The sequence below is a fragment of the Pecten maximus genome, chromosome 12 (assembly GCF_902652985.1).
Source record: "Pecten maximus chromosome 12, xPecMax1.1, whole genome shotgun sequence".
NCBI lineage: Eukaryota > Metazoa > Mollusca > Bivalvia > Pectinida > Pectinidae > Pecten > Pecten maximus.
Genome location: NC_047026.1, coordinates 40770127 through 40914305, shown reverse-complemented (window position 1 = coordinate 40914305; position 144179 = coordinate 40770127). Strand labels below are relative to the sequence as shown.

Below are 144179 nucleotides of genomic sequence, written 5' to 3'. Positions count from 1 at the left end.
AAGCCACCATTAAAGGTCCAAGAGACTAGAGGCCATTCAAGTGGATGAAGACCTGAGGTTAAAGTCAGCAATGATAGGATCATACCAAAAGGTAGCCAACATGACCTCCTGAAAAGTAGAGACATAGAAAATGGCCCAAGATGCTGCCAAGGCCCTTACCTCTTGGGGTCTAACCTTAAACTCAGCCTGAACCTAATTCCTCCTAGGTCCTGAAGTAATGAGCACGGTCTTTTTAGAGTAACTTCAAAGAAAATGTTGATTATATAGGCTCAAAGACTACTCTTGTTAATGAATACAGAACAAGAGCTAGATTCCATTGAGGAGCAAGCTGTTTAGTTTTAGGCATGCCCAGACCAAAACTCCTAATCAAAACAAAAAGAGGAGCCAATCTAACCTCCACCCTGCCATGATGGCCAAAGACAGTAGCTAAAGCAGAGCAATAACCTGCAATAGTGACCTGGCCCAGGCCAAGGTTATATTCATTGAACAACCATAAAAGGTGCCCTGGAAAGCTCAAAAATACTTTCCCTGCATTGGAGACCTGGCAGTTGCCAGAGTAGAAAATATGATATTGCCTTAAGGCAGAGTCCTGTCTGAGCAATCAGACGTCTAAGGAGCCACCAAAGTTTAGAGAAACATGGTGGACTCTGGAATAGATGATGGCGAAGGTGGTGGACATGCCTTCTCCCTGTCAATCTAGGAAACTTCAGCTCCAAAGGCAGACATGCAAGAAAAAACCCTATGAGCCTTAACCTCATAGGGGTCAGAGACATCCTCACCAGATGATCCTCTTTGGAAGGAAAGCCGCCCTAAGGTTCTTCAGAAGACTACTCATCATGGTAAATTCTGAACATCCAAAGGAGGGATGAACAATGTCATCTACTGCCTCATCCTCTCCTTCAAGGTTCATGTCCTACAAAGAATCGCGACCAACAGTTATGGCAGACTGAGGAAGGAAAGGACTTGCCTCAAAGAAGAAATCTGAGGCAGTGCTGATGAAAGACTCACACATCCAAGGCCACAGGCATAGGCTTAACAACCAGTGCTGGTATAGGTTTCTCCTTGGGGACCAAACCCATGGCTAATACAATCACATCATACAATTGTTTGTCTGACTAACTGTTATTATAGTAAAACACTTATCCTTTAGATATTGGGAAGTACTTCATAATACCTTTGTGTAAAGTCTGTCAATATCATCAGAGTAATTGTGTGGAGTGGATTTTACAGGAAACACTGAGATCTGATGACATTCTGCTGTACAGTCTGTATAATCATATCCTACAATAAGTACAGCCCTAGTAATCAGTCTAAAATGTTTCTAATATCATTTTAAAGGAATTCAGTTTTATGACAGTTTTATGAGAGTTGTTTCATTAAATATCGATCTAAATTTTAACCATGAAGAAGTTGTCTTAAAAGCAGGAATTAATTTAATAACATAATGTGATTGCTAGCTGTTAAAGGTGTAATGTGGATGTGCAATGTGCAATGTGCAATGTGGATGTGCAAGTGTTGGGCCGGGGGTCGGGATGGTCTAGGGTTTGGGTTGGGTTTGCAGTGTCCATTATGCAAACAGTATAAATTTTATGATTTCACAGAATCGTTTTAGATACATATGGAAGATTTGATGCTGCCTTTCCATTTCATATAGACTAACTAAATATTTGTTTATCAATGATTTTCACTCCTATCTACATGATGGCCTGCCTTTAAACATACATTTGTATGTTGGCAACCAGCTGTAAAAGAAAGTAGAATACAACTATATTTGGAAACCTCAGGCTTCGGGAGTTGCTGTTCATCTTTATTTTATTTGTTCAATAAGTTTCTGGTAAGATGAAAGGATAAACTCCAGACAGGTCTCAAACATTAATATTGTATAGGAATTGGAAAAAAATGGAAGGTTTGGTTTATCTCATAGGATAGTTTTGTAAGTATATATCATAACATTTTATCTGACTGATATGAAATTGAAAATAACGATAACCTCACTGTATTCCTCTCTCTCAATTGGTGACACATACAATACACTTGTGGCACCATGTAGTTATGACATCACAGTTGAACCTACAGCAAAACACAGCTCTGCTAAGTGTTATTATACTTTTATATTCATAATGAAATGACTCCATGATACTATGGTACAGTTGTCTTGGAAGTGACCTTTCTTTTTGCATTTAGCCACCTTCCTTTTGAGATGTCCCCCATTTCCATCAAAAGCAATAATTTAATTGTGTTCAACTAAATGCCCAGTATTGATCATGTGTTTATGGGAGGTTGTGTAACTGATCACAAAATGCTTACAAATGAGATCCTGATTGATTAACATGGCCATCAGTCCTGGTATCAAGTTAAATATCAACTATTAACAAGGAACTTATTCCTGCTGAGAGCAGCCACAATTAAGCACAGCCGTACACACTTTCATATTTGTTATGAAAGACAGACTCCTGGTGCCAATGTAGAATCTACTAAACACATAAATGTCCTATTCATCATAAAAACTCTTTGCCAGCCATTCCTATTTAGGAGTCTTAATTTCTTCACCTGAATGACATGAAGACAAATTAAGGTAATCTTTAACCTGTACCATGTATGTTTGTATAACAGCAGATTGTCTCTGGCTGTCTACAACATGAATGACCTTCAGACACTGACCTTTATAATTGCTGAGGTAATGTGATACTCTACATGGGGGCGTTGGTTTCACAGATATTGCATTTCACTGTTGGTAACCAGCATTGTTTACTTAAAAAAGTTCTTGACAATACTCAATTGAAAAGTTTTAAATACGATTGCATGCAGAGGAGTATTTAGATAAATAAGGCAGATTCAGGTCAGGGTCATCCTGTACACTGATAATAGTGTTCCTTTGAGTGCATGCACTTGAAAATCGAGCTTAATGAGCAAATTTCTGGGGGCAATTTGTTCCAGAGTGAGTCATAGTGAGTTAACACAAAATCATAGTGTCCTGAAATCTAGTGACTTTTCTCAAATTGGATATCACCAGTTCTGTGCACAGGTGTGTATGCAAAGGCTGGTTACATAAGTACATCAAATAATGTTACTTTTTAGCTCACTGTGATGGTGAGCTAAAGAAGTCGCCATGCTTCCGTAGTCCATAGCCGGTCTGTCCGCCTGTTTGTCTGAACGTAAACAATTCTTGTTATCGCTATTTCTCAGAAAGTACTAAAGGGATCTTTCTAAAAATTTAATGTGACAATTCCCCTTGGTCCCTTCTTCTGCATATTGCAACATGGCCAACAGGTGATCATCTTGGATTTTGACAATTGAAGTTTGATACCACTACTTTTCAGAAAGTACTAAAGGGATCTCTCTGAAATTTCATTTATAGGTTCCCCTTGATCCCTTTCTATGCATATTCCTCTATAGGAATAACCTGGCAGCAACCTGGCCAACTGGCAGCCATCTTGGATTTTGACAATTAAAACTTCATCAATAAATTTCTTAAAGTACTAAATGACAATATAGGTCTTTCTCAAATTTTAATGTGGAGGTTCCCCTTGGTCTCCAGTTGTGCATACAAGTCTGATTGAAAGAACTAAATGGATGACAAATAGCTGTCGTCCGTCCATCCGTCCATCAACAATTTACTTCTTCTTCATAATCACTGATCAGAATTTGACCAAATTTTGTCAGAAGCATCCCTATTGGGTGGGGACTCAAAATTGTACAAATGGTGGGGCTGACCCCCCAGGGGTCTGATCATGAGGGGCGGGGCCAAAAGGGGTCAATTTGGCTCTATTAATATAAACGACTTCTTCTTTGAAACCAAGCAAAGGATATTGCTCCTATTTGCCTGGTACCATCACTATGGGATGGGGATTCAAAACTGTACAAATGATGGGGCTGACCCCCCCCCCCCCCCAGGGGCCTGAGGGGCGGGGCCAAATGTGGTCAATTGGGCTATATTGATATAAACGACTTCTTTTCTGAAACCGAGCAATGGATATTGCTTATATTTGCCTGGTACCATCACTATTGGGTGGGGATTCAAAATTGTACAAATGATGGGGCTGACCCCCTAGGGGCCTGAGGGGCGGGGCCAAATGTGGTCTATTGGGCTATATTGATATAAACGACTTTTTCTCTGAAACAGAGCAATGGATATTGCTCATATTTGCCTGATACCATCACTATTGGGTGGGGATTCAAAATTGTACGAATGATGGTGCTGACCCCCCAGGCGCTTGAGGGGCGGGGCCAAATGTGGTCAATTGGGCTATATTGATATAAACGACTTCTTTTCTGAAACTGAGCAATGGATATTGCTCATATTTGCCTGGTACCATCACTATTGGGTGGGGATTCAAAATTGTACAAATGATGGGGCTGACCCCCTGGGGGCCTGAGGGGCGGGGCCAAATGTGGTCTATTGGGCTATATTGATATAAACGACTTCTTCTCTGAAACTGAGCAATGGATATTGGTCATATTAGCCTGGTAGCATTACTATGGGGTGGGGATTCAAAATTGTACAAATGACGGGGCCGACCCCCTGGGGGCTGAGGGGCGAGGCCAAAAGGGGTCAATTTGGTTAAATTAATATAAACAACTTCTTCTCTGAAACTAAGCAATGGATATCACTGACATTAGTATGATGGTTGCATGGTCATGGGGTGAGGATTCAAAATCCCCCCCCCCCCCCCCCCCCCAAAAGGGGTCAATTGGTTTAAACAACTTCTTTTCTGAAACTAAGCAATGGATATCACTCACATTTGTGTGGTAGCATCCCTATGGGGTTGCACCAAAAGTCAATTTGGTTTCATGGATTAATGCATTTTTTGGCATAAAAACCTCACGTACCCATATAAAATGCCTATGATATACTGACATAGAAATACCAGTGACAAATATACTTAATCATCATTCTTGTTTCATATCTCATGAAATCCAGGTGAGCGATACAGGCCCTCTGGGCCTCTTGTATATATAAATATAATGGTTATTACGCATAGAAATATGTTTAGCCAAGCTTTTATACCACAGCATCTAGAATTCATTATCATTATGACAAGTCTAAGCCCAAATGTTGGTTTTTTATTCTTTGAAAAAACAAATTTAATTCAGATTCAAAGATATCAGTTTTTCACTGAACGAGCATGAATTAATTTCAGGGGACATTTTTGTCTGTTTCTAGCCTTCTAGATAATATGTCTAGGGAGTTTGGAGTAAGTTACATTGTTAAGCAGCTTCAAGTCATTACACCTACATAAATGTAGAAAGCTGTCTATAACTCTGGAGATTCAGAAGTATTTTGTACACTCTCGATATATATATACAAAATCATTTTAAAGCAACATTTTTGTTAACTGTATAAATAATATGAGTGTTTTTTCTCTCATAAGAAGTAAATCTGAAATTTTTACAAAAAATAATCTTAACAGTCAAAATAAATCTTGTCCCGATTGTGATCACTATAGGCTGACACAGTGTTACACTGCATCACTCAATTATAATTAATGACTAAAACGTAAATGACCCTAATTTATCTCATCCTCTCTAAATATCTATATTAGCATCTATAATAGATTTTAATAACATCCACTTACCTCATTACTAATAAATTATTCATTGATATTTGAAATTCAGATTTACAAATGTGGGTTATATGGTATCCTGACAGGCTTTCAGCATAATTGGCCGATTTGTCTTCATTCAGCTTAATTAGCATAATTGTCAAATTAGATTCTATGTCATATATTATTTCATTTTAAAAAAATTAATTGAATGATAATACTCTGATTAAACATGTATGTATGTGCATGTATTTCAAACAGGTAGTCTGTTCTGGGGGAAAATCTTAGTTTAGATGTAAGTGTCTCATGTCTATAGCATCCATCACATTTTTAAAAGGATTTATACAACAATATATTAAATGTTATGAGGGATAAATCTTTCCAGTGTACATAGGATTACTTCCCGGTATGTGTACATGTTCATTTTTACAGCTAGATGGACTAGAATTCTAGCTTTTTCAACCATGAATTGAACCTATAACATACAAACATTCTTTTGAGAAAGCTTAGATATATATAATTCACAATATTTTCTCTGAATATACTCCAGTAATGCCCTGTACTTGAGGACCTTATTATTATGGAAGTGAGGCAAGACGCCAACTTGTCTAAAGATAAATTCATTATATTTTGTTGAGGTTGATGGTCATAAGTTTCAATTAGTGAATTCTTCAGACACCTATTCCAGTCCCTGGTGATACAGGTCATTACTGACCAGGAATAGGCATGACAGCGTGTGTAATATCCAATAATCTTTGTGTGGTCTGTGTCTTTGTTGTAGTTGATGATTTGGTAATGATACAACCCCCCACCTTTTCACCAAACACATGAATACTGACTGAGAAGTTAATATCTACATATTTTCTTTGATAAATTATTTTTTATCAAAAATTGCTCATAGATCATCTTTCCTACCTAGGTTTACTTAGGTATTCAATCGGCAGCTATGGTCATTAGAACGGCCTCCCCTATGTACAAGAAGTTTGGAAGCTGTGGTATATCTCTGTTTGTCTGCTTGTAATAGTGTGGAACTGATGCCAACTTACCTCACTGAAACAATTATACTGCTGAAGACACCCAGCAGGACACATTACTTGGCTACTTTATACATACAAGGCTTGTTTAGAAATAAAGAAAATAAGATCATATAATGGGGTCAGCGGGTACAATTCTCATACCCTAGGACACAACACAATACAGATACAACGTGATATCCTAGCTCTTCCTTTCTACACTTTCTCTAAAACATCTCTGTCCCTTATGTCTACCCCTTCATACTCATCAAAGACTGAGGCCTGGCCTGCTACACTATCACAGACTGAGGCCTGGCCTGCTACACTATCACAGACTGAGGTCAGGCCTGCTACACTATCACAGACTGAGGCCAGGCCTGCTACACTATCACAGACTGAGGTCAGGCCTGCTACACTATCACAGACTGAGGCCAGGCCTGCTACACTATCACAGACTAAGGTCAGGCCTGCTACACTATCACAGACTAAGGTCAGGCCTGCTACACTATCACAGACTGAGGTCAGGCCTGCTACACTATCACAGACTGAGTCAGGCCTGCTACACTATCACAGACTGAGGTCAGGCCTGCTACACTATCACAGACTGAGGTCATGCCTGCTACACTATCACAGACTGAGGCCAGGCCTGCTACACTATCACAGACTGAGGTCAGGCCTGCTACACTATCACAGACTGAGGTCAGGCCTGCTACACTATCACAGACTGAGGCCAGGCCTGCTACACTATCACAGACTGAGGTCAGGCCTACTACACTATCACAGACTGAGGCCAGGCCTGCTACACTATCACAGACTGAGGTCAGGCCTACTACACTATCACAGACTGAGGTCAGGCCTGCTACACTATCACAGACTGAGGTCAGGCCTGCTACACTATCACAGACTGAGTCAGGCCTGCTACACTATCACAGACTGAGTCAGGCCTGCTACACTATCACAGACTGAGTCAGGCCTGCTACACTATCACAGACTGAGGTCAGGCCTACTACACTATCACAGACTGAGTCAGGCCTGCTACACTTAGTACATACTCTGGCCCTATGTCTGGCTATTGTCTGCCCCTCCATGGAATTACAGTGTGATGAAATGAGAAAATGATATTTTTTTTTAAGAAACTGATTAAAATCATTGTAAATCCAAACCTAAACCAATAGACACAAATTTATTAATATTTGATCAATAGTTTCCAGGGAATACAGGACTATTATTATATTTTGTTCAAATAAATGACCCACCTCTAAGTTCACTCTTTTTTACCTAATGTTAAATTACACAATTGGCAGAAACCACCTGTTATGTGTAGCATACACTGAAGTCTGTTTAACATCAGCTCCTACATGGTACACAACAAGACGGGTGATATTTTAGTGTTGAAGAGATAACTCTGTGGTTACAGCCAACAAGAGGATACAATATACTATGATGTTTGGCCTTGCTAACATTCCCGTGTCCTACATCCATACCCATAAACATTCTATTGAAGTATTTTTACACCATTTAACATGTGTTGACTATACTGCCAAGATGCTGCCTCAGGATGTCTTGGATTTACTTAAATTTTTCAAACTTCATAATATACATATGTACTATATTGTCTAGTCATTATGCTGAGCTACCCTGAAACCTTTGTGAATAAGGTCTGCAATAGTATGGATCTAAAATTAAACAGTGGTTGATCTTGCATAACATTGATTCACTAGCACTGATATTTTACCGTAATGATTCTAGTAAATAATACTATACTATCCAGAAACCTTTATAAATGTAATGATCAGCAGCAGCACACTAATTTAAGGGCCCTTAATTTGGGGTGCTTAAAGTTGATTCACCAGCATACCTATATATTACTGTATTGATTCTGATAAAAGCCCTGCTGCTTTAAGTTAAGGATATATGCTGGCTTGCTTAATTGTTCCTCATACTGCATGAGAAATATGTAAAAGATCTACTGTACATCCATCTTTCTCCAGATGAAATCTTTTAATAGCATCAGATTTCATCCAGTCATAATGTTGTCCACACAGGCTAACAATAACACAATAACACTTTTTCAGTCAAACTAATTGGGAAATTTTCAATTTTCATCCAAATTTATTTTACTTTCTTTGATACTGCAAATGTTGATGTAAAAGGTAACTGTGAATACCAAGCGTAAAACACGTCAAATACGGAACTTATCTCCTAGTCAGTATAAACTCCTAGACCGTCCAGTCAGATACAGAACTTATCTCTTAGTCAGTATAAACTCCTAGACCGTCCAGTCAGATACAGAACTTATCTCCTAATCAGTATAAACTCCTAGACCGTCCAGTCAGATACGGAACTTATCTCCTAGTCAGTATAAACTCCTAGACCGTCCAATCAGATACAGAACTTATCTCCTAGTCAGTATAAACTCCTAGACCGTCCAGTCAGATACGGAACTTATCTCCTAGTCAGTATAAACTCCTAGACCGTCCAGTCAGATACGGAACTTATCTCCTAGTCAGTATAAACTCCTAGACCGTCCAGTCAGATACGGAACTTATCTCCTAGTCAGTATAAACTCCTAGACCGTCCAGTCAGATACGGAACTTATCTCCTAGTCAGTATAAACTCCTAGACCGTCCAGTCAGATACAGAACTTATCTCCTAGTCAGTATAAACTCCTAGACCGTCCAGTCAGATACGGAACTTATCTCCTAGTCAGTATAAACTCCTAGACCGTCCAGTCAGATACGGAACTTATCTCCTAGTCAGTATAAACTCCTAGACCGTCCAGTCAGATACAGAACTTATCTCCTAGTCAGTATAAACTCCTAGACCGTCCAGTCAGATACAGAACTTATCTCCTAGTCAGTATAAACTCCTAGACCGTCCAGTCAGATACAGAACTTATCTCCTAGTCAGTATAAACTCCTAGACCGTCCAGTCAGATACAGAACTTATCTCCTAGTCAGTATAAACTCCTAGACCGTCCAGTCAGATACAGAACTTATCTCCTAGTCAGTATAAACTCCTAGACCGTCCAGTCAGATACAGAACTTATCTCCTAGTCAGTATAAACTCCTAGACAGTCCAGTCAGATATACGGAACTTATCTCCCAGTCAGTATATTTAACTCCTAGACGGTCCTACCATACTTTGGGATATTTTGGTATTTTTTGCTCAAAACTGAGTGGTTAAATATTGGTGCGTCAAATTTTTTGGTTTATCATCATGTGTGTTAAATTTTGGGACTTATCTGTAGTTATGTAATTGATACGTTTGTTCATTACGCTACGAAAGTCTACATATTTAGAAGCCATGTCGTATGGACACGTACACAGGTATTAAAAGCTCTGTAGCTAAATGGCAGGATTTGATCACCTACCTGAGATATAGCTTTTGTTTGAATAGGTATTTTATCAGTATAAGCCTTTTTGGTTTTTTGTTTCACTTGGTTGCACGGGAAACCAGTCATTGCTTTGTAGAGAAGTTAATTGATCGATCAAGACACGACTTGTCCTTGAACACAGCTAATACAACAATCAATATAAAAACGTGAATGAATTTTTGACTTATTTAGATGAAAACATTCCTGTATTGACAGGTTTTTATATAAAAAAAAAAAAAATATTTCAACACACATCAACATAGATCGCGGTAGCTAGTAATTGGTATGTATTTATGAATGGAAAGACGGCTCCTGAAATCCGGATATTGTTCCAATGAATTTTTTTGTGAAATTTTCGTGTTTAATTTCGGCTCATTCACCCCAGGTGCCAAATAAACCAAAATATAACCCCATCCAAAATATTCCAAAGTACGCTATCTGAGATACAGAACTTATCTCCTAGTCAGTATAAACTCCTAGACCGTCCAGTCAGATACAGAACTTATCTCCTAGTCAGTATAAACTCCTAGACCGTCCAGTCAGATACAGAACTTATCTCTTAGTCAGTATAAACTCCTAGACCGTCCAGTCAGATACAGAACTTATCTCCTAGTCAGTATAAACTCCTAGACCGTCCAGTCAGATACAGAACTTATCTCCTTAGTCAGTATAAACTCCTAGACCGTCCAGTCAGATACAGAACTTATCTCCTAGTCAGTATAAACTCCTAGACCGTCCAGTCAGATACAGAACTTATCTCCTTAGTCAGTATAAACTCCTAGACTGTCCAGTCAGATACAGAACTTATCTCCTAGTCATTATAAACTCCTAGACCATCCAGTCACATACAGAACTTATCTCCTAGTCAGTATCAACTCCTAGACCATCCAGTCACATACAGAACTTATCTCCTAGTCAGTATAAACTCCTAGACCGTCCAGTCAGATACAGAACTTATCTCCTAGTCAGTATAAACTCCTAGACTGTCCAGTCAGATACAGAATTTATCTCCTAGTCAGTATAAACTCCTAGACCGTCCGGTCAGATACAGAATTTATCTCCTAGTCAGTATAAACTCCTAGACCGTCCGGTCAGATACAGAACTTATCTCCTAGTCAGTATAAACTCCTAGACCGTCAAGTCAGATACAGAACTTATCTCCTAGTCAGTATCAACTCCTAGACCGTCCAGTCAGATACAGAACTTCATCTCCTAGTCAGTATAAACTCCTAGACCGTCCAGTCAGATACAGAACTTCATCTCCTAGTCAGTATAAACTCCTAGACCGTCCAGTCAGATACAGAACTTATCTCCTAGTCAGTATAAACTCCTAGACCGTCCAGTCAGATACAGAACTTATCTCCTAGTCAGTATAAACTCCTAGACCGTCCAGTCAGATACAGAACTTATCTCCTAGTCAGTATAAACTCCTCGACCGTCCAGTCAGATACAGAACTTATCTCCTAGTCAGTATAAACTCTAGAAAGGCATGCCGATAACTAATATTGCAAAATTAGGTCACTGTGACCTACTTTTTATGTAATTATGATAGGGCAATAGAAATGGACATATAAGATGAGAAAGGCATGCCAATAGCAAATATTGCAAAATTAGGTCACTGTGACCTACTTTTTCAGTAATTATGATAGGACAATAGAAATGGACATCTAAGATGAGAAAGGAATGTCGATAGCAAATATTGCAAAATTAGGTCACTCCGACCTACGTTTTCAGTTATTATATTTGGGCAATAGAAATGGACACTTAAGATTGGAGAGGCATGTCGATAACAAATATTGCAAAATTAGGTCACTGTGACCTACTTTTTCAGTAACTATGTTAGGGCAATAGAAATGGACACCTAGGATGAGAAAGGCATGCCGATAACTAATATTGCAAAATTAGGTCACTGTGACCTACTTTTTCAGTAATTATGATAGGGCAATAGAAATGGACATATAAGATGAGAAAGGAAGCTGATAGCAAATATTGCAAAATTAGGTCACTGTGACCTACTTTTTCAGTTATTATATTAGGGCAATAGAAATGGACACTTAAGATGAGAGAGTCATGTTGATAACAAATATTGCAAAATTAGGTCACTGTGACCTACTTTTTTCAATTATTATAGTAGGGCAATAGAGATGGACATCTAGGATGAGAAGGCATGCCAATAGCAAATATTGCAAAATTAGGTCACCGATCGAGACCTACTTTTTCAATAATTATATTAGGGCAACAGAAATGGACATCTAGGATGAGAAGACATGCCGATAGCTAATATGGCAAAATTAGGTCACTGTGACCTTTTTCAATAATTATATTAGGGCAACAGAAATGCACATCTAGGATAAATGCATGCCGATAACTGATATTGCAAAATTAGGTCACTGTTACCTACTTTTTCAATAATTATATTAGGCATTTATTTTGTCTAAATTGCCTCAATAAGTTGACAATATACTGTAATGCCATTACTTCTTCAACTTAATATGTATATGTATATCGAGATATTGCAAACATGCCATTCGACATTTTGATAATGATGAAAATGATGAAAACAAAAACTTGATGAATTTTGTTGAAGCTTCCTGTGGATGATCAGCATCGTACACAGATGGATTTCCATAGTGTTTGAAATAACTACATCATTCAAGATATCCACCATTTTTTTGCCATCTCCAGAATCACATTCTCCAGAAATTTTAACCTTACATTCTTTGAAATAGACCCTTGGTAATATACTGCCCACCGGCAATGCAGCTATCAGCCTCTAGTTGGTTCGTAGGGGGATGTAAAAAAATGATATGGGGCTATAATCACAGCAGGTGAGCGTTTAGGCCTATAGGCCTCTTGTTTAATATGAAATGTCAGAAACTATCGTCTTGAAAAAGCTCATATCATCACTAGTGATGTGATATATTTTTTTGGTTTTGACCATTCAGAATGGTGCTTTCTATTAATTTCTATTCAACCCATGAAATCCACCAATTTTTTTGTTCAGATCCAAACGAAACTAAAGAAGATAGAATAAGGGGTTATTTTGCTGCACTTTTGCAATATACATTGCAGTTTTTGAAAAATAGTCTTCTGACAACAGTTATGGAACAATAAGGCAAGACCAGACAGGAGATATTGTGCTGAGCACCCATTCAAAATATTGATGTCTTGTCAATCATAACCTCAAAGATATGTCATCAAATATTTAGCTATTGATTCCTGCACTTTTCTTGCTGATTTTTTCTCTCTATTTATGCTTCAAAAATGAAACCAGGTGCAAATTGAAAAGTTTCTTGTTAAAGATATAGGCATTCTTTCACAGTCATGAAATATGTTATATTTGTATGGTTACTGATAATTACTGATGTTATACTGAAGAAGTAATACAGTCACTATGGATGCTGTTTGGGGGACTAGTAAACAGTACACATGATCAGATTCCATACAGAATTGATCAGATACATATACACCAACCATCTTCTACTTCACTGCATGCTACATCTTAACAAAATCTGGGTCATGACTGCCTGTAATTGCAATCCAATTGGACCAGTCCATATGAAGACCTGTTGTATACCCTATATGTGTTTGGCAATAGATAGTGTCCAAATGAACTGCCAATTTTCAGACCTAAGAATGTAATTACTGAAAGGTGACTTATAAAGGATCTGGTTTTGATAGCATATTGCCTGCTTGCCCAGTCTTTTGATTTTGTTACTTTAGACTGAGCTGCTTCTGGGAGAGGGCCAAGTCTACTTTTATTTGGATGTCCCAACCGGCATGCATTTAGTCTACCAGGATTTGATTCTTATCCAATACAAGAACTACTTCAGTCACATAGTGACAACAGACACAGGAAGGACTTTATATATATAGTAGCTTCACTCTTATTTCAGTTTCCATGGAAATGTTTTTTTCCTGAACAATATCGGCTATTAGCTGTCTTGTGCGTTAGACATCACGATGTAATTTGCCAAATTATAGCACATACCAATGACTAGCATGAAGTATACGGTAATCATTGACTGTCTGATACATGTTCACTCTACTACACATTATACAGTGTAGCAATGAGACACCAACTGGTACGTCTGACCGTTCTGTCATCCTATTAACTCCCCTGTTTTTACAGATTCTGCTGTTAGAAATCTAAAACTTGTTTTCAGCACGAGTTTATATATATCTGTATTCCAATCTGTGTTTACCAGGTGGTACAATGTATCAACGTAGAATATTTTCATAATAGAAAAACACAACAGAATGGATTTGAATTACTGTCTGTCTCTGTATTAAGTTTGGATGTTACCATGTTATATATGAAATTGTATGGCAGGACTACTATAACTCTAGCACATCCATATGACATGTATATAGACATAGGAATGCCATAGTGACATTTGTTGTTACAAAGTTTAGTTTATTTTGACATGATAATTAATTACAACATTGGATATCAGCTTTCCTTGAAGATGGCTCTTTTACTCATTAGATACCGTATTTGACCTAATAAGGGCGCCTGCCCTAATAAGGGCGCCCCTACCTTTTTTCAAGGAAATAAATCTTTGACTGAGTGTCAAAATGGTGTTCAAAAGTAATAATTCATGTGAAATATTTTGCTACTTTATGTGTTCAATTTTCTTCAGCAAATTAAGTAACTGGAACACATGTTTTCGCCACATTTTGTGTATTCCTACAGTCTACAGATGACATGTCAGTGCAAAGAGCACCCAAAACTAAACACACATACAAATAATAACTTACCGTCTTTATTTGAAGATAAAGTAAAGACTTCATTCTTGTTGATAAATAACTTTTGTTCAGAGCAGAAAGCTAGTAAAAGACATTGTAAATCAATTATTATGTCAAAGAAAACGATGTCTAATATGATCTGGGAAATCACCTGTTTCTATAAATAGAACACAAAAGAGTTCCATTTGAACATAAATGGTGGAACACACGTTCTCTGGTCTAAAGATCATCTGGCATGGTTTACAAGTTTACAGGAGTATTCAAGTGATGTTTAAGCTTAATATATGATAATGAATAGATATCTTCATCTGGAATATTTTTATGACTGAATATTTTACCGTTTCCACAACCTTGGGTATTCTGCTATAAGGTATAGTCTGTTTCATAAAACTTCAGAATAACTAATCTTAATAAGGGCGCCCCCACTGTCAATTACCCGTGCCCTGCGCCCTTATTAGGTCAAATACGGTAAGCATATATTGTAAAAACATGTTTCAGCTCAATTAAATATATATGATATTAGATTAAATATTCAACAATATATTAGATATATTTGGTATTGACCTCACAGAGTTGGTATTTGTGAGAACTACTTAATTGAATCATTATTAATAATGCCAAATGAAAATAGTTTATGGCTTAACTAATGTCACCTAGAGTAATTTAAACTATCGCCATGTTATACATTGAAAAATTCAACTAGCATTAGCATTTTTAACAGTGAGAAGCTTTTAAACTTGATATACTACAAATGCCATCAATTTCATTCCAGTTTTAATACGGGCTGTGTGGTTGATACCAAAGTCTAAAATGCCCTTAAGATACTTTGACACATATCTTTCAAATTTTAAATGGGAAATTTTGCTCATTGCAGAGGATAATTTTTTAATCTGAATAAGTTTAAGCTAAAAATTAACATTTCTTTGGAAATATCTAAAAAGAATATTTGTGAAAACATATGTCATTAGACTCGTCAGCATCAGGTTTGAACAACTGTGGGTATGATTAAGGTAATTTCTAAACCAGTGAGTTTTTTGTCAGGATTAATGGAAACACCCTCATTAACACTAATAAGCTGCTACAGGGGTAAGGTGATGTTACACCACCACATTTGTAACATAAGTCCCATGTAATAATATTAATTTATTATGTACTTACAGTTACAAGTTTCCGAGCATGCAGAGTCTGGGCGAGGATCTGGTGTGTGTCCTAGACCAGCTGGGGTATGTAACCAACCTGCAGTATGGCTACACTTCATGACAGCTTTTTCTCTGACGTAACATATTTCAAGGAGTGGAAAGTGGAAACATAATGGGCTCCATTTTTAGCTCACCTGCCCGAAGGGCAAGTGAGCTTATGCCGTGGTGCGGCGTCCGTCGTCCGTCCGTCCGTCCGGCGTCAACTTTTTCATTCAAACGACTTCTTCTCAATAACCAAGAGGCCCAGGGACTTGATATTGGGCCTGTAGCATGCTGGGGTGAAGGGCTACAAAGTTTGTTCAAATAAATGACCTTGACCTTCATTCAAGGTCACATGGGTCAAATAGGCTATAATCTTCAAACGACTTCTTCTCAATAACCAAGAGGTCCAAGGACTTGATATTGGGCCAATAGCATGCTGGGGTGAAGGGCTACAAAGTTTGTTCAAATAAATGACCTTGACCTTCATTCAAGGTCACATGGGTCAAATAGGCTATAATCTTCAAACGACTTCTTCTCAATAACCAAGAGGCCCAGGGACTTGATATTGGGCCAATAGCATGCTGGGGTGAAGGGCTAAAAAGTTTGTTCAAATAAATGTTCTTGACCTTCATTCAAGGTCACATGGGTCAAATAGGCTATAATCTTCAAACGACTTCTTCTCAATAACCAAGAGGCCCAGGGACTTGATATTGGGCCAATAGCATGCTGGGGTGAAGGGCTACAAAGTTTGTTCAAATAAATGACCTTGATCTTCATTGAAGGTCACATGGGTCAAATAGGCTATAATCTTCAAAGCTGAGCATGCACAATTTTGAGACTGATGGAAAAGAAAAATGGCAAACAGGTGTCCATTTTGAATTTTGACTATTCAAGTTTGTTATTGCTTTTTTTCAAAAATGGATCTTTCTCAAGTTTATATTGGTTTACCATGTTCTGTAGTTTTCCAAGTCTCAAGTGACCTATTCTAATCACCTTTTGTCCATTGTCGTACTGCAGTGTCTCTTTCATCCATAAAAAAGTTACATATTTGACTTCTTCTTATAAAATAACCAAGAGGCCCAGGGTCATGCTATTTGGACTGTAGCATGTTAGGATGAAAGGATACCAAAATTATTTAAATGAATGACCTTGACCAACTTTCAAGATCACAGGGGTCAAATGTGTTCTTTACACAATTTCTTAATAACCAAGTGGCCTAGGGTCATGACATTAGTCAATTAGCATGTAATCATGAATGACTACAAGTTTGTTCAAATGGACAAACAACCGTGATTTCTTTTCAAGGTCAGAGTTGTGAGAATTGTGTTAAATCTTAGTTTAAATGCAAAATGTCATCTGTTTGTATACATCATTACTCAAGTAACCGAAAATACCTGTGGGCCTCTTGTTTAAAAAGCTCATGATCAATTGACATGAAACCTCATAAAAGTTTGGTAACTTTTATTATTTTAAGGATAGTGTAGGTATGTGACTAAGCATTTGTCAGGCATATATTGTTCTAATCAAGTACTTTTGTGTTTTCTTGTTCATTGTTAATATAGATAATAAATGTTTCTATTCCTCCACCTTTCTTATCATTCTTAATCAGATTTTGATGAAACTTCGGGTAATTCTTAAGTTCTTCGATACTGGTACCTTAGTCTACACCCTTGGGGCCTGATTGCAAATTCTGTTTCACTTAATCTATAAATAGAAAATGTTACCTATTTCTCTATACTGCACTCTTTCTATCAATATAGATGTGGTACTAAAAACATGAATAGATTATCTCTTAACATTATTTGTGAAAATTAATGGTTTTTACTGAGCTTTGATTATCAATGATTATTTCTCTGGAATTGGAGTTGAGGTTTCTTTAAAAGGGTAAAGAATGCTGGTCTACAGATGTAATATCCCAAACCTCAGTATGAAATCCATGGGTAAAGAATGCTGGTCTACAGGTGTTATATCCCAAATGTCAGGACAAAATCCATGGGTAAAGAATGCTGGTCTATAGGTGATATATCCCGAACCTCCGGATGAAATTCTGGGAAAGTTGGTTACAGGTGTTATATCCCAAACGTCGGGATGAAATCCATGGGTAAAGAATGCTGGTCTACAGGTGTAATATCCCAAATCTCAGTATGAATTCCATGGGTAAAGAATGCTGGTCTACAGGTGTTATATCCCAAACCTCGGTATGAAATCCATGGGTAAAGAATGCTGGTCTACAGGTGTTATATCCCAAACCTCGGTATGAAATCCATGGGTAAAGAATGCTGGTCTACAGGTGTAATATCCCAAATCTCAGTATGAATTCCATGGGTAAAGAATGCTGGTCTACAGGTGTTATATCCCAAACCTCGGTATGAAATCCATGGGTAAAGAATGCTGGTCTACAGATGTAATATCCCAAACCTCGGTATGAAATCCATGGGTAAAGAATGCTGGTCTACAGGTGTTATATCCCAAATCTCAGGACAAAATCCATGGGTAAAGAATGCTGGTCTACAGGTGTTATATCCCAAACCTCGGTATGAAATCCATGGGTAAAGAATGCTGGTCTACAGGTGTTATATCCCAAATCTCCGTATGATTTCTGGGGTAAAGAATGGTTGTCTTCAGGTATTTTATTCCAAACATTACCTCAGGATGAAATCCTGGGGTAAAGAAAGTTGCTTTACTTATTGTAATATTTTGTTTTGCAGTGTGAAGCAGGTGTTAGGCCTAGGAGAAGGAGCTGGAGCAAATATTGTGGCCCGATTTGCTGTAAGTTTCTGAAAGAAAAATCCATAGAAATATACAAAGGTCATCAGTCTTGAGACAAGCCATGTTAGTGTTTAGGTCATCTGATCCAAAGGTCAGGATGACCTTATATAGCCATTGTGCTCTGTTCATCGTCATCCACTGTGCATCTTGTGGCATCTACCCCTTAATGCTAATACAAAATGCTACTCCTCCTTAACCCCAAAGTGGATTACTACCAAATGGTGTGAAATATTTTGCTTTAAAACCATTATTAACCTTTGGATGAATTACATCCAACTTTGGTGTGAAACATCATTAGGGGAGAACAATCATATTAAATGAGGCTGTTGTGATCCCTGGGGCCAGTGGGTCACGGCTCCAAAAGGGCCACTTTAATTGCTGAGATTTCGCTTTAAAACGCTACTCTTTCATAAACCTTGAGTGGATCACAACCAAAGTTTGTGTGGAGAACATTTTTGACTGTTGACCGGCGAGGAACATCCGCATGTTACCAAACATTTAAATGATTACAAAGAAGTGTTTCTCTGATCGTGCTTGGTAAACAGTTTCCATAGAAACGATAAGTGATGGCAACTAATCCAAAGTCAGAATTGTTAGAAAAAATCTCCGACCAGGATGTGTTTTGTCTAATTATAAGCAGGGATTCAGCTTCCACAAAGAATGTCATAAAAGGGTCTGTAGGAATAGGTACAGTGTACTGTGAGGCCAAAGGAGTGTCAGCTTTGGAGTTTGAAAATACACCAAAGCAGAATTAACAGTTTACTGAAGAATTTGTACGCATTCCTCAGCCTTATGAAATATTCAGGTAACAAAACAGTTGTTTCATGCCTCATATCAGTCAACAGTCAATACCTTCCCCCATCAGTGTTGGGATGAACCTGATGAACTGAAACAACTGTATAATAAATGAGGCTGGTATAATTCCTGGGGCCAGTGGGGTGAGGCTCCAAATAGAAATTTTGCTTTAAAACTCTACTCCTACTTTAAACCTTGGTTGGATTACAACCAAATTTGGTGTGAAACATCTTAGGGGAAGGACAATCATATTTTATATAAATGACAGGCTGGTGTGACCCCCGGGGACAGAGGGGCGGGGCCAAAAAAAGGGGAACTTCAGTGAATTTTTGGTTTTAAACTCTACTCCTCCTTAACTCATGGTTGGATTACAAGCAAATTTGATGTGAAACATCATTGGGAGAGGGAAATGATTTTTTGTATAAATAAGGTAGGTCTGACACCTTGGGACACAGGGACAGGGTCCCAAAAGGGGAACTTTGCTGTAATTTGTAACTTAAGTGAAGCAGAACCGACCTGGCTTTTAATTTACCAACACACGAAAGATCAATACAAGATTGCTTATTAGACAAGCAATGAATTAAGTCAGATCATTTCGATATCTCGATGTGTCAATGTTTTTAACCTATTGTTCAAAGTTCTAGTTTACTATATTTTATATTTAAAGCAAAATTGCTTAAATTTAAAGACGAAAGTCAGATGACCTTTAAGGCCCTTGGGCCTCTTGTTGAGTTGCTAGTATTTAATTGTGATAAAACAGAAATAAATCATTAATATGATTATATAGTAACGTGATCTTTCTCATGTTGGTCGCTTCAGTTGGTCCATGCATAGTTTATACTCCTGCTAAATGTGACAGATATCTTCTCCTCAGAGCGTCGTTCACTTGGTATATACTGTACATTAATATTTGTTAACAGATGGCCCAGCCTGACCGATGCCTTGGAGTGTGTCTGATTCACTGTACTGGAACAACGGCTGGTTTCATGGAGTCAATCAAGGACAAGGTCATCTCTTGTTACCATTTAACCCAGCAACGTATTGTCATTTTGATCAACAGAAAATACATGTTGATATTATTGTTTGAACATATAAAAAGCAATCTCTGTTGTCAGGATGATGCATTGTATTTAGAAATAATTTAATTTTTTAGGTCAATGCAACACAGATAAATTTATTTTGTTCTCAAGTAAACTAATCCATCAGCTACACATTCAAGGGATGTAAGTGTTCATCATTTTAAAAATGGGCATTGTTGGCAACCGTAGTTTCAAAACTCGTCTCTTAGAGGCAATAAAAACATTTCACTCAACTCAGTATAATTAACTCTTAAACGGTTAAGAAAACACAAATAAACAACACACCAATGATGAAACACATACATTATGCAACAGGGTGCCTCATTTGGTCAAATTACCATTAGCACTTGTAACTTCCATCAGTAGTGCTTGTTGGACTCGTACAATTTCCTTACATATTGTTCCAAGATGTTTTGCCATATAGCTGATGAATTTCAGCAAATAGCTGATCACATGTTTGAATGTTCCTTGATATATAGTTTCTAAGTCATGCTTTAGCCCTAGCCATGTCTGGGCATTTGGATGACCATTCAGTCATGTTTATGTTATTTTCTTCAGGTGACCACACAGGCTCAATACACTGGTACATTAATTAACATCCATACATATATAACTGGTAAAATTGTAACGGTTCAAATTCACCTTCAACCCAGGTTCTTAATTATACTTAATAGTACCTTGCTTTGAATATATAAGACACACAACAACTAGATACAGGTCCTACATTTATTCAATAATCGATCATTGGCAATATAAAACAACTAGTAACCATAACTATTTACAGCACCACAGAATAAAACCATCTTCCACACTATCATACACAAAGCAGCTATTACCGCAAAACATAGACTGACAGACTGAACGAAAGTAACCAGCCAACGGCTTGTTAATTAGTGTAAGGAAAGTGTAGAAAGGAAAGAATAGAAGGGAAGTAGACAACCAACTTGCATAGAGATACCAGCCAATGGCTTCTATATCTTCATACAACTTCCCACACATACTCACTACATTCACACATATAAACTAGCACCCTTTTCCATTCACAATGGTGCACATATATTATTGACACTGTCTCCAATATAAAATACACAATCATAGTTACACGCACACATTCCCAAACTATATACATACTCTAATACTACATACATTTTACATTCTGAACACATATATTCACACTCACAATTAATAATTAAACTATAATTCAACAAAATACTCTAATACATACACAAATAAATACTTCTACTAAGGGAAACAACTCTCAAACAAAGGTACATAACTCACAAAATCACTTCCCGTTACAAAATGGTGAACAACTACTGGCCAATCATTTTGTAATGTATCAAATTATTGTCCAATAATAATATGTTATAGAGCATTTGTTTCCATCAACAGCAACCAAAGTGGCAACATCATTAAAATATAAACAACCACACACCATCAAAGTTACCTTATATTGTCATTGGGAAGGCACACGATGGGGACTGGTCACTTACTGTGGGGTGCTATAGTCTGTAATAAAAGGTATAGGATAAGCTTCAATCTATAAATAGTACTAGTCCAAACCGTACACCAAAGAGAAATCTGATTTTCACACTGTTACCAAAATGATGAATTCTTAGGTCTCTTGTATTATCAGGACTTATCTACTATTGTCAAATTAAGTTTCTATGAAAATGAAGATTGTGCATATGATACTGGGATAAAAACTGAATACTCTCTATCTTATATAAATAAAGTTGCTTTGTTGCTCAATAATTGGACTATTTTATCACTTGTTGTAGTTCATTTCCTGGAAGCTTGACCATGTAGGCATGAACCCTACAGCTGAAACCTACCTCGTCCTTCACCGCTTTGGATCGGTCAGTATCTTCACACTTTAAGTACTTGTGTTTATGAATCTATTGGGCGATATTGTGTCAGTCTCCGGGTACCAGCATTAATACCATAATGTGTTGCTGACCTGTCTTGATGCTTTGACTTTCATTTTAGAATTTGAACAGTTTCGCATGTTAACTCGACCGTCTTCTATTTACACTCTGTTGTGGTTGAATGTGGCTATATTAATTTATCAGTATTTATTCCCTTTGGCAATATTTCTGTTGATGGTATCACTGCATGAACAAAAAATGATACCAGTGAATATTCATTTTTTGTAATTCATTGTGTTGTAATCTATAAAATTATATCAATTATTTTAACCAATGTCTGACTAAATTCGTACAATAACAGTATATATGTATGTTAATATTATTTATGTTGTTGAACCATATTTAAATTGATATCAGAGATTCTCTGTACAACATTTTGGCCACATGTAGCTTAAATTCAGGGCAGACAGGATTTTTTTTTTATCAAAATTCATTGAGAAACTCTGGTATTTTGCATTGTGTTGTATATGACATATCTGTTATGATTTGGTTTCCTCACTGTGTTGTATATGACATATCTGTTATGATTTGGTTTCCTCACTGTGTTGTATATGACATATCTGTTATGATTTGTATCACTGTGTTGTATATGACATATCTGTTATGATTCGGTTTCCTTTAAAGCCACATACTCCTGAAGAAACATATCAATGTTTACATTTTGAGCTTTTTACAATTTTCGCACTTGATACATACCTAACAGATTATCGTGAATCAGAAACTGAAAGAAAATGTGTATTTATGAAAGTATACGGGGAATTCCCAAAAATAATAACTGTAGCTGGCGGACCAAGTTTCTCTGAAAATTAGTCCCACAATGCAACGGCGGCTTTTAGAGTGCATACAAAATGGGGGAACGCCGAAAGTGTGAACCTGCGAAAATGCAGACAGATTCTGCTTTAAAAAAAAAGACGCAAAAGTGAGTGGAATCGGCAAAACCCGAGTATTTCCTTAGGAAAGGAAATGATTCGTTGGAACTTAGCGAAAAGAAAAGGGAATAGACTTGAATTCTGATTTTGCCAGACGTCTATTGGATTGCTGGTTAGCTTTTGAACATGTCAACTTCACCGATCTAAAATTGTATCATTGTATTGTTGTATGCATATTGCTATATTTTAAAATTAAGTATTTAAATGTAAACTATGTTTATTTTGTTCAGTTATTACAAGAATATTCTGTTAATATGTTTAAATGAAAGCATTATTAGGCAAAGATTACATATGCTCGATATGTAAACAACGACCATGTGTGTAGGGTATGTGCGGCGCACGTTGTTGTAGCTCGTTCTCGGCTCCGTGACAAATCTTGCGATGAATATAAATGCGGCGAGTTATTTTTATACACTGATGTCTCAAGGACTCCCCCGGTCAAGCGTCCAGGCCATTGGTCATTATACTGTTTGGAGAGCATGAATGAGCATCTTGGATTGCCATTAATACATGTGTGCGACTAGAATTTTAGGTTGTTTGGGAGTATGTGGCTTTAACATGTTGTATATTTGACCTTTATTGTGGAACATCTTTCACTAATTTGAAACTTTCTTTTATTCTGATCATAGCCTCATATTTTCTTGTTATATGTATACTTCTGTTGATAGTATTCTTATGTGATTACAGTCAGCTGAACAGAAAGTGTAGAAATTGTAGATATTCCACAAATAAGGTAGAATTATACACTGTAGACTGTTATTTTGTCTCGTCCTTCTACAGGCAGCTATAAGACAATGTGATGTCTTAGATATTAATGATAACCAGGATTTTTTTTTAATTAATGAAACATTCATGCCATAAACAATTATTAGAAAATGGAAACTTTAAATGTAGATGAGTTTTGAGATTATTTAAGGATTTTTAGTTGTATTTTTGAAGTCCTGTGACTGTGCTGGACTTCGATCTGTAGGTGACTTTTCTGATAAAATGAAGATCTGCACTGACCTTGCTATTACATGTACCTAGATCTTACAAGAACGAGACCACCCCACATTTACTTGGTGTAGAATCTTTAGTCATCCTCCTTTAAATGATTCTTCTATTTCCTTCCTACGTCCTTAGCGCTTCCTTAATATTATAGATTGGGACTGTCTGTCCCTCCTTGCGCTATTACATGCTTTAGTTATAATGTGCCGAGAGAAAGAGACGTTGAGTAATAACTACAATTAGCTTTGTGTGCTGCCATTTGATTCTTTCTGCTCGTCAAATATGTCTGACTCGTTCTAAAACTTGGTCAATATTTAAAATGACGAAAGCAAAGTAATCAGTCTGTAATTAGATGGCATACAATTTTTGTCAGTATTTTTAAGTATAAGAATACGGTCAAAGGGAGGCAGTCCCTTTACTTATTTATCTTTTTTTTTTCCAGCATTGATCGATATTTAGATGAGATAGACATCAGATTATCTACCTAATAATATTCTATTCCATACAATAATAATATGGAATGCTATTATCCAATATTTGCTGTTGTTACCTTGGCTTTATTAAGTCTGCATAATACATTATCTGTTTCCTTGGTATCTGCTGTTTCCAGGAAGTGGTGAGTTTCTGGTTTGGAATTTTTTTTTATCTAATATACTAACTCATTTTGCGTTTTAGATTGTTTTTATTTTAATTTTATTTAAGACCTCACTTTTACACATACATATATGTATAAGATTATATGTGTATAACATTAATTGTAAAGATACATGTATTTTTGTAGCAATGTTCCTGTAGATAGACAAATCAATCTTATATATATGGCAGATATCAGTAATAGACCAGTGAAAATGATTAAATCACCAGGGGGATGCAAATAAAAATCAATGGTTCACAAGTTTCAAGCAGATTTTTTTTTCGTTTCTTTTTTTTTCTGAAGAGCAAATATTTAAGGCTAACTGAAATTCCATATTAACAGATCAAGGATAAAGGGAGGTAATTCAGGAACCAAGGGAGATAGTCAGATAAGAAACCAGTGTCTGAATGATTTCAAGGAATTTTAAACATAATTATATAGACAGGATTTCAAGGAATATTTAACATAATTATATAGACAGTACAAAGAACTTTTTCTTTCCTGTAATAATTACCATAATCTAGTATGTAATTTAAAATGGCCGAAATAAAATGTAGCTTCCAGAGGAACTTAGACTCGGAGATTAAAATGAATTGGGCTGTAAAGTTGATTAGACACATTTGAAACGTAGATAAATGGTGAATGAAGGAAACATAATTTGTTAGAAAGAATTTGTGTTAGACTTAGATAAACTTGCATAAGATTTTTTCATCAGCTATTTGCTGAATATTTGCCTATTAAAACTTACTATCTTCTGACAATAGGGAGATTTACTAACCTGAAATGTCTATGTATAACCAGAAATTATATTGTTCTATACAATCTGTTCACTTATTTGTCCTTTACAGCCTTTAGATTCACCTAGCTTGTATATTATAAAGTGAGGAAAATGTTTTAAAAACGTTTGTGTTTTCTGTTAGATATATGGTACTTATTACACTTGTAAATTAATGAATGTAGGAAAAGTATTTTTTCTGCATATTATCTTAGTGGTTTCCCAATCAATTTTCTTTCTTTTTCATTTTCAAAATCTTCTTGCCTGAACATTTTAAATTCATAGCACAAATTAACTCTCATGTACGTGGGAAGATATTCCCCAAGCACATTTTCAATAGAACCTTTTTCTACACCAATAAATTCCACTACACATGCTGCACACCACTAGAAACATGGATTCACAGGAAACTTGATCACAAAACAAAAATGTTTTATGTTCAGCCAAAAGATTGTGATGTCACAAAGATAAGAAATCTCCATGTTTTCGATTTGCACAGCACCGTCACCATTTAAGATTCTGCACCATAAAGATGTCTTCCTATATGTTTGGGAATTTTCGACTTCTTTGAGCTTTGGAAAAAATCACAGAATATCCAAATATACATGTATATATATATATGCGCCATTGAAACGTTCTTTTATAAGAACGCAGATGTGGCACAGCGGTATAAGCTGCAGGTATTTCTGGCTAGGCGATTGGGTGCCGTAGATCGTGAGTTCGAGGCCCGGTCAGGGCACGAGTCAAAAAGTTGTCTTCCTTCGTCATTTGTGTTGCTAAGTTATATATATATGAACATTTAAAGGACGTTGTGCATTCTGTAAATAGTAGAAATAATGAAATCAACACGGCATTTTCGCTAACGTTTTCAGGCCTTGCTGGCCATCTTCAGGCGATTTGTTTATTCTTGCTTAGTTACATTATGACGTCATCTATTTGTGACGTCATAGACAATTTACCGCACGGGAGGTAACGGTATAATTGAAGGTGTCACTATCTAGTGACTGTTTAGTATTGGTTTAAATAGTTTGACAAACAGTTTCTCTTTACAAAGTCTATTGGCGATGCCGGTGTTTCCCCATCTGATAAAATCGGAATCTGTTAAATGCTCCCTTGCCAACAGTATCCAGGTGTGCACTCAGTGGAATTTGGCGGGTTTCCGGCGAGCGTATCTGTTGCTTATGTACTCAGACTCTCTCACTAAGTGCATTTCCAGTTTGGCCAATGTAGAATTCTTTGCAGGTGGGACATACAATAATGTAAATGAGATTTTTGCTTTTACAATTTATATATATATACAGTGGAACTTCCTTAACTCCAACTCGGATAACTCGAATACCCCGCTTAACTCGAAGTACATCGTCGGTCCCGGCCGAATTCTCTCTTTATCTTAGTAAAAAAAACTCGGAAAACTCGAACTCGGATAACTCGAAAAACTCTGATAATACGAAGTGAAAATTTGGTCCCAACAATAAAAATCCTATTTGAAATGAACGAATAACTCGAAGTATGATTTTCGTTGATCGGTGGTAAACGCCGACATTTTTTAAGAGCTAAATTCCGTTTGTAATACTGAACATATCGGCACTACATGCTATTATAAGTGTTTCATAAATTCATAAAAGAAATTGTCGGTTGAATCTTATTACAACAAGTCTTGGTGATAAAAAGTACTGCTTTACTTACATCAGGTAATTTCCTAAGGCGGTCGCCGATATTAGTACACACGATAGTCAACAACTTATCTACCCGCTCGCTCAAGCGGAACTAATCTCTGACACACAGGTAGATCTACCCGGCTGATGTTTTTGTAGGTGTAGAAATGAAACGGTCACCGGCGCCTATTAAATCTTTAAACTGCTGAAACAATAGCGTAATTACTGCCGAGGTGTTCAGAGTACAACTGTAACGGTCAGTGCTGTGTATTAAATCGGATAAAACGTCAACTCAGTCACAGTAACTTTATCGTGACTGTATATCGGAAAAACTACACCAAATTACAAGTGACATAACGAAACATTACATATATATTTATATGTATTGACCAGTCTTCACACTAAACTGATGAGCGACAGAGCGGAGTTATAATGATTATATAATATCAAATATTGACCAAACTTTTCACCAAAAATGATAACTCGCTTAATTCGAACACTCGGATAACTCAAAGTTTTTTCGTGGTCCCGTCGACTTCGAGTTAACGAAGTTCCACTGTATATATATATCATTGCTAATTTGTTTTAAGAATTGAGAGGTTGAGATAGAGAACATATCCCCTACACTGAACAGGATGGTGTGGAACTTCATTTGTTTATACTTAGAGGAAAATTCCTATCTTGTCCTGAAACTTTTTGTGTTTATTTATTATTCTGAATATTCTGCCATTCACATTAAACTCTACAAACAATTGTTTGGCTGGCTTTGTAGCTCTTTACAAATATCATATTTGATAAGGTTTTAGCTCACCTGGTCTGAAGGACTGGTGAGCTTATGTCATGAATGACAAGTTGTCTGTCTGTCCATCAGCATTTTTTCTACTTGTCATGAATGACTAAGTGGATTTTGACCAAATTTGGCCAGAAGCATCCTTGATGAAGGGTTCTCAATTTTGTATAAATGATGAGTCTGCCAACTTAAATGAGAATACATATACATGTGTATATATTCAAATTGCCATGACTAAGATATCCAGGCGAGAATTCAAGCCATCTGGACCTCTTGTTTCAAAACTGTTTACTGTGTCACTTGGATCATTAGATAGAATCTTTAAGTGAAAGTAGATACTTGAAGACTTGGATTGAACTATTCTTTTAGAAAAAGTTTAGATAAGGGTTCATGGTGAGAAAGCATGCATCATCATACTTACTGTCTTATTCATGAAATACAGAAAAAGATAATGTTCTAATCAGAATAATCATATACAAAATAATGTGAAATGTACCATAATTTTGTCGCTATTTCATCTTTTATTTAGAAATGCATTATATGGTCTTAGAGAACAAATCCTGGGAACTAGATTTTGTTACTATGACAACTTATGTTCTGTGGATGAAAATATAAGAGTATTATGATTTTTTACGTTGATTGGACCAGGTGCATGTCAGCCGCTATATGAAGTTATGATATTACATCATTAACTTGTGTTGTCGTGACAACCTTATTCTGTTGCTAGGGACTTTGACAGTACCATAGCAATTAGGTTTATGGAGAGCACCAACCTCATTAGTGAACTGCCATACATCAAACACAGGAGAATAGCTAGGTGTTGGTTGATACTCTTCAGTACATACTTTTCTCCTATCACAACATTTGTGTCTTCTGTCATAAAAAATAACATCATATGAACTGCAATGGCAAGCCCATGTCATGGACTTTGTTTATTATAAAACATCACTGTACTCACTTTATCTTACATCCACAGTACAATACATTATGTACAACAACTTACTTTCAACAATGTCCAATTATCCAAGACTAATAATAGATAGGGAAACAAATCGAAGCCTTACAACAAGAACAAAATGCCATGTTGCTGCTTCATTTCTTTCTAATTACTAGAGTACATACAGACAGTACATCACACCCACACACACATTTCCAGATATTCGGAATACGAATGCCACTTATGTATACAATTTTTAAAATTGTGTTGTAAAAGGAAATTAGGATCAATTACTGCATCACAAATTTTAAGGCTAAGGATGAGTTCTATGAATTCTACCACTACCAACTACTGGGAACATGCTCCTAGGATTTCTGAATTTCAAGATCACAGTAGTTTCAGAATATGCAGAAAAGGAGCTAATGAATTGTCTAACTCTGATGCTTTTCTAACCTAAACCAGGATTAAGTCCAGAGCTTTTCTTATTAACAGCCACTATACAGCTGACAGGATAACCATGGATGCTTTTATCACTTGACATAGCAATTTGGCTTATCAGTAGAAACTTCTTGAATATTTAATTAAAAACACAATTGATTCACTTCATTTTATAGAAAGTGTCACTTCTACTCATTTGTTAATTTTGGATAGCTTTTGTAACAGGATTTGCTGTCATCACATTTATGGGGAAAATGTTTACAAAATATTTATTAAATTGAAAGGATTTAAAGAATGAAAATTATCATTTTTTGCTGCAGTTTGTTTTATGAGATTTTGATTTCATGTTCTAATTGTTTGTAAAGGTATCAGCACATTTTATGAAACAATTTGTTTTAATCAGATGTAAGATGAGAGATATAAAAATGTGGTTCCAATGGAAAGGAAATTTCAGTTGAGTCACATATCAATACCCTGCTGTGGCGATGAATTATTCTAATAAAGAGTTCAATTACGTTTAAATCTCAAAATAAATTTGAATTACAACACTTGTCAAAATTAAATTCATTTTGTCATTGATTATATCGCCTTTTAAAAATGTGTGCAAATAAAGTGTATATACAAGTAAATCTTAAATCAAATGCCTGTCAATGTATGTTTTTTATTTATGTAATTTGAATTAACTTAAAGCTGTTGTAATTTACACCTGCATTATGATCGATTCAAAGTGTTTTGGATTTTGAAAAATGAAAATATAGATTTAACCAAATAACTAATTCTTTATTAAGCCTTGTAGGAAAAACTTGTTTTTTTTTTTTTTTTTTTTTAATTATTAGAATATTTAGTTCATCAGTTCAACACATTTTATTAATAGCTTTTGTTTATTAATTTTGTGTTTTTCTTTTTCAGTTTGACAAAGCAAGCAGCAAAGATGAAATCAATAAAATTGTGAATACATTCCTTGATACACTGCGCTCAAAGATCAACCCTCATAATCTGCAGCGATTTGTACATTCTTTCATGAAGTAAGTGCAGCAATCATCAGGTATATCTTGATTGTTTAAAAAAGAAGAAAACACAAAAGAATGTCAACTGTTTACGCGATATACCTCACAATGCTCCTATTCAAATGTTCTTCTAGCCATAGGTTTAGGTTGTTATGGTCTAGTCAATGGTAGTCCCCCATATGGGTCTGCAGAGCTTGTTAGTAACCCATCTCCTATAACCTCCATATGGGTCTGCAGAGCTTGTTAGTAACCCATCTCCTATAACCTCCATATGGGTCTGCAGGGCTTGTTAGTAACCCATCTCCTAACCTCCATATGGGTCTACAGGGCTTGTTAGTCCCATCTCCTATAACCTCCATATGGGTCTGCAGAGCTTGTTAGTAACCCATCTCCTATAACCTCCATATGGGTCTGCAGGGCTTGTTAGTCCCATCTCCTATAACCTCCATATGGGTCTGCAGGGCTTGTTAGTCCCATCTCCTATAACCTCCATATGGGTCTGCAGAGCTTGTTAGTAACCCATCTCCTATAACCTCCATATGGGTCTGCAGGGCTTGTTAGTTACCCATCTCCTAACCTCCATATGGGTCTGCAGGGCTTGTTAGTAACCCATCTCCTATAACCTCCATATGGGTCTGCAGGGCTTGTTAGTCCCATCTCCTATAACCTCCATATGGGTCTGCAGGGCTTGTTAGTCCCATCTCCTATAACCTCCATATGGGTCTGCAGGGCTTGTTAGTCCCATCTCCTATAACCTCCATATGGGTCTGCAGGGCTTGTTAGTAACCCATCTCCTATAACCTCCATATGGGTCTGCAGGGCTTGTTAGTCCCATCTCCTATAACCTCCATATGGGTCTGCAGGGCTTGTTAGTTACCCATCTCCTAACCTCCATATGGGTCTGCAGGGCTTGTTAGTACCCATCTCCTATAACCTCCATATGGGTCTGCAGGGCTTGTTAGTCCCATCTCCTATAACCTCCATATGGGTCTGCAGGGCTTGTTAGTAACCCATCTCCTATAACCTCCATATGGGTCTGCAGGGCTTGTTAGTAACCCATCTCATAACCTCCATATGGGTCTGCAGGGCTTGTTAGTCCCATCTCCTACAACCTCAATATGGGTCTGCAGGGCTTGTTAGTAACCCATCTCCTATAACCTCCATATGGGTCTGCAGAGCTTGTTAGTAACCCATCTCCTAACCTCCATATGGGTCTGCAGGGCTTGTTAGTCCCATCTCCTATAACCTCCATATGGGTCTGCAGGGCTTGTTAGTAACCCATCTCCTATAACCTCCATATGGGTCTGCAGGGCTTGTTAGTAACCCATCTCCTATAACCTCCATATGGGTCTGCAGGGCTTGTTAGTAACCCATCTCCTATAACCTCCATATGGGTCTGCAGAGCTTGTTAGTAACCCATCTCCTATAACCTCCATATGGGTCTGCAGGGCTTGTTAGTAACCCATCTCCTAACCTCCATATGGGTCTGCAGGGCTTGTTAGTAACCCATCTCCTAACCTCCATATTGGTCGGCACGGCTTGTTAGTAACCCATCTCCTAACCTCCATATGGGTCTGCAGGGCTTGTTAGTAACCCATCTCCTATAACCTCCATATGGGTCTGCAGGGCTTGTTAGTAACCCATCTCCTAACCTCCATATGGGTCTGCAGGGCTTGTTAGTAACCCATCTCCTAACCTCCATATGGGTCTGCAGGGCTTGTTAATAACCCATCTCCTATAACCTCCATATGGGTCTGCAGGGCTTGTTAGTAACCCATCTCCTAACCTCCATATTGGTCGGCACGGCTAATTGTTGGTAACCCTTAATTAACTTCTCCTAACTTCCATAGACCTCTAGGGAGATTGTTAGGAGGGTTGAGTTCTATAGCTCGACTAGTTACAACTAAGAATATGTTTAGTACATATTGACTTGCAGGGTTGTGACTATTTGTCATAATCAAAGGTTGTTTTCTTTTACAGACGTTCCAACATTGCTGATCACCTGTCGAGTCTCAAGTAAGTTTCCAGTTGTATGCTCTTCACAGATACAGATTTTATATTCAGTCTCCATAGTTACAGCTATGTCAATTAAGGACTTCTCAAACCACTGATTCAGTTTACCATCATATTAATCATTATGCTTATATGTGTAAGGCTGTTCCCCAAACAGACAACAGTATTGCAAAATTTCTTGTTGGTGCAAATATAAATTTAGTTACAAGTTCTAATGAGCTAGCTGGCTATTCGCCTTTGAGAAATACAAATGGCGCTACTGAATTATATTAGGATTATATGGGAGTATATTTACCAGGTATGCTCCACCAATTCTTGTCTGCCATCATGCATGTACATATTAAATCCATGAGCAGTTCGTATAACTCTTGAAGTCGGTTAGCAATGTTCTAATGGGTTGATTAAAAAGAACTTCTAATCAAAGCTTCAAATTGACCGATTAACACTCATGGTCAATATAATGACATCACAATCAATTTCTGACTGGTGCAGACAAAATGTTTCATGGTATATTGCACTACTGACATAATAACTAACATGTGAAAAAAATATTACATGGACGAATTCAATTTGACAATAATAAAAAAAATGTTTATCTAGTATTGTGTTGTTTTTGCTGTAGGTGCCGAGTACTGACTGTGACAGGTTCCAAAGCTTCCTTCAACCACACCGTGCATACCCTCTTTGGTCATATGACCCAGCAGCTAGATAAGAATATGGCGGATTTGCTGGAGTTTGATGGAGTGGCCAATGTGATAGAAGAAAGGGTAATTGACACTCTTAGATAAAAAAAATACAGATGTTTCTAGATTCAAATTTCAAATCACAAAATGATTTATTGATGTATGAGTATAAGTAATTGTAAGCCAAGACTATCATTATTCATGAAATAATGCTACCATTGTGGTCAGATTAAAGGCAGCTAACTCTTATAAAAACCTGTGCAATCATTTGTAACTTAGCTTAAATTCTTAATGTTCATTTAAGCTAATATAATACTAAAATACAGTATTTTTTGGGGCCAATGCTGATTATTCCTTCTGAAATTAATTGGTCTGTGGTTGACCTTTTCATTTGTCCTTGAACAATCCTTGTTAACGTCGTGGTGGGAAAATGTTGTTAGTGACGCTTTTGTTTCCGGCTAACAATTCCTCTTTTCTGTCATACAAATGATATACATAATGATTGCTGAAAGGCCTCACAAAACAGGCCCGCCATTGAATTTCTAAGTTTCGAGCAGAACCCTCTGCAAATGCTGCTTTCATGGAGATTTTTAAATCTTCCTCTAATTTCTTAAGGGCTGCCCCTACAATAATAATAAGGCATGAACTAAACAAACAATATTTACAAATTTCCATTGTAGTATATTATCGCATTACATGCACCCTAAAACGTATACCTGGTATGTGTACATGTACCTGCAGGTATTACCAACTATGGGAGAATTTGAATATCACCTCCTCCACCGGTTGGAACATAACTTCCATCCCCCTTGTTAATTTCTGGAACCTATCTTTATGAGAAGAGTCTAAATGCCATCTCGACAAATGATCAGGAATTCTATTGGACTCGCCTTCAATACGTCTGGCTCTCGGCTCAAACTCATGAACAGCTGCCTGGAAGCTGATCTCACGAAGGCATGCCTGCATAAAAGTTACCCTAGATTTTCCAGAATTTATAACTGCCACAGACGCACTGTTGTCACAGTTTATAACAATCTTCTTACCCCTACAGTTATCCCCCCATAACTTGACACATACCACTACTGTGAGAAGCTCTAGGCAGTTAATACTGAGGTCCTGTGTAAGAATGAACTGAGGGAACACGGCATGGAAACTTTTCCCTTTGAAAAAACCCCCACAGCCTGTCAAGCTAGCATCTGATACAAACTCAACGTCTGGCATAGACCATTCCTCTAAACTCATCATCGACACCCCATTGTATAATACCAGGAATTCTTTCCACCAAAGTAGGTCTTTTTTAACTTCTGGAGGAAGGAACTAAGAAAGGGGCATTTGACCCTGTACTATCCCGGAGCCAATTCAGGAGTCGACTAATGAAAATACGACTCTGTCTTACACAACTCGCCACAAACATCAGCTTGCCAGCAGTGACTGCACTTGCTGTATATTGGCCTCTTTCTTACCTATCCACACCACCACCAGGTCGGTTATCTCCTGCAACCTGAAAGGAGTTACCTCTAAGGTTAAGGTATCAGTATCAAACAGAACCCCTAAAAATACCATTCTAGTAGAAGGTGGAACAGCTTTAGGTAGTGACTCGACAAGACCACTGTTGTGCAATACAGCACCAAGAAATTCAAAGGCATTCATGCTTTTAGATTGCACCTCTGCTCCCCAAAGTCATCTAAGTAATTGAGGATGCAGTAACCTGCTTGAAGACATATGAATGACACTGCTGACGTGACTCTCTGACATATATAAGCTGCCGATCTAAGACCCATGGATAACACTCTATCCATATATATTTTGCCACTCCACATGTAACCCACAAGGTGGATATCTCCCGGATCTATTGGGATATGTCTATATGCACGCTTAAGGTCTCTTTTAAACAAGTGACAGCCCTTACCTTTGTCTTTAATCAGATTCACGAGATCGTCAACTCTGGGATAGCCTTACCAAGATAAGTGTCCTTGGGAATATGGGCATTAACTGACTTACCTTTGGGAAGACTAAGGTCAAGGATAACTCTCCTTTCCTGAGTCTCTTTTAGGTACTGAGTTCAGGGAAGCCAAATTCCATTAGATCACAAATTTCAGTGTCTTTAAAATCAGTTAGCATTGCTCGGAAATAGTTATGTTTAGCGCAGATTTTACTTACCTGATTCCCGGATTTCGCGATGTTGTTCAGTCTCTGTGAAGTTTTTGTTAGGTTCTGGTTTGACCAAAAGTGGTTCCTTACCTGAATTTTTCTTGGTTAAAAAATAGGGTAGAAAAGTATTGACCTGATCATCTCGCTGGAACTATACTCACAAGACTAGGCTGGGATTTCCTACCCCCTGGGCCTAGTCAACTCGCTGGAGTTTAGGAGCTATACTCACAAGACTAGGCTGGGATTTCCTACCCCCTGGGCCTAGTCAACTCACTGGAGTTTAGGAGCTATACTCACAAGACTAGGCTGGGATTTCCTACCCTCTGGGCCTAGTCAACTCGCTGGAGTTTAGGAGCTATACTCACAAGACTAGGCTGGGATTTCCTACCCCCTGGGCCTAGTCAACTCGCTGGAGTTTAGGAGCTATACTCACAAGACTAGGCTGGGATTTCCTACCCCCTGGGCCTAGTCAACTCACTGGAGTTTAGGAGCTATACTCACAAGACTAGGCTGGGATTTCCTACCCTCTGGGCCTAGTCAACTCGCTGGAGTTTAGGAGCTATACTCACAAGACTAGGCTGGGATTTCCTACCCCCTGGGCCTAGTCAACTCGCTGGAGTTTAGGAGCTATACTCACAAGACTAGGCTGGGATTTCCTACCCCCTGGGCCTAGTCAACTCGCTGGAGTTTAGGAGCTATACTCACAAGACTAGGCTGGGATTTCCTACCCCCTGGGCCTAGTCAAATGTGGTGAGGACATTCTTGGGAGGACTCCTGGTGACTCCTTTTTACCTTGTCCTTCCTCCAACATGAGGCACAAATGTGAGCAACATGTCGCCTTATACTCCCATGATCTCTCCATCATGGTCCCCCTTTTCTGTGCATTTATTCCTCTGATAAGCTGAACAGAACAAAACTGTTGATTTATCACTAGAACCCTGTCCCCGGGAGTTCGGGTTCTTAGACTTAACAGAATTGGAACCTCAATACTAGCTGGATTATGGTTTCCAGTCCTTTTCCCTTATTTCAATTTTTCTTAGCCATGCAGCATAAAGGGACAAAAGAGCTTTCCATTCATAGATAATCGAGTAATAAACAATGCGTTTTAAAAACTCTGTTCTCCCCTCCCTTTCACCGACAGAAATATTTGTGCTAGAGATAATTTCTAACTCGCCTGCAACGAACAGCTTAAAGGACAGATCATTGAATTGTATGTTTTGATTGACATATTCAAACTGCAAATGATGGTGGGGGTATTTCTGAGGGAAAGAAACCGAATCACTGGATTTTCTTTTAATTCCTGAAGGTTTAGACCTGTTCTTACTTTTCCCCGAATCTACATAATTAGATCCCTCACTAACATCAAAGCTATCATCTGAACTTGAGGACAAAGACTCTTCAAAAACCTTCAATGCATTTAACCTTTTCTCTGACCTCTTGGACAACACACTCAACTCCCTTAACTTCCTTAAATCTGTGTCTAAAGATATATCGCTCACCATACCTTTCTTTACATTTTTCACATTGTCTCTTTTTTCTTCACTGACTGCTTTCTGTCCTTTTCTACATGTACCATGGTCCTTCTGCCTGCTTTCTGTCCTTTTCCACGTGTACCATGGTCCTTCTGCCTGCTTTCTGTCCTTTTCTACGTGTACCATGGTCCTTCTGCCTGCTTTCTGTCCTTTTCTACATGTACCATGGTCCTTCTGCCTGCTTTCTGTCCTTTTCCACGTGTACCATGGTCCTTCTGCCTGCTTTCTGTCCTTTTCTACGTGTACCATGGTCCTTCTGCCTGCTTTCTGTCCTTTTCTACATGTACCATGGTCCTTCTGCCTGCTTTCTGTCCTTTTCCACGTGTACCATGGTCCTTCTGCCTGCTTTTTGTCCTTTTCCACGTGTACCATGGTCCTTCTGCCTGCTTTTTGTCCTTTTCTACATGTACCATGGTCCTTCTGCCTGCTAGAATGTCCCGTCAACTTTGACCCTCGGTTCACACGAATGTTAGCCAGTTCTTTTCTGAGTTCTTGGATTTTCATGTTCTTTGGCTTCTAAGGAACGTCGCTTCTTTTCTTGTCTAATTTGCTTACGAAGCGCGACAATCCCCTCGTTTGCCACGCGTACTTCCTGTATCGAATTCGTCTGCGGAGTCATCAAGCTTGTCAGAATTAACACCAGTACCATCATCGTCTGTAGGACTTTCACCGGAAGTTGACTCCGAGTCTTCACCGGTCGCGTTCCCTTCGCCGTTTATTTGGTAATCATAGTCCAGCTCGTTTTCTGAACTCCCGTCTTCCTTCACCTGTTCTGTGTCTGTGCCCTCATGTAGAGCTTTGTAATTGACTTTCTTTCCGCGGGTCGGTCTGCTTGCCGTGGCCATTTTGAGTATTTTAAAGTCTATATCATGAGATTGGCGAAATTCACTATGCGCCGTATCGAACGCACCGTTCTGATAGTGACAGTTCTCGATCACTGTAAACAACGTTAACGTGATCAATGGATACCACAAGGTAAGGCCTTTGATGGCTGATGGAAAGACTTGCATATCAGAATTCTTCTGGCAAAGTTTTCCCGGTACATACGTCTCTGATTAATCAAATCATGTGCATACATATCAAGCTCAATGAGGTGTCATAACCGTCGAAGATCTCGCATGATCATCTGTCGGTACTCAGTACTGTGCCTGGACTCGACACGTAACTTTAAATTTTTTCAAGAAAGGAGATACAATTGTATCTGTCCTGACACCTCAGGATTCTAAATGGAAGTGAGAGGAAAAATTGGAAGGCGCTACTCCAAAAGGCGCCTAAAGGCTGGCCAATGAAAACTTTATGCTAATGAGGGGTCATTTTACTAGTCAAGCTCGTGCTCGAGCTGTATGTAGAGAGGAGTGAATATTACTCGATGGATGGCCAATAATAACACAAAGATATATAACTTCAAGTCAAACTCGTGCTGTAAGATGAGAGGAGTGAATGTTACTCAATTGATGGCAAATAATAACACATAAAATATATACATTCAGAGAGGTAATTAACTATTTTGGAACAAAATATCCAAATGATATACATCCGCAGCCTAATATAGTTCCTATTTTGATAGCAATTATTGACACGATTTAACTGATGTAAACCGTGTTTGCTGCAATTATTTGCTTGGATTGTTTGGTGTTCTAGACTATTTTAGAGTATAAATACAAACATTTTCCTCGTCAGTATATGCAATTTTGTAGGCGTAGGATTACGTAGTTCTGTCTTGATCCTGCCTTGAAAACGAAAGTAAAAAAATAAGTTTGATCGTCGTGGAAATTTACATGCATTCACAGAGAAACTATCCACATGTCTTAGACTCATATGTTCATCCTGAGTTCATATGCAGGAACATTTCATATAAGCCTAAAACCAACCCTATTTAGTCAAATGCACCCGAGCATTCCACAAGATAACTTCAGCTGTCACATATGACTCATCACTAGTCGGCCAAAATGGCAGTTATGTCTAATGTAACTGAACCAACGACCGTTCGCAGTTTCATATTCATTTGTATGTCGCTAGAATACGCAAGAAATATCACCAGGAATTGAGGGCAAGTTGTAACAAACTACATTGCCGTTTTTCGTGAGGATTTGATAGGTTATTATTTGTTTATTTGAAAAGTATCTTAACCCTTTAAGCCCTGATGATGCATTAATGCATCACCGGGCCGGGGCCGAATGATGCATTAATGCATCACCGTGCCGGGGCCGAATGATGCATTAATGCATCACGGAAGTAGATTTTTTTTCTGCATTTTTTTGAAGTGATGATACAGCGATTTAAATAATCATGACTGATTCTTACTTGAATGAGATAATGTTTGGCAATAAATAATGAAATTAACAATACGTAACACAACTTTAGATGTCTAAATTTACGTATAACGTCCAACTTGTTTTTAACTTCTGCTCTCGAGAACTTCCGGTCGGACGGGAGCGAGTAACATTCCCAGCTTTATTACACAGGACAAACAACTAGATTCGTTATATATTTTTTCGGGAATCAGTTGAGGACAGTTTGCAATATGTATTTAAATTGGCGTTTTGTACAAATGGTTAACATATTCGTGAATTAAAAACACAGAAACAACGATACGTTTGATTAATTGAATGAACCACTGGTGCATCACGTCAGCGGCGCGGCAGTGTCTGCCAACTCGCTAGCTTTTATGATCAAATCTCCACCATCTATCAAAGACATCGTTCCAAAACTACTTGCATGGTTTTATATGTATGTTTCATTGTATTTCTGTTGATACTTTATCGGGAAAACGAGCTAATAATTCGGATTTTTAACACAAACAGAAGACCGAGTATTCTAATTTTAGTAACAGATCATGATCACATGACCATATCTTATCCAAGATGGCTCTATAAACACACACATGTGAGTAACGTCGATTGATACGAATTCACGATTTGGTTTATATTTAATTGCGTGATTTTTTAAAAGATTTCGAACTTGTAATTCATATCGTTTTTTACATTCTCGTTACAATCATGGAAAAGTATTATATCTACCAATAAAGTAGCGATCTTTGTTGTCATGTAGTTATTTTGCGTGCTGTCAAAATCTGAAAATGTCTACGGCTTCGATTATTTTGAGAGAAGGCTACGACATATTTTTACATCAAGGGGAAACACAAGGTCCTTGACTTAAGACAAGGAGTCAGTGGATTATCTGGCATTGTTTTTAGATCAGGTATTAATTGATACACTGATAGAGGAGATCGGAATTATGTGCTCAACACTGCAAATTCGAAATTGACACAAGTGACAAATCCGGAATAAAACAAAATTGCAAGCAACCTCGGAAGGGCCGCCTTGAAAGGCTGTTAGTGTTGTTAAATGAAAGCTTTCCTGTGTCTTTGTATGGCATTGAGTGTGGTCATGAACCAGGCTGTCAGTAAAACTTTATGGTAATGAAATGACTACTTCATCAGATACAATATTATCAGCTGATTATGGTATTTTTTCTCCTACATGTACTTGCATTTTTTGAATACCCATTTTTTATTACATTCATACTGAGTTGTACTCATTGTGAAAACATGTATCTCAAACTTCATGCAACATCCATAAAGGTGCATATGTAATGCTGTCCCAATCACAATTATAGTGCAAAGATAAAATTTATTAACACTCAAAATGTATCCACTCATAACAAATAAATCCCTATATTATAATGACATTTTCATAATAAATTAACTGGAGGAAGATGCCATCATACAGAAGGAACTCTAGCCAGTGTTGTGAAGAAATGTTTACAGGGGACTGGTATTCAGGGTCAAGGCTGGGGACATGTATACCAGGATGACTCTTATTAACATCACTTTGAATGAGAACACCTATGACTGTTGTACAGTAATTATATATATATAAGGTCTATAGTAATTAAGGTCCAACTGCCATGATCTACCAAGGGATATCATGCAGAAAAGGCCAGATGATATTGTACAAAAAAGGCCGACTGGTATCTGTTGTATGGAAAGACAAAAAAATGTGTCACTGCACTCTCTACTTTTCATATCGAACCTGCCACAGAGGTATACACAGACTCACAGATTATTAAACAAGAAGATGACAAGTTTGCCAGGGAAATATATCTTGCCCAGAACTAATAACAGACTACATTTCCCATATTGGTGGTGTAAACAAGGCAGATCAAAACCTGCAGTATTTAATTAATCATAAAAGCTGAACTCTTATCAGGTGTTCCTTCAATGTACCAACAACCTTCCTGGACAGGGCAAGCAATAGTTGTCATTCCTGCAGTATACATAAAGCATCATATGGGGACTGGTTGATAAATTCACCTCAAGAAAGGATTGTCTGACCCTACCTGGGACAAGTTTGCATCTCGGTCATGGTATCATGTTTGTTACATGTGTTGCACAAAGAGGCAGGATTAATCAGTCAATCTTTTTGCTGAACATTTAATTTTTCTGGCAGTATTAATTTGCTTCAACTACTAAGTTGCAAGCAATGAATATCATTTACATTGTAAATCATTATGAAAATTAAAAATAATGAAAACAAGAAAAACAAATTAAAGGAAAGAAAGAAAAATTGAAGAAAAAAAAACAAAAGAAAAAAAGCCTTACGAAAATGCGTTTTTGTAATATTGCATCAAAATATAAAAAAAATCATGTATTTTAAAACACAACTTGTTAAAAAAAAAATGAAAAAAAAATGAAAAAAAAACAAAGAAAAAGGCTGCCCTTTCATGCTTGCAAGTGACTACCCACCCTTGATGCAAGCGTTTAACACTTGATTCACTGTGTTGTTCATTGTATTGTTTTCATTTTCTTTTTCCCTCGTTTATATTAAATGTTAGAAGAGCTCATTCAAACTGTATTTTGCTTCCTAAGTTTTCGTTGCGGCGAGAGTTATCCTTCTTGATGTTGGAACCGCGTCGTCAAAATGGCGGCTAACAACCAAAATCGAGAATTTGCTGTTGGTACTGCATGCTACCGCTGACTGTACAGAGCGGTTTCCAAAAACAATATCCAATAGTTAGATTTGTAAATCTCGTTTTTAAAAGTATAATATGATACTTGTTTCCATGACGAATGTACGTTTTGATCGCGCTGCAAAACGAAAGTACACATTCCCAAATTTGGAATCGTGTTCTCCGCTAGAATTATACGCAAGGTAGGCAAGTCACAAGCCAATTTGTTGTTTTCGACTGTATTTTTCACGCGTATTAAATCTATAAGATATTCTCGATAATCCTGTTTACTTATGTGCGTCTGTATCATCAATTCTGCAATGCATTTCTCTCAAAAACGTGCTTTTAAAAATAAATGTCAAATTGAACGTCAATAATCGTAAATTAATTCAGGCCAGGAAAAGCCACGTGCATATTTTCTTAGGGCCACAATACCCATCATGCAATTTATTCAGTGACGAAAGTGTTAACGATTATGATCCGTGACTGATGTACTGGCGTCGATGTCAAAACTTGATATGTCTCGTCGGACAACGCGACTGCAATTTTCTATCGGAGTTAAAATATGTTACTAGGGGTCATAAAATAGATGTTTGCAGGCCTAATTAACATCTTATAGTATAAATAAAATTTTAAAAACTTAGGCTGTGTACATCTTGGATTTTATCTTTGGTTGTACAACATGTTCTGTTAACTAGACCGATTTGTCGTTCAGTTGATTTTTTTTCAAAGTTTACAAGCAGTTTACTGATTCAGGAGTATATCAATAATCTTCCACAAGCATTAAAGAAATAGGGAAAGAACTATATTCAGCTATTGGAAAGTTGTCATCAGCTTTTCAATCAAAAGGATATCAAATTCTTTAAGTTTTTATTTTGCATATTTTTAAGGTACATTGTTGAATGCTTAACATAAATAATACACCTTTTGGTAAAGTCAGTGAAAGTTATAGTTAGCTGAATTATTTTCTTTCTTTTTTAGCCGGAGAAATTGGCTGAGTCTTTCATCTACTTTGCTCAAGGCCTTGGAGTCAGTAAGTAGTATACCTAATGGCTGGGATTTGTTTTCTGATCTCGTCACTGTTGAGGTCCAGAATCACATCTGATGTAAAAACTGGAAATTTTAATGATTCATGAATGGATCTAGTGCATTTAGATAATGTTTTAGATAATTTAAAATAGTGCAATACTTATGAATGAGATAGCAATGGAAAGAACAGACTAGTGCACCCACACATATGTATCCACTCATTTTCTCTGCCTACCATAGTTTTTGAAAATGTTGGAAATTTTGCTTTTTGATTTTAAAATTGGACTTCAGAAATTAAGGTATTTAGAGAATTGTCACAGAGAAATACACCAGTAAATAATCAGGTCCATAGCCTATTGATCTATGCAACTTAAACATGTACATACATGTAGACTGCAATATTTAGAAGTAAATGTTTTAAGTGCCAATCTAGGTCTCGGTAGGCAAATCGCTAGTTAGCCCACCATCATCAGATCTGTGGCTTTTCAGTTTGCCACATATTCCTGGTCCATTGTCTGTCTGGTTGTCATCCACCTTGAAATTTGGTCATTCATCTGCCCATGAAGATTTTTTCTGAAACTTTACATGTAGGTTCCACTTGGTTCCTTGTATTTGGTAGGAAAGTAGTTTCATCTTCCCCATCATCAAGCCATCCAATTTTTCACCAACAGACATTGGTCCTCGAGAGACAGAGGGAACTTTGGAATTATTTAAAGTAAACCATCCAAATAAATCTTAAGAGTGTAAAAATTATTGAAAAATGGTGTTAAGACTTACCAAAATCTGTGTATTTATAATCAGCATGTTTGTCTTCGTACAGTGGGTGGAGTTCCAATGCCTCGAGTCCGTCGTAGCTCCAGCACTGAACAAAACTTGCCCAAGCAGCGAAGCATGTCTATGGAGGAGTGTGACCGTCCAACGGGAATCTATTCCTCATCACCCTCCAGACTCAGCACCAGCCCCAAGTCTAGCCCACTTTCCACCAGTCCACCCCAAAACTGAACTTGATCCTCTGTTAATTTTCTGAAGATGACTATGGCTCTCTGGATGTTTTAGTCACAAAGTGACCTCCCTTTGTTGGCCAGTGTTACCAGATAGGTGGCACTGTACCGAATGACTCTCATAGGCCTCACTTATTTACAATGTTGTTACCATGGCAACTGTCATGCACTTAGCTACACCTTTAGAGGGATGTTCACTGCTTCACAAACATATGTGTGATAGAAATGAGGAAGAGGCTTGGATTTCCCCAGTTGTGTCGATTGAAAGAAATTTGGCTTATCAATAGCAGGTGATGGTATAACTGTACAAAACAGAAGTTTTGTAAAATTATGATGATTTGCTTTATAATATCCATGGACAGACTTTGAAGGAGATACTTATGGGTCCTCCAGATTTTCTTTACGTCTCATTCCAAAAATTAAACTTTGAACTGGTCTGAATGTACAGTGTATCTCTTACAGAACCACAGGTGTACATTTCTCAAAGGGTTTTGAGTTTTAAAGCGATTTTTCTACTTTATATATGCTGCAGTAAAGATTTGGAGGTGATGAAGGAACAACCAAACCATCTACAGCTGTGTGTCTATTTGACAAAGATGCCATGTTGAAAAATAGAATACAAACTGATACTTCATGAATTTTGTGTTTAAATGTGTGTATATCTGATGCTGGTGAGATCAAAATCAGAGTATGTCCAAAACCACTTGTTAAATTGGAAATTAATGGTGGATTTTAACAGCTTTTACATCATTAAATGTGCATATCTGATGTCAGGAAAAACCCATTGTAGAAAGTCATGTGGCTGCTGACAATGACATAATACAGCACTATGCAGTTTTAGAACCCAAGATGTAAGTGTTTTGTGTGGTGTCATAAACAAGCATTTGTGACCACTGTATGATCTTAATATCATTTTTTTTTTTTTTTTTTATGTTTTTCTCTTTTTTTTCTTGTGACAACCACAACGATCGGTTCACTTAGGGTAAATTTATCAATGTATATATACTGCACTGAAGTAGAGATTTACTCCACAACTCAAAGCTGTGGCTCATGATCAATATCTACTAAAATACACCTTCAAATCACTTACTGGCCCTGTGAAACACTACAAACAAAAAAAATACATTTATATTGCAAAATGAAATAGTAGAGCTTCATGAAAGATTATTTTTTCTAACATTAACATTTATAGTGGAGTTTATTTTCAAGGCATAATGCTATCAGAATATATCAACTCATTCATATTTAATGCTACTCCAAATGCATATTGCTTTTTCATAAAAAAAGTTTCATCAAGATATAGCCATTTATAGAAGTATTAGAAATGTAAAAGGGAATTAATATGTTTAAAGGTTTTATTTTGTAGTTGATCTGGTTCTGTACTATATATGTATGTAGCTATTCTGATGCTATTGATAAAAAAAATTTCAATTTTCCCAGCAAAACAACTTAAGGCAGTCATTTAGGAATGGCCCCAGTCTATTGAGGTAAAGTGTATTACTAACAGTTGTACGCGAGACCGAGTGTCAGGTAGGTAACCAAGACATTTACTTACATAAAAATTACACTGAAGTATGGTTAACAACAGAACAGTTTAGAACAGAGAATAAGGTAACCTATAGGAATGGCCCCAGTCTATTGAGGTAAAGTGTATTACTAACAGTTGTACGCGAGACTGAGTGTCAGGTAGGTAACCTATAGGAATGGCCCCAGTCTATTGAGGTAAAGTGTATTACTAACAGTTGTACGCGAGACCGAGTAACAGGTAGGTAACCTATAGGAATGGCCCCAGTCTATTGAGGTAAAGTGTATTACTAACAGCTGTAAGGGAGACCGAGTATCAGGTAGGTAACCTATAGGAATGGCCCCAGTCTATTGAGGTAAAGTGTATTACTAACAGCTGTATGCGAGACTGAGTAACAGGTAGGTAACCTATAGGAATGGTCCCAGTCTATTGAGGTAAAGTGTATTACTAACAGTTGTAAAGGAGACCGAGTGTCAGGTCAAGTTTCCCCCCAATTTTCTACGTTATCATGTTTCTCCCTGGTTAATTTCTGTAGTTCTAGGTATGGATGACTGGGAAAGTCTATTTTTCATTAGTGGTGCTTTCATGGTTTCATTGTTCAGTCCTTCTTCAGAATGTGAAACAAAAAACATGCCTGAACATAAGTTTTTACGTCAGATATTTTTAATTTGATAATAGATATTGGTAACTGGGTAAAACTTTCAATGTTTGCTATTATTTGGCACTTTGACAAATTCTCATCATCCTTATCTTATTCATACATGTATATGCCATATTTGTTACAAGGCATTGCAATCATTATTGAAAAAAAACAATGATTAAATAAATAAAAGATAAAGAAAAAGAAAGAAAAGATTTTATTCAGTGAATCATCATTTTGGAAATACATGTATAACTTTTAAGCTTTTTAAATTATATAACAGTGAGAGTCCTCGTAAAGTTTCATAATTTAAGTCCATTGAATGAACAAATTTTAAGTGGACTTTGTTGGTGTTGAATAATATCAAGACGCATCAGAATTGCCCTGTTCAGAAAGTAACATTTTGTCCAATCTATCTTGTACCAGGGTTTTAGGTCTAGTCATAAACCTGAAGTAATAGCCCTTCTTGTGCCTTTTTGCTAAGAAATATTAAAGATAGAATTGTTTATTTTCCTGATAAAATTATAATTAAGATCTTCTATATTTACTGAAATACACTTTTAAGAGGTCTGAAAGTATATTTGTCCTCTTGAAAAGCAAATTGGGTGCTGTTGGCAGAACTCTGATAATTTCAAGTGAAGTAGGTTTACAGACTGTTGAATTTAGTACTGAAATACAAGCTGTTCATGAAAGTTTTTACAACCCTTATTCTACTTGTGATGTGTATAAAAAGACTTCCCAAAATGTTTGTCTTAAGATATACAACGGTATTTTGAAATGAAAACTTCTCAAATGCTAAAACTTCTAATAATTAATTATCGAAATGGTAATTATGTTAGGCAGTAGCATTAAAGTATGGTTCCAATTTTCAATCTTTCTCACAAATGTCAGAATACAGAGGAATTTTTTTCATGATGTATATAGCTTTCCTTACATTAAGACCATGTTTTAGTATTTTATTTTTTGAGACAAATGTGTAGTTTTTATATACCCTTAATTAGTATTTTATGTTTTTATTCCATACTTACTCCTCAGCATTTTCTCCGTGTCACATCATGACACACTTGTACAGATAGTCACTCACAGATTCCTATTGAAGATTGTACACTCAATTCAAATCAGAGTTACATGCAGCTACAACATATATTTTCTGTTTACACTTTTATCCTGGTATTGCTTTACTTGAATGCTCAGTATTTGCATTTTTTGTGGAAGTTTGAGTCACAATGTATGGGGACCTATATTTACAACCATTAATTAGATTAACTGTCAGGCAGATTCCTGGTTAAAACAAACAATGATTGATATCATCAACACTATTACAGGTAATGTTCTCTATACATGTATGGATATCAACACTATTACAGGCAATGTTCTCTATACATGTATGGATATCAACACTATTACAGGTAATGTTCTCTATACATGTATGGATATCAACACTATTACAGGTAATGTTCTCTATACATGTATGGATATCAACACTATTACAGGTAATGTTCTCTATACATGTATGGATATCAACACGATTACAGGTAATGTTCTCTATACATGTATGGATATCAACACTATTACAGGTAATGTTCTCTATACATGTATGGATATCAACACTATTACAGGTAATGTTCTCTATACATGTATGGATATCAACACGATTACAGGTAATGTTCTCTATACATGTATGGATATCAACACGATTACAGGTAATGTTCTCTATACATGTATGGATATCAACACTATTACAGGTAATGTTCTCTATACATGTATGGATATCAACACTATTACAGGTAATGTTCTCTATACATGTATGGATATCAACACTATTACAGGTAATGTTCTCTATACATGTATGGATATCAACACGATTACAGGTAATGTTCTCTATACATGTATGGATATCAACACTATTACAGGTAATGTTCTCTATACATGTATGGATATCAACACTATTACAGGTAATGTTCTCTATACATGTATGGATATCAACACGATTACAGGTAATGTTCTCTATACATGTATGGATATCAACACTATTACAGGTAATGTTCTCTATACATGTATAGGGACAAAACAAGATTGGCATGGGGTAGATATGTGTTATGTTAGTAAGCTTTTGATAAATTAATGGTTAATTAAAGTACCTGGGTAATTGTTTTGGAAATAGGAGCTTATTGAGAATTTTATATTGCTCCCAGTCACGTTATTTGTTTATATATTTAAAATCATCACAGATGTTTCAGAAAAACATAAAACACATATTTTTGTTAACGCAAATTAAGTCTCCATGCAAGCTTTTTTTAAATAGTCCAATTGAATTATCTCAAACTACATATATTACAGCCTTGTATACAGTCAAACTTGAAAAAATGGTAATTACCTTGAGCTTTGAATTTTAGAAGACCTAAATTTACCTTACATTTATCTTTTGTAAAATAGAAAAAAAAATCTAGTCATGTATATTATGTTGAATAGTGCCTACTGGTATTTTGATATTCAGATATATGTTTAACTGTGTGTGCCATATTCATATTATTTCAGCCACAGCAATCATATCTTAATTTCTACTCATCCAATACATTTGTATTGTATTTTGAAGTGCAGTCTGATCAAAGTAGCAATTGCATTTATTTTTAGATAATAAAAATACCTTTCTTTTCTGTTTCAAATCTTGAAGTTTGTATATTTTTTTGTAATAAAAAAAAGCAAATAAGTATGGAAAGTTACCTTTGTGAAAGAAAGATTGTATAAAATGTTAATAAGTTAAGTTAAATATGACTACCATGTTGAAGATTGAAAACTGTTTAAATACATTGAGGTCAGTAAGGACATTTTATGTCACCAGTGACCAATGGTTTTGTTTATAAAACCTTCTGAGTACAACATTATGATGGCAATATATTAAATGAATGTTTTGACAAAACCACTTTTTACAATAATTCATCTCATATGAGGTGGATACAGATTTTCTATGATATTGATATTAACCAACTTGAGGAAGAGCTTCTAGTAAGGATACATAGCCAACAGTTAGTGGAGATCACCCGTTATGCAATACGTCTGACACATTTTTATCCCATTTTATAAGGAACTTATGATGTTATATATTTGATTTACATGTAGTGTTATTCGGAATAATGTGGGTGAATGGTTGTTTTTATTTCCCTGAGTTTTACTAACCTGATGTACGACATGTGGATGTGTTTGTGTTGTGTCCTGTGTACACAGCCACTTGGCTCTGCTAGGCGGCACCTGCCACGTCCTAGGGTAGTAACAGCTATGTACACTGTAATAAACCGTTATATATTCCTTGTGCCTTGTGTCATTCTTCAAATGTATAAACCATGTGGTATTATATACTCACCATTTACATGTACCGGTATATTATGGAGTAGTTACAAACTTGGTCAGGCAATAAAGGTTTGCTTGTTGATTACTTTGCCAAGTTTGTAAGTAATTTTACATCTCCGTACTTTGTGATCATGCAGGTGTATGATGTTGTTCACTGTGGTAGCTACCAGCTACTACTACGTAGGAGATCCTACAAACCTCAAAATGACCTGACTGTTGATTGAATGATAAACCAACAATACTACAATATATAAAACAACATTTTGTTGGCACAGTCCAATATATACATATATAATCATTACAGAGTGATTCCACTCCAGAGGTGATTTATCTGGACAAAGGATGGAGGGGAATATACATGTACAAAAAGGTTACGTTCCTTGGTCTGCCTGGGGCTGTAGCATATCTCAAAAACCATTCAAGATAACTTAAAAAAATTTTACACACATCAATCATATGATCCAGCAGTGCCTTTTGCTATGGAGTAGTTTAAGTCTCAATATATTTATGATCCACATGGAAGGATATATTCAAAATTGATTTTAGCATTTCTGTTGCACATAATCTCTAAAAACAGTGCTTCAAGTTTTTGGTATGGGAGTTGAGCCATATAAGTGCTTAGCATGATTAGTCTATATATATATCTCTATATATTAGTCTATTTCTCTCGGTACAACTACGACAGGAAATTCAAATCTATATCTTCGGATCACCAACACATAGTGTATATGATACATTGTGCTAATAAATAGATATATAATATTAACTTAGCAACACAAATGAAGAAGGAAGACAACTTTTTGACTCGTGCCCTGACCGGTGTCATGCATAATATGTACCTCCTGCATAATAAGTATCCGGATACTTTTTATTCTGCATAAAAAGTACCCGGATACTTTTTATACCCCTACCAAAACGTACCCCCCTTGCATAAAAAGTACCCCCCTACCAAAAATCTTTAATTTTGACTTTATCAATCTGAAATTGTGAAGATATGATAAGAGGACCCAGAGGATGTCATTTTCAATGTTTCTCACCCCATCCCACCAAATCCCCACCCCAGGGCCAAAAAAATGAAAAAAAAATTTTTTGCTCAAACTTCCAAATATGACTTGGAATCAACATTGGAAACCTTCATATGCATAGAAAAAAACCTTTCTTTGGAAAAAAAAACCCAGCCAGTCAATTGTTTCTACTGGGAACTTTCAGCAGGGCGGAAAGAATAGGCTAGCTGCTACACATAAAAACGGAACAGAAGTAGCAAGTAACAAAACCAAATCTGTAGTCCAATTTTCAATTTTTATTCAGTAGTAACAATATTAACAAGGTAACAAGTTTTAGGTTTCAGTAATATACATTAATTGTATTATAAGAACAATATAACTATAACAATATATAATCAATCAAAACATGATATGTATACAAGATGACTTTGTCCTATTAATCTACATGAAGATTCTGTCTGTAAACCTAAGCAAGAGACAAAACAGCCAGCAAAATTACAAGATCCAATAATGACAAATTCAAAAAACACAACTTTAGTCTTTAGTTGGATTTGTTTGATGACAGATACCATTATTAAGTAAATGGAGGGCCATTACAAAACTTTAACCCCAAGAATACAGAGAAAACAGTTAAGTCCATAATATCGAAAAGAAATTAAAAAAAAAGGAAAATAATTTTTTTTCAGTTTTAACCATACAGAAGTAATGCCACACACCCCAAAAAAACTCGATGCAAAGAATCAGCATCCCAATATCATTATTAAGTGAATGGTGTGCCATTATAAAACTTTGATCAATACTTTAACCTCAAAAATACAGCAAAAACAGCTAAGTCCATAATATGGCAAAAATTCCAAAAAAAAAAAAAAAAAAATTTAACTGTACAAAAGTAATGCCACACATCCATAGATCCTCTATGCAAAGAATCAGCTTCCTTATACCATTATTAAGTGAATCGTGTGCCACAATAAAACTTTAACCAAAACTTTTATACAGAGAAAAAAGTGCATATTATGCCAGAAATTTCAAAAAATGAAAGTATTTTTTCAGTTTTAACCATACAGAAGTAATGACACACACCCAAAGAAACTTTTTGCAAAGAATCAGCATCCTAATACCATTATTAAGTGAATGGTGTGCCATTATAAAACTTCAACCAAACAGACAGACGGACGGACGCAGGCAAAACCTATAGTTCCCCAGGTTTCACCGGTAGGGGACTATTAAGCCCAAATATTCAACTTTGTAGAGGAATTTTTCTGAGCAGATTCTCCCTAGTACTATAAAACTGGAAAAGGGTAAACTGCCAGAAATAGGTGGATACAACGATTGTTTTAACAAAACACACAAGGTGACCTTGTCTTGTCTTGATGAAGTCCCAAACACTTGGGGTGAGCCCACTTGTCACATCTATCACACTGGTTTCTCCGAAGATGTCTGTCGGTGTTTGCACAAAAAGGTAAATCACAGGCAGCATCATTGGCTCTTGACGGATCCTGTAAAAGTCTCTTTATCACATACTTCCTGAAGTAACCGACATGGCAGTGCCTCATGACTTTTGTTGAGGTCTTCTTGATGATTGCTTCTGCATTCTGTGTGGTGAAAGAGTAAACATTATACTAAATTCAAAACAAAAGGAGCAAGAATATTAGATACAGGTGTACAACTTGCGAAATATTCAAGATTTAACATTTCATTTAAGCGTTGATGTCAATTTGTTTTAGTTTCATCGGGGTATGAAACAAATTTTGTTTGCAAACTTATGTAAGAATCCGCTATGCGGATTCATACAGTTATAATTAATTTTTGAAAATGATTTTCAAATTTAAAACATGTTTTATGTACAATTTTACTGGTTTTAAATGGGATTCTTTTTCTCAAATCAATACACAACGTCAATTGCCGTATTGTGACGTCACATTTTTAGCGGCATTCTAGGAATTTCTTTCATAGAAGAATGAAAAGAATTTTTCGACCAATCACATTTGAGTATTTACCATGAAAACAAAGAAAAATTAATTATTACTGTATGATATCAACTTATTTTCATGTTAGGGAAGATTTGTGGGATATAAAAAAGAATAAGACATCTTGTGTTCCTGATCATTGTTTAGATGACTGAAATTATGTCCCTAACAATAAGAAATTTACTAAAACATGTTTAATATTTCAATACCTAATAATAATGTTATATAGGGAAAAAAGAAATTGAAAATGGAATGCATACCATTAAGACAAATACACCACATGCGTTTCCATCCATCTGTTTGTTGGAAGTGTTGTCCCCAGTCTGCCATGTCCTCCCGTCTCCTCTGGCTGCCATGAAGTGCCTAAAGTGTAATTATATTCAATGAATATCATCTCAATTATGTATTATTATGATTTAAAAGCGCTGAATGTGGTATTATTTATCTTGTTGATCATAGGTGGGAGGACCAAAATCAGTTCCCGAGTTCACTTTTGTATTATTTTACTGTATGCTTCAAATAAACACATACTCGATGACCTACCATTTTTCATAACGTAAATAAATGATGATTTTCATCTGTTGTGAATTTAAGTCCTGAATGAATTAGCTATAGACAAAAATATTGCATTTCCAAATATTCTAAAACCTTTATTGTGAACTTATAAAAAGTGGCCCAATTTAAGTACTGATCTAATTTAGGTACGCTATCTTTCAAGACATCATCAGTCAATGTTGCCCCTTTGTTAAAGATTGGTAGCAATATTTGTGAACCGGTTTGAAAGTCAATAATCAAATATTTTTTTACTAAACTTGAAATTATTACTACCAGTCAAGTCATTGATGTGGTACTACCCTGTTAATGAATTAATATGATTGACATGATATCAGATAGAATATCAGATAGATCCAATAACAAATACGAAGTACATGTTCTTGGTACACAGCTAAGGATGGATAGTGTCACTCAAAAATACAATGAGAATTTTCATGACGCATTACTTACCTCCAGTGTTCGCAGAATTTCTGTGTTCTTCCTACATCAGGGAGGGAGTCAAGCACAGAAATAGAAGCAGTCTCCATGGAGGCAACCGGAAGAAACCAGTGGTGTTGGTAACAAACAGGCAGGAATACTGTTTGGTATGACTCCAATGGTACCTGGAAAAGGACATCTCTATGCTTTAAACTCTAAAAACAATAACTATTGAAGAACCAGTTATGAATACTGCAATTATTGATGATATAAGCATGGAAATGCCATTATCCCTGAAATGTCTTGTGAAGATACAACATTCTGCCTGTACATTTATTTGTTAAGTCCGCAACTGGGATCAATTTTTCAACAAAACTAATAAACAGATGTCGATTGATAGGACTAAGATTTCTTAGGTGATTTATATAATTGAGTGATTCATTTATATATTCATATTTTATACATATGAACTTTAATTTTCTTCAGATTTTGATCATATACTTTTACCAGGTAGAGTGTTTTTCATAAGAAAACATTGCTTGTAAAATACCTTTGGATACAGCCATGCACTATATGTCCAGGGCTGCTTCCCACTTGCTTGCCAAGAAACAAGGGAGAACATAACATCCCATCTGGTTGACATCATTGTGTTCAGCCTTCAGAAGTCCTAGGTAGGCATGGATAACCTAATAAATATATAAATGAAATTAAGAACACATATGTCTAAGATGTAAAATTAAGATAATCTTTAAGAAGGGACCTAAACTTTATATAATTTAACTTTATATCATTTCTGAAGTATTAGTTTCTTTCGATTACATTTCCTAGTATGTATCTTATAAAGCTTGCTATTGTGATGTTCTGAACAGTGACCAAATCCAGTTCCAGTATTTTGATTGTGTAGTAAGTTTTAAGTCACAAAAAAGTGGAATATGCCCATTATCACTGTTTTTTGTATTCAAAATATTAAAACGGGTTATAACTTAATTTGATTTCATGATCTTCTTGATTATACATTTACCTGGTCATTCAGCCACTTATCAGGATAAAGTGTGTAGAGATCCTTTCTATCAATAGTTGTGCTCCCGATTGTCATCTTTGTTGTTGTCTTGAGGATCTTGCATGGTGAATCAGCACTCATTGATGACGTTGGCACATTCTGTATTGTCTTCAAGATGTCTTCTATCGAGACGCTGTCATGGAATGACGTGGTAACAAGGGATGAAGCCAACATGAAAGCATCCACTGTATCAACCAGTTGAACTTCGAGCCCTGCTGTCATGTACCATGAAAGAAATTCGTTGGTGCAAATTTCCACATCATTTCCAAATCTTCTGTCAGCTTCCATGATAATTGATAGTGTCGGCGAACTCCCTATTACAGCATTTGTTGGGTTGGTTGGCTGTTGTATGGTTGTATTGCTGCATATACTGAAAATCTTCCTCTTCATATTGCTGTCCATTTTCCTCACATGGTCATCTATCCTGGCCTGTACAGCAGTTGGCAAATTATCCTTTTTCTTAGATTTGATGGTCTTTTTCTTTCTTGACGGTAGGAGCTTAAGTGTCTTTGTTGTTTGTCTGGGAATCTGGTGGCTGGCATTCTTTTTTGTTTCTGTCTTTGTCTTTGGTTTTGTGATTGCTGCTTTTGGCTCATCACTGGAATCTCCAGGAGTCTTTTGTTGGGTTTTCGTTGGGCGTCGGTATAATTTCATATCTTTGATGTTCACTTTCGCTTTTCTTCCCTCTACCTTGTAGACACCTTTCCCTAAGTTGAGTGAAACAGTAAACGGTCCTACTCATTTGGAATGGAGCTTATCCCCTTTCCTATTTATCCGTTTCTTGTTGCGGATGAGGACGCTGTCTCCAACTGCATGCTCTTTCCCACTGTTTTTCCTATCATAATGTTCTTTCTGTTTGACTTGAGCTTCCTTTATCCGTTCTTTTGCGATGTTCTGAAGGCTCATAAGTTCGGCAAAGGAGGCAGCTCTGTCATTAATGAGGTCTTGATAATCCTCCTCATTAAGGGCTGGTTCTGATGGTAAAGTTGTTGGTATGTCCAGTTGTAATGGGAGGACTGCTTTCCTGCCATAGGTTAGTTGGAATGGGGTTTCCTTTGTAGAAGCTTGGACACAAGTCCTTGTGGCAAACGCTATTTGCTGTAGATATGTATCCCAGTCATCCTGTGTGTTGTTGACATACTTCACAATTGCATGGCACAGAGTTTGATTAAAACGTTCTGTCAATCCATTTGTTTGGGGATGGTAGGCAGTTGTTACCCGTCTCTCGATCGAAAGTTGGCGGCATAACTTGTCATTTAGATCATTGCAAAATTCTGTTCCTCTGTCAGTGAGGATCACTTCAGGACAGTTTCTATGATGAATGCTGCAATCTCAGAAGCTTCCTTTGTTGGAATTGCCTTCACTTCTGGCCACTTCGTCAGGTAGTCTGTCAGCACAGCTATGTAAACATTGCCCTTGGATGTCATTCTCAGTGGACCAACCAGATCCATTCCTAGCATGGTGAAAGCTTTGTCCTTCACAAGTATGGGATGTAGGATCGATGGAATTTTAGCTAGCTTGTTTTGTCTTTGGCATGGATCACATTCTTCAACAAACTGTTTCACATCCTTCTGCATTGAAGGCCAGTGATATCTGGAGCTTATCTTCTGCCAGGTTCGGCGAACTCCCTGATGTCCTCCCATGGGGTTTTTGTGGCATGCTTCTGGGATGATCTGGTTTTACAGCTCTGATGAGACCATGGACTTTGTGATTGTAATAAAGTGTGCCTTCTTGAAGTACAAAAGGCTTCACTTTCTTCCTAAAATTTGCCTTAGTGTTCCTTTCCTGCAAAAACAAAAATGACACATTAACTCAACCGACATTTTTTTCATATATGTTCCTGTTTTTCTTTCTTAAATGTGTAATTGTGTGTGATATGTTGAAAGATAAAACTAATAAATGATGATGATGATAATGATGATATTAGACGATGATGATGATGAAATTAGATGACGATGATGAGATGATGATGATTATGATGATAAATTAGATGATGACGACGACGACGACGATGATGATTATGATATTAGACAATGATCGATGTTGATGATATTACACAGTGATGATGATGATGATGATGATGATGATGATGATGATGATATTAGACAATGATCAATGTTGATGATATTAGACGATGATGATGATATTAGATAACGATGATGTTGATGATATTAGACAACGATGATGGTGATCATGACGATCATGATGATGGTGATGATATTATACAATCAAGAAGGTGATATGATGTTGATGATATTAGACAGTGATGATGATGATGATGATGATGATGATGATGAGGATGATGATGATACCAGTAGAGGAGGATTAGGATGATGATAATGATGAAAACACAGAGGCTAATAATGTAAATGAGGAGGGGAGATGAAGATGAAGAAGATGATGATAATGATGATGATGACGATGATGATATTAGACGACGATGATGATGATATTAGACAATGATGATGATGATGATGATGATGATGATGATGGACAATGATCGATGTTGATATTAGACGATGATGATGATGATATTAGACGACGATGACGATGATGTTGATGATATTAGACAGTGATGATGATGATGATTATGGTAATGATATTAGACAATCAAGAAGGTGATATGATGTTGATGATATTAGACAGTGATGACGATGATGTTGATGATATTAGACAGTGACGATGATGATGATGATGATGATGATGATGATGATGATGATGATGGAGGAGGATGAGGATGATGAGGATGATGAAAACACAGAGGCTAATAATGTAAATGACAGAGAAAAAGTCAGGAGTCCTCTTATCATATCTTCACAATTTCAGATTGATAAAGTCAAAATTAAAAACAATTTGGTATGGGGTACTTTTTATGCAGGAGAATAAAAGGTATCCGGGGGATACATTTTATGCAGGAGAATAAAAAGTATCCTGGGGGTGGGGAAGTTGCGAGATGTCTTTTCTATGCATATGAAGGTTTCCAATGTTGATTCCAAGTCATATTTGGAAGTTTGAGCAAAAACAAATCATTTTTTTTGGCCCTGGGGTGGGGATTTGGTGGGATGGGGTGAGAAACATTGAAAATGACATCCCCTGAGTCCTCTTATCATATCTTCACAATTTCAGATTGATGAAGTCAAAATTAAAAAAAAATTGGTAGGGGGGTACTTTTTATGCAAGGGGGGTACATTTTATGCAGGAATAAAAAGTATCCGCATACCTTTTGGTAGGGGGGTACATATTATGCATGACACCGGGCCTCGAACTCACGATCTACGGCACCCAATCGCCTAGCCAGAAATACCCGCTATACCCGGTCTTGGACTTATAAACGTGCTAAACTGGTTGAGCATTCAATATTTGCATGGGGTAAAACATAGTAAAAATTAAGTCACTTATTTCAGCATTTCTGGGGTATATATTTAGAATCATACAAAATAGCTAGAAAATCTTTTACACAATAAATTCAGTGGTCTGTTAGGGCATTCTGTTATGGAAGAGTTTCTAGTTTGGATACTTTGGGCCCTGTGTCAGTCCGTCCGTACGTCAGTCATATTTATTTCCGTGCAGTAACTTGAGAGTCCTTTGGGCCGATCGAACTCAAGCATCATACAGTGCTTTCTTATTAAAAGTGCTTGCTTGGGATTGCTTTTCTGTGTCAAAGGTCAAAGTCACTTGCTAAATATAGAGATCCAGTTTCCATGCAATAATTTGAGTTTGCTTTTGCCAATCAAAATGATACTTCATACAATGCTTCTTTCTGAAAGTGCTTTCTTGCAATTGCTTTTCAGCTTTAAAGGTTAAAGGTCAAGGTCACACTTTAGATACAGTGTTCACGGGTATTACTCCATATTCTACTGTCAAAAATGTATTAGATATTATGTGATTTGTTGGGGGGGGGGGGGGGGGGGGGGGGGACTGGTATCGTCTGACTAAAACATTTGCCATGGGATAGCAGAAGCAAGGAACAAAATGAAAGCAGTCATTGTTCTTATCTCGGCTTTTGATCTGTTTGATCCATTTGACCTGTTTGATCCTAAGGGTAAGGCTATTGATAGCTATCCTAACTGGTAAGGTCATGGGTGAAAAATCAATGTCACCCATATGCAGAACAACTAACTACATTTAGATGCAGTGGACCAGATCCCTGAGCTCATCGAGGTTCGATCAGAACTTGTCAACAACACACGATCAAAGGCCTAGTGCTGGACATAGCGGAAAGACAGAGGATCAGTGTAACACCAGGCCGCTGAGAAGCATTGTTGTATACCCAGTCTGTTCGGGGTCCATAGTGGGATTGAAATAAACTCTGCGTCACCGTCCGCCGTCCGTAAACTTTTCACATTTCAAACTTCTTCTCAAGTTTAACCAGTGGGATTGAGCTGAAACTCGCCATAAATGATCCTGAGATGGTCCTGACCAAGTGTTGTTATTTTTCGGGTCAGTCCAAAATCCAAGATGGCCGCCATAGCTGCCATCTTGAAAACACATTTTAAACTTCCTCTCAAGTTCCACTAGTGCTATTAAGCTGAAACTTGCCTGAAATGATCCTGAGATGATCCCGACCAAGTGTTGTTATTTTTCAGATCGATCTGAAATCCAAGATGGCCGCCATAGCCGCCATATTGAAAAACACATTTTAAACTTCTTCTCAAGTTCCAACAGTGCGTTTGAGCTGAAACGTGCCTGAAATGATTCCGAAATGATCCTGACAGGGTGTTGTTATTTTTCGGATCGGTCTGAAATCCAAGATGGCCGCCATCTTGAAAAACACATTTTAAACTTCTCCAGTTCCACTGGTGCCATTGAGCTGGAAATTAGTGAGGATGTTAAGGAAAGAGAGTCAACAAAGTGTTGGTATTTTTAGACTTCGTAAAAACTTTGATATGGCAGCCAAGGCGGTATTTTTCTACTTCGTAAAAACTTTGATATGGCAGCCAAGGCGGCCATTTTGTAACATGATTGCGCAATCATGGTTTTCCTGAACAACACATATTTCAAACTTCTTCTCAAATTCCATCAGTGGGATTCAGCTCTAACTCACCAGAAATGATCCTGAGATGGTCCCTGACCAAGTGTTGCTGTTTATGGGGTCGGTCAGAAATCCAAGATGGACGCCATGGCAGCCATCTTGAAAAACACATTTTTAAACTTCTTCTCCAGTTCCACTGGTGCTATTGAGCTGGAAATTGGTGATGATGTTAAGGAAGGAGCGCCAACAATGTGTTATTTTGCGGCCTGGTAAAAAGGCCGAGTAAGTAAGTGGGGAAATATATTTGATTTTAATAATGATGCATGGAAAAAGATATACTCTCTCCCATTTAGAATAACAAAAAATACAAAACTACAATGGCTACAGTTTAGAATAAATCATCACATATGAACCACTAATGCTTTTATTTACAAGATTGGCCAAACAAATAATCCTAACTGTACATTCTGTAATGGTGACAGGAGACAATCACCCATATTTTATGGGAATGTAATGAAGTTCAACAATTTTTGTTCAATTTTGAATCACTTTTAGAGATCATTACTATTCCTTTTGCAATTAATAAACAAGCTATGATTTTTGGATTATTTGAACATATAAGCAATTTGCCAGAGACCTATATTAATAATATTAATTTAGTATATAAATCTCTGATAGAATAACATAATTGAATATCGTTTTTCGTTCCGGATACACTTTAAAAAGTGGCCTAATATTAGGACACCACTATTTGTTACGACAGGTCCCTGTGCTCCCCGTTAACATATAGAGACAGGTATTGTCATGACAACATTGATTAAAGAAAATTATCTGTATACATGTGTACATCTTTAAATGAATCATCGAACTGTCTCGTGCATAATATGGCACGCCATTCTATCATAAAATAATCAAAACACTTAATTTCAAATCTCTTTACCTTAAGGTCAAATAATTTTTTTTTTACATTATGTGATTTTATCCTTATGGTCAAATGATTTGACCTTAAGTTTAAAAAACATTATTTGACCTTAATGTCAAATCGTTTGACCTCAAGGATAAAATACACCCAAAGTCACGATTCAAACTGTACCCTGAACATAATGGACTCATTCAATCTTTCCTCATTTTCTCTGTGCATGCTCCTTAAATAGTTTATATTCAGAAATATAAGTGTATATAACAATTATAATTTGTTTAACCTAAGGTAAATAAACTGTTTTGCCATTATGGCCATAATATCAAAAGTGTATTTACCTTAAGGTCAAAAGATTTTTTTAACCTTGAGGTAAATAATTTTTTTTGCCATTATGGCCACAATAAATCTCACTCGTAATATTAAATGATTTGCTATAGTCTAAATATTGAATATAAGGTCACAGGGATCTAACATGCTAAAATCGTTTTGTAACAACTTCTTCTTGATAACCAAGTGGCGCAGAGACCCAATATTGGGTCTGTAGCATGCTATGATGAAGTGCTACGAAGTTTGTTCAAATGGATGACCTTGACTTTCATTCAAGGTCACAGGGGTCAAATATGCTAAAATATATCATAACTCAGGTGACCGTTAAGGCCCATGGGCCTCTTGTTCTTTCGTAAAATTCAAATATGACGAACGGAGGAAACTGTACGCATGCCCAGTGCAGAGGACGATTTCATTTTCCGAGTGGTGCGTCAACATGTCTGACGACACATAATGGGAAAAAATTGTTTTACCTTAAGGTCAAAATATTTGACCATAAGACAAAAAGATTTTACATTATGTGTCTTACTCCTTAAGGTAAAAAAAAAGTGGACATAATGTCAAATAGTCGTTTTTGCCATGATCTAACCGATCTTTTTTTTTTACCTTAAGGTCAAAAGATTTGACTTTAAGGGCAAAAGTTTTTGCCATTTTGTAAGTTTAAACCTATTTTCCCTTATGGTCAAAAGATTTGACCTTAAGGTTTTGACCTTAAGATTTGACCTTAAGGTTTTGACTTTAAGATTTGACCTTAAGTATTTTGAGTATTTTATGACAACCTTGGGTATCAGGCGATGTAAGAACAGGTGCGCCATCCAAACGTTAAAGTAAATACATAATCACCCATCATTGCGTTGCATTAGACCATTGCAAGGTAAACCATTTCATGAAAAGGAAAAGAAACAGCAGACTCTGGGTCTTGTACAACTGTTATGCCAGAAATGGCACTGAGTTTGAAAATGGTACAATTATGTAAAACTACATAATTGAGAATTTATTTTGTAAATATCAATGTTTTTCATTTTCTATATTTCACAGAAATATTCTTATTTCTGATAAAGTTTACTTAAATTTGATTTTGTAGTAATAATATACATGTAGACACTTGAATAGCATTCCAGATAGGTACAATGTAAATAAAAAAATAAGATTCTTAATTCCCTAACAATGACCTCAATTGATGTATACCTATTTTTAGATGTTAATTCGGTTACGTACAAATTTGGTTACAAACAAATCTGTAGCAGATGTTTGGTAACAAAACATCCATTAGGCAGTCAATTAGGCCACAGTGAGACACAATAGGGGTTAAGGTGTTGACAACCCCGGGGCTCACCACCCCTAATTGCAAACTTGTATTTTAAGGTGTTAGGTACGCTAAGCATGCGCGTTTCGACCCCTGGGAGCGACGGACAGCGAGGTTAGCGTGGGTCAAGTCACTTGTAGCTTGACCACCGTGAAATAAACATCGAAAGTTAACCTCTGCTGTTTGTTCTCCTCAACAGAATCTAGCCTTAAGGGAATCTCCCTATTCAGTGTCAAAAACACGTCACCCCACACGAAGAGTGCATAAAACAACGACAAAACTTTCTTCGTCTGCTGCACAAACCTGTAGATTAGAACAGGCAGGAAGTGGATGGCAGTGTAATCTGAACACCGGACATTATACAGATCGCCATTGTAGGAACTGTGACATTAATCAGACCGGGAAAGGACAGTAGAGAGCCTAAGCATTAAGATGTACGAAATATAGAAGGAAAAGAATAAAAAAATAAAATAAAACACTCAGATCAGCTTAAGAAGTTTTATGAATACAACTTAAATTAAGTAAATACTTAAGTTTATTTTAGTACTTAAGTACAAATATTCTACTTAAGTATTTACTTAAGTGAAATACATGTACTTAACTTAAGATTTTTTATGAATATGGGCCCAATGAACTTGCAAACGCGGAGATACACCAACGACCCATTCTACAAGTTGTCAACCTCCTCTTTTTCTCTCGTTCGGGGCTGTCAGAGTGTACAACCGTCAATGACGTTGAACTTTGTCATATCTTGACAGCAAGGGTTCGGGAGACACTGGATAAATACTGGCTACAGCAGAAGACTGGCAGATGGTAGATCTACGGACCAGGTCTACTTTAGCGCCCAGACATAGACAACTGGTCAAGGGCGACCGAGTACGAAAAGGTTCTGAAGACGTCGGAGGAATACTGGCTACAGCAGAAGACTGGCAGATGGCAGTAGAGACGCAGACCAATCTAACTAAAATTAGACTTGTATCGTAGAGGAGCGGAAATTACAAGTCTAATTTTAATTAGATTGAGACGCGGATTAGGTCTGATTTAGCGCCCAAACAGTCAGACGATCAAGGCGACTGAAGAGGAAAGGGTTGGGAGACACTGGAGGCACACTGACATACTGACAAACATTTACTGTGCTTTAGTTCTTCAAACCCAATGAACATTTACAAATAGCGACAAAAGAGAGCCATAGATTAATTTGTAAGAAATGCTGAGTACAAATTTTATCTGTCAGTATTCAAAATGGCCGCTTGTCAGCCCTGGTTTTCCGGTCAATCTCAAAATCTAACATGCATAACTTGGGACCAATGGCAGCCTACGTATGGAATTTGAGAGAGATCCATTCACTGGGAGACACGAATGTCCTAGTTTTTTCATATTTTCTCCTAATTTAGAATTTTTCACCAATTTTACCAAATAAGCACTAATTTAGCACAGCACAGACTATTTTTTCAGAAACATATCTAATTATGAAATTCACACACTATAGTTTTTTGCCTTCAAGCCGAATTTTGCGAGATGTACCTAATACTTCTGTGATAGGCACTAATATTGTTTTGAGTGTCTATTATTTCCCTCAATGTCTAAAAAAAGATGAATACTATCTAATTCTCTCGTTACTGTCTAAAACTAGGTGATGGGTCCTATTATTCTCCAATTTTGACTATTTTTTCTGGTCGGTACTAGAAATATTGGACAGTGTCTAAAATTGGAGAAAATGACTATTTTTCTTGGAACAAGGACTAATTTTGAGAGATTTGCCTCTGGCTATTTTATCGCACAGCAACACCACAGCACTGCTAGTGACAATATATAGACTTATATAGAAAAGAACATGGAGTCCAACAGGAGTATCAAAGTGTCAGAAACAAACGAGGGAAGCTAACCAAAAACACCAGGAAGGACTTCGAACATGATCCAGTACAAAGAGCGGAAAGAAATCCGAAGGAAGTTTGGATATGGACAGGTTTAAATCGAAAACAAAGTAAAGAATTGGGGATTTATAATGGTTCCGGGATACAATACACCAGCCACAATCGAGGATAACAAATTAAGTGTTTTTGAAAACGAATTCCAAATCTACCAACGAAAGATGAATTAATGCATATTGCGGGTAGTTGTAGCATAACATGTATACAGCTCTCGGAATTCTGAAGCCACAGAAATCTCCGGAGATGCAGAATATTCATCCACAGTAACTCATCAGTTCCTTAGAATCCATGACCTTTCTGTCTGTTCATATGACAAGTCATTAATTGTATGAAATAACTGGAATCTTTTATTAGAGACGAAAGTATTCAGCACCTAAAAAGTAATGTTCTGTTGTCAACCGTCAGTACTGTGATTCGTGACGAGCGATGATAGATAAATGGACTGAAGCCATAGACGTAAGGCCTTATCTTTGAATATGTACCTTGTAGGGCTACAATATCCTATCGAAGGATTAGAGGAAGTATTAATTGATTGGTTTAAGATACCTTCGTAAAACTGGAATGACATAGCTTCGCAGCATAGCGGTAGGGGACATTCGAAAATGATATTGATGTATATCGCCAACTGCCTACACTGTTCTCAGCTACGTTATCATTGAAGAAATACATGTACCAAAGACAAGATTTTCTCAAGATCAAGTACGAAATAATTATGGCGGGCGTTTATTATATCGCCAACTGCCTACACTGTTCTCAGCTACGTTATCATTGAAGAAATACATGTACCAAAGACAAGATTTTCTCAAGATCAAGTACGAAATAATTATGGCGGGCGTTTATTAGACATGTGTAAACACTGTAATATCTTTATTTTAAATGGTAGAATGGGCGAAGACCGAGATGTCGGTAAACTTACATGTAAGAATGCAAGTGTTGTAGATTATTGTATAGGGAATTTTGAACTGTTTAAATTAGTAGATGATTTTTCTATTAATGAATTTTCTTCTCTTTTGTCAGATGTACACTGTCCAATGCACCTAAATCTACTTAAAAATGTAATATTACAAACGATTGTGATAATGAGGTTTCCGAAGATGATTGTTTTACTCCCAAACCAAAAAAATGGAATGATATTGAAAAGGATAAGTTTGTACAGTCAGTATCTGAAAGATACTCGTATATAGAGAATATTGTAAATAACATGTGCAATAATGAAATTGAAAATGTAACTTTTATCAATGAAACTGTAAATACTTTGAGTGAAATTTTTGTCGATGCCGCTAAACATGCTTTTGGTACTACCCAACCTATGACCAAACATTCCAATTTCAAAAAGCCATGGTTCACTAAAGATTGTAAATCAGCAAGACAGAATTACAGAAAAGCCAAAAGATTATATAAAAGGTATGGTGACCAAGTATTTAAAGAAGATTTATACGATAAGGAACGCAAATATCGTAAAACGCTGAAGTCATCAGTTACTGCACATAAAATTCAGATTAAAACGAAATTAAACAATTTAAGATCTAGAAACCCAAAAGAATATTGGAAAATATTAAACAAAGGTAGGCCTAGTAAGAAAAAAAGATGTAAGGCAGATATCGAGGATCTCTACAATTATTTCAGCAAATATTTTAACCATAATGTTGAGGGAACTTATAATCATATATTTTCCAGTGAACAGCTCCAAGAGTTATCGAACCTGGGAGTCAATACTTGTTTAAATATACCTATATCTCCATCAGAAATATCAAAATGTATTTTTAGATTAAAAAACAATAAGGCTTTTGGTGAAGATCTAGTATGTAATGAATATATAAAATCTACTGCAGATATCATGCCCCCATTATACGTCAAAATCTTTAATTATATCTTCGACACTGGTAATATCCCAGATGTGTGGTTGATGGGCAATATTATACCAGTTTTTAAAAATAAAGGAGATATCCACGATGCTAATAATTACAGACCAATTACACTGGTAAGCTGTCTGGGTAAGTTATTTACAACCATTATCAATGAACGACTCACCAATTATGCTGATAGCATTGAACTTATACTAGAAAACCAAGCGGGATTTAGAAAACATCATTCCACAACTGATCATATTTTTTCACTCTATTCTTTAATTGAACTATCAAAACAATTCAAAAGTAAAATGTACTGTGCATTTATAGATTTTGAGAAAGCCTTCGACAGTGTCTGGAGATTAGGACTGTGGAACAAATTAATTACAAGTAATATAGGAGGGAAATGTTTTAAAGTCATAATTAATATGTACAATGGAATTAAGGCCAAAGTAATTAAAGGCGGTTCTGTCTCTAATATTTTTAATTGTAATTCCGGTGTAAGACAAGGGGAAAATTTGTCCCCATTTTTGTTTTCAATCTTTTTAAATGATCTAGAACATTTCTTAATATCACATGACTGTAGAGGTTTATCTAATTTGGCGGGAAAACTAGAGACAGAGCTACAAGTTTATCTCAAGTTGTATGTAATGTTGTATGACGATGATACCATTCTACTTGCAGAGTCAGTCGAAGATTTACAAACACAACTTAACGTATTTCACACCTACTCAAAATTGTGGCATCTTAAAGTTAACATTGACAAGACTAAGATAATGGTTTTTGGGAGAGGAACGGTGTCACGAAATATACAGTTCACCTATGATGGCAATAATTTAGAAATTGTGAAAAAAATTTAATATCTCGGGGATTGTTTCACTAGAAATGATTTTACACATTTGAATATCAAACAATTATATGAAAAAGGCCTTAGGGCCATGTATGGCGCTATTTCAAAATGCAGAAATCATAATCTGTCCATCGATTGTAAAATGGATATTTTTGATAAAGCAATCAAATCGATTATACTATATGGCTGTGAGGTTTGGGGGTTTTGTGACACCAAACTCTTAGAACGTCTACATTTGAAATTTTGTAAACATATCCTCAAATTAAAAACATCTACACCAAACTTTATGATATATGGAGAATTGGGAAGGTTTCCATTAAGTATAAATATAAAAGTTCGTATGATTGGATTTTGGGCCAAAATGATGGTCTCAACTCATAATAAATTGAGCAACAAATTTTTCCAAATTTTAAGACATTATAATGCTCAATGGTCTAACTATATTAAAAATATTTTTGAAGAATGTAATTTATTAGACGTTTTTGAAAACCATGAATTTACTAGTATACGCTGCTTAAAAAATACTGCTTTTCATACCCTAAGAAATTTGTTCATATGTAATTGGAAAAATGATGTTTTCAATTCTCCGAAAGGGACCAATTACAGAATTTATAAACATGATTTAAGCTTAGAAAAATATCTACTTGACCTCCTTCCTAAGCTAGCTAATTCCTATTTTGAATTTCGAACTTGTAACATTAAATTACCAATCGAATACGGAAGATGGAATAACATCCCAAGAGAAAATAGAATCTGTAGTCTTTGTAACCTGAATGAAATAGGAGACGAATTCCATTATCTATTTAACTGTAGCGATCATCAAATAGCATTAAACAGAAAAATATATATATCTAGATACTATTATGAAAGACCAAGTACATTCAAATTTAATACACTTTTAATTTTGTAGTAGACGATGAATTGAAATCACTTGTGAAATTAATTAAAGAAATAAGTATACGACTCAACAATATTTAAGATAATCTCTTGCTTAACAAATGTATCGATGTATTATATCATATGTCCTGTACAAATTTTTGTATGTATATAATTCTCTACACTTTATATGTTTATGAGAATAAAATATTGTCATTGTCATTGTAAACTACCTTACCTGGACAGCAGTAATCCCTGACCACCAAGCTCAGTGGCTAGCCCTGGCCTGGAGCGCTCATCCATGAAGCTGTCTTATTAATTACCTAATTGATGGATTTCAGATGCTATATCTATCTTTGATAAAACAATAGCTTAACAGATAATGACAATTAGTCAGCGACAGTGGTACATGTATACGGGATAATACAATGATGCAGCTCACGACAGAAGTGGATATTTCACACTTTTCAAGTTTGCATGGTGACGCTGTATTTCATTGCATCATAAGCAAAATTATATGTCTGCAAAAAGCTTATCTGTCATCATACGTCAAAGTATAAATAGTAATATAACTATAAATACTTATGTTATAATACAAGTAGTATTTTATCAATAATCATCGATTACATGGTGCTATCAGGTTCCTAAAACATCTCTCTTTACAATATCTGTATTAGTTTCGAGTGTATCTTATAGCTGGGTATATCTGTAAAAGACTATTGGACTACTTAATTTATCAATGATATAGGCTACTTTATTATAGATATTAAAAGTTATAATGGTTTGTATTCCATGTAAAGGACTTGGTATAAGGTTATGGTATGTAGTAATTGTCGTGAATAGAATAGTAGAAATTGTCAAAATATCAGTTTAGTTTACAGTGTATATATTCAAAGTTACAACATTTTGCATTCCATGCATAGGACTTTCAGGTTATGATATGCAGTAGGAGAAATTGTCAAAAATCAGCTCATATTAAAGTTGGATAGGACGTAGTGATAAACATAAAAGATATATAATCAAACTTTTCTCCATATACATGAAAAAGCAGATAGTATTACATAAAAGTAGGGTGTAGGTATATTTTTAGATCACAATGTAACTTATATCATCACTTATGTTAGTTAGCAACCCAGCTCACCCAGGTATACGTATCACACCTTCACGCCTGAGTGAGCCTCTCCTAGTCCCTAGCTCTACAGGTAAATACCAACACCAGTATAAGCAGATCATTCATTCATTCATTCTTTAATTCCTCATAAAGAGATACATCGAAATTCAAATTAATAAATACATTGCAATCATTTTCTTTTACAGTCTATGGTTTTCAAGATGGAAGAGAAAAAATAATTTGTCGCGTTCGCATCGCGGAGCGCGTGTCTGTTGATTTAGTTTTGGTCGTTGGCTGCGAGAAATGCATGTGACGCAGCTCTCAGAAAGCGAGTGGCCATTATCTGGAAGGTTTTGGAGTCCTCATTACTTTCCTGTTCTTGTCCAAAAATGATTTGGACAAATCCTTCATCTGATGTATTGTCTAGAATTAAAAACATTTCAATCCCACACAAGTCAAGCACGTCTGTCAGAAACCTGTACCTCACAGAATACGTGGCCCCACATTGTGTGACATAATGTCGGATAAGATCTGTTCGTCTTTTCCCCACATTTGAGGCATATTTGATCGTTATTCTGAGGCGGGTAAGTAAGTAGCTTCGACACAAATCTCGAGCAATTAAGGTCGGATGTAGATTTCGGGTTGACCCATAGCCCATGGGGATGGATATGCCGAGGAACACATTTAAACCTGTCGAAATCGTTGTCTCGGTTCATTCTGTCCGTCCACAATTTTGTTTCGCGATTTCTAATGGAGGAATTTACAAACAGTTTCCATGATAATTTTGATGGAAATTCAGTCTTGGTAGTAATATAGTGTTCAAATAAGTCCATGAGGTTGCATTTCTTAAGGATATCAAACATGTCGGGAATAAAACCTTTCTGTTCATGAATGTCATTATCAATGTAGGTATATACACGCATCAGGAAGACTTTTTTGGCAAGAAATTCATTTGGTAGCTTTATAAGTCGATAGAGAAACTGAAGTTTTCGTCTGTCGATTTCTGCGCAAACACGAAAGAGACCAAGCATACTCTCCGCGATATCAGAGCGTGTACGTGCAGGGAAATTCTGTATTTTCCTGGCCGCTAAGTGTTGGAAGCGGGAGAGTTTGTCAATGTCATTTTGTCGTATATTGTTCCACGTTTTGCAACCGTACAATATGGACGGCAATACACCTTTTTTGTATAAACTGAGGTATGTTAGTGGATTTATGGTAGGGTTATGTGACCCAATGCCAAGAACAAAGAATAGTGATGCGCGTCCTTTCTTACAGCTTTTTTCAATCTTTTTGGAGCATGATAAATTTATTGAAATCGGTATTCCCAGATGTTCATGGGTCTCTTTCACTTCCAGTTCTATTTCATCTAGGATCCAGTGAAACATATTACTATCGGAACGTCCACCAAATACCACTGTACAACTTTTCGTAGCATTGAATTTAAATTTCCATTGGAGCGAATAATTCTGACAAATGTCGAGAAGATTTTGCAGCGCACGCGGTGATAAGGCTAGTAGGGTAATGTCGTCGGCAAGTGTAGGGTTGCCACAGCGGATGGCATTTAGTGGAGCACCATAATTAGAATCGGACAATTCGTTAAGGAGATCGTCAATGAAGATAAGGTAGTATAACGTGGACAGGACTCCCCCTTGTCTCAATCCGCGTTCCATGTCGACCCAGCGGGATGTAGTTCCATTGCATAAGATGGTGCTTTTTAGTCCTGAATATGTGTTCCTGATGATGGTAAGTAATTTCCCTTTGATTCCTTTCTGTTTCAGTTTATATAGGAGTCCCGAATGCCACACGGTGTCAACGGCTTTCTTTATATCAAGGAAAGCCGCATACATTTTACTGTGCTGTTCAATATTTGCATACAGTGTTTCTTGGAGTAGGAATGATGCTGTTTGGCAGCCGATAAATCGTTGAAAGCCCTGTTGTTGTTCATTCGGGAAGGTCGGGCAGTTTTCCGCGAGCCACGAAGCGAGTCGTTTGTGGATAATACTTTCATATAATTTATACACTACCGGTAAGAGCGATATAGGCCGATAGTTGTCAGGGTGTTGTTGCCTTTATATATGGGTATGATGATACCCCTTTTCCATATTTCAGGAATATACGTACTACTTGTAATGAGGTTGAACAGCTTCGTCAGGTAAGTAATTAATGTCCGTCCACCATACTTAAAATGCTCATTGGTCAATCCATCGATTCCCGGGGCCTTCCGTAGATTACTTTTCTGAATAGCTTCTACAATTTCATCGAATGAAATTTCACGGTTAAGTTCTTCACACGACTCGTCCATCGATACTTCGGTGAATATTTCTGTGGGAATACGTGTATCGGAATCGGGAGAATGATATCATTTTTCAAAAAAGTTTGCAAATTGATTTGCAATACTTTCCGGGTCACGGGCTATAGCATTGTTCATTTTGATTTCATTACAAATGTTCGGCGGTTGTTTTTTCCGTCGTCTGATTAACTGCCAAAACAGACGTATGTCGCAGTCGGCCGCTACATTCAGTTCCTCGTTCATATTTGTTTCATCACTTATGTTAGTTAACAACCCAAAAATAAGCCCTGTTATAAAGTGACACTTCAGTCAATAAACAAAAGAAGTGTAACCTTTCCTATCCTTGGCTTTTGTTTCAGCTCACCCAGGTATCACACCTTCACGCCTGAGTGAGCCTCTCCTAGTCCCTACAGCTCTACAGGTAAATACCAATACCAGTATAAGCAGATCAGTATTAAACCAATTATTTATTCTAATTGTTTTCTTTTTTATTTCACTCTAAAACACTGACCAATTTGATAGTTCATAGCTTGAAATATAACTTTATAATATATAAATATAGTTAATATTATAGTAGTTAATCGTTATGTAATTAGGTGAAAAAAAAATTTGTTGCATGATGAACCGCCAGGTTCTTAACATGGAAAGCGACATTCGCCAGTATCTTATCATTTTCAAGATTCAAAGTTGAAGTTTTCATGTACATTTTTTCATGATAGGTTATTCATTATTGATAGTAATATTTAAACTTTTGCCTTACGTTTATATGAGTGTAGGACAAAAGCCTGCCCCCCCCCCCCCCCCCCCCCCCGGACATTAACCTGTTATAAAAGGTTTAATTGTTCTCCCTTCTTCCACTTTTTCAGATTAACAGTATAGACACTCGATTATTTTTTTTGTCCTATACTCGCTTTTTGTGTGCGTTTAAAATTGACGATGTTTTGGTCTGACGTAATGGCTGCTTAATTACAAAACTTGGACATGCCGAATAGGACCCAATGGATTTTCGAAAATACGGATAAATGACAACAATGTGCACGGACTATAAGACAATATCCCATAAGTATGTTTTTTGGTTAATGTGATAACTTTTGTAGCGGCCTAAATAAAACGATGTGCTTTTTGTGTGTATTTAAAATTGACGATGTTTTGGTCTGACGTAATGGCGGATTAACCAGAACATGTCGAATAAGTTCCAGTACATCGATACACACATGTGCAAAGCCCGATTTACCTGTGCTCGCGTGTGTTTGATAGGGGACAAGGCGCTCTCGATATGGGATATGCTTGAGTGGTCACGAATAAAGGGAGCCACCAATTGTACGGGGAAATAGCGATGTTACTTATCTCTGTATATACACTGTATGTCTCTGATTTCCAGTATATCAATGGCTATGTTTCCTCAATATATATAAAATGTTAAACTTTAAAATTAATATTTTTCCAGTGTTTATCTAGCATTACTTTAAGTTGTATACAGTATCTGCATCTATAATATGTTGCGGCAAATTATTCCATACATCTATTATTCTGTTACTGAAGAAATTCTTTCTTAATTCTAGATTACAACGTTTCTTAAAAATTTTCTCGGAGTGACCTCTCGTCCTACTAGAACTGTCCATTTGGAAAAAGTTCTCAGTTACTCTATAATCATAAAGTTTTTTTTAACTATTTCAAAAACATTAATATTGATAATGTCCCTCTAGTTCTCCGATGTTGTAAAGTTGGAAGATTTAGTCCTCGTACATATATATGTCTCTGATGTATGTAAGGTTTTTGAGGCTACATGTTATATTTTATCAATATTTGTTCATTGAATTGGTCCCGATCACATTAAGTTCCATTTTCACTCCATTATTTGAAGACTGTCTTTTAACTCCAAGTATGCATTTTACCGCCTTGTGATATAGTTTCTCCGCTGGTAAATTGTCCAAATTAGATCAATTAACATTGTAGTCGGCCTCGCTTATCTGGGTCACAGGGGTTCAGTTTCGGAATTCTGAGTAACATATGACATTCTAAAACCTTATGAAAATCGATGTATGAAAAAAGAGACTTCGGTAACCCCGATTTTTTATAAGGTTTTAGAATGTATATGAATACTAGATTTATAGAACCCCTGTGATCTGGGTTAGGATAAAGTACAAGAGTTATCGCCCCTACACCATCGATGCACAGGATTTAGATTTAAGTTTGTGGCGAGATGCATGGTTTTGCGGGTAACTTGCACATGCAGAACTATATAGACCTATCTAATGTTGGACGACATGGATTTCAAATGGGCCCAGACGAAAAAAAAAGTTAGAGCGATGTGATACTTTGTACATTACACCAGGCAAAACTAAGCGATAATGCAACCGGAAGTATAAACTATTGAGATTCTATCAAGTTACTCCGGTCCGGTTTGACTCAAGTTCTTGGATATTTTGTCGAGTCGACGTGTTTTGTGAAGACTAATCTGTGAGCATGTTGGTGTGATCAGATGGGAATGAGATAGTATCAATATAATTCACACAGGTAAGTACATTTCCATACACGTTTCCTTTGTCCCCGTACTCTGAAAATCTGACAAGGTTTTGCCATTGCCACATCAGGTGGCCGGGGGCGAATCGTCGCAAGGAACAACAAATAATTGGTGACGTCTTAATTAATCTTGTAGGACAAACATACATGCTTTGACTTACAAAACTATGTTCTCAGTTGAAGTTTAAAACATAAATTATATTGTTAAAGTTAAAATCAATAGTCAATCAATCTACTGTACAGGAGAAAATGATCGTACTGTGATCACGGAACGCTATCCGGTTTGCTCGAATGAAGAGAGATCATGATCAGTTGGTGAATTGTTCAGTTATACTTGTTCACGCGACAGTGATTTCTCACGGCTAATCAAGCAATCCGAACCCACCTAACTAGAATAGGAAAGACGATCTCTTTTGCTAAATAAAAATAGAACTTAGTTTAATGGTAGGTTGCAAACTGTACCTGTCAGTGACAGTTGATTCAGATATCTTAGATCAGTGTACATGTGTACACATACATGTACGACTGGAAGACAGGTACTTTCATGTGTGCATAGTATATCCTAATATTAAAGGATGGACACTGTCACTTACACATGGCGAGTAAATGTATATCCTAATATTAAAGGATGGACACTGTCACTTACACATGGCGAGTATAAGTGTATATCCTAATATTAAAGGATGGACACTGTCACTTACACATGGCGAGTATAAGTGTATATCCTAATATTAAAGGGTGGACACTGTCACTTACACATGGCGACTAAGTATTATCAGTTACAATATAATATACAGTCAAACCTGCCTTAGCGACCACCTGAATTAAACGACTTCCTTTCATATGCGACCGTATTTTTTCCTCCCAACGTTTATTTACTATACTAGTGACCTGAATTAAGCGACTACCTGCCAGACGCGACTAACGACCATCATTTCCGTGTCCCAATTGCTGAAAAGCGACTTTTTTCAGCGACTTTCCGAGTTTTAAAACGGAAGCAGAAGTCATAATCAAGAAGAAACCGGACGAACTTGTCTGCTTTCAAAGATTAAAAAATACTTCAGAAATGCATGAAATGTCTTATTCTGTCTCAAAAAATGTATTGTATTTATTAATTATCTTCGCCCTGATAACACCCAAAAACGAACGAAACTGTACTTTACTTCTAAAGAATGAAAGGTGATGGGATATGGGGAAAAAACGTCCTCGCCATTCAGACGATTTTCACGAAATTTTGATAGAATAAAAATACAAACATTTGCTTAGCTTGGCAAGTATGAAAAAGAGTGAATAAACAGTCAACTTACTGTTTAACTGAAATTTATGTTTTTTTGAGACATTAGGACAGATATTTGCCAATTAAAAACGTCTCCATCGTTATGAAGGAAATGCAGTTACGTGACTAAGAATCCGGACGGAATGTAACGGAGCCGCCTGCTACTCTTCTCAGGTCACGGTTAGTCAGCTGGTAGCGCTATCTTATATCCAGGAGTTAGCTGGTATCGCTCAACTCAAACATCGTTTTGGTAGCGTAAATTTGAGCTATTACTTATCTAGATTAACTCCAAGAACTGTGTACCACGTTAAATGTTTATTTATGACACAAATTATTCAACTGTACGACAATATAATTATCGAGCATACAACGATCAAATCACTATTCAGAAGTATAAGAGGACATCGAGCAGACACAACTAAACTGGCTGAATCTAGCCTAGATAGTAATATAAATAAATGAGTACCTTTCAGTATAAATATAACTATAATAGTAAAACACTTCATAGCGATGAGTAATTAATTATGAGACTTACGAATAGAGTGAATTTTGGTTCCCGTTTTCCAAAAAGGCAAATCGTGGATAAACTTGAAGTCTCCCATCTAACAGTAAACGCTCGTCCTTTTATACCCCCATGGTGATCAATAACCAATAAAAACATCGTATATCGGCCCAAGAGTTTAAACCAATCGAATAGCGGAAAATAAACATCGGTGTTTATTTTACGAACACCGACATTCATAATTTCCCGTTATCCGTCAGGCCAAACCCCTATGCCGGAAATACGTAATACCTCTCGCTCGCCCGCACATGCGTACGTTCACAACAATGGCAGCTTCCATCACGCAGCAGAAACATCACCACGACCGGACCAACTCTCGGTAACTAACGCTGAAATACACACAACTGTTCCAACTCATACAAACATATCGATTCATACCAAACCCTTCCAACTGTACATTCTATCCTAGCGGTGCAGCGCAATCACAAACTGACACAAATCTCGCACAAACACCACTACCAATCGTCACACGTGAAAGTACACAAAACAATCACACTGTTCAACACTCGCATCTCGCTACGTCCCTGTCATTGTCGACGACTCAAACAATCAACGATAATAAATATGATAAAATACAATGATTTGAAATCTACTTATTATTTACGTGATCACCATGGGACATGAAGATAAATATAAGAAAACATATAAACAATAACAAGCTGGCTTCGTTACAGGAAGTCCGGACCAGGAATTCAAGAATGAAAAAAAAAAAATTTTTTTTTTTTTTTTTTTGTAAATGTATCCGGCACTGGAAATAATCAAATTAGCCATTCAAACTCTTTGATTATTTTTTGTATTTTAAAATTAAAAAAAAAAATTATTGTAACATGCTAAAAGAATTTAAATATATATATTAATGAAAATGAAGAAACTGAATTAAATTTAAAAAAATAAATATTGTACTACATATGTAGAAATGGGGATATTTCTATATATTGTCCATTATTAATATTATAAGCATTTTATTTCATTAAGTGAATAGTGATTTTTTTTTTTTTTATTTTTTTCTTTCGTTTTCCTCAAGAGGTCTCTTACAGATTTGATTATATTCACAATCTTAATTGATGACTGAGGTAATTCCTTTTCATATATGTACTAATACTTGTAGCCGATAAATTTTACATATGTGGCAGACTAATCATGAACTTTCCTTTTCGGGTAATTTTCTTTGAACCTGGATTAAGAGACCACCTGTCATATGTGACCTTTTTTATTGACTCCCTTGGAAGGTCACATATGACAGGTTTGACTGTACATTCAAAACCAAGTGTGTGTATATATTATTTGACATAAGTATAAGGATCTGATATACAAATGTAAGTACAGAATCAAGAATGTATCAGCTGAATCTTTCATTGTACTGAATACATAAATTGATGTCATGTCAGCCGGTCAATAATATTATAAACATAGTAATTTGTGGAAGGTTTTACAATGCATACCATATTAATGCCATTAGGAAAATGTGTGTCGGGGGCTCAGGGCCATCATTAATAATGCCCTTTTTCTACCAGATGTTCTATTACACAACAGCTATATAAATGTGTGATAGCCTAGAGGCCATGGGCTATCATTGACAGGTATACATTAAGCTATCAGCACTAAAAAAAAAACTCTCAAGTTTTTTTAAATTTTTTAAAGGTGCACATGTAGTAAAGGTGGTCCGATGGCCAGAGACTATAGAAAACCTGGTCGTCTATGTAAAATTTCAAAGTGTTGGCCCCATTGGCTATGAAAAGTTTGAGTCCTGACTTACATTACAATTCATGTAAACAACATTCGAATATTATTTTCTGCCAAATGATCATATGAAATCAGAGCTTACAATAGAGTTTTTTTAACCCATAACAGCGTGTTATTACTGGATGATGCAAGCATTTGCGTGACAGTTATGCTACTTTCAACAATATGTTTACAAAATGGGTCTATGAAAAAATGACTTGGGCTATGGGATTTCAATTTTCTGTAGACATATTGTCTAAGGAATTTTCATATATACTTTCATGCACTGATATCTAACACATAACTAAAATTTGAACTAATGAACTGCTTAATTTGTGACGCAGAGCTCTTGATTTGATTAACAGATTTATATGAAGAACATCACATTTTCACCAAGTCTGATATATTTAGTGTGTTATAGGTGTAAGGTCATGTTCATATTATCATGAATACAAAAGTTAAGGTTGTGGTCAATTTAAATGTCTCCTTCGAATACATTTGATATATTTTAATGAAGCAGTTTTTGGTAATGTTTACTGTAGACAGTATGGATTGACAATCATTACCAGCTAGGATATCGCTTGATGTATCATGTATCAATGACCATGATTAATTCCAGGTCAGTGTCGTTAACGAAAGGTAAATACTAAAACAAAAATCTTAGTATGAAGTAGAAATTTTAATTGTTGTTGATCAGTGATGTGGATGTGGTCACTGTCAGTGTCCTGATCTTTATCGTTAATCATCGATGGGAACTGTTTTTTTTATATTTTTTTTAGTTAGAACTGCCTTAAATTTATCATGTATGTCAAATTCTACAATCATTTTATGTAATTTAACATAAAGACAGCCTCATAGGATCTAACTTAACGCAGTGATCCTTTTTCATTGGTTTATTTGTGATGCAACACCTGTTGCTGGGTAAAGGCTAAGCTGAGTTTTGTCTCGTTAACTGCTTACTTTAATTTTTGGATATATAACACTTCATTCAATAAAATTACATTTATTGGTCAACAGGAAAATCATGTGTAGGCCTAATGAAAATTTATGTCTTGGAGATTAAAATGTTAAACCCATCAATTACCTGTCACAATACTTAATAATTTAAAGGTATAGTTTTGATTTCATCCTCATTCTTAACCTTCATGTGCACTTTAAGTACTTCATATAGTTTTGTAAACAGTGTGTAGCATGATATGGATTCATGGGAATAACATGGTGAAATTGTTTGTTTATACATATACCCACCCATATTTTCTGTTGATATAATTACCTGTATTAACTGTATCCTGAAAGCCACACTTTTGTTCAGGTCTTAGTAGTTGACTTATTGACACAAAGATAGCCCAAAGTTCATGTATTTAGAGCGAAAGCCATTTCACGTTATAATACTGTTTGCATTAGGCTAATTGAACTGGCATTGCAGGTGCTTTGTCACAGGTGTAACAATGTTAAACATATGTTATAAGTCATGATTATATATAATTAGGGCATTTAGGTTATAATACACAATACAACTACTAATTATACTAAAGTAGGCTTAATTATTGTTCCAAATTGAACATGAAGAAGCTTGAAAGTTCTTTAGATTCACAATATCATGTTAATTTCAGCGTTTTTGTTTATAATAATACTTTAGTTCAGGTTGATAACACTTATATTAAATTAGTCAAAGACTCTTCTAACAAGTTAAAGGTTGACAGTAAAATGTACAATATTTACAGCAGTTTATGTCACCATATTAACAAAACATAGATCTAGAATTGTAAATGATGTTCCACAATTAATGAATCATCATACTATATTGTATTTATGGTTTTGGATGGAGGGTTATATGAAGGTTTGTTTACCGGAGTTATCATGTTTCCTGAGGGCTTGCATCTAGGGCTAAATTGTTTATTATGCCAAATAATAATCAGTATTAAAATGATGATACTCAATAATAAACTGAAGTTATGAAATACCATTTTTATTACAATCTCCTGTGATCGTAATCACTCTATTGATACGATTCCAAGTCCAGGTGTTATTGACAATTCTTTTAGAAACTCTTGGAAACAGTTGGCGTGTACATTTGTTTAATTTTTAGGTCACCTGAGACGAAGTCTCAAGTGACCTATTCTAATTATAATCGCCTTTTGTCCGTCGTCGTGCGTTCGTAAACTATTTACATTTTCAACTTCTTCTCCAAAACCGCTGAACCAAATTCAATGAAATTTGATAGGAAGCTTCTATGGATAAAGGTCAACCAAAATTGTGAATTATATGGTCCCCAACCCCCAGGGGCCTGAGGAGCTGGGCCAAAAAGGGTCAAATTGACTAAAACTTCAAAAATCTTCTTCTCTACTCTAGATCTCAGATATGGTGGAATCAAACTCTCTTCATAGATGGAAGTGTCTTAAGGTGACTGACCCCCAGGGGCTGATTGGCGGGGCCAAAAAAGGGTCAAATTGACTGAAATTTCAAAATCTTCTTCTTATGACCTAAATAAGGTAGAATCAAACACTCTTCATTGATGGAAGGGTCTTAAGGTGCTTTACTCAAATTGTGAATTTCATGACCCTTGGGTCACACGTTTGCCCCTTGGGAGGGGGTTAACTTTACTATAGTATACATAGGGAAATCACATTTTTGACTACGATTTGTTGGATTTGTATTGGAATTCATTTTAATTTTGTTAACATCATCAGCATGGAATGACAGCTTATATGGTGATACACATGTTGGCCCTGCCTGACATCTTGGACTGATGAGTGGAGCCAAACAGGTTCAATTAAATGAACTGAAATATTTCAAATCTCAGGTGACCGTTAAGGCCCATGGGCCTCTTGTTCATGTTCTAGGCAGTTTGTTTTGCAGAATTTTATCTATTTCTGCTTCTTCAACTGCATGAAAACGTTTCCGTTTCTGTTGTCTGCCATTTGTAATTACCGCTAACTGGAAGGGAGATAACTCCATACAGCAGAATATTAGAGATGGCATGGGGGCACACAGTCCAGGGATATGTTATAAGATATTTTATTTCCTGGCCACATAATGCGTTTCGACTAATCACAGGCACTGTTATAAACATGAGGTATGATAATAATACAGATACACCTTGTGACGCCATCACCCTAAATAAAGTATGGTGCTATTAACATTGGTAGAACATATTATACACGGTCTGTGTGGGAGTTGTATACAGCCTACAGACCTGTATGTTATACACTCTACTCTGAACAGTACTAATTAATTATAAATTACTGTATGTTCATGATCAAATGTATAGTGTAACATTGTGCCTGCATGGTACAGGTTTATCAATATTTTCATGTGTAAAAATGATGTCCAGTTTTCAGGAAAAAGACTCTGGGGTTGAATAAACAAATAAAAAAAACAACTAAAGCACATGATTTTCACTGATGTTATTGTAATTGACAATAGTTTTCCAGAAAATGAAAGTTGAAGCTAATTAATTATACATCGGCTCAGAAGCCATGGTGCTGACCTAAAATTGATAGCTAAACATGCATAAAATTCAGAGGAAACCACAAGCGTAATTTAACTAAAATGTGCTTTATACAAATATGATCAATGCTTGTCGTGATAATAATCAACAGACATTTTCACATGACTTATGATTGTTCAGAAATAAATAATTATCTGCTGAAATCTTCATACATAAAAAAAACCCTTTTAATTTACACTCTTTTTGCTAAAAATTGCTGTACAGTTAACGTTGTAGTGAGGGTTTGTAGATTACATTGGTACAACCATCATCCAGGTTTTTATTCTCACTGTATCGGCTTTTGGCGCCATGACATTCCCAAGAGTCCAGCATTAATTCAGGTTACTTATATCTTTTGCTGCTTTTGCTGTCCCATATGACGTCACAAGTATGAGTCGAGTAGAGCCAGTATGATGAGAATAGACATTACTTATAAACACAGTTTCCTTTTGTTTCAGTTTGAATACTGGTAGTTGACAATGACTCTAGTTGTTATGTGTTAACTCAGAACAGACTTAATTAATATTTTCAACAATTTTGTGTAAATAGATTATATATTGACAACACATTTCCATTATAATGGCAGATGTGGACCTGTATAGGAACAAGGCCTTAGGTCTCGAACATCCAAATAGATTACGGTAAACCTCCGGTTAGTTCGAACAAAATTAAATAAATATTGACAAACCTGTTCGAATTATTCGAAATTATGCTTCAGAAAATAAGCGTGAGTTCGAACTATTCGAGTCAATATCGGCGAAAATCTCGACAGAGTAAAATCATTAGACACAAACACATCCATCGTAAATCTGATACGTAATAACGGCGGCCTGAACAATGGCACATTTACAAGTAAGTAAAATGATAGTATTTCATTTAATTCAATGTTAATTGATCGTTAAACGTTCTTCATTTCGCGATAACTATGATGGTTATTGCGCGAAGCCGCTCGGGCAATGCGTAGCTACAGTAGGCCCCAAAACAGTACCGTACACGTTTCATTTGTGACACAAAAGTTAAACATTTGTACAATATAATCTTTGCATGGTTATATTTTTTTTATCTGAATGAGAAACTATCGCTATATTATTATAATAAATGGTCTCTTAAATACATCAAAAGCAGTCTACATAACCTGTTGCGTTTACGAAAGCACTACTGTAAGAATAGGCGATATATGTTGGTAAAATTAGGTCAGAACATCAACATGTCTGCTTTTAAATATGCCCAGTCGTATTATCTACCGAACATAGTTAATACCTGCAAAGTTATCCATCACTAATTGGGACACCTGTGGATTGTTTTGACTGGATATGAATGCTTTTCACGTCACTCAGCACGATCGGGCAACCGATCCTTTCAACTATACCGCAAGCGACACCTCGCGTAGCATGCTTACCTAGTGTGAGGTCGCAGGTTTTCAGGTAATACCTTGATTGGCAATACTTAAGAGATGTCCAGTAACAATTAAATAATCATAATGCTAAGTTAACACTAGTTATATGTGAAAATACACGGACGATTTCTTAGTTTGCCATACACAGCACAAATACAAATATCGCATGTTATTTATACATTGCCAGGGCCTACATTTGTAATCAGCTGTCTCGTGCGTGGTGTATTTTGCAATGTAACAAAAACTAAATTAACGCAAAAATATGTGGCATATACTAAATCACAGACGCATTCTAATGATCACGCATACAATCTAATAACCTAAACGTGCTTTAAAATCTTTGCATTTTTTCTGGGTCGGTCATCGGGGCCGGGTCGTCGCGAGTTTTCAATGGAGTTTGCCGGAAAAAATGTTACTTTACGTTCTTCATTTGACAAGTTCGAACTATCCGAAATGGTGTCTGTTATAATCAGCCAGAGTTCGAACTATTACTAGCTAAAAAATTACTGTTTTTCTAGAAAAAAATGTGTGTTCGAACTATCCACGTGTTCGAATTAATCGGAGGTTTACCGTATCCGATATTGTTACAGTTTTGTGACAATGATCTATCTATATATATATATATTGTATTAACCTGTCTTATATTAGACAACATGAACATCAGGAAATATTTTACAGGTAGATGTTGTGGTGATTTTACAGGTAGATGTGGTGGTGATTTTACAGGTAGATGTGGTGGTGATTTTACAGGTAAATGTTGTGGTGATTTTAAAGGTAGATGTTGTGGTGATTTTACAGGTAGATGTGGTGGTGATTTTACAGGTAGATGTGGTGGTGATTTTACAGGTAGATGTGGTGGTGATTTTACAGTTAGATGTTTTGGTGATTTTACAGGTAGATGTTTTGGTGATTTTACAGGTAGATGTTGTGGTGATTTCACAGGTAGATGTGGTGGTGATTTTACAGGTAGATGTTGTGGTGATTTTACAGGTAGATGTTGTGGTGATTTTACAGTAGATGTGGTGGTGATTTTACAGGTAGATGTGGTGATTTTACAGGTAGATGTTGTGGTGATTTCACAGGTTGATGTTGTGGTGATTTCACAGGTAGATGTGGTGGTGATTTTACAGGTAGATGTTGTGGTGATTTTACAGGTAGATGTTGTGGTGATTTTACAGGTAGATGTGGTGGTGATTTTACAGGTAAATGTTGTGGTGATTTTAAAGGTAGATGTTGTGGTGATTTTACAGGTAGATGTGGTGATTTTACAGGTAGATGTGGTGGTGATTTTACAGGTAGATGTGGTGGTGATTTTACAGTTAGATGTTTTGGTGATTTTACAGGTAGATGTTTTGGTGATTTTACAGGTAGATGTTGTGGTGATTTCACAGGTAGATGTGGTGGTGATTTTACAGGTAGATGTGGTGGTGATTTTACAGGTAGATGTGGTGGTGATTTTACAGGTAGATGTGGTGGTGATTTTACAGTAGATGTGGTGGTGATTTTACAGGTAGATGTTGTGATTTTACAGGTAGATGTTGTGGTGATTTCACAGGTAGATGTTGTGGTGATTTTACAGGTAGATGTGGTGGTGATTTTACAGGTAGATGTTGTGGTGATTTTACAGGTAGATGTTGTGGTGATTTTACAGGTAGATGTGGTGGTGATTTTACAGGTAGATGTTGTGGTGATTTTACAGGTAGATGTTGTGGTGATTTTACAGGTAGATGTGGTGATTTTACAGGTAGATGTTGTGGTGATTTTACGGGTAGATGTGGTGGTGATTTCACAGGTAGATGTGGTGGTGATTTTACAGGTAGATGTGGTGATTTTACAGGTAGATGTTTTGGTGATTTCACAGGTTTATTTTAATTTTTTTTTAAATTTTTGATTACACCTGATTAAGGAGAGCTCGAGCTAAATTATCGGAGATAGAAAAGTCTCAATACACTTCATTATAACAGGAACGTAGGAATCGGTCGGTATTTGGAATGATAATTGGTCATGAATTTGAAAAGCTTGTTCAAGTTTGAGCACTATAGTTCCGTTTCAGGACTGGTCAGGTTATACTGACTGCGTGGTCAACACCACAGAATAATTTGAAGCTTTAGTGACAAGCAAGCTGGGATCACAGCTGACATGTCAAAATAATTACACATACATTTCTCAAGTAGGTAAAAGACTTATGTGTGAATATACACATTGAATGCACCAAAACAACACCCCTGAAAGAATTAAAAATGCAGAAATTAAAATAAGTAAACTACGTGTAAACCGATATACCGTTTGTATTGACACATAACCTGGGTCGATATGGTTAAGTTTCCAAAGATTCATCACCTTATTGCAAAAAAGCCGAAGAATATGCGATCTCATTCAGCTATTAGTCATTCTTCAAAAGAGAAAGGCAACCCTAAAATTTGAAGAAAATACTTACCTAAGATGTCAACGACAAACAACTATATGGTTTCTAATTAAGTACAGAGATTCCAGATGAGGGACGTACACATGTCAAACATGAAAGAGGGTCATTGCACTAAAAACCGGAAGAGTTATAAAGCCAAACAGTGACTTAAATTGTAAAAGCAGAACATTATCTACTGTATTACCTGTCCATCCTGCTCAAAAACTACATTGGACAAATGCGAAACGCTCTGTCTTAAAGAGTTAGCCCACCGACAGTAGATTCACTCATGATAAACACGAAATATCCGGTTAATTGAATATTTGTACAAGTGTTGAAAAGGACATTTCTCGATATACCCATTTTATAAAATGTTAGAACTAACTACATCAAGAAGAATTAGTAAAGAAGAACTGTTCGTAAAACTTTTCAACCTGTCCCTGAACGCACACTAAAATTAGTGCTGGGACGCCAATTATATACTATTATTACCTCCCCTTATAATGAACATAAGCTTTGCCGTTGCGTCATAAAGAAGGTTACTATGTAACTTAACTATGGCATAAAAGCAATCGCCTGAAGAGAGCCATAAGGTTTGAAAATGTTCAGGATTATAATACGGAATTTTAGTTGCCGTTGCCATGTTAATATTTCGTTTTTACACGTGACACAACACGCTGCCCTCCAAAAGTTCTGTTACACTTGGAACGTTTAAATCGAATGGCTAGCCAACAAAATTTGTAATATCTGTAAGATAGTCCATTTGTAAGTGACGATTGCAAATTATTTGAAAAATACCTCACTTCTTTGAAGTTGCAGGGATAGGGAATGGAGGGTCCTATTTTCCATAATGTTAAAACATGAATAAAAATATGGGGTTTTTTTTACTGACAAAACTAAAAGTAATTGTTTACCTGATTAACAGTAAAAAAATTGTAAGAAATGCATTTTTGAAATTTATTTTAAACAGAGGGAAACTTCCAGGATATTGCATTTTAAGGATTTCCATTGTAACAAAACATATGCACTGTTGAAAAATGAGCATGGACATTTGAAATCATGAACAAAAACATCTTAAGAAGTTATTATTCTAACAAATTGTAATAAAGACTTTGAGATTAACTTCGCTGTATTTTACATAATAATTGTAACAGGACTTTTGGAGGGCAGTGTATGAACAAATTGTAATAAAGACTTTGAGATTAACTTCGCTGTACGTATTTTACACAGTAATTGTAACAGGGCTTTTGGAGGGCAGTGTATGAACAAATTGTAATAAAGACTTTGAGATTAACTTCGCTGTATTTTACACAGTAATTGTAACGGGACTTTTGGAGGGCAGTGTATTATATATATATATCTCTAATTATAAGTAACATATAAATCTAGATTATGCTTGCAATGTTTGATCTGAAAGTCAAGATCATGGGACATGTAGTCATAACAGTGCAAATTTATCTTACAATTAGTAACGAAACAAATACCATTCCAGGTAGCTATATATAGGCTTTAATACTTTAATTTAATCACCATCCATCTGGAGAATTTTTCACTTTTTTTTTTTAAATGTGTAACTATGAATCAATTCAGAAAACCACACAAGTATGACCTGAGTCATGTTTCTTTTTTATAACTAGCTCATATATCATTATTATCGATGATGGCATTAGATAGACAATGATCGATATCGATGTTGGAGTGCATTACCGTAATTTATTAATTAGTAATTCAGAGATGTACTGATCAATGTCAAGGTATCATAAAATATTCAGGTATGATTTGGGAGCATTATAAATACAGTGTATGATTTTTAATTAGCTACAGCTACGTACACACTAGCTCACTTACAGTACAGCATTAATTAAGCTATAGGAAAATTACTAAAAGCTATATTTCTGGTACCGACTGGTCACTTGATCCAACAGTTTTATCTATTTCTGGTACTGACTGGTCACTTGATCCAACAGTTTATCTATTTCTGGTACCGACTGGTCACTTGATTAAACAGTTTTATCTATGTCTGGTACTGACTGGTCACTTGATCCAACAGTTTTATCTATTTCTGGTACCGACTGGTCACTTGATCCAACAGTTTTATCTATGTCTGGTACTGACTGGTCACTTAATCCAACAGTTTTATCTATTTCTGGTACCGACTGGTCACTTGATTAAACAGTTTTATCTATTTCTGGTACCGACTGGTCACTTGATCCAACAGTTTTATCTATTTCTGGTACCGACTGGTCACTTGATTAAACAGTTTTATCTATTTCTGGTACCGACTGGTCACTTGATCCAACAGTTTTATCTATGTCTGGTACTGACTGGTCACTTGATCCAACAGTTTTATCTATTTCTGGTACCGACTGGTCACTTGATCCAACAGTTTTATCTATGTCTGGTACCGACTGGTCACTTGATCCAACAGTTTTACCTACTTCTAGTACCGACTGGTCACTTGCATTGATCTAACAGTTTTACCTACTTCTAGTACCGACTGGTCACTTGATCCAACAGTTTTATCTATTTTTGATTCAACATTTTCAATTGGGGGGGGGGGGTGGGGGGGGGGGGGGGGGGCATAACTAACTCAGTCAGTTTTATTCAGATTTGGTTTTTGGTTTTTGGATATATTTGTATTGAAATTTTTTCATCTGTTTTGGCATATCCTGTTAATGTTAACACTGGTCTTCAATGAATCTGTTCTGATGTTTATAGATAATTGAAAAAAAACAAAACTTAATCTACCCTTACAGATTATATGTGTCATTTGATTTAGGCTTACAAATTACATTGTTCATGTTTCAAAATACTTATCCTATGTCAGACCGGAGAGAATTATACATCAATAATACATTCAATGATTTGCAGACCCATTACAGGGGTGGATACAGTAAAAGTTCAATGTTCTTACTGTTCAGCACATCAACATCTAGCCCTAATTTAAAAGTATACATTTCCATTTTTGAAAACAAATTGAGTATTTAGAGTTATAGTTGAAAAAAATGTAAGTGTTGATTTCAAATAAAAGTACTTTTTGAATTTATGGAGAAAATAAGGAGTTGAATAAACAAAGATCTCGATTATGTTGACAGATGGTGAAACTTGTTATTGATTGAGTTTGACTGAGTAAATTCTGCCAGTTTTATAAAAAAAAAAAAACAACAGGAAAGTGTCAATTTCCTGCACTGGAAGTTTGCCATGCATGTACAAAGTGTGCATATGGCGGATTTCCTTGTAAATATTTCATAAGTGTGACGGAAGATTATAAGATTTTTTTCTATTTTAGTAACGTTTTCTAGAAACAATTTTTATAAGATAGTGGCCCATGGTAGTCTTCAACTGGCCCATGGGAACAGGGGGAATATTGTAATTTTGTGCTTTGTCTGTCCATCCTTCTGTCCTTCTACACTTTATCATATCCAGACTCTACCTCCTTCACTACTGTTCTGTCCTTCTACACTTTATCATATCCAGGCTCTACCTCCTTCACTACTGTTCTGTCCTACACTTTATCATATCCAGACTCTACCTCCTTCACTACTGTTCTGTCCTACACTTATCATATCCAGGCTCTACCTCCTTCACTACTGTTCTGTCCTACACTTTATCATATCCAGACTCTACCTCCTTCACTACTGTTCTGTCCTACACTTTATCATATCCAGACTCTACCTCCTTCACTACTGTTCTGTCCTACACTTTATCATATCCAGACTCTACCTCCTTCACTACTGTTCTGTCCTACACTTTATCATATCCAGGCTCTACCTCCTTCACTACTGTTCTGTCCTACACTTTATCATATCCAGACTCTACCTCCTTCACTACTGTTCTGTCCTATACTTTATCATATCCAGGCTCTACCTCCTTCACTACTGTTCTGTCCTACACTTTATCATATCCAGGCTCTACCTCCTTCACTACTGTTCTGTCCTTGTACACTTTATCATATCCAGACTCTACCTCCTTCACTACTGTTCTGTCCTACACTTTATCATATCCAGACTCTACCTCCTTCACTACTGTTCTGTCCTACACTTTATCATATCCAGACTCTACCTCCTTCACTACTGTTCTGTCCTACACTTATCATATCCAGGCTCTACCTCCTTCACTACTGTTCTGTCTACACTTTATCATATCCAGACTCTACCTCCTTCACTACTGTTCTGTCCTACACTTTATCATATCCAGACTCTACCTCCTTCACTACTGTTCTGTCCTACACTTTATCATATCCAGGCTCTACCTCCTTCACTACTGTTCTGTCCTACACTTTATCATATCCAGGTTCTACCTCCTTCACTACTGTTCTGTCCTACACTTTATCATATCCAGGCTCTACCTCCTTCACTACTGTTCTGTCCTACACTTTATCATATCCAGGCTCTACCTCCTTCACTACTGTTCTGTCCTACACTTTATCATATCCAGGCTCTACCTCCTTCACTACTGTTCTGTCCTACACTTTATCATATCCAGGCTCTACCTCCTTCACTACTGTTCTGTCCTACACTTTATCATATCCAGACTCTACCTCCTTCACTACTGTTCTGTCCTACACTTTATCATATCCAGGCTCTACCTCCTTCACTACTGTTCTGTCCTTCTACACTTTATCATATCCAGACTCTACCTCCTTCACTACTGTTCTGTCCTACACTTTATCATATCCAGACTCTACCTCCTTCACTACTGTTCTGTCCTACACTTTATCATATCCAGACTCTACCTCCTTCACTACTGTTCTGTCCTACACTTTATCATATCCAGACTCTATCTCCTTCACTACTGTTCTGTCCTACACTTTATCATATCCAGACTCTACCTCCTTCACTACTGTTCTGTCCTACACTTTATCATATCCAGGCTCTACCTCCTTCACTACTGTTCTGTCCTACACTTTATCATATCCAGACTCTACCTCCTTCACTACTGTTCTGTCCTTCTACACTTTATCATATCCAGACTCTATCTCCTTCACTACTGTTCTGTCATTCTACACTTTATCATATCCAGGCTCTACCTCCTTCACTACTGTTCTGTCCTACACTTTATCATATCCAGACTCTACCTCCTTCACTACTGTTCTGTCCTACACTTTATCATATCCAGGCTCTACCTCCTTCACTACTGTTCTGTCCTACACTTTATCATATCCAGACTCTACCTCCTTCACTACTGTTCTGTCCTTCTACACTTTATCATATCCAGACTCTACCTCCTTCACTACTGTTCTGTCCTACACTTTATCATATCCAGGCTCTACCTCCTTCACTACTGTTCTGTCCTACACTTTATCATATCCAGACTCTACCTCCTTCACTACTGTTCTGTCCTACACTTTATCATATCCAGACTCTACCTCCTTCACTACTGTTCTGTCCTACACTTTATCATATCCAGACTCTACCTCCTTCACTACTGTTCTGTCTACACTTTATCATATCCAGACTCTACCTCCTTCACTACTGTTCTGTCCTACACTTTATCATATCCAGACTCTACCTCCTTCACTACTGTTCTGTCCTACACTTATCATATCCAGGCTCTACCTCCTTCACTACTGTTCTGTCCTACACTTTATCATATCCAGGCTCTACCTCCTTCACTACTGTTCTGTCCTTCTACACTTTATCATATCCAGACTCTACCTCCTTCACTACTGTTCTGTCCTTCTACACTTTATCATATCCAGACTCTACCTCCTTCACTACTGTTCTGTCCTACACTTTATCATATCCAGACTCTACCTCCTTCACTACTGTTCTGTCTACACTTTATCATATCGAGGCTCTACCTCCTTCACTACTGTTCTGTCCTACACTTTATCATATCCAGGCTCTACCTCCTTCACTACTGTTCTGTCCTACACTTTATCATATCCAGACTCTACCTCCTTCACTACTGTTCTGTCCTACACTTTATCATATCCAGACTCTACCTCCTTCACTACTGTTCTGTCCTACACTTTATCATATCCAGACTCTACCTCCTTCACTACTGTTCTGTCCTACACTTTATCATATCCAGGCTCTACCTCCTTCACTACTGTTCTGTCCTTCTACACTTTATCATATCCAGACTCTACCTCCTTCACTACTGTTCTGTCCTACACTTTATCATATCCAGGCTCTACCTCCTTCACTACTGTTCTGTCTACACTTGATCATATCCAGGCTCTACCTCCTTCACTACTGTTCTGTCCTACACTTTATCATATCCAGACTCTATCTCCTTCACTACTGTTCTGTCCTACACTTTATCATATCCAGGCTCTACCTCCTTCACTACTGTTCTGTCTACACTTTATCATATCCAGGCTCTACCTCCTTCACTACTGTTCTGTCCTACACTTTATCATATCCAGACTCTACCTCCTTCACTACTGTTCTGTCCTACACTTTATCATATCCAGACTCTATCTCCTTCACTACTGTTCTGTCCTACACTTTATCATATCCAGACTCTACCTCCTTCACTACTGTTCTGTCCTACACTTTATCATATCCAGGATCTACCTCCTTCACTACTGTTCTGTCCTTCTACACTTTATCATATCCAGGCTCTACCTCCTTCACTACTGTTCTGTCCTACACTTTATCATATCCAGACTCTACCTCCTTCACTACTGTTCTGTCCTACACTTTATCATATCCAGACTCTACCTCCTTCACTACTGTTCTGTCCTCTACACTTTATCATATCCAGACTCTACCTCCTTCACTACTGTTCTGTCCTACACTTTATCATATCCAGACTCTACCTCCTTCACTACTGTTCTGTCCTACACTTTATCATATCCAGACTCTACCTCCTTCACTACTGTTCTGTCCTACACTTTATCATATCCAGGCTCTACCTCCTTCACTACTGTTCTGTCCTACACTTTATCATATCCAATACTCTACCTCCTTCACTACTGTTCTGTCCTATACTTTATCATATCCAGGCTCTACCTCCTTCACTACTGTTCTGTCCTACACTTTATCATATCCAGGCTCTACCTCCTTCACTACTGTTCTGTCCTTGTACACTTTATCATATCCAGGCTCTACCTCCTTCACTACTGTTCTGTCTACACTTTATCATATCCAGACTCTACCTCCTTCACTACTGTTCTGTCCTACACTTTATCATATCCAGACTCTACCTCCTTCACTACTGTTCTGTCCTACACTTTATCATATCCAGGCTCTACCTCCTTCACTACTGTTCTGTCCTACACTTTATCATATCCAGGTTCTACCTCCTTCACTACTGTTCTGTCCTACACTTTATCATATCCAGGCTCTACCTCCTTCACTACTGTTCTGTCCTACACTTTATCATATCCAGGCTCTACCTCCTTCACTACTGTTCTGTCCTACACTTTATCATATCCAGGCTCTACCTCCTTCACTACTGTTCTGTCCTACACTTTATCATATCCAGGCTCTACCTCCTTCACTACTGTTCTGTCCTACACTTTATCATATCCAGACTCTACCTCCTTCACTACTGTTCTGTCCTACACTTTATCATATCCAGGCTCTACCTCCTTCACTACTGTTCTGTCCTTCTACACTTTATCATATCCAGACTCTACCTCCTTCACTACTGTTCTGTCCTACACTTTATCATATCCAGACTCTACCTCCTTCACTACTGTTCTGTCCTACACTTTATCATATCCAGACTCTACCTCCTTCACTACTGTTCTGTCCTACACTTTATCATATCCAGACTCTATCTCCTTCACTACTGTTCTGTCCTACACTTTATCATATCCAGACTCTACCTCCTTCACTACTGTTCTGTCCTACACTTTATCATATCCAGGCTCTACCTCCTTCACTACTGTTCTGTCCTACACTTTATCATATCCAGACTCTACCTCCTTCACTACTGTTCTGTCCTTCTACACTTTATCATATCCAGACTCTATCTCCTTCACTACTGTTCTGTCATTCTACACTTTATCATATCCAGGCTCTACCTCCTTCACTACTGTTCTGTCCTTCTACACTTTATCATATCCAGGCTCTACCTCCTTCACTACTGTTCTGTCCTTCTACACTTTATCATATCCAGACTCTACCTCCTTCACTACTGTTCTGTCCTACACTTTATCATATCCAGACTCTACCTCCTTCACTACTGTTCTGTCCTACACTTTATCATATCCAGACTCTACCTCCTTCACTACTGTTCTGTCCTACACTTTATCATATCCAGGCTCTACCTCCTTCACTACTGTTCTGTCCTACACTTTATCATATCCAGACTCTACCTCCTTCACTACTGTTCTGTCCTTCTACACTTTATCATATCCAGACTCTACCTCCTTCACTACTGTTCTGTCCTACACTTTATCATATCCAGGACTCTACCTCCTTCACTACTGTTCTGTCCTACACTTTATCATATCCAGACTCTACCTCCTTCACTACTGTTCTGTCCTACACTTTATCATATCCAGACTCTACCTCCTTCACTACTGTTCTGTCCTACACTTTATCATATCCAGGACTCTACCTCCTTCACTACTGTTCTGTCCTACACTTTATCATATCCAGACTCTACCTCCTTCACTACTGTTCTGTCCTACACTTTATCATATCCAGACTCTACCTCCTTCACTACTGTTCTGTCCTACACTTTATCATATCCAGACTCTACCTCCTTCACTACTGTTCTGTCCTACACTTTATCATATCCAGGCTCTACCTCCTTCACTACTGTTCTGTCCTCTACACTTTATCATATCCAGACTCTACCTCCTTCACTACTGTTCTGTCCTTCTACACTTTATCATATCCAGACTCTACCTCCTTCACTACTGTTCTGTCCTACACTTTATCATATCCAGACTCTACCTCCTTCACTACTGTTCTGTCTACACTTTATCATATCCAGGCTCTACCTCCTTCACTACTGTTCTGTCCTACACTTTATCATATCCAGGCTCTACCTCCTTCACTACTGTTCTGTCCTACACTTTATCATATCCAGACTCTACCTCCTTCACTACTGTTCTGTCCTACACTTTATCATATCCAGACTCTACCTCCTTCACTACTGTTCTGTCCTACACTTTATCATATCCAGACTCTACCTCCTTCACTACTGTTCTGTCCTACACTTTATCATATCCAGGCTCTACCTCCTTCACTACTGTTCTGTCCTTCTACACTTTATCATATCCAGGCTCTATCTCCTTCACTACTGTTCTGTCCTTCTACACTTTATCATATCCAGACTCTATCTCCTTCACTACTGTTCTGTCCTACACTTTATCATATCCAGGCTCTACCTCCTTCACTACTGTTCTGTCCTACACTTTATCATATCCAGACTCTACCTCCTTCACTACTGTTCTGTCCTACACTTTATCATATCCAGACTCTACCTCCTTCACTACTGTTCTGTCCTACACTTTATCATATCCAGACTCTATCTCCTTCACTACTGTTCTGTCCTACACTTTATCATATCCAGACTCTACCTCCTTCACTACTGTTCTGTCCTACACTTTATCATATCCAGGATCTACCTCCTTCACTACTGTTCTGTCCTTCTACACTTTATCATATCCAGACTCTACCTCCTTCACTACTGTTCTGTCCTACACTTTATCATATCCAGACTCTACCTCCTTCACTACTGTTCTGTCCTACACTTTATCATATCCAGACTCTACCTCCTTCACTACTGTTCTGTCCTTCTACACTTTATCATATCCAGACTCTACCTCCTTCACTACTGTTCTGTCCTACACTTTATCATATCCAGACTCTACCTCCTTCACTACTGTTCTGTCCTACACTTTATCATATCCAGACTCTACCTCCTTCACTACTGCTCTGTCCTAGACTTTATCATATCCAGGCTCTACCTCCTTCACTACTGTTCTGTCCTACACTTTATCATATCCAGACTCTATCTCCTTCACTACTGTTCTGTCCTACACTTTATCATATCCAGACTCTACCTCCTTCACTACTGTTCTGTCCTACACTTTATCATATCCAGACTCTACCTCCTTCACTACTGTTCTGTCCTACACTTTATCATATCCAGACTTTACCTCCTTCACTACTGTTCTGTCCTACACTTTATCATATCCAGACTCTACCTCCTTCACTACTGTTCTGTCCTTCTACACTTTATCATATCCAGGCTCTACCTCCTTCACTACTGTTCTGTCCTACACTTTATCATATCCAGACTCTACCTCCTTCACTACTGTTCTGTCCTACACTTTATCATATCCAGACTCTACCTCCTTCACTACTGTTCTGTCCTACACTTTATCATATCCAGACTCTACCTCCTTCACTACTGTTCTGTCCTTCTACACTTTATCATATCCAGACTCTACCTCCTTCACTACTGTTCTGTCCTACACTTTATCATATCCAGACTCTACCTCCTTCACTACTGTTCTGTCTACACTTTATCATATCCAGGCTCTACCTCCTTCACTACTGTTCTGTCCTACACTTTATCATATCCAGGCTCTACCTCCTTCACTACTGTTCTGTCCTACACTTTATCATATCTAGACTCTACCTCCTTCACTACTGTTCTGTCCTACACTTTATCATATCCAGACTCTACCTCCTTCACTACTGTTCTGTCCTACACTTTATCATATCCAGACTCTACCTCCTTCACTACTGTTCTGTCCTACACTTTATCATATCCAGGCTCTACCTCCTTCACTACTGTTCTGTCCTCTACACTTTATCATATCCAGGCTCTACCTCCTTCACTACTGTTCTGTCCTTCTACACTTTATCATATCCAGACTCTATCTCCTTCACTACTGTTCTGTCCTACACTTTATCATATCCAGCTCTACCTCCTTCACTACTGTTCTGTCTACACTTTATCATATCCAGGCTCTACCTCCTTCACTACTGTTCTGTCCTACACTTTATCATATCCAGACTCTACCTCCTTCACTACTGTTCTGTCCTACACTTTATCATATCCAGACTCTATCTCCTTCACTACTGTTCTGTCCTACACTTTATCATATCCAGACTCTACCTCCTTCACTACTGTTCTGTCCTACACTTTATCATATCCAGGATCTACCTCCTTCACTACTGTTCTGTCCTTACACTTTATCATATCCAGGCTCTACCTCCTTCACTACTGTTCTGTCCTACACTTTATCATATCCAGACTCTACCTCCTTCACTACTGTTCTGTCCTACACTTTATCATATCCAGACTCTACCTCCTTCACTACTGTTCTGTCCTTCTACACTTTATCATATCCAGACTCTACCTCCTTCACTACTGTTCTGTCCTACACTTTATCATATCCAGACTCTACCTCCTTCACTACTGTTCTGTCCTACACTTTATCATATCCAGACTCTACCTCCTTCACTACTGCTCTGTCCTAGACTTTATCATATCCAGGCTCTACCTCCTTCACTACTGTTCTGTCCTACACTTTATCATATCCAGACTCTATCTCCTTCACTACTGTTCTGTCCTACACTTTATCATATCCAGGCTCTATCTCCTTCACTACTGTTCTGTCCTACACTTTATCATATCCAGACTCTACCTCCTTCACTACTGTTCTGTCCTACACTTTATCATATCCAGACTCTACCTCCTTCACTACTGTTCTGTCCTACACTTTATCATATCCAGACTTTACCTCTTTCACTACTGTTCTGTCCTACACTTTATCATATCCAGACTCTACCTCCTTCACTACTGTTCTGTCCTTCTACACTTTATCATATCCAGGCTCTACCTCCTTCACTACTGTTCTGTCCTACACTTTATCATATCCAGGCTCTACCTCCTTCACTACTGTTCTGTCCTACACTTTATCTATATCCAGACTCTACCTCCTTCACTACTGTTCTGTCCTACACTTTATCATATCCAGACTCTACCTCCTTCACTACTGTTCTGTCCTACACTTTATCATATCCAGACTCTACCTCCTTCACTACTGTTCTGTCCTACACTTTATCATATCCAGACTCTACCTCCTTCACTACTGTTCTGTCCTACACTTTATCATATCCAGACTTTACCTCCTTCACTACTGTTCTGTCCTACACTTTATCATATCCAGACTTTACCTCCTTCACTACTGTTCTGTCCTTCTACACTTTATCATATCCAGGCTCTACCTCCTTCACTACTGTTCTGTCCTACACTTTATCATATCCAGGCTCTACCTCCTTCACTACTGTTCTGTCCTACACTTTATCATATCCAGGCTCTACCTCCTTCACTACTGTTCTGTCCTACACTTTATCATATCCAGACTCTACCTCCTTCACTACTGTTCTGTCCTACACTTTATCATATCCAGGCTCTACCTCCTTCACTACTGTTCTGTCCTACACTTTATCATATCCAGACTCTACCTCCTTCACTACTGTTCTGTCCTACACTTTATCATATCCAGACTCTACCTCCTTCACTACTGTTCTGTCCTACACTTTATCATATCCAGACTCTACCTCCTTCACTACTGTTCTGTCCTACACTTTATCACATCCAGACTCTACCTCCTTCACTACTGTTCTGTCCTACACTTTATCATATCCAGACTCTACCTCCTTCACTACTGTTCTGTCCTACACTTTATCATATCCAGGCTCTACCTCCTTCACTACTGTTCTGTCCTCTACACTTTATCATATCCAGGCTCTACCTCCTTCACTACTGTTCTGTCCTACACTTTATCATATCCAGGCTCTACCTCCTTCACTACTGTTCTGTCCTTCTACACTTTATCATATCCAGACTCTACCTCCTTCACTACTGTTCTGTCCTACACTTATCATATCCAGGCTCTACCTCCTTCACTGCTGTTCTGTCCTACACTTTATCATATCCAGGCTCTACCTCCTTCACTACTGTTCTGTCCTTCTACACTTATCATATCCAGGCTCTACCTCCTTCACTGCTGTTTTTTTGGGGGGGGGTTCTAAGGGGGGGGGGGTTAAATTTCTTTTATTCCGGGGGGGGGGGGGGTTTTCTTCCTTTTTATGTTAGGGGGGGGGGGGGGGTTGGGGGGGCCGGGGGTTCTCCACTTTTTAAATTCCGGGGGGGGGGGGGGGGGGGGGGGGGGGGGGGGGGGGGGGGGTTCGGGGGGGGGGGGGGGGGGGGGAAAAGGGGGGGGGGGGGGGGGGGGGGGGGGGGTTTTTTGGGGGGGGTTTTCCCCGGGGGGGCAAAACAAAAAAAAAAAACCACCACCCCCACCCCCAAAAAAACCAAAAAAAAAAAAACCAAATCTACCCCCTTAACAAATTTTATGTCCCTTTAAACCCTTTATTCATATTTCCCAAAGGACTATACCCTCCTTTCACTATGTTCTGCCTTTTACACTTTTACCCAATTATCCCACTCTTTCTCCTTCAAACTTTTCTTCCCTCACTTTATAGTTCCCAACTTATAACCTCCCTTTAAATACTGTTTGCCCTAAAATTTAAATATATAAAGATTCTACCTCCTTCACTACTGTTTGCCTCCCACTTTATCAAAACCCAAGGTTTAAAACCCCCCTTTCATTTACTGTTCTTTTCCAACCCTTATAAAACCGGGCTCTACCCCCTTCACTACGGGTTCGGGCCTTTCCCCACTTTATCATACCGGGCTTACCTCATTCACTACTTTTGTCCTACACTTTACCCTTATCCGGGGTCACCCCCTTCACTATGTTCGGGTCCTTCTCCCACTTTATCATATCCGGGGTTTAAACCTTTCATACTGTTTGCCCTTTCAATTTTATCATATAAAGGATTTTCCCCTTTTTTTTTGTTTTTTTAAAACCCTTTTCCCCTTTACTCCTTTTCGTCCTACATTTATCAAAATTCCAAGGATTTTCCCCCACTCGGTTCTGTTTTTAAACTTTTTTCATACCAGCCTACCCTCCCCGGTCCAACAATCCCCGGCTCCCCTTCCCAAAGTTTGTCCTTAAAAAAACCCTTTTCTAGGCTACCCCCCCTTCCATTTTTGTTTTTTTTGCCCCCTCCCTTTTCTGTTTTGCAAAACTTTATTTTCCCAAAGGCTCTACCCCCCTTTAGGGGTTTTTTTTTTAACCCATCTTAGGTTCTCCTTTTTCCCCCTTAGGGTTTTTAAATTTATAATCCGACTCTCCCCCCCAAAATTTTACGGGGTTCTGGTCCTCCCACTTTATCATTTTAAGGACTGCCCTCCCCCTGGTTAAATTTTTTAAAGGAAACCCCCCTTACCTTTCTGCCCAAATTTTACTTTTACCCGGGAAAGTTAAATACCGGCCCATTTATTTTTCCGCCTTCCCTTAATAGTTTCCTCCTTTTTCCAAAAGCCCCTTTACACCTTTCTTTTAAACTATCCGCCCTTACCTCCCCCACTATGTTTTTTCCTTTTACACTTTTATATCCAGGTTTCCCCCCAACTCCTCCTTTTAATTCCGGTTTTCCCCCCACCCTTTTTTTTGGGTACCTTTCACACTTTTTCCTACCGGGTTCCCCTACCTCCTTCACTACTGTTCTGTCCTACACTTTATCATATCCCAGGCTCTACCTCCTTCACTACTGTTCTGTCCTACACTTTATCATATCCAGACTCTACCTCCTTCACTACTGTTCTGTCCTACACTTTATCATATCCAGGCTCTACCTCCTTCACTACTGTTCTGTCCTACACTTTATCATATCCAGACTCTACCTCCTTCACTACTGTTCTGTCCTACACTTTATCATATCGAGGCTCTACCTCCTTCACTACTGTTCTGTCCTACACTTTATCATAGAGTGTCATGTACCAACACAAAGAAATAAAATTGTCTGAGGCCCAATCTCCTGTACTTCTATAGTCATTGGGCCTTCATTTTTAGGTCAGATCTATATGTACATGTATGTTCACCATGGTGAGGGGGTGTAGCAAAAGTCAGTTCCTAGGTGCCTCTGACCTTCATTTTGACCTTTGACCTACATCAAAGAAAAATATGTTCTGGTCTGATCTGATGCACTGCTTATCACTGGAACTTCTTACTTGGGGCCTTGGTTAATTTTATTGAGCTTCTGATATCATCTATTAAAGTTAGTGATATTCCTGATTTAGAGTTGATTCAAATATCACCTATTAGAATTAATGATATTCTTGATTTAGTTGATTCCCTATATATATCACCTATTAAAATTAATGATATTCCTGATTTAGTTGATTCAAATATCACCTATTAGAATTAATGATATTCTTGATTTAGTTGATTCCCTATATATTTCACCTATTAAAATTAATGATATTCCTGATTTAGTTAATTCATATTATACCACCAAATACTGTAATTATTTAGGTATGGTTGATATGTCAGATATTCAGTGTGGTATGTGGTATAAAATAAGTTTGTATTCATAATTATCATCTGAGCTTTCTTGGCATATAAAAAATAATTTCACATCCAGTATAGGGTAATTCACTGAATCAGTAGATATAATTTACATATCTGTGTATATACATATCTCTATTGTGTTGGATTGACAGCTGGTGAATTAGAAGACCAACAACATTTACATTATATAAAATATTCTATATATACATATTGTATACTGGTAAATTTTAAACAAAAAATGTCTTGTAAAAATTACAATATGTATTGTGATTGAGATAAATTATCCATGCTACATGTACAGCTGTGCATTTGATTGATTTGATCGGCATCGATCTCGAGTGATGAGCAGCCATCAATCTCGAATGAAAGGGTGATTATGTTACATGTACATGGGCGTTGAAAAACTGCTGTGAGGCAGAAAATAACAGTTACTGTGTTTGTATTGTACACATGTACATACATTATCAATTACTAAAGTAGACCTACACTATGTTGTTTTTTCTAACTTTATAAATATATGTAAACCTCAGAGAAGAATATTTAATACTGGACGATTCCAGGCCACAGTTTCATCAACGCTCCCTAAGTAAATCCCTTCACTTCTAATTTTTCCATAAGAAATCATTAGTTGGATTTAAGGAAAAAGTTTTAGTTAGGGAAATTTCCTTTATTCCAATAATGCTTTCTATGGAATATTTTAGGTTTCTCTGTAATTATTAGGTTTCCCGGTAATAAGTAGGGATTTCCTTAATTTAAGGACGTTGATGAGACCAGGGGCTGATGAGCTTGTATATCTACATGTGTGTTATCGTGATACGATAGATTTAAAATTAGTTTCTGCATGAGCTGTACATGCATTAGCTTCATGCACAGAGAATAGATCAGTAACATAAATACATACACAAGCACATTGATCACATGATCACCACATTGATCACATGATCACCACATTGATCACATGATCACCCTGTATATCCATTGAATACAAAAATGTACAGAGCAACCCGCTTATTTGCATAGCCCTTTTTCCATGACAAAATATGCAAATAACCGGAGTATTCGTATAGGCGGAGTTGGGTTTTGGCCCCTCTTATACACATGTAGATCGTCAGGTCGGTACTCAAAATGGGCGCTATATGATTGTTTATGTTATTTGCATTAAAAATATATTTAAAAAAAACAACATTATTTAAAATATAAGAGTAAATACGAAATACATGGGTTGTTATTCTTTGTAAATGTACAAATAAAATATTTGCATTTACTTCGTCGACGCTGGGTCCGATAGCGGTCATACACGCGTGGGTTGGCATTAGGCCTACGATGTACAATGTCATCGTTTCAATTAAGATTCATTATCGTCTCGAGATGCATTGTGTTCCTGCTATGAGTATATTAGTTGTTTGATCATAGATGATGAACTGCTGAAGCAATAGACTGTCTTAAATGACCGTGACACCTGTAATGTTGTTTGGGTTTGTTTTGGAAAATGGCACACACACAAAGAGTTGTCGTTCATTACACATATGCCCCCACAATGCAACGCGCCTAGTAAACAATCATGGCAATCGCAACCTGCCTCAGCGAGTGTTCAAGTGCACAGAACACAGGTTTGGATCGATGCTATAATAAATAAACAAATCTCATCAAACGATGAGGCAAATAAATATTTTATTCAGTAATTCTTCTGCACAATGCTACTGATATGGTTTGGATAATAACTAAATGGCGATATCGATTCGAGCATCGAACATAACCTGTTTTGACGAAGTGGGAACCAATGATTAGATAACGTTGTACATCGTGTCAAATCAATATGCAAGTTCAAACACTTTTCATAAAACTTTTATTACGGGAAAATCACAAAAATACCCTAAAATCAATTAAAAATTTTCGATTTTTTTGAATTTTTATATGCATATAAGCGGGAGTCGGTTTTAAGTCGATGCAAATACACAGGATAAAAACACAAAGATAAAGAAGAAAAAAATCGGGACATGATAATTTTATGCAAATAAGCGGGATATGCAAATAAGCGATATGCAAATAAGTGGGCTCCTCTGTATTATGACATCATATAATATGAATTAAAAATGACACAACAATATTCTGGTCTGTCTGCGTTTCATTTTATCCTCATTTGAACTTCAAAACCTGACAAAATGTACTGGAGTTTTCTGAGTGAAAAAAGTGATAAAAATCTTTTAAATTCTGAGATTTTATGAAAGTTGTCCTAAATGTTTGAATTTTTGCTCCAAAAGGCTTGCAAAAATAGAAACTTCTACAACTTCTTTCATCCAATCTCATATGAAATGCAAACTCATTTAATTAAGGTCCTATATCATGTGTTCTCACGATTTTATACACAATTAAATTTCAATTACTCCGATCAGTATCAATGAATATTAATATTCATTGAATTAAGTCCATGTTAAAAATAAAACAATACAATTTTTAAACATTTGCTGATTTTTTCTGGCAACAAAAATGGTACACTGCATAAATGTGGCAGCACCTGAAGATCCTACACTTCAAAACTGAAGACATTCAGCAACTATGATTGGGTGTTCTTTGAACGCCCGGCCCATATTTCATTGGTTAATAATTATTTGGTCTAAATTGACAATTTATAGTAAATACACATGTATTCCCTTTTTTTTTTTTTTTTTTTGAATTATCTCTAAAACAAAGAAAATATACTTGTATTTTGGAATGATCTTTTAAACATAGAAAATATTCCCTTGTTTTTTGAAAAAAAGTAATTAAGAATTATGCATGTATTAAAAAAAATTGGTAGAACTAGAAAAGCAAATTTGACAAATACATGTTACTTTTATACCAGACTTTGTGAGCAGTCCATGTTAGAACTACAGCCTACCCTCAATATACTGCTCACTTTTGTCCACAGCGACACAGATTTGGTTTTATGACAATAACATTGTGCACCTATCTCTGAATACATATCGGTCAGCTGTTTAGTAAACAAAATCATGTATTTCCAGTCTCTTAAAATAGAACATCAGAAATTTCCTACAACAGAACATTAAAGAGTTCCAAGTCGACCAAATTGATGATAACATCGAGGGAAACAAGCAGTGATTGAGAACTTTTGTATATTACATCATATGGCAGAATGGCGAGGGTGCAGGAAAAACTATCGAGGGAATTATATTGTGAAGAAATCCATTCTGGGGGTTAAGTTGGCAGTAGATGAGGATGGCAAAACTATCGAGGGAATTATATAGTGAAGAAATCTGTCCTGGAGGTTAAATTGGCAGTAGATGAGGATGGCAAAACTACCGAGGGAATTATATAGTGAAGAAATCTATTCTGGGGGTTAAATTGGCTGTAGATGAGGATGGCAAAACTATCTAGGGAATTATATAGTGAAGAAATCTGTCCTGGGGGTTAAATTGGCAGTAGATGAGGATGGCAAAACTATTGATGGAATTATATAGTGAAGAAATCTATTCTGGGGGTTAAATTGGCTGTAGATGAGGATGGCAAAACTATCGAGGGAATTATATAGTAAAGAAATCCAATCTGGGGGTTAAATTGGCTGTAGATGAGGATGGCAAAACTATCGAGGGAATTATATAGTAAAGAAATCTATTCTGGGGGTTAAATTGGCTGTAGATGAGGGTGGCAAAACTATCGAGGGAATTATATAGTGAAGAAATCTATTCTGGGGGTTAAATTGGCTGTAGATGAGGATGGCAAAACTATCGAGGGAATTATATAGTGAAGAAATCTGTCCTGGGGGTTAAATTGGCAGTAGATGAGGATGGCAAAACTATCGAGGGAATTATATAGTGAAGAAATCTGTCCTGGGGGTTAAAAGACAGAGAGTGTGGCCATGGCTCCTCTGGGACCGAACGGGCAGGCCCCAATAGGGGAAATTGAGTATTCAAGCCCCTTTACCTACAGGGCAGATGATAATGATAATTTTTAAAGGTAAATTCAATAAAAGAGCTATTGACAAATAATTGATTAAGGTTTTAAAAACAAAACAATGATATGGTACATTTGATTTTTCCAAAATTGTTTAATGCCATAAAAAACTTGGCTAAAAGTATGTTCGTAGTTCATACCTCTTAATTCTGGCAGAAACATCTGCTATAGTGACAGTCTTATCACAGTGTATATGATTATATGATTAAAATGAACATTAAATTGCTGATGAAATTGGTAGAATTTTCCAAGCATCTGTCATTGATCCATAATGCATTTAAAGACAATTATTTTGGAATGTGATTGACACCTTGTTTGTGTGAAATGGTGATTAAGTTTCTCATTGTGAGTTAATTTCCAGGGCCGTACACCAAGTCCTGTGGTAATAGGACCAACACTGTAGTATGGTTATCATTATGTAGGTACATGTATATTCAATGTTTTCATCAGGCTCATCATATTAGGGTTACATTATAGTCGGTACACTGAGCATTGAACTAGTCTGTATGGTTGTCTGTTCATGAGGATTGTTTGTGTTTCTCAGGAAGCATGGATCACTGACTGTCCTGTGCTGTTGTGCACTTTGACAAAATGCTTTACCCAAATTGATTCCAACAGCAGACATGAGCATTCCCTACACTAGTGGTGAGATAGCCTCCAGCAGAGCCACTACCAGGAGGCCATCCGGTCTTGACCCCTGTGTCACAATGACCCAGTGCCTATTGAGTCTCAGTTAGATATGCAAGCCACACCAATCCCCTTCTTTTATATAGAAACAAAAATATTGCATGCATGCTCATACACCAGTTATTTAGTTTAAATAATTTCATATATCTAATAATAAGAAAGTCTTCCATACCACAAAGTATGAAAATATGAAAATACTTTTAATTAAGATTTTCATTGATTGCATCAAGGAGCTAAATATGGTATATTTTTTCCATATAGTATATAGATATATATATATATTTATATAGATAATTAGTGGCAACACTTGCTGTATTGACCAGACATACAATTACATACCATGGCCTGACATATCAATTTCTGTGTGTGGTATATATCAGGTAGAGACCATTTGGGATTAGTGCCAGACACTTTCTATACCTCGTAATCCTGTAAATAATGTTAATTTTTAGCTAACCTGGCCCCAGGGGTATTCCTGCAGATTATGCTGTGTTGTAGTGGCTGTCAGACCAAACTTTGTTCGTAAAATACTTCTTCTCAAAAACCAAAAGGCCTAGAATCATCAATATATTTGGTTGGTTGGGATGTTTGGTTGGAAGCTCCCGCGATTCATAAGGCCACAGAGGGCAAATTGTTAAAGCACTTATAAAGAAATTTTTCTTTTGATTAACTGCATCATGAAAGGCAGCTCGGCCATGTTGGGTATGATTAAATCTATTGAACAAGTCTGGTGGGCTTTAACATTCTACACTAAGTCTGGTCAAAATACACAAAACGAGTCTGATGGACTTTAACATTCTACACTAAGTCTGGTCAATATAAACCAGTCTGATGGACTTCTATTAGTATACATTGAGTTAGGTCAAGTCGGGTATTATTCAATAGCTGAACAAGTTTGATGGACTTCAGTTGTATACACTGAGTTAGCTAGCTCAATTCAGTATAATTAGATACACTGAACACGTCTGGTGGTCTTTGTTCATATACACTGAGTCAGGTTATATTAAGTGTGCTATAATTAATGGTACAATTACTATTAAGTTACAGGTGTGTTTACCATAATACCAATACAGTTACCATAGTTACTGTGGTGTCTATCATGATTCCAGTACAGTTACCATAGTTACTGTGGTGTCTATCATGATTCCAGTACAGTTACCATAGTTACCGTGGTGTCTATCATGATTCCAGTACAGTTACCATAGTTACCGTGGTGTCTATCATGATTCCAGTACAGTTACCATAGTTACCTTGGTGTCTATCATGATTCCAGTACAGTTACCATAGTTACAGTGGTGTCTGTCATGATTCCAGTACAGTTACCATAGTTACCTTGGTGTCTATCATGATTCCAGTACAGTTACCATAGTTACCGTGGTGTCTATCATGAACCCAGTACAGTTACCATAGTAACAGTGGTGTTTATCATGATTCCAGTACAGTTACCATAGTTACAGTGGTGTCTATCATGATTCCAGTACAGTTACCATAGTAACAGTGGTGTCTATCATGATTCTAGTACAGTTACCATAGTTACCGTGGTGTCTATCATGATTCCAGTACAGTTACCATAGTTACCGTGGTGTCTATCATGATTCCAGTACAGTTACCATAGTTACCGTGGTGTCTATCATGATTCCAGTACAGTTACCATAGTTACCGTGGTGTCTATCATGAACCCAGTACAGTTACCATAGTTACGGGTGTGTTCACCATTATCCCAGCACAGTTGACGTATTTCAACCATATATAGTACAATGTACATGCAAGTCTGCATACTTTACACATGTTCTGAACCAAAGGTTTATCAGCTGTAGACAAAATGAGAAGGGAAAGTTAATTTTTAATTAGCCATGTGCTAGTTTAATCAGTCTGTTATAGCCTTCAATTCACTAATCATGTTATCGTGTCTGGTAAAGGACCACAGTCTTGCAATTGGTTGTTAATTACGTTAGCTGTTCATACACAGATTAGCTTTTGCTCACGAAGTCACTTTCTTTCCTTTTAGGCAGTTGTGTACTTAAAAGTCAATTTCTCTGTCATTCTTTTTAGGTAGTGAAGTCTACCGGCCAAGATGGAGGTGTGTATTATGTCAGAGACTTGCAGCTGACCAGATGGGCCGTCCAATAAGCCGATATTGAACTTGAACTGACCATTTACTGACCATTTACTGACCATACACAGTCCTTACTGTAAATATTCTTCTCTTTATAGACTGGAAGACTTTCAGTATTTACATGTTGAGTACACCCTGAACTGGAAATTCTTGAGTTTAACAATGACCTGTTTGTATTGGATCTTCTATGTATTCTTTACTCGAACTCAGGGATGGCACCAAAAGCTGGCAATTCAGATGTATTTATGTAAATCAATTTTTAGTAATCTTTTTTTAATCATAAAGCTATGTGTTCATTCATTACATTACTGCACTCTGCTGCTGTGGCAGATCCCACACTGGAAAGTGTGTGTAATTTTACTTACATGTGAGTTTTTGTCATATTTGCTGATATGCTGTCATCCCCCAATTGCCACGTTTTGTACAGTGAATACCTGATTGGTTTAGCATACTAAAATCTTGTATCTGGCTCCATTAAACAGAGTTATTGCCCTTTATCCAAGTTGTGTCACTACAGTATGTCTGTGGCACATCTTTATCGGTATCATCTACAATTGCTCTAGTTTCTGTCAGAAAGTCTTGGGATGTTGGGACTGTATCCTACTAAAATTGTTCTTAATATAGATATAATTTTATGTACAGATTGAGTTATGGGCCTTGTTCATTGATAGTAAATATTTCCGGATGGTTTGATTTGATGCATTGCATGACCACTGAGCATCTTAGCTTGTTATACTACTGCTCTTTGTTGTATTTGTTTTCACACCTACTCATATCTAACAGAAATTAACTGTGGACATCATTGTTTAGCCCTGAGGTTTTATATATCTGCTATACACAATGTACTAATCTCAACTCATACTGATTAACGCTTTCAGGGACACCCATCTTACTTGACACAAAGCTAAGGGCATGTGAAATTCATACTTATCATAACTTCTGTAAGTGCATGACTCAATATACATATGTGGTATTTGTTGGCTTAAACTATCCTTTTACAGGTATGAATTATATATAGTACAAGACAAAACAATAGAAAATTAAAAAATAAAAACAGAAAAATCATTCTTGAATCTGAAAAAAAAGTCTGCAAAAAAAAATTAATTATATTTTTTGATTAATTGAAATTACAAAAATTTCCTAAAACATCATTTAGAATGTTTTACCATATTATTTTTTATTAAAGCCCCTCATCAATTATAGAGATGTCCTGTATAGTAATGATATATGATAGTGGCTTCAATTTCCTTTACCTGCCCCTCCGATCAACTATACCATCACTGTCACCAGTGTTATACTATACCATCACTGTCACCAGTGTTATACTATACCATCACTGTCAGTGTTATACTATACCATCACTGTCACCAGTGTTATACTATACCATCACTGTCACCAGTGTTATACTATACCATCACTGTCACCAGTGTTATACTATACCATCACTGTCACCAGTGTTATACTATACCATCACTGTCAGTGTTATACTATACCATCACTGTCACCAGTGTTATACTATACCATCACTGTCACCAGTGTTATACTATACCATCACTGTCACCAGTGTTATACTATACCATCACTGACACCAGTGTTATACTATACCATCACTGTCACCAGTGTTATACTATACCATCACTGTCACCAGTGTTATACTATACCATCACTGACACCAGTGTTATACTATACCATCACTGTCACCAGTGTTATACTATACCATCACTGTCACCAGTGTTATACTATACCATCACTGTCACCAGTGTTATACTATACCATCACTGTCACCAGTGTTATACTATACCATCACTGTCAGTGTTATACTATACCATCACTGTCAGTGTTATACTATACCATCACTGTCACCAGTGTTATACTATACCATCACTGTCACCAGTGTTATACTATACCATCACTGTCACCAGTGTTATACTATACCATCACTGTCAGTGTTATACTATACCATCACTGTCAGTGTTATACTATACCATCACTGTCAGTGTTATACTATACCATCACTGTCACCAGTGTTATACTATACCATCACTGTCACCAGTGTTATACTATACCATCACTGTCACCAGTGTTATACTATACCATCACTGTCAGTGTTATACTATACCATCACTGTCACAAGTGTTATACTATACCATCACTGTCACCAGTGTTATACTATACCATCACTGTCACCAGTGTTATACTATACCATCACTGTCACCAGTGTTATACTATACCATCACTGACACCAGTGTTATACTATACCATCACTGTCACCAGTGTTATACTAAACCATCACTGTCACCAGTGTTATAATATACCATCACTGTCAGTGTTATACTATACCATCACTGTCACCATTGTTATACTATACCATCACTGTCACCAGTGTTATACTATACCATCACTGTCAGTGTTATACTATACCATCACTGTCACCAGTGTTATACTATACCATCACTGTCACCAGTGTTATACTATACCATCACTGTCACCAGTGTTAAACTATACCATCACTGTCACCAGTGTTATACTATACCATCACTGTCAGTGTTATACTATACCATCACTGTCACCAGTGTTATACTATACCATCACTGTCAGTGTTATACTATACCATCACTGTCACCAGTGTTATACTATACCATCACTGTCACCAGTGTTATACTATACCATCACTGTCAGTGTTATACTATACCATCACTGTCAGTGTTATACTATACCATCACTGTCACCAGTGTTATACTATACCATCACTGTCAGTGATATACTATACCATCACTGTCACCAGTGTTATACTATACCATCACTGTCAGTGTTATACTATACCATCACTGTCACCAGTGTTATACTATACCATCACTGTCACCAGTGTTATACTATACCATCACTGTCACCAGTGTTATACTATACCATCACTGTCACCAGTGTTATACTATACCATCACTGACACCAGTGTTATACTATACCATCACTGTCACCAGTGTTATACTATACCATCACTGTCAGCGTTATACTATACCATCACTGTCACCAGTGTTATACTATACCATCACTGTCAGTGTTATACTATACCATCACTGTCACCAGTGTTATACTATACCATCACTGTCACCAGTGTTATACTATACCATCACTGTCAGTGTTATACTATACCATCACTGTCACCAGTGTTATACTATACCATCACTGTCAGTGTTATACTATACCATCACTGTCACCAGTGTTATACTATACCATCACTGTCACCAGTGTTATACTATACCATCACTGTCAGTGTTATACTATACCATCACTGTCACCAGTGTTATACTATACCATCACTGTCACCAGTGTTATACTATACCATCACTGTCACCAGTGTTATACTATACCATCACTGTCACCAGTGTTATACTATACCATCACTGTCACCAGTGTTATACTATACCATCACTGTCACCAGTGGTATACTATACCATCACTGTCACCAGTGTTATACTATACCATCACTGTCACCAGTGTTATACTATACCATCACTGTCACCAGTGTTATACTATACCATCACTGTCACCAATGTTATACTATACCATCACTGTCACCAGTGTTATACTATACCATCACTGTCACCAGTGTTATACTATACCATCAGTGTCAGTGTTATACTATACCATCACTGTCACCAGTGTTATACTATACCATCACTGTCACCAGTGTTATACTATACCATCACTGACACCAGTGTTATACTATACCATCACTGTCAGTGTTATACTATACCATCACTGTCACCAGTGTTATACTATACCATCACTCTCAGTGTTATACTATACCATCACTGTAACCAGTGTTATACTATACCATCACTGTCAGTGTTATACTATACCATCACTGTCACCAGTGTTTTACTATACCATCACTGTCAGTGTTATACTATACCATCACTGTCACCAGTGTTATACTATACCATCACTGTCACCAGTGTTATACTATACCATCACTGACAACTGTGTTATACTATACCATCACTGACAACTGTGTTATACTATACCATCACTGTCACCAGTGTTATACTAATTACCATCACTGTCACCAGTGTTATACTATACCATCACTGTCACCAGTGTTATACTATACCATCACTGTCACCAGTGTTATACTATACCATCACTGACACCAGTGTTATACTATACCATCACTGTCACCAGTGTTATACTATACCATCACCGTCACCAGTGTTATACTATACCATCACTGTCAGTGTTATACTATACCATCACTCTCAGTGTTATACTATACCATCACTGTAACCAGTGTTATACTATACCATCACTGTCAGTGTTATACTATACCATCACTGTCACCAGTGTTTTACTATACCATCACTGTCAGTGTTATACTATACCATCACTGTCACCAGTGTTATACTATACCATCACTGTCACCAGTGTTATACTATACCATCACTGACAACTGTGTTATACTATACCATCACTGACAACTGTGTTATACTATACCATCACTGTCACCAGTGTTATACTAATTACCATCACTGTCACCAGTGTTATACTATACCATCACTGTCACCAGTGTTATACTATACCATCACTGTCACCAGTGTTATACTATACCATCACTGACACCAGTGTTATACTATACCATCACTGTCACCAGTGTTATACTATACCATCACCGTCACCAGTGTTATACTATACCATCACTGTCAGTGTTATACTATACCATCACTGTCACCAGTGTTATACTATACCATCACTGACACCAGTGTTATACTATACCATCACTGTCACCAGTGTTATACTATACCATCACCGTCACCAGTGTTATACTATACCATCACTGTCAGTGTTATACTATACCATCACTGTCACCAGTGTTATACTATACCATCACTGACACCAGTGTTATACTATACCATCACTGACAGTGTTATACTATACCATCACTGTCACCAGTGTTATACTATACCATCACTGTCACCAGTGTTATACTATACCATCACTGTCACCAGTGTTATACTATACCATCACTGTCAGTGTTATACTATACCATCACTGTCAGTGTTATACTATACCATCACTGTCACCAGTGTTATACTATACCATCACTGTCACCAGTGTTATACTATACCATCACTGACACCAGTGTTATACTATACCATCTCTGTCAGTGTTATACTATACCATCACTGTCAGTGTTATACTATACCATCACTGACACCAGTGTTATACTATACCATCACTGTCACCAGTGTTATACTATACCATCACTGTCAGTGTTATACTATACCATCACTGTCACCAGTGTTATACTATACCATCACTGTCACCAGTGTTATACTATACCATCACTGTCAGTGTTATACTATACCATCACTGTCACCAGTGTTATACTATACCATCACTGTCAGTGTTATACTATACCATCACTGTCACCAGTGTTATACTATACCATCACTGTCACCAGTGTTATACTATACCATCACTGTCACCAGTGTTATAATAATTACCATCACAGACAACTGTGTTATATCCAGCACAATTTAATATAGATATATATCACTAAACTGATTCCACTTGTTACCTCTGGTTTCCACTTGTTACCTCTGGTTTCCACTTGTTACCTCTGGTTTCCACTTGTTACCTCTGGTTTCCACTTGTTACCTCTGGTTTCCACTTGTTACCTCTGGTTTCCACTTGTTACCTCTGGTTTCCACTTGTAACCTCTGGTTTCCACTTGTTACCTCTGGTTTCCACTTGTTACCTCTGGTTTCCACTTGTTACCTCTGGTTTCCACTTGTTACCTCTGGTTTCCACTTGTTACCTCTGGTTTCCACTTGTTACCTCTGGTTTCCACTTGTTACCTCTGGTTTCCACTTGTTACCTCTGGTTTCCACTTGTTACCTCTGGTTTCCACTTGTTACCTCTGGTTTCCACTTGTTACCTCTGGTTTCCACTTGTTACCTCTGGTTTCCACTTGTTACCTCTGGTTTCCACTTGTTACCTCTGGTTTCCACTTGTTACCTCTGGTTTCCACTTGTTACCTCTGGTTTCCACTTGTTACCTCTGGTTTCCACTTGTTACCCCTGGTTTCCACTTGTTACCTCTGGTTTCCACTTGTTACCTCTGGTTTCCACTTGTTACCTCTGGTTTCCACTTGTTACCTCTGGTTTCCACTTGTTACCTCTGGTTTCCACTTGTTACCTCTGGTTTCCACTTGTTACCTCCGGTTTCCACTTGTTACCTCCGGTTTCCACTTGTTACCTCCGGTTTCCACTTGTTACCTCTGGTTTCCACTTGTTACCTCTGGTTTCCACTTGTTACCTCTGGTTTCCACTTGTTACCTCTGGTTTCCACTTGTTACCTCTGGTTTCCACTTGTTACCTCTGGTGAGCCTTCACTAGACGATTAACTTGTCTGGTCGGTTACCACAATAAACAATTTTACCAGTTATTCACGGCTCGTCAATTTGTACAAGGCTTTGACTATTCATTCGTTTTATTCATATTGGTAGATAATTGATGTCTATCAAGAACGCCAAACTGCAAGCCTAATTCATTGATCCATTTCCTTCATTGTTTATTGATTCTATCAAAGGAACTCTGACAATATCATTATGTTGAACACACATTTAAAGCATGGTATCAATAAAACATCCTAAATTCAATTATTTATTCATGTGTTCTAATTAAACGAAATTCATACTGCTGTTTTTTGCGCAGTAAAAATTGCCAGTGAAAAAGCTTTTTGGGGGGGTGAAGGGGGGTGAGGGGGAGTCTGCATGTACATTTATCTTGGGGAGGGGGGGGAGAGAAAATCATTGGAAGTTTATTTATCTTGGGGGGGGGGGGGGAGAGAAAATCATTGGAAGTTTATTTATCTTGGGGGGGGGGGGGGGAGAGAAAATCATTGGAAGTATATTTATCTTGGGGGGGGGGGAGAGAAAATCATTGGAAGTATATTTATCTTTGGGGGGGGGGGGGGGAGGGGAGAGAAAATCATGGGAAGTTTATTTATCTTTCGGATATCCCCAGCTGTAAAATTAGTCTCCTTACTTACGCATTCATATATTGGAGGATAGACATGATGTTTGGTCAGTTTATATTGTAAAACTCAATACTAAGTACATTGATACTTATCAACTTATATTCTGTATATCTCTTAGTGTGTAACTTCTGCTTTCTATGTGTTTTAGATGCTATCCTGTATATGGGCAGTAACATCTGGATTTTGATATGATGATGTATATGCTGTCCTCATCATAAAGGAAAACAGCTGACAACATATTACAGAACAGCAGTGGATTAAGAATGTCGGAGACAATCTAGGGATTCCATACTGTCATTGCCTACCTTCATCAACAATTCATCCTATTATAATTGCCGGATTTCAAGTGCTTATATGTACAGCTGCTGCTGGACAGTGACTGACAAATCTATACATGGCTGCTGAGTACAGCCGTCATACCTGTACAGGAAACTGTCTGTCGATAACCAGGCTCCTCAATAACCAGGGGCACAGTCTGCCTATACACAAATGTACCTGAAACTTGAAAATTAATCTAGACAATCTTCTACTTGTGGCTGTTGGTATATAAACCCAAACAATTATACTAGACAGTCTTGTGATTTATGGTCAGCTGGCCATGTGATGAAATGCAAATTTGGAGGAGGAATTAGCCGAGGGATGCCTGTGTCTGAGTTTCATGGTTGTCATTGAGTGGAATACACCATAAGGCATCACGTCACTGTCTGGAGATTAAAACCAGGCAAATTTGAATATCATTTATTTGAGTAGAATTTTAAATCAACTTTTGTTTTTTCTTTAGAAAAACCAAAATGCATAAAATGTGGAGCATATGTCCTTGATAGTAGAGAGGTATCTAGTGTGTTTGTTTGAGGGGTACGATTCTGATGGGCAGGGAACCTCTCCGATTCTGATGGGCAGGGAACCTCTCCGTTAAAAACAATCACTGATGTATAAAAAAAAAAAGCAAACTAATCCGTCTGTGTTAGGGGCACTTGGAGAAATGAAGGTACGTCCCACCCGACTGATTAGGACTCTGTTTATGGTCATTCTTGTTCTCTTCGTTTTTCTCAACATGCACGTGCTGATGCACTTTCAACCGCGAAACGGTGACGAAATAAACCGATCACTACTTCACAAACTTCGTCACCAAGGCAACTGGGGAGATACAGCACATGTACAAACACGATTGTCTGAACTCAGCGATGCCAAAAATCCCAATGATTCCAGTGGATTGGAAGTATTTATACCTGTTAATCAATATAATAAGACATTCCTTCATCGTGATATCGAAGAGAGTAATCTAACGCAGATTCGTCTTGAAGTGGAAAGAGCCAATCGCGAACAGTTTATACATAACCTCCATAAGTTTGGTTTAAAACTGAAATCTGACAGTGTTGTTATAGTAGTACAAGTTCATGATCGTTCACAGTATCTCCAGATCCTGATAGATTCATTACGAAAAGTAAATCAAATCAAAGACTCACTTTTAATATTTAGTCATGACGTGTATTCCGACGAATTGAATAGGATTGTACATTCAGTGGATTTTTGTCCGGTAAGTATTTTTATTTTTCATTATAATAATGATAATAATGTTTATCTAGGAAAAGTGAAAATAATGATAATCATGTTTATCCTGGTAAAGTGAAAATAATGATAATCAGGTTTATCCTGGTAAAGTGAAAATAATGATAATCAGGTTTATCCAGGTAAAGTGAAAATAATGATAATCAGGTTTATCCAGGTAAAGTGAAAATAATGATAATCAGGTTTATCCAGGTAAAGTGAAAATAACGATAATAATGTTTATCCAGGTAAAGTGAAAATAATGATAATCAGGTTTATCCAGGTAAAGTGAAAAAAATGATATTCTACCATGTTTGCTATGCAACGCTAGTTTTGATTGGTTTAAGACCATGTATTATTTTCCAATAACCCACGCTCGTGCCAATAATACACGGTCGTGAGTCACGGCTATTACAATTTTATATATCTAATATTCACCTGTTTTATAAAAGGTTACTATAGCCGAGTGGGCTAATGGGTTAGTCTTTCAATATATTTTTATCACGACGCGAGTTCGAATCCTACGAAGGTCCCCCTTTTTTTCTTTTTTTTTTTTAATTTTCAAAATCAATGCTATATGATAGATGCTCTTGATCGTAGTACTGTAGTGCCTGTAAAGAAATGTATATTTTATCAACAAATAATGCAATACTCAAGAAATAGATTACGAGGTTTTCCCGGGGTTTCTTTGCCGTTTTTCTATTAGAAAGAGGTCGGTCTCAGAACTAAACAGTACATGGTAGAATAGAAATAATCAACTTTGACTCGTGTATTGGTGCAGGATATACAACTCGGACTCGGATATTTTGCAATTTTAATTAATAACTCAGGTCTGCGGCCTTCGTTATTAATTTAATTGCAAAATATCCTCGTCCTCGTTGTATATCCTGCAACAATACACGAATCATCGTTAATTACTTCTTAAATAATGTTTATCCAGGTAAAGTGAAAATAGTAATAATAATATTTATCCAGGTAAAGTGAAAATAATGCACAAAAGTCCACTGCTACAACTGTATGACCTGGCCTAATATTGTACAAAATAATGTTATATAATTCTGTCCGAACACCATTATAATTTTGTAAAGCTTGTTATAAAAATACAGGTGTTAAGTTGTAATGTACATAATAATAACTTGATACTGATAAAAAGATAAAAGGGATAAAACCAAATTTGGTCAAGTACATCTACAGGTAGCTCAATACAAATGTTTAAATACAAATAGATCTAGAGTTATAATAGAATATCCAACAATAAGATTCTCCAGTATACACACAGCTACAGAGCCCACCCATGGTACTAAAAGTAGAACTAAGAAATAATATAAAAACAGGGAAAGATATCTAATTATATAATAATATAGGAATTAAGTGTGTCATGACCGTTAATATTAGATATCATATTATATAATATTATAGGAATTAAGTGTGTCATGACCGTTAATATTAGATATCTTATTATATAATAATATAGGAATTAAGTGTGTCACGACCGTTAATATTAGATATCATATTATATAATAATAAAGGAATTAAGTGTGTCATGACAGTTAATATTAGATATCTTATTATATAATAATATAGGAATTAAGTGTGTCATGACCGTTAATATTAGATATCTTATTATATAATAATATAGGAATTAAGTGTGTCATGACCGTTAATATTAGATATCATATTGTATAATAATATAGGAATTAAGTGTGTCATGACCGTTAATATTAGATATCATATATATAATAATATAGGAATTAAGTGTGTCATGACAGTTAATATTAGATATCATATTATATAATAATATAGGAATTAAGTGTGTCATGACAGTTAATATTAGATATCATATTATATAATAATATAGGAATTAAGTGTGTCATGACCGTTAATATTAGATATCATATTATATAATAATATAGGAATTAAGTGTGTCATGACCGTTAATATTAGATATCTTATTATATAATAATATAGGAATTAAGTGTGTCATGACCGTTAATATTAGATATCATATTGTATAATAATATAGGAATTAAGTGTGTCATGACCGTTAATATTAGATATCATATATATAATAATATAGGAATTAAGTGTGTCATGACAGTTAATATTAGATATCATATTATATAATAATATAGGAATTAAGTGTGTCATGACAGTTAATATTAGATATCATATTATATAACAATATAGGAATTAAGTGTGTCATGACCGTTAATATTAGATATCATATTATATAATAATATAGGAATTAAGTGTGTCATGACCGTTAATATTAGATATCATATTATATAATAATATAGGAATTAAGTGTGTCATGACAGTTAATATTAGATATCATATTATATGATAATATAGGAATTAAGTGTGTCATGACCGTTAATATTAGATATAGAGGATATCTAACAGTGTTTTCAGTAATACTAAATATATTTCACGAGTGGGGCTAATATTTTGATATTTTTCACGAGTGCGCAGCACGAGTGAAAAATATCTAAATATTAGCCACACGAGTGATCGAAATATATTTGGTATTACTGAAGATACTGTTAGATATTCTGTTTATTACATTTTTTATCAACGAAAAACCTACCCAGTATGCTAACTAGGCCTACAGCGATAATTTGTAAACAAAAAATGTAGTTCCCCCTGTCCAGGTGCTGAGATATATGTCGGGCTTTCTGATTGGTCAATTATTTTGGTATTTTCTCATCATTAATTTGATTGGTCAAATCAGCAAAAGTGATATTTTTCACTAGTGATAAATATATTTTTCACTAGTGAAAAATATCACTTTTATAGAATGAATAATTTTTGATATTTCACTGGTAAAAATGTAATAAATCATATTATATAATAATATAGGAATTAAGTGTGTCATGACCGTTATTAGATATCATATTGTATAATAATATAGGAATTAAGTGTGTCATGACCTTTAATATTAGATATCATATTATATAATAATATAGGAATTAAGTGTGTCATGACCGTTATTAGATATCATATTATATAATAATATAGGAATTAAGTGTGTCATGACCGTTATTAGATATCTTATTATATAATAATATAGGAATTAAGTGTGTCATGACCGTTAATTGAAACTTCTGGGTGGAACTACAGGTCCTCTGGGTCTCTTGCCAAAATGAATTGGAAGGAAAGTTGAAAAAAACAAACTAGACTTACAAATGTCGGGATATCAAATGTAATATCCAATTGATATATTATATCTATGTCCATCGGAAAGAACTATGATAATTAAACATAACCAGTAATTCCAATGGAACATATATATAGCTTTATTGTCATCAGTCACGCATTCTAATATAATAGAATTATTTATAACACACAACAGTCTTATGCTGCACGAATTTAGTGTTTAATATAATTATATATAATACATAAGTTAAGGCTATGATACCATATTCGACCCTATAAGGGCACCTGCCTCTATAAGCACACCCTCACAGTTTTATGAAAAGAGGATTGGTGCATGTACTAATCAAGAAACACATAAAACGTTCCTTAACTACTCTGCCATTATAGTTGTTTTAACCAAAGACTCGAGATTAATTTCACTACAGAATGATAAGTAAATGAAAAAAATTCTGTTTTTCACACGATTTAACAGAGAATTTTCCCCTTTACATGGTTTAATCAAGGACACCCCTTTTGTGATTTTGTAAGCGCAGTGTACACTTATTGGGTCAAATACGGTAATACAGGTAAGTATAATAACAGGTATATATACTATATATGTGTATGGAAATTATACCATTATCTCAGTGGCTCATTTTAGTCCATTAATATAGATAAGTGGACAATTTGAGGAAAGCCCGAGAAAATTGATCATGATTAAAGTTTGTGCGTGTTCAGTCACATTTAGACTTTAGTACATGTTCTTATATCTGTGACATGTTCCTATATATGGAAACATTTCATTTGGAAATTGATCCATATTATGTCCAGTTTTGGAAGTCATGCATGAATTAATTATATATTAGTATCAATTGATTAAGAACTATATCAAAATACATATATATGGGATTTAAGTTTACATATATATTAATCTAAAGTGGGGAAATAGAGAAACAGCCATGATATATTCAGGTGTAGAACCTTGGTTCCATTAAGATAATTACACTATATGTGAATGTTAATTATTTAGATATATACACAATTATACATTTTAACAATCAAGGACTATTTGAGTTTTACCTGAAAACAGATCTAGATACTATTAGAAGGCAATTCCTTTATTCATGGAACAAAAAAATCTGAGAATGAGTGTTTTACCTTCAATTTTTGTATTAATAGAGAAAGTTTGCTGTTAATCATTAAGCTAATATATGTGTATAGAGGCTCATTCGTATTGATAATTGAAGTACATTTGTATAATGGTTTGTATACATTTGAGTTGCACTCAATGTTGTCCAAACATGAAACCCTACCATTAATTGATTCCACAAATAACACGGCATCTCCATTTTAATATCAAAACTTTGCCAGGATATTGTGCTTTGTAGTTCCTGTGTAAATATGTGTTTATCCAATTTATAAATTAAGCAAATTTTTTCTATTTTTTATTTTTCAGGTAATGCAAATATATTTTCCTGTTACTCTTCAACTACATCCCAAGGAATTTCCTGGTCAGGACCCCAACGATTGTCCTCGGGATGTGAAGAAAGACGAGTAAGATATCTCTATATCAGGAGGGACAGATTTAAATTGGGGATTGAGACTGGGCAACAATTGTTCTTTGGACTTGAAGTATGGGGAGAAAGATACAGCTTCTGATATATATATCGGGAGAGAGGGATTCAAATTGGATGTTGACTGGCATGGGCAATGATATTTCTTAGGACATAAAGAAAGGGGAGTAAAAAAAATGCCTCCTATATATCAGGAGAGACAGATTTAAATTGGGGGTGAATTATAGGCCAACATGTCTCCATCTCCTGACAGATTTAAATCTCAGGTGAATTATAGGCCAACATGTCTCCTGACAGATTTAAATCGGGGTTGAATTATAGGCCAACTTGTCTCCTGACAAATTTAAATCGGGGGTGAACTATAGGCCAACTTGTCTCCTGACAAATTTAAATCGGGGGTGAATTATAGGCCAACATGTCTCCTGACAGATTTAAATCGGGGTTGAATTATAGGCCAACTTGTCTCCTGACAAATTTAAATCGGGGGTGAACTATAGGCCAACTTGTCTCCTGACAAATTTAAATCGGGGGTGAATTATAGGCCAACATGTCTCCTGACAGATTTAAATCGGGGGTGAACTATAGGCCAACATGTCTCCTGACAGATTTAAATCAGGGGGTGAACTATAGGCCAACATGTCTCCTGATAAATTTAAATCTCAGGTGAACTATAGGCCAACATGTCTCCTGACAAATTTAAATCTCAGGTGAATTATAGGCCAACTTGTCTCCTGACAAATTTAAATCGGGGGTGAACTATAGGCCAACTTGTCTCCTGACAAATTTAAATCGGGGGTGAATTATAGGCCAACATGTCTCCTGACAGATTTAAATCGGGGTTGAATTATAGGCCAACATGTCTCCTGACAGATTTAAATCGGGGGTGAATTATAGGCCAACTTGTCTCCTGACAGATTTAAATCGGGGGTGAACTATAGGCCAACTTGTCTCCTGACAGATTTAAATCGGGGGTGAATTATAGGCCAACATGTCTCCTGACAGATTTAAATCGGGGGTGAACTATAGGCCAACATGTCTCCTGACAGATTTAAATTGGGGGTGAATTATAGGCCAACATGTCTCCTGACAGATTTAAATCGGGTTTGAATTATAGGCCAACTTGTCTCCTGACAAATTTAAATCGGGGGTGAATTATAGGCCAACATGTCTCCTGACAGATTTAAATCAGGGGTGAATTATAGGCCAACATGTCTCCTGACAGATTTAAATCGGGGGTGAATTATAGGCCAACTTGTCTCCTGACAAATTTAAATCGGGGGTGAATTATAGGCCAACATGTCTCCTGACAGATTTAAATCGGGGTGAATTATAGGCCAACATGTCTCCTGACAGATTTAAATCGGGGGTGAATTATAGGCCAACATGTCTCCTGACAGATTTAAATCGGGGGTGAATTATAGGCCAACATGTCTCCTGACAGATTTAAATCGGGGGTGAATTATAGGCCAACATGTCTCCTGACAGATTTAAATCGGGGGTGAACTATAGGCCAACTTGTCTCCTGACAGATTTAAATCGGGGGTGAATTATAGGCCAACATGTCTCCTGACAGATTTAAATCTCAGGTGAATTATAGGCCAACATGTCTCCTGACAGATTTAAATCTCAGGTGAATTATAGGCCAACATGTCTCCTGCAAGATCATACCAGTCATCGGTGTCCACACAGAGATTTCCTTATGACAAGTGATTGCTTGGGATTGGTTTTCAGGTCCAAAGGTCAAGGTCACTGTTACAAAAAATAGAAAATTTATTTTCATACGATAACTAAATACATCACTTGCAATTGGGACAATCAAACTCAAAGTTCATGCAGTTTTTCCTTACCACAAGTACTTGCATGGGATTATTTTTTTTTTACTGGTCCAAAGGTCAAAGGTCAAGGGTACTCTTGTAATCACCCAACTTGTTTCAGTAAATTTGACAATCTCCAGTCCAAAAGTTTGGTCTAAAACTGATTATTTCTATTAAAATAAAAACCATTATTGCCACTAATTCAGTATTTTTCTTCCTTAATCCCGAGTTGAGTACAGTACATAAGGTTGTGATGTTTAAAGAATGATCGCATATAATGCCTACAATCTCCAGTTTTAAATGTTTCATGATACATCAGGCATTTTTGTGATCATCAGTTAATTGATGAAAGAGTCATTCATGTTAGATTATCACAGCTTCCCTTGTTATTGTGAAATATATATGTTGTCACTTTCAATGTGATGGTGTATCATTAGATGTACATTGTATATAATGTTACCTTTCAATGTGATGGTGTATCATTAGATGTATATAATGTTACCTTTCAATGTGATGCTGTATTCTTTCAGGGCATTAAAGAAAAAGTGCAATAATGCAGCATTTCCAGATAAATATGGACATTACAGAGAACCGAAATACTGTCAGACCAAACACCACTGGTTATGGAAGGTACAGTGAACCTTATATATTTGTCTCATGTGTTACCCTCAACAAGTCACAGATTTGTCTCCTGTGTTACCCTCAACAGGTCCCATATTTGTCTCCTGTGTTACCCACAACAAGTCCCATATTTGTCTCCTGTGTTACCCACAACAAGTCACATATTTGTCACCTGTGCTACCCTCAACAAGTCCCATATTTGTCTCCTGTGTTACCCTCAACAAGTCCCATATTTGTCTCCTGTGTTACCCTCAACAAGTCCCATATTTGTCTCCTGTGTTACCCTCAACAAGTCCCATATTTGTCTCCTGTGTTACCCTCAACCAGTCCCATATTTGTCTCCTGTGTTACCCTCAATAAGTCCCATATTTGTCTCCTATGTTACCCTCAACAAGTCCCATATTTGTCTCCTATGTTACCCTCAACAAGTCCCATATTTGTCTCCTGTGTTACCCTCAACAAGTCCCATATTTGTCTCCTGTGTTACCCTCAACCAGTCCCATATTTGTCTCCTGTGTTACCCTCAATAAGTCCCATATTTGTCTCCTGTGTTACCCTCAACAAATCCCATATTTGTCTCCTGTGTTACCCTCAACAAGTCCCATATTTGTCTCCTGTGTTACCCTCAACAGGTCCCATATTTGTCTCCTGTGTTACCCTCAATAAGTCCCATATTTGTCTCCTGTGTTACCCTCAATAAGTCCCATATTTGTCTCCTATGTTACCCTCAACAAGTCCCATAGTTGTCTCCTGTGTTACCCTCAACAAGTCCCATATTTGTCTCCTGTGTTACCCTCAATAAGTCCCATATTTGTCTCCTGTGTTACCCTCAATAAGTCCCATATTTGTCTCCTGTGTTACCCTCAATAAGTCCCATATTTGTCTCCTGTGTTACCCTCAACAAGTCCCATATTTGTCTCCTGTGTTACCCTCAACAAGTCCCATATTTGCCTCCTGTGTTACCCTCAACAGGTCCCATATTTGTCTCCTGTGTTACCCTCAACAAGTCCCATATTTGTCTCCTGTGTTACCCTCAACAAAGCCCATATTTGTCTCCTGTGTTACCCTAAACAAGTCTCGTATTTGTCTCCTATGTTACCCTCAACAAGTCCCATATTTGTCTCCTGTGTTACCCTCAACAAGTCCCATATTTGTCTCCTGTGTTACCCTCAATAAGTCCCATATTTGTCTCCTGTGTTACCCTCAACAAGTCCCATATTTGTCTTTTATGTTACCCTCAACAAGTCCCATATTTGTCTCCTGTGTTACCCTCAACAGGTCCCATATTTGTCTCCTGTGTTACCCTCAACAAGTCCCATATTTGTCTCCTGTGTTACCCTCAACAAGTCCAATATTTGTCTCCTGTGTTACCCTCAACAAGTCCCATATTTGTCTCCTGTGTTACCCTCAACAAGTCCCGTATTTGTCTCCTGTGTTACCCTCAATAAGTCCCATATTTGTCTTCTGTGTTACCCTCAACAAGTCCCATATTTGTCTTCTGTGTTACCCTCAACAAGTCCAATATTTGTCTCCTGTGTTACCCTCAACCAGTCCCATATTTGTCTTTTATGTTACCCTCAACAGGTCCCATATTTGTCTCCTGTGTTACCCTCAACAAGCTTAAGTCCCATATTTGTCTCCTGTGTTACCCTCAACAAGCTTAAGTCCCATATTTGTCTCCTGTGTTACCCTCAACAAGTCCCATATTTGTCTCTTATGTTACCCTCAACAAGTCCCATATTTGTCTCCTGTGTTACCCTCAACAAGTCCCATATTTGTCTCCTGTGTTACCCTCAACAGGTCCCATATTTGTCTCCTGTGTTACCCTCAACAAGTCCCATATTTGTCTCCTGTGTTACCCTCAACAAGTCCAATATTTGTCTCCTGTGTTACCCTCAATAAGTCCCATATTTGTCTCCTGTGTTACCCTCAACAAGTCCCATATTTGTCTCCTGTGTTACCCTCAATAAGTCCCATATTTGTCTCCTGTGTTACCCTCAATAAGTCCCATATTTGTCTCCTGTGTTACCCTCAACAAGTCCCATATTTGTCTCTTATGTTACCCTCAACAAGTCCCATATTTGTCTCCTGTGTTACCCTCAACAAATCCCATATTTGTCTCCTGTGTTACCCTCAACAAGTCCCATATTTGTCTCCTGTGTTACCCTCAACAAGTCCCATATTTGTCTCCTGTGTTACCCTCAACAGGTCCCATATTTGTCTCTTATGTTACCCTCAACAAGTCCCATATTTGTCTCTTATGTTACCCTCAACAAATCCCATATTTGTCTCATGTGTTACCCTCAACAAGTCCCATATTTTTCTCCTGTGTTACCCTCAACAAGTCCCATATTTGTCTCCTGTGTTACCCTCAACAAGTCCCATATTTGTCTCCTGTGTTACCCTCAACAAGTCCCATATTTGTCTCCTGTGTTACCCTCAACAGGTCCCATATTTGTCTCCTGTGTTACCCTCAATAAGTCCCATTTTGTCTCCTGTGTTACCCTCAACAAGTCCCATATTTGTCTCCTGTGTTACCCTCAACAGGTCCCATATTTGTCTCCTGTGTTACCCTCAACAAGTCCCATATTTGTCTCTTATGTTACCCTCAACAAGTCCAATATTTGTCTCCTGTGTTACCCTCAACAAGTCCCATATTTGTCTCCTGTGTTACCCTCAACAAGTCCCGTATTTGTCTCCTGTGTTACCCTCAATAAGTCCCATATTTGTCTTCTGTGTTACCCTCAACAAGTCCTATATTTGTCTTCTGTGTTACCCTCAACAAGTCCAATATTTGTCTCCTGTGTTACCCTCAACCAGTCCCATATTTGTCTTTTATGTTACCCTCAACAGGTCCCATATTTGTCTCCTGTGTTACCCTCAACAAGCTTAAGTCCCATATTTGTCTCCTGTGTTACCCTCAACAAGCTTAAGTCCCATATTTGTCTCCTGTGTTACCCTCAACAAGTCCCATATTTGTCTCTTATGTTACCCTCAACAAGTCCCATATTTGTCTCCTGTGTTACCCTCAACAAGTCCCATATTTGTCTCCTGTGTTACCCTCAACAAGTCCCATATTTGTCTCCTGTGTTACCCTCAACAAGTCCCATATTTGTCTCCTGTGTTACCCTCAACAAGTCCAATATTTGTCTCCTGTGTTACCCTCAATAAGTCCCATATTTGTCTCCTGTGTTACCCTCAACAAGTCCCATATTTGTCTCCTGTGTTACCCTCAATAAGTCCCATATTTGTCTCCTGTGTTACCCTCAACAAGTCCCATATTTGTCTCCTGTGTTACCCTCAACAAGTCCCATATTTGTCTCTTATGTTACCCTCAACAAGTCCCATATTTGTCTCCTGTGTTACCCTCAACAAGTCCCATATTTGTCTCCTGTGTTACCCTCAACAAGTCCCATATTTGTCTCCTGTGTTACCCTCAACAAGTCCCATATTTGTCTCCTGTGTTACCCTCAACAGGTCCCATATTTGTCTCTTATGTTACCCTCAACAAGTCCCATATTTGTCTCTTATGTTACCCTCAACAAATCCCATATTTGTCTCATGTGTTACCCTCAACAAGTCCCATATTTTTCTCCTGTGTTACCCTCAACAAGTCCCATATTTGTCTCCTGTGTTACCCTCAACAAGTCCCATATTTGTCTCCTGTGTTACCCTCAACAAGTCCCATATTTGTCTCCTGTGTTACCCTCAACAGGTCCCATATTTGTCTCCTGTGTTACCCTCAATAAGTCCCATTTTGTCTCCTGTGTTACCCTCAACAAGTCCCATATTTGTCTCCTGTGTTACCCTCAACAGGTCCCATATTTGTCTCCTGTGTTACCCTCAACAAGTCCCATATTTGTCTCTTATGTTACCCTCAACAAGTCCCATATTTGTCTCCTGTGTTAGGTGTAGGTTTTGAATTTTACTTTATTCAAAGCAGATTTTTGTTCTGCGAGCAATTTCAAATCTTGAATGAGGTACTGTATAACATATAATACAACAAATATTGTTGCATGTGTTACATTTATATTATTGTTACAGGTGCTAAATCATGAAAGTTTGCACCCACAAAATAATTAACCACAAAAAGTGTCACCACAAAATAATTTGAAATACAGAAGATATTTTTTAGCATTCAGAAATTTAAAAATCAGTTATGATGTAATATGGAAAATGGCTGAATAGGAAAGGATTGTAATTTCCTGATGGTACAGTAATGTAAAATGTAAGGGAGAAAAGAGGTCAGACAACTTGTACAGTAATGTAAAACGTAAGGGAGAAAAGAGGTCGGACAACTTGTACAGTAATGTAAAACGTAAGGGAGAAAAGAGGTCGGACAACTTATACAGTATGTAAAATGTAAGGGAGAAAAGAGGTCGGACAACTTATACAGTATGTAAAATGTAAGGGAGAAAAGAGGTCGGACAACTTGTACAGTAATGTAAAATGTAAGGGAGAAAAGAGGTCGGACAACTTATACAGTATGTAAAATGTAAGGGAGAAAAGAGGTCGGACAACTTATACAGTATGTAAAATGTAAGGGAGAAAAGAGGTCGGACAACTTGTACAGTAATGTAAAATGTAAGGGAGAAAAGAGGTCGGACAACTTATACAGTAATGTAAATTGTAAGGGAGAAAAGAGGTCGGACAACTTATACAGTAACGTAAAATGTAAGGGAGAAAAGAGGTCGGACAACTTGTACAGTAATGTAAAATGTAAGGGAGAAAAGAGGTCGGACAACTTATACAGTATGTAAAATGTAAGGGAGAAAAGAGGTCGGACAACTTATACAGTATGTAAAATGTAAGGGAGAAAAGAGGTCGGACAACTTGTACAGTAATGTAAAATGTAAGGGAGAAAAGAGGTCGGACAACTTATACAGTAATGTAAATTGTAAGGGAGAAAAGAGGTCGGACAACTTATACAGTAACGTAAAATGTAAGGGAGAAAAGAGGTCGGACAACTTGTACAGTAATGTAAAATGTAAGGGAGAAAAGAGGTCAGACAACTTGTACAGTAATGTAAAATGTAAGGGAGAAAAGAGGTCAGACAACTTGTACAGTAATGTAAAATGTAAGGGAGAAAAGAGGTCGGACTGTAATGGTAATTTTGATGAAAACAATAAAATTTACCCAGTTTTTATTCGCTTCTTAGTTGTGGGAAGGAAGATTATTTGATAAATTATAGTGTTTATGTTGACAGTTGGACCGTGTATTTGATAAACTATAGTGTTTTATGTTGACAGTTGGACCGTGTATTTGATAAACTATTAGTGTTTTATGTTGACAGTTGGACCGTGTATTTGATAAACTATAGTGTTTTATGTTGACAGTTGGACCGTGTATTTGATAAACTATTAGTGTTTTATGTTGACAGTTGGACCGTGTATTTGATAAACTAGAAGTGATGAAGAACTACACGGGTCATGTGTTACTGTTGGAGGAGGACTACTATGTGGCCCCAGACATCATCACCGTTATACAGATGATGAATAACTTAAAGAAAAGGTCAGTTTAATTCCAGAGGCCCATAATGTTGAAGCTATGTGTCAAAGGTACATAATTTAGGTTTAATGGTTCTTTCTAGAGAATTCACTGTGTAACATGTAAAATTTTATTGCTGAACATTAAGAATAGTTTTATTATCCTATTAGGGTTTCGTCTTGTCTGTCCTTTAGGTTTGATGTCTCTTCGGTTCCTGTTTTAGTTTGGTTATTTTCTGTCCATTAAAACCATGAAATGAGTGTCCTTGTTGATACAGTGGAATTCTGTTTCACTGTTGTAGTCAGTGATTATGATTGCTGTATATCATTGAAGTACATTATGTGTTGGAGTCGATTTATACATTGAATGTCTTTGTTACAGGGATTGTAAAGAATGTAGAATGTTGACTGCTGGGAACTATGATAAAACACAAAGTTTTGTGGTCAACTCTGGAAAGGTACGTACCCTGACGTTCTACACTCACAGGTGTTTTATAAGGTGACCCCTGACTTTGTGTTGGCCCTGACCCTGTGACCCCTGATTTTGTGGTGATACCGACCATGGATTCCGTGCTGTTATCAAATGGCAGCAGTTCTGAATTCCTTTCATTTACTGATGATGATAACCCACCTACTGACTTAGAAATTCTCTTGTTTTGACTGGAGACCTTGAACCTTGACCTCAAGTTTCTTTTTTGACAAACATTCATCATTTAACCTTGAATTGGTCTATACTGAGCATATATATTGGGTGTATTACCTCAATATTACTCTTTAATCTGATGATATATATTGACAAATGACTTTGACATCAGCTGTATGTCCATGATAGATATTGACACGTGACCTTAACCTCTGCCTGTATGCTAATGATAGATGTTGACCCTTGACCTCTTCCTGTATGTTAATGATATATATTGATACTTGACCTTGACCTCTCCCTATATGTTAATGATAGATAATGATACTTGACCTTTACTTTGACATCTGCCTGTATGCGAATGAAAGATGTTGACCCTTGACCTCTTACTGTATGTTAATGATATACATTGATACTTGACCTTGACATCTTCCTGTATGTTAATGATATACATTGATACTTGACCTTTACTTTGACCTCTGCCTGTATGCTAATGAATTTGTTGCTTATAATGTTGTGGGTGATCTAAACCTTAATTTCTGTCCTGTTGACCTCTGTGGGTGACCTAAACCTTAATTTCTGTTCTGTTGACCTTTGTGGGTGACCTAAACCTTAATTTCTGTCCTGTTGACCTTTGTGGGTGACCTAAACCTTAATTTCTGTCCTGTTGACCTTTGTGGGTGACCTAAACCTTAATTTCTGTCCTGTTGACCTTTGTGGGTGACCTAAACCTTAATTTCTGTCCTGTTGACCTCTGTGGGTGACCTAAACTTTAATTTCTGTCCTGTTGACCTTTGTGGGTGACCTAAACCTTAATTTCTGTCCTGTTGACCTTTGTGGGTGACCTAAACCTTAATTTCTGTCCTGTTGACCTTTGTGGGTGACCTAAACCTTAATTTCTGTTCTGTTGACCTTTGAGGTGCTGACCTTAACCTTGAATTCTGTTCTACTGACCAATTGACCCCTGATTTTCTAATCTCCATCATGTTATGGTGTATGTTCCAGGTGGAGTTGGCGACCTTCATCTCCTCTAGACATAATATGGGTATGACATTTGCAAGGGATCTGTGGAACGAAATAAAAAAATGTGCTAAGGTAAGCAAACATGGACACAGATATCAATAATGAAAGGCTGGTTGTTGTACTATCAGAGCTATGTTTTTACTTGTCTTGTCTGGAAAATATTGTCTAAAAAAATCTACCTGTTCCATCACCTAGACAATTCTGCAGGGAAATAAAGTTAGCTTGATCGATCATCGAGTCTCTACTGTATGGCTTATTGGTGTTCATTCATAATTTATAAAACACTTACTATAAATGTCATTTTTGTGGTTTTTTATTCAATGATAGAATAAAATCATGAAAAATACATACCTTAAAATAGAATTACCGATAATACAGAAAGTAACAATCATGAAAACTACTTTTTTTGCTAAAGAATTTTGGAAAAGTTTACACCATTGAAAAAAACCTTGACCATTCTTTTTTGTGAGAGTACCTGGAATGATCCCTAGACACAATTAAAATATATGTGTATTGGAACCCTCACCTGGGAATATGATTATTTGTTTATGTTCATGAAATTGTTCATAGAAATTAATAATTGATGGATCATTGTCTGACCTGGAAATATAAATAAAACTGTCACTTAATATAACCACTTATCATGAAAGTACATATTGATTAAGGACAATAGTAATCTTACTTACTTTTGTGTTTTTCCCAATAGAAGCAAATCTGTAAATCTCTGAAAAGAGGAAATAAAGAAAGTCTGTCTGTCTGTCTGTCTGTCTGTCTGTCTGTCTGTCTGTCTGTCTGCTGTCTGTCTGTCTGTCATAATTAGTAGGTTTATAGTATATACCCATGCTTATAAAAACTACAAGGATCGTCTTAACTAACAGGAGTTCTGTGACTTTGATGATTACAACTGGGACTGGACTCTACAACACTTGAGTATGAAGTGTATCGCTAACAAGGTGCAGGTCATGAAGATGAAGGCAACACGTGTGTTTCATATGGGAGATTGGTAAGTTTAATCCAACTCCTAGTCCCTCACTGTTTTCCCTACTACTAAGATACTTTTCACTGAAGTCGAGGAAGGTAGTGTAAAGAAACAGATTTAGGGGTAAGATTCAATAATAACAAGAAGTTCCTGTTTTCCCAAATTTGTTGCGAAACTGCAGATCTCACAATTTCTTTTACACAAATAACAAAATAACAGGAGTACCTTAATGATGTTTTTGAAGCCTGATAATATAATTACATGTCAAATAGGGAGGTCTTTGTTGTTATTTTGACCAAAGAGTGGACCAATCTGTGTTCCGAATTATGATTTCAAAGAGCCATCGTGAGATAAAGCGACTTTTCTTGAACCTTTATGACTCTTGAATAGCAAAACCCAAGTTTATTATCATTAAAAGTGTCTTCACAGCAATACGCATGTAATCAATCTTGTAGAGGAAGTTGGTAAAAAAATGAAAAAGCGAAGTAAATTTTCTTATCGTCTCTGAACAGATACGTAAATAAGATAATATAAAGGATGTCACAACTGAAATCAATGATCATGACAGTGATATAAAGATGTGATTACAGACCCAGGGATTGAGTGAGAAACGTATAAGAAACACAATTTTGAGCAAAATGGTAAATTGCTCCAGACCAAATTTAAATTGAAGGATCAAAACAGAGTGCTATCATAGGATCAAAACAGAGTGCTATCATATTTTTCGCACAACAAAAAAGACAGATAATGCCTAATTGATGAAAGCACTGTTCAGCCAAAATATCACTGCTGTCACCAAAGAGTACTTTACACCGTTTGTGATCTGAAGTGTTACTGGCAGATAAAAGTGTAACATGTATCACTTCATGTTTTAGGAATTTAGTGATTTAGTGGTTGAATAGGTGTGTTAATAACACGCCTGTCACCTATCGGTCCATTTCTGTAACAGCTCTATCCAAATGATCGTTCATATTTGATGACATTTTACTCTGCAGGGCTAGGGTCGATACTATTTTATTACCAATTCTGTGATATGGTTTGGCCTCTGTAATGATAGGGCTGTTTTCATACTGTGTGCCAATATTAAAGACAAAATTGTGTTACTTGCCAATCTAATAATAATGCACTAAAATGTCTGGGCATTGCTGATGGATGTTAAGAATTTTTTGTCCGAGATAAATGTGACATTTCTGGGAAATGAGAGATGTGTTTCGATACACCAGCAGTGTATGTTTCTTAAATCTTACTTATAAAGAAAATGTCATAAAAAATGTAGACATACAGGGCATCCGCATGGTGTGTTCTTTGCAGAAATGCCGTTTTGGAGGGGAATCCATATAATTACAGGGTCAAGGGGTCTGGTAAGAATGTCAAAGGTCATTCTGTTACTATAAAAAGAAATTAGATCCCTGAACAATAACTCAAATTCAGATGGGACAATCATTGAAACTTAGACTTCAAACTCTGCAGGCATGCTAATCAGGGCTGCTTGCTTGGAATTTCTTATCAGGAAAAAAGGTCAGAGGTCAAGGTCACTGTTTAAGATGAAAGTTATTAGAAAATATGACTAGATCATTGGCAAACACCTAAAAATAAAAATCTGAAATACAATTAATCAAGTTGAAAATATCATGAATAAATTCTAAAATCATTCGAAAATGGAAGAAACAAAAAAATCAAGTGAGGATCTGTAATTTTTTCTAAGATTACAATATCACAACATTTGCCAAGTTTTAAGGGTTTGAATTAGAGAAAGAATGGTTACCAGTTAAGCTTAACAAGTTGATGGCTGGTTATATTCAAGTGAGACTTCATCGAAATCTTCTGTCTATGGTTAGACAATTGTAGAAGCTGGCCATGATCAGAAATCACAGCCGTATGGAACCGTAGACGATGCTGAATAATAGCTTGTATGACAATAAAAATGGGTCGGATGTTGCGTTAATGTCATTATAAGTCTCGGTGGTCTCTAACATGTCTATCGTCATGTATATCCATGTCGTTGTTAATGCACTATTGATTCCAACGGACGTATGAATTATGGACGACAGGTTATACCCAGAGTCATTGATTGTTCCTGCACAAGCCAATAGTTGTGTTAATTTTAACCTAACAGCTGTGATGATGATGTGGCAATCAAATAGAAATTCACAGGTAATCATTGAAAGTTTAGATTTATAATTGTAATTACAATTAATTGTTGAATTAATCAGTAACATTATTATCTTCAATAAAAAAGAGTTCTAATCAATTATGGAACTGCTCATATTTAATTTATCATGCTTTTATACTATGTGAATGGTATCCAAGTTAGTTTGAGATAGTTTTAATCGACACATTTTATGTGGTCCACATCCCTGACATTATCTTCGATGGTGAAACCCAGTCATGATTCAGTTGATTATCATTAGGAGATGTCAGCTTTACTGGCATTCTATAAAGTAGGGCATACTCAATTGTCTTTACTGGCATTCTATAAAGTAGGGTATACTCAATTGTCTTTACTGGCATTCTATAAAGTAGGGTATACTCAATTGTCTTTACTGGCATTCTATAAAGTAGGGCATACTCAATTGTCTTTACTGGCATTCTATAAAGTAGGGCATACTCAATTGTCTTTACTGGCATTCTATAAAGTAGGGTATACTCAATTGTCTTTACTGGCATTCTATAAAGTAGGGTATACTCAATTGTCTTTACTGGCATTCTATAAAGTAGGGTATACTCAATTGTCTTTACTGGCATTCTATAAAGTAGGGTATACTCAATTGTCTTTACTGGCATTCTGTAAAGTAGGGTATACTCAATTGTCTTTACTAGCATTCTAAAGTAGGGTATACTCAATTGTCTTTACTGGCATTCTATAAAGTAGGGTATACTCAATTGTCTTTACTGGCATTCTATAAAGTAGGGCATACTTAATTGTCTTTACTGGCATTCTATAAAGTAGGGTATACTCAATTGTCTTTACTGGCATTCTATAAAGTAGGGTATACTCAATTGTCTTTACTGGCATTCTATAAAGTAGGGTATACTCAATTGTCTTTACTGGCATTCTATAGTAGGGCATACTCAATTGTCTTTACTGGCATTCTATAAAGTAGGGTATACTCAATTGTCTTTACTGGCATTCTATAAAGTAGGGCATACTCAATTGTCTTTACTAGCATTCTATAAAGTAGGGTATACTCAATTGTCTTTACTGGCATTCTAAAGTAGGGTATACTCAATTGTCTTTACTGGCATTCTAAAGTAGGGTATACTCAATTGTCTTTACTGGCATTCTAAAGTAGGGTATACTCAATCGTCTTTACTGGCATTCTATAAAGCAGGGTATACTCGATTGTTAACAATTAGGTTTTAAAACTAATGTAACATATGATATATTGATATTTGTTAGTTGTGGGAATCGTGAATTATGATACATCAAGATCTTGTACTGTACAATGAATATATATTGCTGGGATTAGAGTGGTGTCAGTTTCGAGAAAAGATCCAAATCTGACCAGTCAAGGTCCGGAGATGATATTGATCAGATGTTGTTTGGGATGTATAGCAGTGTTATAATATCAGGGAAGTTAATGAATTTATAGCATGTAGAATAAATAAATATTAAACAAAATCAGTTATAATACTGATTGCAAATGTATGCCATATATCATTTCACATATCATTTAACAGTACTGTCATTGCCACTGACCTGCATCCAGTCTGTCACTACACAATTATTATGGGGCAGTTAAAGGGGTATTCTTTCCTTGTAAAGGATTTTCAAATTGAAATAATAGGAATCATTTTAACCATCAACTAGTTCATACTACCCTTATTAAGGACATTGATATTGCATTTCAAATATGAACTTGATCTACTGTTTAGCTTCCATATTGTGTGAGAAATGCCTGCTGCAAAAATACACTATTTGGGACACCAATATACAAATGGGATTTGAAACTCAAGATTTCTTGCTCTACTTGCTTTCTTAGGGTAAACAGACTATTCCGTTTTGATGATGCATGGTGATTTTGTTTATCTTCACCATGTTCCTGCTACATGTGTATGCACCAAAACAAAGCTAACAACTACTCTCACCACATGATATAGTGGTGGAAATCGTAAAATATCATTATGTATTGATATTCATTAGTGAGGGAAATCGTAAAATATGATATATATTTATATTCGTTAGTGAGGGAAATCGTAAAATATGATATATATTTATATTCGTTAGTGAGGGAAATCGTAAAATATGATATATATATATATTCGTTAGTAAGGGAAATCGTAAAATATGATATATATTTATATTCGTTAGTGAGGGAAATCGTAAAATATGATATATATTTATATTCGTTAGTGAGGGAAATCGTAAAATATGATATGTATTTATATTCATTAGTGAGGGAAATCGTAAAATATTATATATATTTATATTCATTAGTGAGGAAAATCGTAATATATGATATATATTTATATTCATTAGTGAGGGAAATCGTAAAATATGATATGTATTTATTTTCATTAGTGAGGGAAATCGTAAAATATGATGTATATTTATATTCATTAGTGAGGGAAATCGTAAAATATTATATATATTTATATTCGTTAGTGAGGGAAATCGTAAAATATGATATATATTTATATTTGTTAGTGTTGGGAATCATAAAATATGATATATATTTATATTTGTGGCAGGAATCATAAAATATGATATATGTTCATATTCGTTAGTGGCAGGAATCATAAAACATATATAAATATATAGTTTTGGCGGTAATCGTAAACTATGTTATATTTGTATTAGTTGTGGGGGGAATTGTAAAAATGTTATATTTATATTTGCTAGTGGTCATCATGGCATCAACTCCCAACAACCATGTAATCACAGACCAGCCCTTTTCTTAGCTTTTCAAGAAAACACAAATCGACATGAGATTAGGAAGCGTATGAGAACCATGCACCGTAGATCTTCACCTGAGGTTATTTCAAAGGCTGGTGCTCTGTCTAAGCTATTACGGCCCTTTAAACAATGAAAATACTGATAGCTTTATCAGCTTAGCTGTAGCCACATACAGATAAGAATCTTAATCAAGACTTAGGTTCATTGCCCATGTTTTACTTACATATTTACTCATAGTTAACTGAATTATCAATTTCTTAGTGTTAACTATTGTTGTTCAATCTGTTTAACTGCCCTTTAAATAGGAAGATTTCAGCAACACATATTTATAAAAGTAGGTTTTAAGTGATCATGCCATCACTATCATGTAATTCATGCATACTTACGCATGAATTTCTCTTGAACCATTAGCTAACAATGATAGATTGGTTTCTAGTTCAGATTGATCAATTGGTTTATTTGGTATAATTGCTGTTTTGAAACATTGTAATTCACTGAGCCATCAGAACTGCATACAGCCCGATACTTCCTCCCTGTACCACCAGAACCACATTTGGCCCGATACTTCCTCCCTGTACCATCAGAACCACATTTGGCCCGAGACTTCCTCCCTGTGTCATCAGAACCACATTTGGCCCGATACTTCCTCCCTGTACCATCAGAACCACATTTGGCCCGATACTTCCTCCCTGTGTCATCAGAACCACATTTGGCCCGATACTTCCTCCCTGTACCATCAGAACCACATTTGGCCCGAGACTTCCACTCTGTACCATCAGAACCATATTTGGCCCAAGACTTCCTCCCTGTACCATCAGAACCACATTTGGCCCAAGACTTCCTCCCTGTACCATCAGAACCACATTTGGCCCAAGACTTCCTCCCTGTACCATCAGAACCACATTTGGCCCGAGACTTCCTCCCTGTGTCATCAGAACCACATTTGGCCCAAGACTTCCTCCCTGTGTCATCAGAACCACATTTGGCCCAAGACTTACTCCCTGTGTCATCAGAACCACATTTGGCCCAAGACTTCCTCCCTGTACCATCAGAACCACATTTGGCTCAAGACTTCCACCCTGTACATCAGAACCACATTTGGCCCAAGACTTCCTCCCTGTACCATCAGAACCACATTTGGCCCAAGACTTCCTCCCTGTACCATCAGAACCACATTTGGCTCAAGACTTCCACCCTGTACCATCAGAACCACATTTGGGACAAGACTTCCTCCCTGTACCATCAGAACCACATTTGGCTCAAGACTTCCATCCTGTACCATCAGAACCACATTTGGCCCAAGACTTCCTCCCTATACCATCAGAACCACATTTGGCTCAAGACTTCCACCCTGTACATCAGAACCACATTTGGCCCGATACTTCCTCCCTGTGTCATCAGAACCACATTTGGCCCAAGACTTCCACCCTGTACATCAGAACCACATTTGGCCCGAGACTTCCTCTCTGTACCATCAGAACCACATTTGGCCCAAGACTTCCTCCCTGTACCATCAGAACCACATTTGGCCCGAGACTTCCTCTCTGTACCATCAGAACCACATTTGGCCCGAGACTTCCACCCTATACATCAGAGTTACCACATTTGGCTCAAGACTTCCTCCCTGTACCATCAGAACCACATTTGGCTCAAGACTTCCTCCCTGTACCATCAGAACCACATTTGGCTCAAGACTTCCTTGTCTAGTTTTATTACCAGTAGTAAAAGTTCCAACTCTATACCTCTCTCTCTTCCAGTTCAGTATGAGGTGCTTGTCTGCTGTCTTAATTCACCGGTAGACGAAGGACAATAATATTGATTTCCAGTGCTTCTCATGACTATCTACTCTCTGCTTTAGTTTGTGGTTCCCCTGGTATGGTCAGGTACTCCTGAATTTCTCAGAATAATGTGACCCGGATCATTCTACCTGATATTGGAGTTGTGACATTTCCCTATGGTAGCATATTACAGTACCGTTTAAGCGTGGCCTTTCAATGTTATGTTATGTTTGCTGTGATATATATATATATATATTTATATAATGCCAAACAAATGTATCTACAAAGCTAGTAGTCTAAAAGGACACCATGCAATATGACTGGTGATAAATGCAAAGTTGTACATATGTATCATGGCTTCAAATATATCTCTAATGAGTTGTGTTTTGTCGATGAATGGTCCAAACTGAAACTTTAACCAACCCTAACCGATTTTGTCCATTTTGCAAAAGCCGCTTGTTTTGTTTACTTTAGAGTGCTACCTCGTCGATATAAACCAACCAAATGAGACCAGTCCTTGGGCACACGGCCCTATATAGTCAGAGAATAGTAGGACTTAAAAAGAACATCCTAATGAGTACCTCCTTCAATATGAGGCTCAACACAACTTATCAATCATCCCTCATATGTAATAGATAGTGAAGATCTTTCATTTATATAAATACTTTTTATTTGATTTATATAAAAAAAATCATCAGAAACTCTACTTCTAACAAGTACAAAGACTCATGAGGAACTCTCATTTATATAAAGACTTGTGTGAAACTCTCATTTATATAAAGACTTGTGTGAAACTCTCATTTATATAAAGACTTGTGTGAAACTCTCATTTATATAAAGACTTGTGTGAAACTCTCATTTATATAAAGACTTGTGTGAAACTCTCATTTATATAAAGGCTTGTGTGAAACTCTCATTTATATAAAGACTTGTGAGAAACTCATTTATATAAAGACTTGTGTGAAACTCTCATTTATACTAAGACTCATGAGGAACTCTCATTTATATAAAGACTTGTGTGAAACTCTCATTTATATTAAGACTTGTGTGAAACTCTCATTTATATAAAGACTTGTGTGAAACTCTCATTTATATAAAGACTTGTGTGAAACTCTCATTTATATAAAGACTTGTGTGTGAAACTCTCATTTATATAAAGGCTTGTGTGAAACTCTCATTTATACTAAGACTCATGAGGAACTCTCATTTATATAAAGACTTGTGTGAAACTCTCATTTATATAAAGACTTGTGTGAAACTCTCATTTATACTAAGACTCATGAGGAACTCTCATTTATATAAAGACTTGTGTGAAACACTCATTTATATAAAGACTTGTGTGAAACACTCATTTATATAAAGACTTGTGTGAAACACTCATTTATATAAAGACTTGTGTGAAACTCTCATTTATATAAAGACTTGTGTGACACTCTCATTTATATAAAGACTTGTGTGACACTTTCATTTATATAAAGACTTGTGTGACACTCTCATTTATATAAAGACTTGTGTGAAACTCTCATTTATATAAAGACTTGTGTGAAACTCTCATTTATACAAAGACTTGTGTGAAACTCATTTATATAAAGACTTGTGTGAAACTCTCATTTATATAAAGACTTGTGTGAAACTCTCATTTATATAAAGGCTTGTGTGAAACTCTCATTTATATAAAGACTTGTGTGAAACTCTCATTTATATAAAGACTTGTGTGTGAAACTCTCATTTATATAAAGGCTTGTGTGAAACTCTCATTTATACTAAGACTCATGAGGAACTCTCATTTATATAAAGACTTGTGTGAAACTCTCATTTATATAAAGACTTGTGTGAAACTCTCATTTATATCAAGACTTGTGTGAAACTCTCATTTATATAAAGACTTGTGTGAAACTCTCATTTATATAAAGACTTGTGTGAAACTCTCATTTATATAAAGACTTGTGTGAAACTCTCATTTATATAAAGACTCATGGGGATTTCTTGTTTATATAAAAACTTGGGAGGAACTCTCATTTGTACTAAGACTATATAAAGATTTGTGAGGAACTCTCATTTGATATAGAGACTCCCTAGGAACCCTCATTTATATGAAGACTTTTGAGGAACTCTCATTTGTATTAAGACTTGAGGAACTCTCATTTATCAAAAAAAAAAAAAATCACCAGGAATCTTGTTCACTTAAAGCTACATTTGAATGTTATGGTGTTATGATGTCATGTTTGCCCAGCAGTACATACCAGGATTAATGGACACTCAATGAAACCATTAAAGTAAATTTTGAAGCCACATCTGGGATCCGCTCTCATTTATTGACTTCTGTCAGTATACACTTAGGTACATCTTTTAGGACTCCAAACGTTGCTAGGAAATGTCAATTTTACTGCACAAGATTATTTGCTGACATGTTTTAATACTGTGGTATAGGTGTAATAGGTTCTATTGATTTTGTCTGTAATTGTATGTCAACTACACCAGAGAGAAAGGTCCTAAGTCCTCCACATCTTATAAAGGTGTTAAAGTTCCATTTCTATTATAGTCTATATTGAGGTGAGGATTATGTATGTATACCAACATAAGAGTGATTGATTCTATTCCTCTTAGCCATGGAGCCATCAGTTCAGAATTTTGCCTCTTAACACACAAGTGATAGATTATATTCATCTTAAGTCTAAGGTTCAGATCTCTATTCCCATCACCAAAGAGTGATAGATTCTATTCCTCTTAGTCATAGACTCAGATCTCTATTTCCATCACATAACAGCGATAGATTCTATTCCTCTTATCCTTAGGTTCAGATCTCTATTTCCATCACATAAGAGTGATAGATTCTATTCCTCTAAGTCTTGTGTTTAGATCTCTATTTCCATCACATAACAGTGAAAGATTCTATTCCTCTAAGTCTTGTGTTTAGATCTCTATTTCCATCACATAACAGCGATAGATTCTATTCCTCTAAGTCTTGTGTTTAGATCTCTATTTCCATCACATAACAGCGATAGATTCTATTCCTCTTATCCTTAGGTTCAGATCTCTATTTCCATCACATAACAGCGATAGATTCTATTCCTCTAAGTCTTAGGTTCAGATCTCTATATTTCCATCACATAAGAGTGATAGATTCTATTCCTCTAAGTCTTGTGCTCAGATCTCTATTTCCATCACATAACAGCGATAGATTCTATTCCTCTTAGCCTTAGGTTCAGATCTCTATTTCCATCACATAAGAGTGATAGATTCTATTCCTCTTAGTCATAGGTTCAGATCTCTATTTCCATCTCATAACAGTGATAGATTATATTTCTCTTAGTCTTAGGTTCAGATCTCTATATTTCCATCACACAAGAGTGATAGATTCCATTCCTCTAAGTCTTGTGTTTAGATCTCTATTTCCATCACATAAGAGTGAAAGATTCTATTCCTCTAAGTCTTCGGTTCAGATCTCTATATTTCCATCACATAAGAGTGATAGATTCTATTCATCTTAGTCTTGTGTTCAGATCTCTATTTCCATCAAATAAGAGTGAAAGATTCTATTCCTCTTAGTCATAGACTCAGATCTCTATTTCCATCACATAACAGTGATAGATTCTATTCCTCTTAGTCATAGACTCAGATCTCTATTTCCATCACATAACAATGATAGATTCTATTCCTCTAAGTCTTTGGTTCAGATCTGTTTTTCCATCACATAACAGTGATAGATTCTTTTCCTCTAAGTCTTGTGTTCAGATCTCTATTTCCATCTCATAACAGTGATAGATTCTATTCCTTGCCTGGTTCAGATTTTTTTTTTTTTTTTTTTTTAACATATTCCATTCACTTAAAGTACAATAATTTTTTGTTTTTCTTTTCCAGTGGAGTACATCATAAAGGCAAAAAGTGTGAACCACTGGTAAAACAAAAACAGATTGAAAAGATTCTCCAGGACAATCACCAGCACCTCAATCCCAATGTTATGAAGGTCGCTGGCACATCCAAGATCAAAATCCGCGATCCTAAACCAAACGGAGGCTGGGGAGATATACGAGACAAAAAGCTGTGTCATAGCTTCATGTCTGCAGAGGACGAACGGAAGATGCAACAGTTTATGAAATCAAATGATATATCTATACTTACCAGATAGGTGTTGCTTAATATTAAGATATATATATTAGTGATATATTTTTTCTACTGTGTTCATATTAACAGAAATATCACTAAAAGTCTTGTTTAAAAAACGTGATGGATACCGGTCTTTTTACCTCAGGGCAAACTGCAAGAACATTATGAATGAGAGTTGTCCAAGGCATTAGTCGGATTATCTTCAGTCTTCACCTTGTCGTCACTGACTGAGTCATTAATGTTCAGCTTCATCACTCGTCAGCGCATTCACTTTCAGAATATTGAGGGGAAAAAATAGTAATTTTGTGTGATCATGAAATTGTTTTAAAATTAAAAACGTTTAAGAACTTATCACTCAAATTAGGAAATATAAACCAAAATACATTGACCTGTGAGCCAAATAACTTTAGGAATATCTATCTAAACCATGCAGTTACAAAGTTTGACACATATTGAATTTTTTTTTTTAATTATTTCTAGATTTGTATTATAACCACACATATTAAAGTATTTTTTTGTAAGTTTTAGATTTGTTGATATCTCAAAAATATGTTTACAAATAACAGAGCTTTTGGTGTGAAGCTTTAGAGAACTTACACTGCTTGAAAAGTGCTGATGACTAGTATGTGAGCGAGGTCAGAAACTGTTGTATTCTGTACACCAAAAATATCGTCATATACTAACGTATAATGTTCTCCTGGTCCACAGGACATTTCTGAATGAATTTAAACTGTGATTTTTGTAAGTTATATAATCAGATTTTATATTAATCTTAATGGAACCGTAGTTGATGATGATATAGGATTTTAAATTGTATATATCACCACTGTAACACTGTTACATGCTGATGTACATAACAGCTTTATTATACCGCTTTCAATAAAACATGTTAAAAGTTTAAAATGTTAAAGTTTAGAAATGTAACAAGCTTTAAATTTTACTCCAATTTCACTTGAGGTGTAAACGGTCTCAAAGGTAATAAGCTTTTGTTAATCTTATTATGTAAGTATTTCATATTGTGTTATAAAATGCTTTGTCAACAACATTCTGATCTCATTTTATAAATAAAAGTTACATATCGTTTTCTTTATAAATCGGTAAAGAAAAGTTGGGAAAGCCTTGGATTTTTTTTCAAAATTAATCTGAAATTTAAGTATGTACATGTATGTGTATTGTGAAGTTCTGGTATACTCATACAGATCTGGTACATATACTGGTATATCTATTGTTATGTAATGTATATTTTTAATTTGAGGTAATATAATATATCAGGATGATTATAAATGTGATAGTAGGATGTATATATATTGTACAGAACGCTACAGTCAACATACGTAGTGATATACCGACAGTTAGCTAGCCTCGGGCTATGGCAATTTCTCATACAGGCAATCGTAGAGATTCCAGGCAAGACAAGGGGATTCCTGTAAATCATACTTTCATAGGTTCACGATTATTAAAATTTTCTTCATTATGGAAAGAGAGCATATATACCCGGTACCCTAATTTCCTGCGTAATACCCCCAGGGCTATACAATTTTTCACATCTGAAGCTGCCTTTTGCATACTTTCTGATGAGCTATATCTGTGTTTTCAGGTAAATATCGGGATAGCTACTACAGAGGGTTAAAGATTATATTAAAGACAGGGTTAATCTTTTAATTGGTAATTCTCATCAATTTACTCTATCAACAATTTACTGAGTTTAAATTCATACTGTACATTGAAGCATTGAACTGCTTTCAGTTGGAAGTTATGGGCTGATGAATGCCAACTGGACAAAGGCAAATTTGAATTAAAAGCAGTTCAATACTTATATTTACATTTGACAACGATTTTTAAAGACTATATCCAGGAATTTTGCTCCGACAATGAATGAACAAATTATTATCGTCAAAGACGGAACAGCCTTTTCAACAGCCATCTTTCGTTATCGCCGACGTGACAATTATGACGTCACTATATTAATGACGTCATAATAAAGATTTGGAAGTTATGGACTCATAACTTCCAAGTGAGCGTGGTAAAGTTATATAGTGGGGCTACAGTGTAAATGTAAATATATAATTTATGTTGTAAACAAAGTAAAAAGAAACTACGAATGATGAGTTCATTTATGTATAGCACTACAGTATTGATCCAGACCTGTAATTTATCTTCATTTGGGGCCCCAATATGATAATAATAATAAAAAACTTAAATGTAGAGTGTCACCTGTCGGCTTATTGTAGGAGAAAGGAATAGTAATGGATGGGCTTATTACCATGCAGGCATGGCTTATTATCAGACATGGCTTATTATCAGGCATTGCGTATTATCAGACATGGCTTATTATCAGGCATGGCGTATTATCAGACATGGCTTATTATCAGACATGGCTTATTGCCAGATGTACATAATGAAGAAAAGAAAATAAGTTTAGTATAAGATGATCAATAATCAGAACTTTAATGATGTATGGAGTGTGGACTTGAATCTCGAATGCATTCATTTGATAATGAAAGTGATTAGCATTGAATTCATTAGCAAAGATTGTGAGTTTATCTAAGATTGTGAGTTTATCTAAGATTAATTTGATGTTGCCAGTGGTGTGAGATTTTACTTGTCATTAATTTGATAACAATGATGTTTGAGATTTCATTTGTAAATAATTGGTGTTGACAATGATGCGAGAATTATATGGGTAGATATTTTGATGACAATGATGTGAGAATTATGCGTGTATATATTGTAACGATGACAGTGATGTGAGAATTTTGCGTGTATATATTGTAACGATGACAGTGATGTGAGAATTTTGCGTGTATATATTGTAACGATGACAGTGATGTGAGAATTTTGCGTGTATATATTGTAACGATGACAGTGATGTGAGAATTTTGTGTGTAAATTTATATCATGAAAACATGACCTCCAAACCATATGTATGATGATTAGCTATGGTAGACCAAAACCTGTTATTTATGAGTACCAAAAAAAACCTGTTTTGAACAGAACCAAATAATCTCTTTACTATGGACACCCAAAATTAACCTGTCCATAATAGACACTAAAAACCTATTTATAACAAACAAAAGATTATAAATAATGTATTTATTGTAATGTCAGTAGATATAGTTGTGGTATCTGCTCTTGATTTGTTAGATATTTTAATAATTTTGAACATTAGAA

General features: G+C 36.6%; 4 protein-coding genes across 8 annotated transcripts in view; 2 read left to right on the top strand and 2 right to left on the bottom strand.

Annotated features, from left to right (window-relative positions):
• LOC117339569 (uncharacterized protein ZK1073.1-like) overlaps positions 1 to 49415 on the top strand; it is a 103833-nt gene extending 54418 nt beyond the window's left edge. For 3 of the 4 annotated variants that reach the window (XR_004535264.1, XR_004535263.1, XR_004535265.1), the window contains 11 exons: positions 15842 to 15904; positions 18571 to 18631; positions 20347 to 20433; positions 22287 to 22364; positions 24960 to 24965; positions 30488 to 30603; positions 32566 to 32601; positions 33221 to 33365; positions 42896 to 42947; positions 43764 to 45478; positions 45556 to 49415. Coding sequence is in view for 1 of the 4 variants with exons in the window: in XM_033901253.1 (XP_033757144.1) it covers positions 15842 to 15904; positions 18571 to 18631; positions 20347 to 20433; positions 22287 to 22364; positions 24960 to 24965; positions 30488 to 30603; positions 32566 to 32601; positions 33221 to 33365; positions 42896 to 42947; positions 43764 to 43945 (826 nt within the window). In the remaining 3 variants the exon portion in view is untranslated. Of the gene's footprint in view, positions 1 to 15841; positions 15905 to 18570; positions 18632 to 20346; positions 20434 to 22286; positions 22365 to 24959; positions 24966 to 30487; positions 30604 to 32565; positions 32602 to 33220; positions 33366 to 42895; positions 42948 to 43763 lie in introns of all 4 variants that reach the window. The other variant, XM_033901253.1, reaches the window with a different exon arrangement.
• Positions 49416 to 51430: 2015 nt separating this feature from the next.
• Positions 51431 to 55749, bottom strand: LOC117339627. 2 transcript variants are annotated; one of them, XM_033901321.1, is made up of 5 exons: positions 54422 to 55749; positions 53951 to 54086; positions 53434 to 53585; positions 52689 to 52791; positions 51431 to 52053 (listed from the first exon to the last, which is right to left on the bottom strand). In XM_033901321.1, exons 1-2 carry the CDS (start codon positions 55112 to 55114, stop codon positions 53970 to 53972), a joined length of 810 nt encoding a protein of 269 aa, XP_033757212.1. In that variant the 5' UTR covers positions 55115 to 55749; the 3' UTR covers positions 51431 to 52053; positions 52689 to 52791; positions 53434 to 53585; positions 53951 to 53969. The 2 variants fall into 2 exon arrangements, with proteins under 2 accessions (XP_033757212.1, XP_033757211.1); XM_033901320.1 differs by having other exon boundaries at positions 51431 to 52046.
• Positions 51796 to 53510, bottom strand: LOC117339042. Its single transcript, XM_033900406.1, has 3 exons — positions 53434 to 53510; positions 52689 to 52791; positions 51796 to 52053 (listed from the first exon to the last, which is right to left on the bottom strand). Exons 1-3 carry the CDS (start codon positions 53508 to 53510, stop codon positions 51796 to 51798), a joined length of 438 nt encoding a protein of 145 aa, XP_033756297.1.
• Positions 55750 to 73273: 17524 nt separating the features above from the next.
• LOC117338838 (alpha-1,6-mannosyl-glycoprotein 2-beta-N-acetylglucosaminyltransferase-like) lies at positions 73274 to 141296 on the top strand. The gene is made up of 10 exons (XM_033900196.1): positions 73274 to 73406; positions 106305 to 106444; positions 113555 to 114943; positions 119546 to 119643; positions 122008 to 122107; positions 127479 to 127609; positions 127967 to 128042; positions 129230 to 129319; positions 130126 to 130250; positions 140763 to 141296. Exons 3-10 carry the CDS (start codon positions 114335 to 114337, stop codon positions 141028 to 141030), a joined length of 1497 nt encoding a protein of 498 aa, XP_033756087.1. The 5' UTR covers positions 73274 to 73406; positions 106305 to 106444; positions 113555 to 114334; the 3' UTR covers positions 141031 to 141296.
• The last annotated feature ends 2883 nt before the right edge of the window (positions 141297 to 144179 follow it).

What these genes read in the sequence shown, in the direction of transcription:
- LOC117339042 (XM_033900406.1), bottom strand. Translation starts at nt 53,510, where the DNA reads ATGGAGACTGCTTCTATTTCTGTGCTTGACTCCCTCCCTGATGTAGGA. An exon ending in AAATTCTGCGAACACTGGAG is followed by an intron (nt 52,792 to 53,433) that starts GTAAGTAATGCG and finishes ATTACACTTTAG; the next exon opens with GCACTTCATGGCAGCCAGAG. An exon ending in GTGGTGTATTTGTCTTAATG is followed by an intron (nt 52,054 to 52,688) that starts GTATGCATTCCA and finishes TTCACCACACAG; the next exon opens with AATGCAGAAGCAATCATCAA.
- LOC117339627 (XM_033901321.1), bottom strand. Translation starts at nt 55,114, where the DNA reads ATGAAATTATACCGACGCCCAACGAAAACCCAACAAAAGACTCCTGGA. An exon ending in ATAAGTGGCTGAATGACCAG is followed by an intron (nt 54,087 to 54,421) that starts GTAAATGTATAA and finishes TATATTTATTAG; the next exon opens with GTTATCCATGCCTACCTAGG.
- LOC117338838 (XM_033900196.1), top strand. Translation starts at nt 114,335, where the DNA reads ATGTATAAAAAAAAAAAGCAAACTAATCCGTCTGTGTTAGGGGCACTT. An exon ending in ATGAATAACTTAAAGAAAAG is followed by an intron (nt 127,610 to 127,966) that starts GTCAGTTTAATT and finishes TCTTTGTTACAG; the next exon opens with GGATTGTAAAGAATGTAGAA. An exon ending in GTGTTTCATATGGGAGATTG is followed by an intron (nt 130,251 to 140,762) that starts GTAAGTTTAATC and finishes TTTCTTTTCCAG; the next exon opens with TGGAGTACATCATAAAGGCA.